The sequence below is a fragment of the Pongo pygmaeus genome, chromosome 1 (genome assembly GCF_028885625.2).
Source record: "Pongo pygmaeus isolate AG05252 chromosome 1, NHGRI_mPonPyg2-v2.0_pri, whole genome shotgun sequence".
NCBI classification, from domain to species: domain Eukaryota; kingdom Metazoa; phylum Chordata; class Mammalia; order Primates; family Hominidae; genus Pongo; species Pongo pygmaeus.
The window spans coordinates 171,739,229-171,883,407 of record NC_072373.2 but is presented as its reverse complement, the minus strand read 5'-3'; the positions used below and the strand labels follow the sequence as shown (position 1 = coordinate 171,883,407).

The 144,179-nt window shown below is 39.8% G+C and overlaps 1 protein-coding gene across 9 annotated transcripts; it reads right to left on the bottom strand.

Moving 5' to 3' along the window:
• Positions 1-51,928: 51,928 nt before the first annotated feature.
• On the bottom strand, positions 51,929-118,469 carry OMA1 (OMA1 zinc metallopeptidase). 9 transcript variants are annotated; one of them, XM_063655127.1, is made up of 10 exons: positions 118,362-118,398; positions 114,163-114,195; positions 110,477-110,992; positions 108,164-108,392; positions 104,896-105,069; positions 104,691-104,798; positions 101,341-101,469; positions 98,010-98,084; positions 76,946-77,095; positions 51,929-52,383 (listed from the first exon to the last, which is right to left on the bottom strand). In XM_063655127.1, the coding sequence occupies exons 3-10, from the start codon at positions 110,974-110,976 to the stop codon at positions 52,174-52,176; spliced, it is 1,575 nt and encodes a 524-aa protein (XP_063511197.1). In that variant the 5' UTR covers positions 110,977-110,992; positions 114,163-114,195; positions 118,362-118,398; the 3' UTR covers positions 51,929-52,173. The 9 variants fall into 9 exon arrangements, with proteins under 9 accessions (XP_063511197.1, XP_054294480.1, XP_054294489.1 ...); XM_054438505.2 differs by lacking the exon at positions 114,163-114,195 and having other exon boundaries at positions 118,375-118,469; XM_054438514.2 differs by lacking the exon at positions 114,163-114,195 and having other exon boundaries at positions 118,336-118,434.
• Between the last annotated feature and the right edge of the window lie 25,710 nt (positions 118,470-144,179).

Here is a 144,179-nt window from a genome sequence, read left to right as displayed (position 1 = left end):
CTTTGAGTGTAAAGCAAATATAGTAATGATGTCTGTCTTGGTCTATTCATGCTGCTATAACAAAACAGTGTAGATTATAAATTGTGTAGATTATAAACCATAGAAATTTATTTTGCACAGTTCTGGAGGCTGGAAAGTCCAAGATCAAGGTGCTAGCAAATTTCATAGCTGGTGACCATCTACTTTCTTGTTCATAGGTCCCATAGGGCATCCCCGAGGTCTTGTCAATGTCACATCACATGGCAGAAAAGAGTGAGGGTCTCTCTGTGGCCTCTTATATAGGGGCACTAATCCCATTCAAGAGGGCTCCACCTTCCTGATCTAATCACCTCCTAAAGACCCCATCTCCTAATACTATCACTTCGGGGTTAGAATTTGCAGAGGGCACAAAGCCAGTGCAAATTCAACATATGAATTTGGGTGAGACACAAAGCCAGGGCACACCCAGCAATGTCCAACTTGTAGCTGGTTGTGAAGGCAAAATAAGGTAACTTATGTGAAAAGTCTAGCATAGTGCAGGGCACTGGTAGTTACTCAATAAGCTGTCTTGACAGAGAGTGCAAACTGTGGGCCTGAGTGGAGGACTTCAATCAGAGAAGAAGCGGCATTTGATTGGGTCTGGAGGATGGGTTGCATTCAGAACTGGGAGGACTAGAGGGAAAAATTGAAATAAATAATGTAAGAGATTATATCAGGTTAAAAAAGGAGGACAAGAAGAAGAACTGGAAAGGCTGATTTTTAGGAACTCCGTGGCGCCAGAAGTGCCCTGGGGCAGTTTAAAGTCAGGAGGCTCTGGGAAACCCTCTTCTCCAGAGGAGTTTGAAGAAGCCTGCCAGCTACACTCAGGCTGCAGCTGTGACCTTGCTGGGCCCTGAGAGTGACAAGAACGGAGCCCATAATTATTAACCTTGCCACTTGTTTCTGTAGTTTATTGTGACAAGACAATGCAATAAGGAGGGAGGTAATCAAAAAGCAATTTTGTAGCAGTAAGCTTAAAGTGACAAACCTTGCTTTTCCTAAATAAATCACTATTATTCCCATATGGCTCAGGACTGACAACTTGGGTTTCCTTAGTAACCAAGTACTTAGCTAAACCTGTGGCTCAGTGTGAGCGAGAGCAAGCTGCATCTGGAGAGAAGAACTAGTTGCCAAGTCTTTCCCAGAGGCCCCCTCACACCTCACAGGTGAACGCAGATGCCATTAGCATTCCTGGCTTTAACATTCTCCATTTTCACTATTCTCTGGGGATCCCTGAGGTCTACGACACAGAAATTTGTCATTTTGCAGAATCATTAATCTGGCTTTTGAAAACCATTTGCTTTGCTAGTGACTGGATTTGGGAACTCCAACATCCAGATCTCAGCATGGCTTTTGAGGTTTACAAGGTAATGCTCATGATGTGATTCCTAAAAATGTACCAAAAATGGCTTCTCTGTGAATCATGCTCCTAAAAAAAGAAATCCAAGAGCTAATGCCGGTGATGCAAGGGAAGAAAAAGCAATGAAGACTAGGAAAGCAAAGGCACTTAAAAAGAAAAAGTTCCTATAATCCCAGCACTCTGGGAGGCCGAGGCGGACAGATCACTAGGTCAAGAGATTGAGACCATCCTGGCCAACATGGCGAAACCCCATCTCTATGAAAAATACAAAAATTAGCCAGGCGTGTTGGCGGGCACCTGTAGTGCCAGCTACTTGGGAGGCTGAGGCAGGAGAATCGCTTGAACCCGGGAGGCGGAGGTTGCAGTGAGCCAAGATCGCACCACTGCACTCCAGCCTGGGCAATAGAGTGAGACTCCGTCTGAAAAAAAAAAAAAAAAAAGGAAGAAGAAAAAGAAAAAGTTTTCTGACAAAAATATATATTTTACACAGATATTTACAAATATCTAGATTTACGAAGGTTTTTGAATATATCCTTTGCAAGTATTAAGTATCTATGCTGTTGTTTAACAGTTAGCTCCTTTCTTCTTCCCTTTTTTTTTCTTTCCTTTCTTCCTCCCTCCCTTCTTTGGACACATTTGTTGATCACCTGCCTGGTCTAAGCCATGGGCTCTGCACACAGAGGCCTGACCCCCTTGCTGGGGAGACAGATGTGAACTGATGAGATGTGAACAACTCCAGGCTGAGAACTCAGAGGAAAGCGTGACCACTTTAGGAGGATTTGACATGTGGGACTATGGGCCAGCGGCCTGAGAATTGGTGTGAAGCTGACCAGGGCTTGAGCCTAGATTTCTCAGAAGCTCTGGAGGGACGGGTTTGGAACAAATGTGGAAGGGCCTGGACTCCCCACTCATTGCCATGTCATGCCAAGAACGCCGTCTCCAGGCTGTCCCTACTCATCCTTGGATCCCCAGTCTCCTCCTGTCTCAGGGTCTCTGCCTGGAATGCTCTCCATGCCCATCCTTTGCATGGCTGCTTTCTTGGCACCCTACAGCTCTTGGTGTGAATCTCTCTTTCTTAGGGATGGGAGGAACCCTCCCCTAGACACTCTACCTAAAGTTCCTATTATTTTTCTTAATGGCGTTTAACACTAACATTTCAATTTTACATTGTTTTTGGTGTACTTGTTACATCTGCCTTCTCTCCTAGACTCTAAGTTCCTCAAAATCAAAGAAAAAAAATTTTTTTGACTCATGATTGTATCCCCAGCACCTGACACAATGTCTCCTGACACATGACTGATTCCTCACAAATACTGGTTGAATGAATGAATAAATGAGTCAAGACACAAATTAGAGGTTACCTCTTCCACCAGGCCTACCCGCCAAGTCTGGAGCAGGGTCTCTTTGTGTGTTTCCATAGTGCCTGTACTTATCTGGTCATAGCACTTATTAATAATACAAAATGGGAAGTATTTACTTGCCTGCTCTCACTCCTCCCCCTGCCCCAACCAAGAGCTCCCTAAAGACCAGGACCACCTCGCTGTCTCCCAATCAGAGTCTGGCACAAATGCATCCCAAACTGACACTTTGCCCCAATAATAGGAGTGTTTTCCTGGAGGTAGGAGGAGGCTGGGCACTTTCTGTGAGCTCTAAATCATCCCTCCCCACTCATGGACAGAGGAGCCTACATGAACTGGGCTTCTTTTGGGGCTCCACGCTGGAGTTCCTGCTCTGCGGGCCCTCCCCCCAGCCCCCTTCATGTGATGACATCAGGGAAGAGGGCTGGCCCCTCCTGCTGGCTGCCAGCTTTGCCTCAGCATCCTGTCTGCCTCCCAGGCATTCCTCTTTGCAAGCCGACTCATACAGTACCCGGAGGCGAGTGCCTGTGCTCCCATGTGTGGATAATGAGGTTGTAGGCTGTGTGAGAAAGCAGAGCTTGAGCAGCCAAGAGGGGCCTCCCACATCCCCCCCATTTCGTTCTCACCCAGGGCACCAGCCAGACTGTAGGGCTTCTCTCATGAAGGTGGTAGGATTGCACATTTGGTGGGTACTTTACACAGGCAGTCTTAACTATCCCTCTTAACAAAAAGCCCTAAGAGTAAATAGTAGGGAGGGTAAGAGGGTAAGAAGTGTGGGAAAGAGGAAGGTGGATAGGTTGTAATTCTAAATAATGTGGTCAGGGTAAGTCTCACTGAGAGGATGACATTTGAGAAAAGATTTCAAGAAGTGGGAGGTGTCTTAGTTCATTTTGTGCTGCTATAACAGAATACCACAGAGTGAGAAATTTATAATGAACAGGAATTTATTTGGCTCACGGTTCTGGAGTAGGGAAGTCCGAGAAGATGACACCAGCTTCTGGCAAGAGACTTTGTGCTGCGTCATCCCATGGTAGAAGGCTGAAGGGCAAGAGAGTCCATGCATAAGAGAGACAGACAGAGTATGTGTGTGTGTGTGTTTGTGTGTGGGTGTGCTTGTCTGTGTCTGTGTGTGTGTGTGGGGAGGCGGGGGAAAGAGAAAAGAGAGAAAGAGAAAAGGCTGAACTGATTTTTTAAATCAGGAACCCATTCACACAATAACCCATTCCTGAAAGAATAGTACTAACTCATTTATGAGGGCAGAGCACTCATGACCTAATCACCTCTTAACGGTCCAACCTCTCCACATTATTGTATTGGGTATAAATTTTTTAACACATAAACTTTGGGGGACACATTCAAACCACAGCAGGGAGTTAACCACATGAATATCTGGAGGAAGAACATTCTAGCAGAAGGGAGAGGCAATGCAAAAGCTCCCAGGTGGGAGCTTCTTGGAGTTCTTGAAAAACAGCAAGGAGGCCAATGAGGTAGGAGTAGATTATGGGCAAGTATAAAGAAAGGTGATATCAAAAAGAGAAATATAAGGGCACAGATCATGTAGGCTACTGAAGAACTTTGGCTTTGATTGAGTGAAATGGGGTCCATGGTTGGGTTTTGATCAGAAAAGTGACATTATCTGACTTGCATTTCTAAAGGATCACTCTTACTACTGTGTTGAGAACAGACGTTAATGGGCAAGGAAAGGCAGAATTAGCATAAGAGGCTATTGAAATAATCCAAGCAAGAATAGCTAGGATGATGCCTGAGACTACAGTAATAGTAGAGATGGTGAGAAGTAGTAGCTCTGTGAATACAGTAGTAGCTCTCCGGATATAAACAGTACAGCCAACAGGATTTCCTGAGGGTGTGGATGTAGGACATGAGAAAAAGAAAAAAAAAAGAAAAACAAGGATGATTTCATGTCAGAACAGCAGAGAAGTAGAAAGGATGAAGTTGCTTCCTAGAGGTGGAGGAGGCTGCAGATGGAGCCGATTTAGGAAGAAGGAAAATGGAGGATTCCTTTTTGACTTGTTGAGTTGGGGATATCTATGAGTCTTGGGTTTAAGAAAGAGATCTGAATGGCAGACATAAATTTGGGATTTATCACCATATAGATGGCATTTAATGCCATTAGAATGGATAGGTCACCAATACAGTGTGTGTAACGTTATAGGTGGAGAAAAGAACCAAAGTCCAGCCTGGTACATTGCAACATTAAGAGGTTGCTTTGACACCCCAAAGATATGAGTCACGTTTAGAAAATCAAACAAAGTGCATCCCCTGCATGCCCCAGCTCACTCACTTCCTTCTCAAACTTCTTGAAAAATAACCTAGTTTCACAGTCTCCACAGTCTCCCCACCCAGCAATCAAGCTTCAGCTCCAATCATTTTACCAAAACTTCTTCCTCCAAAGCCATCAAAGACTTCCAGTGAAGGAGCCTTAGTATCATTTGACATTGTTCCCTGAGCACTCCTATGTTCTCAAAACTCTCATTTCCAGAATGTAGGAAATAGCAGATGCCCTCAAGGACTTGCGTCTTTGAGAGTCAGGCCTTGTGGATTGCATTACTTGGGACCCCTTTACTGGTTGTCTTCAGATTGGGTTCATCCAATGGGAGATCGGTGGGCAGGAGGAGAGCAGTCAGGGTATTTTTTCTCTGCTTTTGTCTGTTTCCTCATATCTAGCAATGGCTGCATCCTCCTCCCTCAGGATTCTGAACTCTGGTAGAACTTTTTTCTGTTCAGATTCTAGCCTTTCTGTCTCTGTCTCTATGACTGGCTTATCTTTCTCCTGTATACTCAATTGCTGATGTTCCATTCTCACCAATTTTCTCTTCTTTTCTTACTCTATATGCTCTCCATGACCTTGCTTTTCCCCCATGGTTGTAGCTACCACTCATATCTTATGCATTATAGCTGTTTCCCATATTTTAACCGTGAAGCGGTAACCCGCGTGTTCAGGCCCTCATCAGACACCTCCACTGGGTGTCCCACAGACACCCCCAAGGATGATTTCATGTTCACCAGTAAACTGAGCTTCTGCCTCCACAAAGCTCCTCCTCTTCCCCAGGGCCTGTTTCCTTTGCTCTGTCATCCCCTTGTCCTGGAATTCCCTCCTGCCTAGCCCCCTTCTCATCTACTTTCCTCCTCCCTGTCAGGCTTCTCCTAAAAGAGGAAGATAGTCCTTTTTTCTGTCACTATTCCTGTGTTTTTGCTGCCTCCAGCCTTGTGCCCTGTCACTGGGTGGAGAGTCTCTGTTATTTATGCCTCAGGCCTAACTCAGTTAAACTGTTCCATAATTTATAAGACAGCTAACCTTAGCATGTCTGAGTTATTGAACAAATATCGGAGAGAATTTAGATTTGATTGCTGATGAGCAGAGAAACCACAGTCTGTGGTCTGGAAAGGGCCATCATGGGGTAGAGGATCAGATGGCTGCTGATTGAGCTTCTCAGACTAGTCATGATCTTTCCTCCTGGCATAGAAGCCATCCCCAGCACCGGCCTGTTTAACTGAGATCCTCACAGTTTGCCCAGCCTCACCTACTCTGTGGTGAAAAACACAGAAACTTTAAAATACAACTGGCCAAGATTTGAAGCCAGATCTTTATCTTGGCTATGTGATCGCAGGCAAGTCACTTCACTTCTCTGAATGTGTAGAAGGAGGCTAATAATATCTGCCCAGCCTCCTTCATTGAGGAAATGAAGTGGAGTGGCATGGAGTGCCAAGAATTTTTTAAGCATTATCTAATATAATTCTTACACCCAATTATTAGCTAGTTGTACCTAGAATACATCCATTGGAGCTTTGGAGGAGAGTGAAGAGAGATAAGGAAATATCCCTTATCCTATAGGATTCTATACAGGCATGTGGGAATGGGGAGCTTTCTCCAACAGAGCAGCCAACTTCACCCAAGATTCCCAGTTGGAACAACCAGAAGTTCTGGTCACCATATTCTTGTGCATTGAGTCTCTTAGCTCTTCAGTATCATTCCCCATCTCTCACTCCATGCCATGGAGATGAAGTTGGCTTCTTCTTAATGGTCTCCCCTTGGCAAATGAATCACAATAATGTCAGAGATTACTAAAACAAGTGGTTAACACCAACCTCTTTTGGGTAAAGGTTCAGAAGCTCAAAAAAGTAGAAATACTAGGAAGATAAGAAAGAAAATAAACAATTAAGAACTTTTGTATCCATCTGCTCAATGTAGTCAAAAGCTACTCCTCTAATATGGGACTCTAAAATTACTTCTTGGTTGTAGAGTATTTAAATAAATAAGTGCAATGTCAGTTATGTTCACACTTCCCATTTGGGTGAATGGTATTGCTACCCCCACATACCCTAGTCCTACCAGAGGAAGCCTTTGAACCGCTTCTTCTCCTTCATCCCCACACTCAAGCAGTCACCAGTTCCTTTCCATTTGTCACCTGAACATTCTCTCTGTCCCACCACCTCCGGCCACATGTTTTCTCTTGGTCTCTGGGAGCTTGACAACAGACCAGTCTCTGGGCCTGCAGCCACCCTCTGTGTAGATTTCAGACCTATCTTTCTAAAACACATGTGAGATCCGTTTTCTTCCCTGTTCAGAGCCTCTCTTATCTCATTACCACCTCAGAGAATAGTTGTTAAATGTGAATGTGCCTAAGAGTCACCTGGAGAGCTGGTTAATGATTCAGATTCTCAGGCCTCACCTCGGAGAGTCTGAATCTCTGGGTCTTGGGAGAGGCCTAGGAACCTGCATTTTTGACAAGTATCCTGCCCCCACTGGGCATTCTGATACATACAATCTAAAGACTACATTTTAAGAAAAACTGCAAAAGAATGAACAGAGGAAGGGAGAGAAGAAAAGGAGGGAGAAAGCCGGGCAAGAGGACTCAGTTCCAATCCATCAGAACGACACGGAAGAGCCTCACCATCTGGCACCTGCCTGTGCCACTTTCAACATGCCATCTCTAACCATGCTGTGGAATATAGTGTCCCCTCACCATCCCCCACCCCCTGTACCCGGTTTTGTTCTTCTCCAGAGCACATATCACCACCTGAGACATTTGTGATTATTAACATGCTTGCTTTCTGTCTTCCCCCCATTCCAGTATAAGCTCTAACACAAGCAAGAACTTAGATTTTACTTTCATATCCTCTGTTACCTAGAACAATGGCTGACACCTAGTAGAAAATATCTGTAAGTATTTGTGGGGGATATAGCATTAAAAAAGATACAAATGTTGTGGGCCTGCCACACCTCAACACATCCTTTGAGGAGTAGCACTGCCCTTCCAGGTCATGTGACTCTGAGGGCCCTCTCAGTGGCAGTGCTGAGCAGGGTGAGCACATGACCATGGCCCAGCCATTCACAGTAGCCCGTCTCCACGTCCTAGGTGGAGACAGTTCTGTAGGTGGGTATTTGACTCATGCAGGGGGATCACACCTTTCCAGCAGCTGTGAGGTGTGGACCTGGAGATGCCAGTGACCGTGTTCCCTCCATACGTGCAGTATTAGCAGAGGAGGCCAAGCAAACCTCAGAGATGAGGAGAGAGAAAGAATCTGACTGTGTGGAGACCCCGTCCTCTCCCTGAGGCCCTGGTGGCTGCAGTCCGTCTGTCCTTCCATTCTGAGTCGCACTCACATCCTTTCCAGCTACCCAAGCCATTCCACTCTTTTCGCTCCAGCTAGTTTGAGTTTTCTGTCATTTGCATATGACAGAATTCTGCCTAATACATGGGGACTAATTACATACATAATTAATTACAATTTGCTATGAAGGCGCAGGCAGGAAAATGTAGGCTGCATTGAGAACAAATAATAGATGGCCCTAATCGAGTCTTGAGGGTCAGACTGCTTCTCTGGGGAAATGGCATTTAGCTGTGATGGAAAGGATGAGAGAAGTTAGCCAGATGAAATGGGCTAGAGAGGGTTCCGGGCAGTTGTGCAGCAGGTACGAAGGGCCTCAGGTAGGAAGGAGACAGCTGGGAGCATTCAGTGAACTAAAAGAAGGCCAGCGTGCTGGGCACTCTTGGTTTCCTCGACTCCACCCCTGCCCTCAAGCTCTGGGATCTCTCCTGCTTATGTTTGCTGCTAGCAGCTCACTTACTCCTGTGACCTTCAGAGGCTTCCCGGGGGCACTGGAGACACCACACGTGTACAGACAGCCAGCAGTGTCTGGACATTCACATGCTCCTCAGGTGTCCAGTGCCAGTATCTGGCTAGTGTGAAAGAACACAGGACAAATTCTGGGATGTTAGTTCTACACCACAGCTTCCTGCTGGATTGAGTCTGAAACTCCACCTAAATCACCCTATAACTTGGCTTCTTCCTGTTCTTTCTCCTGCTTCTGTCGCTTTCACCTGAGAATACTTGGAGCAGAAACCACTTGCGTCTGAATCCATGGCTTCGAGTCCAGTTTGGAAGAACTGGACCTAAGACAGTCACTGTGGGTGAGGCAGTGTGATGTAGGGAGGGTGGCATGAGGTGGGACTGCGAGGGGGTCGGGGCCAGGGCCTGGGAGCTAATGGGTTCTATAGGATTCAGGTCTATATCCCAACCAGCAGAGATATCGTTCCCCACCCACCCACCCAACATCGTAGCCTCACCAAACTTTTCAACATTTCTCAAACTGTCCTTTCATTACCCAGTTATCATCTTGAGCCCAGGATATTTCCTTTGTCTGGAAAGCTCTTTCCCACCTTCTCTATTCAGTTAACTGTTGTATCCCACATAACTCACTTCAAGTATCACCTCCTCCAGGAAGCCTTTCATGACTTCCACTGGTCACCACCCCCAGGGCTGGGCTGGATACTGCTTCTCTATACTCCTCAGTACCTTCTTCTTGGTTTCATTGTTCATCTCCCTTCAATAAAGAAACATTTATTGGAGGAACATGCTCAAGCTTTTTATTATAGAAGGGGTACATAATCAAAAAAGTTTAGTGACCTCAACTCTAGATTCTGAGCTTTTTGAGAACAGAGATTGTCTTAGTCCACTCTTTATTAATTTTAGTGTTATTCAGTGCCTGGTAAAAACCAGCAATTTCTTTCTTGCGTACTCTGTGCGAGACCACTGGCTCCAGCATTTTACATGCTATTTATTTATGCAATCATGTGAGGAAAGTAGGTATCACGCCCATTTTACAAGTAAGACAAATGAGGCACAGAGAGACTGAATAATTTGTCCAGGACCACACAGCTAGTAAGAGACAGAGAAAGATTCAAACTCAGGCAATGTTGACTCCAGAATGTGGATTCTTAAACAACATGTTGAGGCCAGTCTGTATAAAGCATTCAAAAGAGCTGGGAGTGATTAGACAATCACTATCATTAGAAGATCTGTATTTTCAGCCTCATTAACCCACTTTTCATCTCCTGCCTGCTTTTTTCCTATATTTTGTAATAGTCCTTGGAAGTTTCTGCCAGTCCAGCATGACTTCACATGGAGCAGTTACTGTGATGAGATTCCTGCTTATCTCTACGTGGTCACCTGGGAGATCCTTGTCTTCCTGACAAGATTTTAGGGAGGACGAGACACCTTGATGAAATTGTGGAACCCCCACAAGAAACCCATCCAACCATATTTGCAAATCCTGTCTGCAGCAGGAGTGGGAGGAGAAGAGAATTGCCTGGGAAGATTTCCAAGATGCTTCCAGTTGAAATCTGAAGGCCATGAGACAGACTTTCATGCCGGGCTTCACCCTCTGTCTGCCTCCGCAGCTTACGCACTGCTTGGATTTGTGTTCTCATTTATTCGGCACTCACCAGAACCTACTATGTTCTGGGCACTGGGCTAGACGCTGAGCTTACAGAGATGCCTAGCTCATAGCTTAAAGGAACAGTTCAACAAGCAGGAGGGCCATATTAATACCCTGAAGCAAATGCTGTGGCTGAGGTCGCAGGAGCACAAGAGGAGGGACCCTTGACCCAGACTGGGAGTACCGAGGGTAAACTCCTGGCCGAGGCAAAAATGGAAGGAACTGTGAAAGTGAATTTGTGTTTGGATCTTGACATTTTCCTTACAACTGCAGGTCTTCGGGAGAAGTATTTAACCTCTCTGAGCTTGGATGGTCTTGTTTGTATAATGGTAGTAATAGTACGTACAGTATGGACTTAATGAGATAATGAAATAAGTGTTTATCAGACACATAGCTAATATTTGTTGAATTCTCACTAAGTGGCAGGCAATGTTCTTTGCATTTTAGGCCATTTAGCCATAACAACTCTGTGATATAAGAACTATTATTATCATCATTTTATAGCTGAGAGAGCTGAGGCACTGTCTGATCTGGGACTAACCAATCAGAGGCAGATCCTGAGACAAGATCTCAAGTGCAAATAATTTCTGGAGAGGTGCAAAGAGCATGGGTAACATCAAGAAAAGGGAAGCCAGCCAATAACTGCATGATTAAGTCAGCTACTATAGTGGGTAACTAGTGCTTAATGTTTCAAGGAAACTGAAAAATAGTGCAAAATGCATGCCTTGGAAATATCCCAGTCAAGAGGCAAGGGAGTTGGGGCATTTATACCCTCATTATCTGTCAGTTGTTGGTTAAAAGCTGTCCCCAGAAGACTGGGCCTGCACATTGACAAAGAGCACATTGACAAAGTGGGTTCTGGAGGCCCAAGCACAGCCCTCCAAAAAAGATGCAGGTGCTGGCCGTAGAAAGTGGGGCTGGATCAGAGGCAAATACTGAAGGGATCTGAAGGGATAGATGCCAAGAACTCACAATGTCTGCTCTAAGTCCTAGAGGTTAAGGAACTTGCCCTCCAGCCAACAGCTATTAAGTGACAGAACTGGGATTTAAACCCAGGCAGCCTGGCTCCAGAGCCCACTCAATAAATCCACACTGTCTGCCTCTCTCAGTGCTGGCTACATACAGTGTAGCTCTTGAGGTTGTCATTGTTATCATGACTATTGTTTTCTTATTCTACCTCTAGAGATCAAACCCAAGGTCAAGTAATCAAGTCATTGTTCTACCTTGTGTTGTGTTGGGAAGAGTGAGTTTGGGAATTGGGGCTCTTTAGTTCAAGTCCTAAATCTGCCCTGCCTAGCTAGACAGATCGTTTTTCCTTTCTGGCTCTGATTTCCTCAGTTATAAAAGAGGTGTCAGATTGGATGATCCCTAAGGAAGTTTCTGTGTCTGACATTTCTCTCATATGGTTTTCCTACCAGCGTGCAAGATGTCCTCCTGGTAAGACCCGGTCAGTGGGTGTCTCTGGCTTGACCGTCTCTGCCCCTTTAGACGGCCAGCTTCTGATTAAGCAGGACTGATGGTAATTTATGTAGTTACGAAATCCTCCTCACTGGGAACAAGAGGAAATTAAATTGCTCACTGGAGTCGGTAACAGATGGTTGGCTCCATCTTCTTTCTGACTGGGACCCCCCCAGAGAGAGTAATTGAGGGCATCCTGTCACACGAAAGAGACCGAGGGGGCAAGGGAGGCTGAGGGATGGTCGGGAGGCCTCTCTCCAGCACATCACTTATTCTGATGTCTCCCCATTTCTCAGTGAAGGAGAAAATCAAATAACACCTGGAAGGAAGTAAGCGGTTTGTAAATAGGGCACACTGGGGTGCCTCCAGCTTTTTCATTCTACTTTATTTATTGTGTGTGTGTGTGTGCATGTATGTGTGTGTGTGAATGTGCATGCATGTGCACGTATGTGTGCATGAATGCATGTGTGAACCCTCAAACCCAAGTCGGAGATTTCCCAAGCATCCAACCCAGGAAACTCAACTTGGTCAGTTTCAAGGGAACCCCTGAATGGACCTGGAGGCTGACTGAGCCCTGCTCATTCATGCACATGCTGGCCCCCCTCCAAAACCTCCAGAATGCTAGTTTTAACCAGGAGCTGACACAAGATTTCTTATTATTGCTCAGCTGAGGAAGAGAGCGGTGAGAGATTGAAATCTACATCAACTCTGCAAACAAACATCCACATGCAAAACTCCACTGTGCCTCCTGAAACCTTCTTATTCTTTCCCTATGTATCCCTTCAGGCCTCTTAGTCAAATGCCCAGTAGAATGTTAGGACCTCCCTTTGATGTCAAATTCCAAAAAGACTTTTTTAAGGAGATCTCAAAAAAGTATAATTTGGAACATCAGAAACCAAAAAGCTCAGAAAAACCTGAGTTTAAATCCTTGCTCTGTCACTGACAAGCTGTGTGTCCTTGGGCAAGTCACTTATCCTCTCTGACCTCTCTTTTGAATTTTAAAATGGGAATATGGGCCTGGCATTGTGGCTGCCTTCTGTAATCACAGCACTTTGGGAGGCCGAGGCAGGAGGATCACTTTAGCCCAGGAGGTTGAGGCTGCAGTAAGTTGTGTTCACGCCATTGCATTCCAGCCTAGGCAAGAGAGTGAGACTCTGTCTCAAAAATAAATAAAATAAAATAAAAAGGGAATATAGACATCTTATTTCGAGGATTCTAGGAGACAGTATATGTAAGGCAGCCAACAGAGAGCTTGGAAAACTGCAGATGCTTAATAAATGTTTTTTCTAAGAACCACAGAAGCCAATTTTGAAGAAATCTTTGAAGTCACTTCTAGATTTACCAATCACTGGATTACAGACTGACAAGGCAGAATGTAGGTACATCCAGCTCCTGCCTCTTCCTGTTCCTCCTTAGTGACAAATGGTGGATCAGCTCCCCCATCACCTACACCCCTCAACACATACTCACACATGATTTTCCCTCATACCATGGGTCCAGCAGATAATTTATGCCCCTTCCAGTCCACGACTTGGTTTGAGTTGGACAATGCCAGCCTCTCACAGTACAGGAGGCTTCCAATAATAACATCTCCTAAATAGTTAATGTAACAAGAGTGTTAAAGCTTTAAACATAGGAAAAAATATCACCTATAATTACACTGCCCTAATATCAAATCTTTATTCCATTAGCAAACAAACTTTTACATCATCGCCAAGGCTTTTTGTTCACTTAAGATTTGGTAGTCTTTGGACTAGACCCTGGAATAGACAAAGAGCATTAGTGGAAAAACTGGCAAAATCCAAATAAAGTCTGGATTTTAGTTAATAGTAATGTACCAATGTTAATTCCATGGTTCTGACAAGTGCACCATTGTAATGTAAGATATTAACCTTGCGGAAAGTCAGGCAAAGGGTAGGTGGAAATTCCCTGTACTATTTTTGCAACCTTTCTGCAAATCTAGGTATTCTTCAAATTAAAAGGTCACTTTATAAAGAGCAAAGTATAAAATAGTGTACGTTGTATGTAATACTTGTGTAAATAAATGAGCAATCATGTTTACTCTTGTAAAAAGAAACTAATACTCAACACATTGTTTAAACATAGTAATTACAGTTCCCATTTTTGTTGCTAAATAATAGTTCATCCTAAAATATCAAATTTCTATTTTTTCTAACTCTGCCACTACCTACTAACTGTAAAAATTTACTTCACCTTTTTTGCCTCTATTTCCACATCTGTAAAATGAAGATTATAATAATGTCCCACTCAGATGCTTTTGTGAAGATTAAATGAGATAATGCAGTGCCTAGTGAATAGTAATTGCTGACTTGCTGTTATTACTCTCATTCTCCTGTCTTGGTTCTCATTCAAACTCCAGTATTAAGCCCGATGTGATGTTGAAGAAATTGCTCAGCATCTCTGGAATTCGGCTCTCCACATGTTAATCAAAATTGTCTTTTGAGCAACATATGAGCAACCTTGGTATGCACTGTCATACTATGCTAGAGAACAAGTAAAGCAGGAGAAATAAAAATAGCCAACCTTAGGGCTTACTATGTGCCAAACTGTTACAAGAGTCTTAAAAGCATTACTCATATAATCTTCACATCATCAGTATAAGGTAGGAATTCTCCCTTACAGAGATAAGAAAACTAAGGCTCAGAGATGTTAAGCAACTTGCCTAGGGGCACACAGCCTTTCATGTCAGAGCTGGACTTGAACTAGGTGGTCTGACTCCGGATTTGGTGCTCTTAACCCTGCTGAGCAGAGACAGCTATGATCTGTTAGCACCCCAACCCTCACAGCAGCTGAGGAGTGTGTCCCAGCCAGCAAAAATGATATGGGAGAGGCACCATCAGCATTTACTGCAAGGAAGATGAAGAATTGCACCCTGGTTCTTGCATGTTTCTGCCCCGAAGTGATGCACATCTCTTGCACTCACATTTCATTGGTCAAAACAAATCACCTGGTCATGCCTGAGATCAAAGGTTCTGGGCACAGAAAGAAGAAAACTATAAATACTGATGAGTGGCACTAATGTTAGATGAGCATTATTAATGGAAAGGGGCTTTCTTAGAAGGCTAGAAGCCCTTTGTTTATATTGAAATTGCAGTTCATCAAATAATGAGTGTTACTATATTAATAATATGATGTATCTTATGTATACATTATATATAAGCATATGATATATATATATTATATAAAATGGCAATAATAATTGTTGCTGGTTGTGTTTTTAGCAATTTTAACAAATAATCTTCTACCTCAAATATATATCAGCTCCACTACTTGCTAGCTGTATGATTTTCTAGCTTGACCAACCATCCCAGGTTCCCTGGGGCTAAGGGATTGCCCATGATGTGAGACTTTTGGTCCTGGGCAAACCATGACAATTGGTCACCCTACCTTGGCAAGCCTCTTAACCTCTCTAAGCCCCATTTTTTACATTTGTCAGATGGAAGATAACCAAATCTACTTTTTGTGGTGATTAAATGTATATGTAAACACATGGCACAATTTCTAGTGCATGGTAAATTCATTAAATTCTGACTATATTAGTAGCAGTAGTATAAACTTCCCAATAATTGGATGAAATAAATATCAATATTCCCACCTTACAGAGGAAAACATCAAAACCCCAGCAGATCATGAGACTCGCCTGAGTACACAAGCCCACTGCAAGCCTGCTCTTCGGTTCTGCAGAGGCCAGGCACTGCCCTCTGTCCCCACCCTGCCTAGCAGCAGGAAGCTGCCTCTTGGGCAGAGGCCTTCTCTGGCCTGGAGGAAGTGCCGCCTTGAAGCATCTCAATGGCTCCCCTCCATGATTTACACCTCCCATGTGAACTTATGCAGGTGCTTCTGTTCTTGGATCTGTGAAAAATGCTTCTTGCTGGAGGATTTAGAAACCTGGATGTGTGGCGAGAGATGTGCTCTGAAAAACCTCTTCTGGAGAAATAGGGGCTTTCCTTCAGGGAGTGACAAACTACAGTTTCCCTAAAGGAATACTCATCCCTTGTGCTTAGGAAGCACGTGATATCTGGTAAAGGCTTTCTATAGGAATCACTCCACTTGTTATTCCAAAAAACATAAGAGAAAGGAGACTTCATCACCTCCACTCCCCAGAGACAGAAAGTCAGGCTCAGGGAGCTGAAGCAACCCCAGAGAACAGGTCTCCGGCCTGGCAGAGTTCTCTCTGCCATAATAAGATTTTCAGATGGCACTTCAGGAGTCATGGTCTATTAGGGTAAGCAACCATTCTGATTTGCCCAGGACTGTCTCGATTTTAGAACTGAAAGTCACCCATCACAGGACATCCCCGGTCCTGGACAACCAGCATGGCTTCCCTGGTTACCCCTAACCATCTCTTTTATACCATTTATTATTATTATTATTATTATTATTATTATACTTTAGGTTTTATGGTACATGTGCCCAATGTGCAGGTAAGTTACATATGTATACATGTGCCATGCTGGTGCGCTGCACCCACCAACTCGTCATCTAGCATTAGGTATATCTCCCAATGCTATCCCATTCACAATTGCTTCAAAGAGAATAAAATACCTAGGAATCCAACTTACAAGGGATGTGAAAGACCTCTTCAAGGAGAACTACAAACCACTGCTCAAGGAAATAAAAGAGGATACAAACAAATGGAAGAACATTCCATGCTCATGGGTAGGAAGAATCAATATCATGAAAATGGCCATCCTTCCCAAGGTAATTTACAGATTCAATGCCATCCCCATCAAGCTACCAATGACTTTCTTCACAGAATTGGAAAAAACTACTTTAAAGTTCATATGGAACCAAAAAAGAGCCCGCATCGCCAAGTCAATCCTAAGCCAAAAGAACAAAGCTGGAGGCATCACGCTACCTGACTTCAAACTATACTACAAGGCTACAGTAACCAAAACAGCATGGTACTGGTACCAAAACAGAGATATAGATCAATGGAACAGAACAGAGCCGTCAGAAATAATGCCACATATCTACAACCATCTGATCTTTGACAAACCTGAGAAAAACAAGAAATGGGGAAAGGATTCCCTATTTAATAAATGGTGCTGGGAAAACTGGCTAGCCATATGTAGAAAGCTGAAACTGGATCCCTTCCTTACACCTTATACAAAAATCAATTCAAGATGGATTAAAGACTTAAATGTTAGACCTAAAACCATAAAAACCCTAGAAGAAAACCTAGGCAATACCATTCAGGACATAGGCATGGGCAAGGACTTCATGTCTAAAACACCAAAAGCAATGGCAACAAAAGCCAAAATTGACAAATGGGATCTAATTAAACTAAAGAGCTTCTGCACAGCAAAGGAAACTACCATCAGAGTGAACAGGCAACCTACAAAATGGGAGAAAATTTTCGCAACCTACTCATCTGACAAAGGGCTAATATCCAGAATCTACAATGAACTCCAACAAATTTACAAGAAAAAAACAAACAACCCCATCAAAAAGTGGGCGAAGGAAATGAACAGACACTTCTCAAAAGAAGACATTTATGCAGCCAAAAAACACATGAAAAAATGCTCTCCATCACTGGCCATCAGAGAAATGCAAATCAAAACCACAATGAGATACCACCTCACACCAGTTAGAATGGCAATCATTAAAAAGTCAGGAAACAACAGGTGCTGGAGAGGATGTGGAGAAATAGGAACACTTTTACACTGTTGGTGGGACTGTAAACTAGTTCAACCCTTGTGGAAGTCAGTGTGGCGATTCCTCAGGGATCTAGAACTAGAAATTCCATTCGACCCAGCCATCCCATTACTAGGTATATACCCAAAGGACTATAAATCATGCTGCTATAAAGACACATGCACACGTATGTTTATTGCGGCATTATTCACAATAGCAAAGACTTGGAACCAACCCAAATGTCCAACAATGATAGACTGGATTAAGAAAATGTGGCACATATACACCATGGAATACTATGCAGCCATAAAAAATGATGAGTTCATGTTCTTTGTAGGGACATGGATGAAATTGGAAATCATCATTCTCAGTAAACTATCGCAAGAACAAAATACCATTATTTAAATTTATATATATCTTATGCTCCTCATTGTAGACTCACCACAGTAATAAAAAAGAAATTAATTGGGAAATTGATTTTGTCTTCTCCACTAGACTATAAGCTTCATGCAGGCATTGGCCAAATCTGTGTCCGTTGCTCCCAGCCCATTACATTATACAAAGGAGTCTCTCAATATATCTTTCTCTAATAAATGAATGAATAAATAAATTTCTCAGTAAATATTAGATAAGAATACCTAGTAACCACCCTTGCTCACATCAGCATTTCCTAAAATATCTTCCTTCCAGAAGCTGTTAATATTCATTTTTTAAAATAAGGGTTTCCTTGGTGAAATGAACACCAGAACACTGGGTTAGACAAAGCCAGTTGATTTATTTATAATGCAGGGACCTTCATATTTACTGAGCAAAGTACAGTCAAAAGGGCTGGGGGTGGGGTGGTGGACAAGTAAGTGCACGCTGTTCTCCAAGAACAGTAATTTAACCACGAACGCTTTTAGCAAAGGGCATTTGAGAGACTTATGCTCTGCCAAACATCTTCTGAGAAATGCTGGACTAGATAACTAACCATGTGTACTCTCTGCTGACAACTCCATTTCCTTTGAGCCTGTAATTTTTATTATTGTTACTAATGCCATCCATCCTTGTTGTTCCATGTCAATGGATAAGAGAGAACTAAGGATAAGCGCTGCCCCTCTCCCTGTAAGCTCTAACTCTCCAAACTCCCATACTTTCTCCCTCCAAGGCAAACTAATGTGTCATAAAAATAAATTACCATGGTGTGCTGGCTTGTTTCCGAAATACTCCTGAGGGATGACAAGCTGTTCCAGTTTATTCCTCCCCAAACCCTCATATCACCTTCCATTCATGATCCTCATGGTCCCTACCTAACAGTGGAAGGAAACTCTTTGGACATCCTATTAGGATGGTGTTGGTGGCAAAATTGCTTTTATCTTACTAGCTGAGAGCTGAGTGCTCAGTGGCCAGGTGGCCAGATTCCTCCAAGGCTCAGCAACCTCCCTGGCCGTTATTCACAAGTAATGACTAATCAGTCACCTAGAGCCTGCAGAGGAAGAAAAATCAAAGAAAGGGTTTGCTTGGCTGTCACGAATGCTAAAAGAATAGTAGCAAGGGGTGGCGGGAATTGCACCGACTCCTGAGGGGATGAAATAATGGTGCATTTCAAAGTACATTTAAAGTTGTTTTGAAATACATCAGCCAATGATTGGGTACAAAGTCATCTGTCAACATGAAAAAAGGAGAGAGTTGATCAACTTTCAGTCTCAGAAAGGACACAAAGATAAACTTTCCTGCTATGTACCAGTTTTTTTCCTATTGATATTCATGTATTAATTTTTATTCTTTAATTTAACAAATATTTAAGAACCAATTACATGTTGGGCACTATTCTAGCTACAAGAGACACAGTGGTCAGCAAAAGAAACACTGCCAGCCTTCCCAGAGCTTATAGATTAGTGAGGGAGAGTGTGAATAACCAGATAAACAAACGCTCGTAAGTGCTATGAAAGAAAAGAAGGAATGATACATAGTGCTAATGGCAAATGTATGACAGAACAATGTGAGCTCGGATGAACAATCAGGGAAGACTTTCTTGAGGAGGTGACATTTGGACTGAGATCTAAAAGATGAGCAGAAAGTCTCTTATTTGAACATGGCAAGATAAGTATTCTAATTCCATATATCAGAATAGTTTTGCCTGTGAGTAGCATTAACTCAATTAAAAATGACTTAAACCAAAAAAAAAAGAAAAAAGTCTTATGCAATAAGAAGACTGGAGGAGGCAGAGTTTCAGAGTTGATTAAGTGGCTTAACAGTGTTATCCAGAACTACGTTTTCTCATTAATCTACCTTGCCATTCCCCTGGGGGTATGACATGTCCTTTTGGTCTGCCACATGCAGCCTCATGCAATGGCTAACACATCCCAGGCATCACATAAGATGACAACATTCTGGGGCAGAAAAGTATGTGTTTCTTTTCCTGAGGCTCCTTTTTCTTTTGCAGAAATACTTTCCCTATGTCTCCCAGCAAACATACCCCTCATGCCTCATTGGCCAGAATTTTAACACATGCACATACTTAAAGCAGTTGTTCGAAAAATAAAGGAATTACCTTGATTGGCTTAGATCAAGATTAACCCACTGGGGGCTTCAACCTCCTCCCCAGAAGTTTGTGATTACTTGATATCTACATAAACACAGGGTTTTGTTAGGTAGATAGATAGATTGGTAGATAACAGCAGGTAGATAACAGAAATTTTGCCCGTGGTCAATTTTACACATAGAAAACTGAGATCAAAGAGTTGCACAACTTGCCTCACACAATTTTGAATCGGAGCACAGATGAATCTGACCCCAGTTTGTGCTTTTCTCTTTATACTGAAGCATGCAATGAAGACTGGAACAGATCACAGGGAACTGATTCTGTATTCCAAGATGGGGGCTGGCCCTGGTGTTGAGTTTGCAGGTGAAGGAGCTCCAATTATAGGAGGAAACAAAAGGCTAGGAGCAGCAAGAGCCCAACACATTTTCAAGGGAGAAATTTGGGGACAGGAGACACAAGCACAAGAGATGACTATACCTAGGGATCCCATTAATGTCTCAGAAATAAGGGGAAAGTCCCAGCTACTGGAATCGAGGCTCTGGCAGGCAGACTAAGTGACTGAGTAAAATGCTTGCATTCCTTCCCTGTCTCACCACTGGACTGCACAGCTGCCTTGGCTGTGAGTACAGCAAGGCTAAAGAATGTGGGAGTAGGGCAGATTATGAGAAGAGTTCAAAGGTGGTCCATCCACGTTTATAGAGTAGAGAAAGAAATAGAATCCATCAAAAGAAAGTGGAAGAAATAATCATCGAGGTAGAAAAAATGGAAATAGTGTAGAAGGCAAAACAAAATTTTCATAGGAAAGGGATGGTCAAACCAAGGTCTGGCATAGAATACGAGTGGAATACACTTGGATACATCCATGCATGAATGAATGAATAAATGGTTGAATGAATTGGCCAAGCACAGAGGAAGGGCCAGAGAGGCTGCAGGACCTGCATGTATCACGGGAATGAATCTTAGCCCCCAGGGGTTGGAATCGAGGAGAAAAGAGGCAGATGGAACGCTCTTGAGGGTAACTGGTCAATCTCAGGACTTCGGTCCTCTTGGACTTGAACACGAGTGGGAGCCAGGTTACCCCAACCCTTTTTCAGATGCAGCTGCAAAGTCAGGCTCTGCTGCCTTTTCTGCCCTTCATAGATGATGTGCATGTCCTCTGACAAACTGGCCAGGGTCCTTGAAACAAAGCCTACACTACTGCAAATAATAGAAAACCAAGCAGATGGAACTTCTTCCCAGGATGGGTGAGAATAGGATAGGAGAGACCAACCACCAAATGTAAATTTTCTAAACTCAGGAATGACCTTGGAGGAGTCCTCGTGCTCCACTCTAGGATTGTGTTCAGTCACACCCCTGTCCTGAAATCTCAGGGAGGCCTACATTGGAGGTAAGACACCACTTCTTCAAATGTGCCCCCTTGATTTCCTAATCCAGTGCCTCAGTGCATGCTGTCCTCTCAAAGTGAAATGCTTGCCTACCCCACGTTGACTTGTCCCCAAAGGAGACAACTTCCTGAAGCCAGGCTGTTTTCTTACAGATCCCTTCATTTAAGGCAGTTGGGGCTTCCATATATCATAGCAGTCATTCCATTATATTTACATCTAATAATTCATCTGTTTTCCTTCTAGTCCAAGAATTTTTTGAGATAGGAACAACATTTCATGTCTGTATCTGCAGTGACTAGCATAATACCTGATTATGTGGTCACATCAGGGGTATTGATTGACATATGTATGATTTTATAAGCAGGTATATAATAATGCATAAAAGAATGAGGGATATGTGAATGAGTGAATGGGAGTAAGTGACATAATTGGAGAATAAAAAATAAATGAGGGGTTTCTAGTTCCAATCAAAATGGTATATGCACCCTTCACTCTGTCTTGCTCCTACTAAAAGCAACTGAAAACCCTGCAAAGAAATCATAGAGCAGCTATCTAAGGACTCTGAAAAGCAAATGATAGCAGGTGAATCTGCAAAGGAAACAACTTCAAGTAACAGCAAACTGTTGGTGAGTTTCCTGTTGATTTTTCCTCCAGGATTCCCCCATTGCGCCTTTGACTCAAAGGTGACCTGAAATCTAGAACCATGCACTGAGTGAAAATAGAAGCCCTAAGAAAAGTCTTCTAATTCTGGTCCGAGGAGTGGCTTCCCACTCTGGGAGGTGGAGCTCAATTTCTTTCCCCCCAGCGTGTGGGCTGGATTTAGTGACTCGCTTCCAAAAAACAGAATATGGAAAGGAAAAATTGAACAGTTGGCTCACGTCTGTAATCCCAGCACTTTGGGAGGCCGAGGCGGGCGGATCACAAGGTAAGGAGATCGAGACCATCCTGGCTAACACAGTGAAACCTGTCTCTACTAAAAACACAAAAAATTAGCCGGGCGTGGTAGCAGGCGCCTGTAGTCCCAGCTACTCGGGAGGCTGAGGCAGGAGAATGGTGTGAACCCAGGAGGCGGAGATTGCAGTGAGCTGAGATCGCGCCACTGCACTCCAACCTGGGTGACAGAGCAAGACTCTGTCTCAAAAAAAAAAATAAAATAAAATAAAACAGTAACTTGACAGAGAGAAATGTGGCAGACAAGTCTGTAACCAAGAGATCAAGGTTAAGGTCAGCAGTTATGTTGGTATCAAGCATCCCCTGAGATGATACAATGAGAAGGGCACTTCACCTGTGCAACCCTAGTCTATCATAAGAAAGTGTCAGACAACCCAAATTGAGGGAGATTTTACAAAATACCTGACCAGTACTCATCAAAATTGCCAAGTTCAGGAAAAACAAGGAAAGCCTGAGAAAGTGTTACAAATCAGAGGAGACCAAGGAGACACAATAACTTTCTAATTTTTTTAATTTTTATTAACTTAATTTAATTTTTTTAGGAATATGATTTTGCTCTGTCACTCAGGGTGGAATGCTGTGATGCAATCACGACTCACTGCAGCCTCAGCCTCCCATACTCAAGCAATCCTCCCGCCTTAGCCTCCCAAGTAGAGGGGACAGTAGGCACATGCCATACACCCACCTAATTTTTTATTTTGATTTTTTGTAGAGGCAAGGTCTCACTGTTTGCCCAGGCTGATCTTGACCTCCTGGGCTCAAGTGACCCTCCCACCTTAGTCTCCCAAAGTGCTGGGGTTACAGGCATGAGCCACTGAACCCATCCCTGACACATGATAACTAAATGTAATAAGAAATCCTGAATTGGATCCTAGAGGAGAAAAGAAGTCTTTAGTGAAGAAATGGGTGGATCCAAATTAAAGTCTGTAATTTGGTTAATAGTATTGTGCCAGTGTTAATTTCTTAGTGTTGACAACATATCATGATAATGTAAGATGTGAACATCAGGGGAAAATGGGTGAAGGATACATGAGAACTCCCTAAATACATAAAGTTATTCCAAAATAAAAAGTATAGTTTAAAAGATAAAGGACAAGAAAAGACATACTATACAAATACTGATTATAAGAAAGCTAGATGGGCTTTAGTAAACATCAGGATAGAAAAAAATACCAAAGATAAACAGAGGGAGACACAGTTAATGAGAAACGGAGCAACAGAAAACAAATGACAAGTTAAGACTGGAAGGAAATATTTGCAGCTCACATACTCAATGTAAGACTTATATTCAGAAAAATATAAAGAAGTCTCAAATCTCAACAGTAAGAAGCAAAGCATCCACTTTTTTTCTTTTTTTTTTTTTTTTGACAGAGTTTCACTCTTGTTGCCCAGACTGGAGTGCAATGGCACGATCTCCGCTCATTGTAACCTTCGTGCCCCCCCTGCCCCGCCCCCCAGGTTCAAGTGATTCTCTTGCCTTAGCCTCCTGAGTGGCTGGGATTACAGGTGCGAACCAACACATCAGGCTAATTTTTGTGTTTTTAGTTGAGAGGGGGTTTCGCCACGTTGGTCAGGCTGGTCTCGAACTCCTGACCTCAGACGATCCACCCACCTTGGCCTTCCAAAGTGCTAGGATTACAGGTGTGAGCCACTGCGCCCGGCCTGCATCCTTTTTTTAAAAAAGGGCAAAAAAAGGGACACTTTACCAAAGAAATTATTTATATGGCAAATATGCACATAAAAAGATGTTAAACATTATCAACCTCTAGGAAAATGCAAATTAAAACCACAATGAGATAGAGATACCATTATAACCCTACGAAAATGGCTAAAAAAAAAGAAGACAAAGCCACGTGTTCATGATGATGGGGGTCAACTGGAACTTTCATTCACTGCTGGTGGAAATACAACATCACAGAGCCACTCTGCAAAAAAGTCTACAGTTTCATACAAAGCTAAACCAGGCGCAGTGGCTCACGCCTGTAACCCAGCATTTTGGGAGGCCAAGGCAGGCGGATCACCTGAGGTCAGGAGTTCAAGACCAGCCTGGCCAACATGGTGAAACCCCATCTCTACAAAAATACCGAAAAAAAAAAAATTAGCCGGGCATGATGGTGGGTGCCTGTACTACTCCCAGCTACTCAGGAGGCTGACGTGGGAGAATCACTTGAACCCGGGAGGTGGAGGTTGCGGTGAGCCACGATTGAGCAATTGTACTCCAGCCTGGGCGACAGAGAGAGACTCCATCTCAAAAAAAAAAAAAAAAAAAAACCACAAAAAACAAAGCTAAACCCACACTTGCCATATAGCTCAGCAGTCCCATTCCTAGGTATTTAAAGTGAAAAAATGAAAAAATATGTTCACACAAAATCCTGTACATAAATGGTATAACTTCTCTTTTCATAATTACCAAACACTGGAAACAATGTGGCGTGGATAAACAAATTGCAGTTTATCTATACGATGGGATACTACTTAGCAATTAAAAACAACAAACAACATGGATGAATCTCAAAGGCATCGTGCTGAGTGAAAAGACCATCTCAAAAGATGATACCGTGTATGATTCCATCTATATGACCTTCTGGAAAAGGTAAAACACTAGTGAGAGAGAACCAGTGATCACCGGGGGGTAGAGGTGGGGAAGTGTGAAGCACTCAAAGCAAAGGGGCACAGGGAGTTTTGGGGGTGAAAGGCTCCTCTGTGTCCTGAAGGTGAAGGTAGTGTCACTAACCTGTACCTGTTTACCCAGGGAAAGGAAGTCGACTTGACTGCATGTAAGCTCATATAATAATTATAATTGAGAGCAGCAGTAATAACAATGGTGAATGGCTGTATTCCTACTCGCAAGTCTTTGCTCACACTGTCCCAACCTGAAAGGATCTCCTTCACTCCTGTCAGCCTATCTGTATCTGTAGCAATCTCAACTAATTACTGGAATCCTGCCTCTCGAAATTCCTCTCCTTTTGAATCTCGCTGTCCCAGGTGGCCCGTGACCTGAGGGGTGCTGCAAAGGCTTTGTAAAATAAGCCACTCTGGAGTCAGCCTCCTTGATGCACTGGGGATGCCATCCTCGCCTCTTCAGAAACACTCCTCACTGCCCTCGGGTGCTCTCCAAGGGCTGCAGCTACCTCGGGTTCCATTTCCACCAAGATTCTTGGCTGTATGGAGGAAAACCTCCCCCACCTTGCACTAGCTTTAGCAGAAGGCATTTATTGATTGTAGGACTTCACAAAGATCTCACAGAACCTGTGAGAGAAAACTGAGGAGAGTCAGGACTCAGGAATGGAGACCTGACCTCTAGCTCCCAGGCCTGCCCAGCCTCTCCTTTTCCCCATGGGTCTGCTCCAAGCCCCGGCTCTCCCTCACACCTGCTTTCTCCTGCTTGCACATCAGCTTGTACAAGGCCCCCAAGTCTTCCAGCTCCACATCACCTTCGTGATACACACTAGCAGCAGTCTCTTTAAGTTTTCAATACCAAATCTTGGAGAGAAAAATCAATTAGCTCAGCCCAACTTTTTAAATCTGCTACACAATTCTGGGCTTGGATTGGGCATTCACCTCTGGCCCAATTAGCAACTGGATAAAGAACGGGGTCAAATGGCCTATGAGCTGCTCCATCGAGGGGCTGTGGCAAGAGCAGGCAATACAATAATTGCCTCTGGAATTAACTCACAGAAATGGCAGGCTACAAACACACAGCTCTCCCTGGGATGCAAAGTCAAGACCACACATCCAGCTGCAGGAGCAACTGCAGTTTGGGGGCAGCCAACGAAGCCTCAGCCTCAGACCCATTCAGATGGGCCAGAGCAAGAGGAGGCCCTGAGTGGGTGAGGTCAGGAGGCCTGCTAGAGCCAGACGCTTGCAGGAGTCGTTGACCCAAACTCAGAGTTCACCTTGAGCAAGAGATGGCCACAGCAACACAGAAAAGCTTTGTTGACAGATGTCAGGGCAGGCTAGGGGCAGGTGCAGCGGTGTGTCTGTGAAGGGCACTCAAAGAGGCAAGGAAAGGAACCCACGTCCGAGGGCCACACCTCCTTGCTTTCTAAGTAGCATCAGCCTCCTCCTGCTCCCCACCACCTGGGGACCCTCCCTCCTCACCCAGGGCTTGATTGAGAGGCGGCTGCCTTGTCCCCTCTGCTCTACGCCTTTCTGAGATTTCATCAGTTCCGCCTGCTCACAGACAAAACAATTCTCCAGACCCAGTTTGTGACAGTAAAGCGCTTTTCTCCTTTATCAGGAAAGAAAATACGTGGTCACACCCTCTTCCTACCTTTGAATATTTATTTTTTCTGTAAAACTGAAATCCCTCCCTTATCCTACCACCCCAAGAGCGATCTAGCCTGACCTGCCCTCGTGCTGCCTTCAGGTCACTCAGTGGTGACTTGTACCATCCGAAACTGCATTTGCACATTTTCTCTCCAGCTCATGAGCTCTTTAAAGAGAATGTCTTTTCCATTTGTTTCCCTATCACCTTGCACAGTTCTGAGGAAGTGTCTACATCTGAGTTCTTCCAGAAGCCACTCTGAGTGAGGGCAAGTAGTTCAACTGGGAGAGGATCCCAGGAAACACCTGCAGGGGAACAGGAGCATGGGCGGGGGAAGGAAAGGCAACCAAGGGCTGATGCATTTAAAATCCAGCTATGATTTGTGGGCAAACGGAGCTTAGCCCCACTGGGAAAGCCCTGGGAGTGCAGGATACACACTGAAGAGTTGCCCTTCCGCAGGGCGAGGGAGCTAGGGTGGTTACTCACCAACACCTGTCAGTCATCAGGGACTGGTGCTTCTACATAGCCTTAATACCCTAGGATTGCAGGCCCACCCCGTGGACAGGCACAATGTGCTGCAGCAGTCAGAGATGGTTCTCAGCAAAGACGTGCAGGCACTGGCCATTGGAACTTGGCAGAATTGGAAATGAAGTGATCAGGAGGCGGGGAGAGGGGTGAGGCGGTGCAGTTTAGTAAACACCTACTGAATTATGCTCAATGAACTTCAGAGTTCTTTGGGAATTGTTTTTCCTATCACTACAAAGGGATACACAAAAGAATGAATGTTATTCTATTTAAATATTCACAATTTTGCTGGAGAATCTTAGGCTGGTTACTTCAGTGTACTATGCCCTCCCAATTGCCTTTCTTTTAAAAAACAAAAAGACACAAATATATCCTCTAACTGGATATCTGTCACACATTGGATGGCTGATTCTGATTCTTTGGTTGAACAAGTGAGTGGTGTCTCCTTCTCTCCTTCCTCTCCCTCTATAAGCATCTCTCGCAGAGCTGTGAGGTCAATCAGAGCAGAAAAATGTTCCCAAAGAGATAGCTCTTCATCAGTCAGGGGCACACCCGTAGCAGGGGCTCCAAGTCAGCCCAGAGCAGGGCCCTGGCTCTACCTCCACTCAGTGTATGACAGTGGGCAGATTACATCACTTGTCTGTGCCTCGCTTGCGTCGTCTATAAAACGGGCATCTACCTCGCTTAGTTTTGTGGAGATGAAATTACATAAGGTATGGAAAGCACTCAGTACTACGCTCAATACTTGGAATCTCTCAATTTTCTTTTCTTCCCTAAATTCAGGGTAACACTGTAAGGGAGGGTCAAATGAGGGAGAGCAACTGATTTCAAAGACTGGGATCTTGGGGAATCCCCATACACGTAGGTGGGAACTGAAGCACAGAGAGCTCAAGAAAATCATCCTAGATCACACAGCTCAGCTGGGATTAGAACCCGGATTGTCTGGCTACAGAGTCTACACACATAATCACTATGTTTTACTGATTTGTCTGGGGGGAGGGTGTGAGTTAAATACTAGAAGTGGGAAGGTGATGAAGTAGGTTCTTTGTAAGGAAAGAACTCAGAAATGCATTAACTATGGTCCGAAGCAGAGCAGGCAGGGGTGGGAGTGGAATGCAGGCATGGACAGGAGGGATGTGGCAATGGAGGAGTGTGAGGATTGGGGAAGGCTGAGGGAGGAGGGCAGAAGGAAGAAAGGATCAGTGGGGATTTGTATTTGGCAAGCCTGTGGCTGGTTTTTGGCATGTATAACTTAGGGCAAGAGAGCAAGGTTTGCAGAAAGATGATGACACAAATCTTTAAAATATCCATTGAGTCACCAAATACTTATGAAGCTCCAGCTACATATAAGCTCCACCACCTCCAATTAGGCCTTAAGTATGGCTCAGAAATACCTAAGGAACTCGCTGTTAAAATCCTAGCACTCACACCTTACTATAGATAATTAAGTCAATATCTCTGGAGGTGAAGCTATGGGCATTGGTATTTTTTAAAAACATTCCAGGTGATTTTAATATGCATGCAGGGTTGAGACCCCTGGAATTCATTATCTCATTTAATTCTTACAGCATCCCTGTAAGTTTCTATTACTATTATCTCAGAGAGGCTAAGAAACTGCTCAGAAGGAGCAGAGCCAGAGTTTAAACTTTAGTCTATGCACCCGCAAAATCCATCCTTTCTGCCACTATGCAAGCTTACAGCTTAAAGGAGTCTTAAAGTTTGCCCTGTTCCATCTTGTCCCATTTTGCACAGTAGAAAATCGAGGTCTCAGGATTGGAAGTGAACTGTCAGAGGTCACTCATACCAGTCATGTCAGAGTCCAGACTCCAACTTGCCTCTCCTAGCCCTCAGCCCAGAATTCATCCTTCCCAGCCAGGCTGCATTCTGTTTTAGACTAGAATATTGATCCAAGAATTAGTGAGGAAAACCATCTGAGAGTCAGAGAGTGCTCCCTCCCTCCCAAGGCTGGAAAGACAGGCACCGTATTTCAGGGAGGTAGTGAGAAAAGGAGTCCCAGCTGGCCACCTCCTCATGTCTGCACAGTAGCTCCAGCTCAGTGACAGCCAAACCCCTTATTAAATGGCCTGTGCCATCTCGCCTCCTGCCCTTGCTGAACTTACACAGCTCATGTTGTAGAGATTAGGGGAAAAAAAATCCCTTAACCCCGAGACAGAGCAATAACAACATGGAAGCCAACGGGGAGGGCAGTTCGTTCTGTTGGCTTGAAAAATAACGAAGGTGACATTTAGGGCTGCTCTGGACTCCCTGTCATGGAGTCTCATCATTAATTTAACCGTCTCTGTTACAGACAAACTTCCTAGTCAGTCTTGGAGTGGGGGTGAGGGCTTCCTGTCCTCTGTGGCCTATTAAAGATGTAGGAGTCTTCTTTTATTTTCCTCTGTCTCCCCAGTCACCTGAAATCTAGTCTCTGTCCAATTCCTGGTGCTCACATGACATTTCTTCAGGAGAGCATAATTGGCTGTTGTTGACAGGGAAAGGTGGGGAGAAAAGGCAAGAGTGGTCCGCTACACATCAATGCTCTGCCTGGCTGATAGATGCTATTTATTGAAAGCCCATGATGGACCACTCACTCATTCATACATTAATTCATTCAACAATTAGTTACAAGTAACTCATTTATGTCAGGCACTGTACTTAGTGCTGAATATACCATTTGATCCAAACAGGCATGTCCCCTGTCTTCCTGGAGCATAGAGTCTAGCGCTGCCCAACACAGCGGTCACAAGATTCAGGTGGCTTCTTAAATTCAAATCGGCTTAAATTACATATAATTAAAAATTCAGTTTCTCATTTGTACTAGCCACATTTCAAATGCTCAATAGCCACATGTGGCTAGTGGCTGCCATATCAGATAGACAGGAAAGAGTTCCATTGTCATAGAAAGTTCTATCAGACAGCACTGGTCTAGTGGGACAGGCAGACACTTTCTATATATTCTTGCCTCTACCCCTCAAAGATCCTTTGGAGATAGGTGTTGTTTCCCCATTTTAGAGAGGAGGAAACAGTGATCAGCTGGTCAATTTGGAGCCAGGATTTGAATCCAGGTTTGTTCTACTCCAAAATCTGTAAGTAACTAAAAGGTACCAGCATCAAAGCTACAGGTAGCAAAGTGGTTAAAATAATATGCTTTGCAGGCTGGGAACAGTGGCTTATGCCTGTAATCTCAGCACTTTGGGAGGCCAAGGCAGGTGGATCACTTGTGCTCAGGAGTTCGAGACCAGCCTGGCCAACATGGCAAGACCCCTTCTGTACTAAAAATACAAAAATTAGCTGGGCATGGTAGTGCATGCCTGTTATCCCAGCTACTTGAGAGGCTAAGTCAGGAGAATCGCTTGAACCCAGGAGGTGGAGGTTGCAGTGAACTAAGATTGAGCTGAGATTGTGCCACTGTACTCCAGCCTGGGTGACAGACAAAGATTCTGTCTCAAACAAACAAACAAAAAAACGGTTTGCAGTCTACTTACCAAAGTCTAAATATTAATGTGGCTCAGGTTTTTTTAACCTCTCTGAGCCTCAGTTTCCTCATTATATAAGGATAATCATATGGTCACTTGATATTAAGGTAGAGATGAGTGGTGAGATAATGTATGTGTGCATGATGCCTGGAACGGAGAAAGTCCTCGATGCATGGTAGCTGTTGTTTTGGATAAGAAAGCTGAGCTCAAGATAGGAGAATTAACAACAGCAGCTTAGGACCAGAACAAGATTAGCCCAGAAATCATTTCTTTGGAAAAGTTAAGAAGACAAAAATTAAAACTGCCAAAGGACATAGAGAGTGGGCTCAGGATTTTGAGCATTGCATTATCTACTGCAATGTTATAAAATCACGAAAACCTAGGATCTTAAAACAATAAACGTGAATTATCTCACTGTTTCCGAGGTTCAGAAATTGGGGAACAGCTTACCTGGGTAGCCCTGGCTCAGGATCTCTTGCAAGGTTGCAAAATAACTGTTGGCTGGGGCTGTATAATCTGAAAGCTTGACTGGGGCAGGATAATCAACTTGCAAGAGAATTTAGTGATCAGGCTGTTGGCAGGAGGCCTTGGTTTCTCTTGGGCTGTTGGTGATCATCCTGGATCTTTACCACATGGGCCTCTACACAAGGCTCTCCAAGTACACTTAAGAATGGCAGCTGGCCTTTCCAAGGGCAAGAGGCCCAAAGGAGAAAGAAAGAAAAAGAGAGGGAACAAAAATAAGAGGGCAGAGAGAGAAAGAGCATCCAGTCTTTTTATAATGTAATTTCACAAATAACATACTATCATTAATGCTTTATTCGATTTATAAGAAACAAGTCACAGGGCCGGGTATGGTGGCTCACCTCTATAATCCCAGCACTTTGGGAAGCCAAGGTGGATGGATCACTTGAGGCCAAGAGTTCAAGACCAGCCTGGCTAACATGGCGAAACCCCATCTCTACTAAAAATACAAAAATTAGCCAGGCTTGATGGTGCATGCCTGTACCTCAGGAGACTGAGGCATGAGGATCACCTGAATGCAGGATCCAGAGGTAGCAGTGCGCTGAGATCATGCCACTGCACTCCAGCTGGGTGGCAGAGTGTGACTCTGTCTCAAAAAAAGAAAAAGAAGAAAATCACAAAGTCCAGTCCAACCTGGACTAAGAGAGGATTTATACTCCACATCTTGAAAGAAAGAGTACTGAAGAATTTGTGGACATATGTTGAAACTACCATAAACGTGAACTGGGCTGAGTGCCCAGAGCTCCCTTTGAGCAGAGAGCATGGATGACTCCACAAGAGTTGAAGCACAAAGTCTAGGCATATATATATATATACCATTTTACTATCCAGGAGCTCTGGGTCAGACCCAAAGGGTATTAAGATGCCTGATCCTATCAGATGAGGAAATTGGCACCAGTAGGATAGATCTGTGGTAGAGATGCACATACATGGGACTGGGCAGGGAAGGAGGGTGCATTATCTGTATTTTAATAGGATATGACACTCAGTACCCATACAATCTTTCTTCTAATTGGGGTGTTGTGTTTGGAGAGGTGGGGACCAGAAACACTTCTACAGAGAAACATTTCCAAAATTGCACTGTTTTTTATTTCTGGCCAGAACATCTGTCTTGAATTCCTGTCTCCCTTCCTTCACTTGGCATCAGGTTGAATAGTGAGAAGGAGAAGGAAGAAATGAATAGTTACTGAACACTTACTATGCCATTTTATTTATTTCTCATAACTGTCTTATCAGATAGGTGTCACAGGCAGATTATTAGAAAGAGGGTCCCTTCCCATGCATGTGTGTAGCTGTCCATAGTCCTGAATCTCATTGCTCTCTGACTGGGCTCCACCCAGACAGTGTGTTTAATGATTCATGGGAGCTACAGGGAGAAAACATATTGGCCTTTCAATTTAGATATTTAAATTTAAAATCTATGAAGGTTTACTAAGATGCAATTTACAGATGAAAACCAATGCTCAGTAGTTGTCACCTACTGTTTGTCAGAGATCCTGGAGAAAGTGTAAGTGCCCCATGGTGCAGAGGAGCCACCCATGACACTCTCACTCCATGTTTGGCTTTCAACATTTTATGGTTGATTAGGGATGACTTGTGCCCAGTCAAGTAGAGTTACAGATTATATTATTTAAAATACTAGAGCTGAGAAAAGATTATGAAAACCTTCTGTACCAGATAGAGGTTCACTGGTTATCCCAGTGGGCTGGGTACTTAAAAGAGTCATCAGTGTAAGCAAGCATTTTTCTTCCATTAGTAGATTATTTTAAATCACTATTTATTTTTATCTCATGCTTTTAAAAACCTCCATCTTAAAAATGTCCACTTACATATATTTCAGAAATAAAATATTAGTACAGAAGTTAACTGTGTACTGTGTTAATACAGAAATATATATACATTGGTACTAGAAGCTCAAAATTTTTATTGCCAGTAGAGGAACATGATCAAAAAAGAGTGAAAACTACTGCCTTAGAGTCTAGTTCTTTCTTTCAATGTGATTGAAACTTGCTCTCATTCTTTTGGAGCAATTAAAAGTAAGGAAAAGGCAGGAGTAGCTAGAAGGGAGAAAGCAAAGATGGAGACACAGAAGAGATGAAGGCTTTGGCGGGCCAGCGCTACTCAGGGATGGCCCAGGAGAAAACAAGAGAAAAATCTGTCCAAAGCTGTTTTCACATAATCACAGTAACCAAGGACAAAACCACAGTCAACTCCAGCTAACCTGCTAAGCAGCTAAAAAAAGGGTCAGAAAGGTACACATCAAAGGATGTGGAGCCAGCAAGTGTGGAGATGAACAATGGTGGTTCTGTGAGCAACCCAAAGAGTACCAACGAAGGCACTGAACTCTCTCTGATACTGAATTATTCCCAATGGCTCCTGATTTTTTTCTGTTTTTATTTTCTATTCTGATGAGAAATGCGCTGATTTTCACCCTGTCTCAGAACAAATAGAACTTTGACATGTAGTTCACAATTTATGCAACTGATTTCATATACTTCTGCCAGCTGTATCATGTTTCTGACAATTACAAATATTTCTCTCCTCACTCCAAGGAATTGTGGGGCATCCACAATCATGCTGCTATCCCTTGTATGCTACAATCTGGGTGCTATTATTTCCGTCTGACACTGCAGGCAAACAAACTGAGGCTGACAGGGGTGATGTTACTTACCCAAGGACTCAGGGGGGTAATTGGCAGAGACAAGACTGAGATCCACGTCAATCTGAGAAGGTTCCTTAACTAAATTCTTTTCTGTATTCCAGGTGTTAGTCTGGATACCCTCAATCCCAAGGCATCTCAACCAGTAGCAATTTTTAGAGGTTCAGGGTATCCCCAAAGCTGTTCTCAAAACTTCAAAAGTCTCATTAAAATGGCACAATACAGGTGATTTTTTAATGAGTACAGTGTTTTTATTGGATGAAATCTTTCAAGGGTGGAGTTAATGATGTAAGAAAATCAGATATGTGGTCATCGGTGGTCAGAATATGGGAAGCCATTGCTTTAGATTTTCACCCAGAAGACAAATATCCCGCATTAAATCCCTTTAACTTCAATAGCATACAACTTAGCCAGACTTCTTATTAAGCAGGCAACCTCAGGCTGTTCATTTGACCTTATGTGCTTCAGTTTCCTCCTCTGTAAAATAGGGATGAAGACAGACATACCTCTGAGTGTTATTGCAAGGATTGAAAGAACTAAAACATGTAGAGAACTTAAAACAGTGCCTGACACATACTAGGAAGTCAGGGACAACTGTTGTTCTTATTGCTGTAACCTCAGCTTCCTTGTCTGTAAAATGGGGGTAGTTTATGTACTATTTATCTCATAGGATGATTCTAAGACTCAAATGACATGGTGAAAAAGTGCTTCATAAGCAATATCATGCTCTGAAGATGAGAAAGTATGCTGCAATTTTCACTCCTATGTCTCACATATGAAACAAGTCTAAGAACAGTGTATTCCAGCCAAGAAATTAAAAGCTTTGTTCCTTTGGAGTCAAGAGTGTGTCCCTGCACAGATCAATGTTGCTGAAGTGAAAAGAGAGAGATTTAATTACCTTGAGCCTTAGTGCCTTCCCCACTGAGAGCAGAGAGTTCCCGGTGAGAGGAATAGCTGAGTGTGGAGGTGACAGGTCGTCGTATGAGTGCCTGGGGACTCCTAGACATAAGCTCTGTCACCTTCCTAGGGCCAGACAACTTGACAAGGGAAGAGCTGGCTCCATGGAGAAGGTGTGAACTTGTGTCTTTGAAAGGCCATGATCTGTGATGAAATCTGTTTGCGTGTGGCACCCTGGGGAGAAGGAGGCTAAGGCTGCCTTCCTGGCCCTTGCATGGTTGTGTGTAAATCTTCATGTTCAAGGCATATGGTGTTTGCATACACTGGTATCCACATTCTAAGGGGTATGAGCACCCACATACTGAGTCTCATATGCATAAGGTCATATGCATGCTTGAGAGTCTGTGTGTACATGTATCTATGGCCTGGGCACATCCTGCATGCATAAATGGGTTTGCATGTGGATGCTGCTTCTGCCTCCATGGGCAAAAATGTGCATCAATGTCTCTGCACTTGGCCTGGTGGACATTTACAGATGTGGATGGCCATGTGGACGCACCTGTGTGAGTCCATGGCATCACAGATATATGAATTCTGTACATGTCCTTGTCATGTGTTTCAGCAGAGTTTGAGAATCTGAGACAGGCTGTGGGGCTGTCCACTGGGACCATCTGTGGAGCTGGGTCTCCAAGATTGTGGGTGAATGCCCCAAAGCTAGAAAGAGTTAAGAAGGTTTGCATGAGAGAAGCTGAGCTCACAGCTCCAAGCAAATGGATCCTGCATCCAGCCAGAGGGGTCAAGGAAGACCAGATACTAAATGACAGGAGGTGCAGAGCCTGCGCTGTGAGGAGGAGAGTTGAAGAGCAGGGAACAGCACACTGCAGAAATGTGGAAGCAAAGTGCTCTGGCCACCAATCCACAACTGCCAAGCAGGCACAGGCAGAATAGCATTTTTGTTGTTTAATTAGAGATGTTTCGTTAAAGGTATCATACCAGCTATACCGTGCATATGCATGGAAGACATCAATGCGTGTATTGACATGCATATGTCATGTCTGTATTTGTACAGGTCCTTCCCAGGGCTTGACATATGCCCAGGGCATGTCAAGGATTTCCACTGTTACTCAGACAGCATTTAGACAGCACTTACTGTGTGCATGATGTGTTTGGGAGAGAATGGAATGAAGTGGGATCGTGTCCCCTGTCCTTGAGGTTTTTATATTCTAAATGGGGCCAGAAACAGAGAAATATGCAAGCAGAGAAAAATTATAAAGCAGCATAAATAAGATGGGTAGGAATTCTACTGCCTAGACTTGTGTTTAAGCCTGAACTTGGCCTTGTACTAGCTGTGTGGCCTTGTGAATGTTATTTAACTTCTCTGAGTTCCTTTTCCCTCATCTATCGGATATAGCATCAATGTAACACCAAGATATAGCACTAGGTTGCTGTGAGAATTAAAGGAAGTAATATATCAAAGGCACCTAATAAAATACAAAGTATAAAGCAAATACGATGGATGTGGGCTTGCTCAGGCAGGCTTCTTGGAGGAGGAGACGAGAACTGACCATGGGCAAGGCTAACCCTAGCCCAGGAGAAGATGCAACCATTCTCAACTCCATATCAGGCAGCCCTTGCCCTCACACCTCAGCAGTATCCAAACACCAGGCTTCCTCTAATCACTGAATATCGGGGCAGGAGAGGACCTTAGAAGCATGAACCTAACCCATCATGTTGCTAAGGCAGAAACAGATTCGGAAGAGCACATCAAAGCCTTTCCAGAAGTTTGCAGGAGTAGCTGACACAGTGTGAGGCACTGTGCTGGTGCTTCTGCACACATTCTCAGCCTGGGTTATTGGCTGAGTTGTTGTTAACCAATACAGTATCTTTATCAAATAAGAAAAGTATCCTCCTCTGGACAGGTGCAGTCCATCAGAGACTCGCATGACAAGCTGTAAGCAATGTTGTGTGAATGCAAACTAGAACACTGTGCCTCCTTCAGGCAGGCACAGCCCCTGAGCACACCACTGGCCACCCAGCCACAAGGTGGACTGCAGTCCCCCTCTCCTCTCAGGCAAGTACCCTGCATGACCCTAGAGAGTGGCTGGCCCTGGGTTTGAGCCTGGCTAAGGCAGGGGGCAGCCAACATGTAGGCACTGATGATGCGGCAGGAAACAGGACATCGTCCTCACCCCCACAGGAACTCTCAGTTTATTGCAAGAAATGACAACAACAACGACAACAAAATGTGCAACCAATCATTGTAAAAAGTTCCATAGGAAAAGGAGGCTACAGGCTCAGAGGAGGACCCCAAACCAAGCCTCAGGGTCAGGAGCAGCTTCATAGAAAGATGGTGGAGGATTTAGGACACAGTGAGGTGTAGGTATATTTGGCATACAGCAGTGGTGGGAGTGCACAGCTTTTACATTTTGATGCAGCCCCATCAAACCAATGCATTGAAATGGCCCCTAAATCAAAAATGGATCCATTAAAATAATAATAGATACCATTTATTGGGCACTTACCATGTGTCTTAATTCATGTACTTCTGTCAACCTTAGGAGACAGGAACCATCATTATCCACACTTACCCACGAGGAAACTGGGGGATTCAGTGCCTTGCCTGCGGTAGCCATGGTCAGTGGCAAAAATGGGGGCTGCTGTGAAGCTGTGCCCCTCACCACTACCCGAAGCTACCTTTTCTCAGGACTGCTTCCCTTGGCAGAGCCCAGGAACAGGGGCTGAAGCAGAAGCCAGATGTGGAGGGTTACCAAATCCAGGGGAGTGTGGTAGCCATGGAGACTATTCCTCTCAGATACCCAGCTTCAGGGAGCATGACTGCCCAGTGGTCCCCACAACTGCTTTCCAAAATCTAGCACAAACGCTGTGTCCTGACTGCCCCTGGCCACCCCCAGCCAATGGAGGAGCAGGGCAGGGATAATGAGGAAGGCCCCTTCCTGGAGACTTGGGACTCCTCTCGTGGGCAAACTTGGCTCCAGGACTCCCAGACAGCCTTGCCAAAGTTTCTGTAGGATTGTCTAAAACACTTCCCCCATCCCTCCCTCCCCTCCCTTGCTCCTTCACCGGGAGTCAGGTCTGCATCATGGACTTGTGGCTTTTCCAGCCTCCCCTAGCCTCTACATTTTTTCCCACAGGCATTTCCTCTAACAGATTTCTTGCATGTTTAATCCTGTCTCGGTTTCTGCCTTCTCGGAGGGCCTGGACTAACACAGATGGGGTGGGTAGGTCTGTGTGGAAGCAATGTGGGGGCCCAGGGGAGGTCCCTGAAGCCAAGGACTCGGAGCCTGGAAGGCAGATGAATGGGATACTCGGGAAGAATGCACAAGCAGCTGTCACGGGAAGCCCTGACACTCTGCTTGTTCAACTTCAGGCCTCAGAGAGGCTGCTCTTTCTTGAAAGGGACAATCCTCCTTCCCTGCCAAACACCCTCCTGTCTTCCCTCCACCTACCCTCACCTGGGTCTCATCTGGAGGTCATTCTTCCAGGAAGCCTTGACATTCCACACGGGTGATGTTTCGCCTCCTTTTACCACCACAGCCCGGTTGACCAGCGCCTGTCCCATAACTGGTCTGTGCAGGGGGAGCTGTGTTTGTGCATTTAAGCCCCCACTAGTTGGGGAATCCTTGTGGTGGGTGTCAGTCTGAGCCATTCATCACTGTATCCTAGTGCCTGACACAGTAGTGCCTGGAATGCAGGTGTTGTTGAATGAATGAATACATGAATACATGAGTGAGTGGCCTCACAGCAGATCCGCGGCTTGCCTTGTGTGACGCAGATACAGTGCCTGGACGTAGTGCCCCCCAGGGGACAAGTGGGACCAGAGAGTCTGATATGAACCTGACCTTGCTAATGAGCAGGTGGGTGGCTCTGGTCATTCTCAAATTCACTGAGCCTTAGTTTCCTTATCTGTGAAAAGCAGTGATAATGCCGAACTCCCCAAGTTGTGAGGATAACACCAAACTCTTTGCCTGAAACATATAACAAAGTGGCTGTCACTGTAACAGGAACTCAAACACATCAGGCCCTGTGGCCTGGACCCCAGCTGCCCCACTGCAGACCTATTGCACATATGTAGCAGTGCTCAAACAAAAGCAGAACGTCTGCTTTTTTGATTATATTGAAAAAATAATTACTTAGGCTTTGCCATCTGCACTACCTGCCATCTCTCTCCCCAGTCCCCGTTTTCTCTTCTCCTGATTATTAAAAACATAATAAACACATATTGCTCCCTTGCTACTATCATAGCCACTGGGGATTAAGAAATGAGCAGATGAGAGTCTTCTTTCTTAGAGCTTGTGGTCCAGTGAGAGTTCGGGAGAGAAAGAGAATAGAAACAAACATAAAAATAAATAATTGCTACTTGGTGCAGTAAAAGCCACAATAGACTAAGACTCAACTGCTGGCATGTGACAACATATATCCGAAATTTCCCAAAACATAGCCAATTTCAAATTATTTTATTATTTTTCACTAGAAGCAATTTGTTGGGCGTGATTTAATATGTTTTAATTTGTTATTATGAAATACTTCAGGCATATAAAAAGCATAGGTATAATGAACAACTGCGTACCAACCACGCAGCTTAAAATACAAAACCTGATTGCATTTTTCTTTTTCTCCCCAGTGGTAACCTCTCTCCTGAATTTGGGTTTATCTTTCATTAGCGTGTTTTTGGTTTTCTGTTTGTTTGTTTGTTTGTTTTGAGACGGAGTCTCTCTCTGTGCCCAGGCTGGAGTGCAGTGGTGCGATCTCAGCTCACTGCAACCTCCACCTCCCGGGTTCAAGTGATTCTTCTGCCTTAGCCTCCCAAGTAGCTGGTACTGCAGGCATGTGCCACCACATTCAGCTGATTTTTGTATTTTTAGTAGAGACGGGGTTTCACCATGTCGGCCAGGATGGTCTCAATCTCTTGACCTCGTGATCCACCCACCTTGGCCTCCCAAAGTGCTGGGATTACAGGCGTGAGCCACCGCACCCGGCCCTTAGTGTGTTTTTATGCTTCTGTCACATATGTACTCATCTACAAATTACATATGACATTGTTTCACAAGTTTTAAAACTTTGTATAAATGTTACATACTGTATGTATCACTCTGCAACATTTTTGTTTTTGCTCAACATTATGTTTTTGAGATGTATGCATGTTAATGCCTATATCTCTAATTCATTCATTTTGACTGCCCTATAGTATTCCACTGCATGATGATATCATAGAATTGATCTGTTTCCCAGGTGACAGAAATGTGGGTTGAAAAACAGAGTCACTGTGTCTTTCCATTAGCATTCTTCAGGAAGTAGACAAGATGGGATTAGCTGTGCATGAGATGTATTGGAGAAGCTCTGGTACATGACAAAGGAGAGGATCAGGAGGAGGCAGGGAGAGCCTTCAGACCATGATGTGGGTCTGAAGTGTGAGAAAGGAGAGTGGGAAAGAAGGAGGAGGAAGTAGGAAGAGCTGTGACTACAGTGCAGTTCTAAGAAAGTTTTGGCCAGGTCAACAGGGAGTCCTCATGCAATAGTCATCCATGACACCATCTCATGTGCAGCAGGAACGGCCCAGCTCTAGTGCCGCTGCTATATTCAGTTACTATGGGCCTGAAGGTGTGACAGCTGGAGCATTTGTCAGTCATGCATGCCACAGAGGACTCACTTGAAGAGTGATCTGAGTGGTACCCCTCCATAGCCGCTACACTGTATATGAGCAGAGAGGAAGCAGAAACATTCTTCCTGGCAGACCTTCTTTCATTCATTCATCCTCCATCTTATGAAAAGAAAAGTGAGATGTTAGAGAAGGTTATCACTGGACAGGGTCATTAAAGCTGGGTCCTAAGGGACTGTCTCAGGCATCATTGCTGGCCAGCAGTCACAGCAAGCCACTTTCATTTATTTCTGGTATCTATGTTGAGCTCTGCTGCCAGGAATCTGCCATCAATGATCCAAGAGGCTCCATGGTAAGGCTTTGGAATCACACAGACCTGCATTTTATTCTCATCTCAGCCATTTGGGCATTGCATAACATTGTATAAGTCTTTTCACTGATGTAGGTCTCACTTTTGTTATCTGAAAAATGAGGATAACCAGACCTATCTCATGCAGTTGTTATAGGGATTAAAAAACATGACGTAAGCATAGAGTCTGGCACCCACAATAGGTGCTTTAAAAAAAAAACAAAAACATTAATTCCTTCCCTATCCCACTATGACATTATTAGGGGAAAAGAAATCTTTTCTTAGATGTAGTAATTTTTCTCAAACTGAGAAATGTTAAAAAAACTTAGGGCCTTAGTTCTGTAAACTCCAGCTTATCTACAGCAATGGGGGTGAATCAGAATGATCTCCACTGAACCTTCTAATTCACACCCATCACTCTTCCTAAAGCAGCAATTTGTGATTAATCTCACTCTAGGGCTAAATCAGTCCCAAGCACTTCCAAGGCACTTGATAAAGAAGCTCTCTGATTTATAGCAAACACCATTATTGAGTGGTGGCAGGGAGAAGCCATTGGGGATTTGTCTTGCTGGAAACTCTCTCTGTCGGAGCCATTTCTTCCATTTTCCTGGGTAAGAGCTCAATTTATTTCAAAATAGATGGATGGAGTTCCTTGGTGAGGTAGGAGGAAGAGAGGACTTAGACAATTTTTAAAAATAACTAATAATACTTAATATTTTAAATTTGTGAAATTCTTTCAGCTTAGACATCAGGACTTGACAGAAGGCTAGGCATATAGTAGGCCTTCAATAAACGTTTGTAGAAGTGTACAATCATCTCATTTACTCTTCACAGCAGCCCCGGGAAGTACACTGAGGCCATTCTTCCCACTTGACAAAGAGGGAATTTGAGGTTGGCAGCTACGAAACAGCAAAGCTGGGACTTTCTCTTTATTTATTTATTTTTATTTTTATTTTTATTTATTTATTTATTTTTGAGATGGAGTCTCACTCTGTCACCCAGGTTGGAGTGCAGTGGTGCAGTCTCGGCTCACTGCAACCTCTGCCTCCCAGGTTCAAGCGATTCTTGTGCCTCAGTCTTCCAAGCAGGTGGGATTACAGGCGTGTAGCACCACACACAGCTAATTTTTGCAGTTTTAGTAGAGATGGGGTTTTGCCATGTTTCCCAGGCTGGTCTTGAACTCCTGACCTCAAGTGATCCGCCCGCCTCGGCCTCCCAAACTGCTGAAATTATAGGCATGAGCCACCGCATCTAGCCAGAGCTGGGACTTTCATGCAGATCCGGGCCTGATCCTTATCCTTCACCATGCCATCACCCTCAGTGGCCCAGGAGCAGCACTGTCAAACCCATTCCTGGAGCACAGATGTCTGAAGCACTGTCTCATCACCAAACTGGAAATCTGGTTAGCGAAGACTGCAGTTTCTTTTTTGCCTATTCTTTGGGCCCATGCGGTTCTATTCCAGAACACGTTTATGATACATTTGCATCTCGCACGCAGTCCATCTTCCTGACTCCTGTCTACTTAAAGCCTGGCTCTCCTTCCAGCGACCTTCATGAATGGCTGTCTTATCTTTGCTTGAGCATCTCCTATGACTGAGAGCTCCCTACTCGGCTGCCCAGTGTCAAGAGCTCTTCTTACTTGATTGAGCCAACCTACTGCCCCTGGAATGTAATTCCCCTGGACTGTAGACTTGGATCCAGGCAGAATCGTAGCAGCAAAAGCTTATTAGGCCTTCCCACTTACGTGCTGTGTGACAGAGGGGAAGGCATTTAGTTTTTTTAAGTCCTGGTTTTCTCAATTATAAAATGGAACCAATACTATTTTATCAGTAGGAATACTTTTAGGTGCAAGTAAGAGAATACCCAATTAATAGTGGCATAAATAATAAAGACATTTAATATCTCACTTCACAAAAAGTTTTGAGGCAGACAGTGCCAGCATTGTCCCAGCAACCCAGTGCCACTGGAGTTCTGGGGTTCTATGTTGGTATCTCCAGGATTTCCTGGGCCATGATATCTTGACACAATACTTGGAAGGCAGGGATAAAAGACATAGGTAAAAACAAGCAAAACAGACTTTTATGTGGCCTCTCTCTTCTCAGGGATGAAAATATTCACTATCCTTGGAAAGTACTTGACTTTGCGCTCTTTCTTTTTCATCAGATCTAGCTACACACCTATTCCTAGACCTGGCCCTGGCTTAGGTGAATAGCATTACATAATTGACTTAGACATTCATGATGTCTCGGGCAGGGAATACTGCCACCTAAACAAAATGAAGGTTTGCAGAAAAAGAAGAGGAAGAGTGGCTGTTGGCTGGTGATATGGTTTGGATCTGTGTCCCCATCCAAATCTCATGTCGAATTGTATGTAATCCCCAATCCCCTTTTTGGAGGTGGGGCCCAGTGAGAGGTGATTGGATCATGGGGCAGGTTCTGATGAGTGGTTTAGCACTATCCCCTCTGTGCTGTTCTCATGATAGTGAGTGAGTGAGTTATCACAAGATCTGGTTGTTTTAAAAGTGTGTAGCACCTCCCCACCCCTCCTGCTCCCACCATCTGAGGTGGTTTGCTCCCGTTTGCACTTCTGCCATGATTTTAAGTTCCCTGAGACCTTCCCAGAAGCTGATGCCACCATGCTTCCTGTACAGCCTGCAGAACCATGAGCCAATTAAATCTATTTTCTTTAGAAATTAGTCTCAGGTATTTCTTTTAGCAATTCAAGAACAGACTAATACAGCTGGGCAACAACAGCATTATAGTGAGTGCAAAATTGGATAATATATGCAAAGTGTTTAGTAGAGTTCCCAACACCTTCTGCTTCATAAATGTTAACTATTACTATTGCCTACTATTATCATAAAGTTTCATAAAAAGTAACCAGGGTCCCTCCGATCATCTCTTTTCCCACCTAGGACTTCTGTTCACCTTCAATTACGCCCTACCTTGATAGTCATGCTCCTTGGAAGAAAAAGACACCCTAGGTAGGGCTATCTTATTGCCTAATCCCATGGAGTGTTACTCACATGTTACTCTAGGGGAATGTACCATATGGAGGTGTGACTGTTAGCCTCAGTCCTGAATAGGAGTAAAATAGTTCTTCCTCATCTGTCTTCACTATTTCATCTTATCTGAGATGTGGCCTCCCCTTGTCCTTGGCATATTTGGTCCTGATATAACTTTATAGTTTTTATTTTGTTTTATTTTTGTCATTGGCACTTTTCATAAGGCTTGCTTAGAAACAGCCTGAATCAACCTCTTTTCAACATCATGGGTAAAAGAGGGAGAGGCGGTTCCCTTCAAGTGAGTCAGTGACCAATTGTGGCCCCCGAGCTTGACCATGGGTGCTCTATCTGTTCTTCTTAGGTCAGTGGGGATGTGGGGAGGGGGCCTCCCCAGCTCTGCTGGGACATTTGAAATAGTTCAAAGAAAGAGACCTCACCAGTAGAGGACAGAAAATCCAAGGTGGGTAATGGCTGTTATTACTTAAAGCTATTGAGTAGAAAACAAAAGACTGATGAAAACCCCTTCTTACTCTTGTCTCTTGAAGTTCTCTGCCTTACAAAAGAATCTCTTAAATAAATGGAGTCCTGGAAAGAAGTGAATCTGCTCTCAGGCTTTGGCTCCAAAACTTTCCTTTATAAATCACATGTGGAAGTAGGTGGAGCATATACCACAAAGCGAGAGGGAAAGAGGAGCAGTCAGCAGTGGCCACTCACCATGTGCCAGGCCCCTAAAGGCATAAACCCACTGCCTTCTCAGGGTGCTCTATGGGCAGGTGTTATCGAAGATTTGTTAAGAGAGGAAGTAGTCCCAGGAAAACAAAATAATTTAAATGACATTTCCCCGCACCACACTGTATTGTCATGCTTTACAAACCATCCAACCAGCCAGAGCCAACCTCCCAATGCTTAATGCTTCCAAATAGCATTTCATCTGAGACCCAAGAGCTTGCAAGGCCAAGGTAAGTCTTACCTGGGAGGTCTGAGTCAAGTCACTCAGACTCTATGGGCTCAATTTCCTCATTCATAAATAACATGGGACAATTTTATCTGCCTCATAGAATTGTTGCGGGAGTCAAGCAAGCTACTGCATGTCAAGTGCTTTCAGAGCTTGGTTTGTAAGAGGTCTCAATAATGAATGCTGGCCATTATTATTGCTCTTGTTACTGCTCTTATTGTTAGGGACTTGATCTTACCAAGCCCTAATGACCCCATCTCCAGAACAGTCTGACCCAAGAACGCTCTGCAGAGAAAGTCTGAGCACTGCCAAGCACACTTCCCAAGACTGGTGTGTCTTCCCAGCCTGCGTTTCCTTCACATTTCAACTCCGACAGATTTCTGTGTTCTGGATGAAGCTGTTGAGCGTTAACTCTGCAATCTGTTCTGGCTGTTCAATAAACTTCTCTTCCCGGACAAGCTGTCACATGCACGTAAATAATACTTTATGCCTGGACTTTGATTTCTGAGTCAAACTTCTACTTCATGGTGGCTATTAGGGTCATTCCCAATCCAGAGCCTAGGAATCACCAATAAAGCATCAAGCATTCCTGTGGAGTGTGGACGAAAAAGATGAGGATGCCAGAGCTCCTGCCCTCAAGGAGCTTTCAGGCCAATAGCCAGCTTGCAGCACAATGGGGTAGGTGCAGTAATAGAGCTCTTTGCATGGCCACAACATACAGGTGAGGATAAACTGAGCTTTCAAGAGGCTTAGTGACTTGCTGGATCTCACAGCTGGTAAGGAAGGCAGGATGTGAACTCAGATCTTCTGACCTTGAATCCTCAGTGGTTTCCTAAACTATAGGTTTGTGCAAAAGTAATTGCCTTTTAAAATTTGCCATTTAAAAGTAATGAAAAAAAAAAAGCAATTACGTTTGCACCAACCTAATAGTTCCCCTGAGAGAAGGAGTTGGTTCATTGTGATGAGCTCAGGTCAAAGCTGGTGGCCCATGTGACTCTGGGTACCTATTAGGGTCCCAAAAGTACCCTAACCCCTGTGTTGCCAAGGGTCAACTGTATGTTCCTGAGGCTGCTGGGCCTTTTTCATGAATACCTTTTAGTTAGCTGATTGGCTCATTGCAAAGGGAGCTGGTGTGGAGAGATGAGATCATGGAAAGTTTCGGGGACTATGGAGCAGGAGAAATGCTCTAGGCCTTCGAACAAAGCAAAGATCCCAAATAAATGTTTCCCACGTTGCCCTGCCAATTGCTCTCACTTCTTGTGTGTGAAGGGAAGCATATTAAAGACAGTGAAAGCCTTTGAGTCTCACAGACCTAGCTAAACTCCTGGACTACTGTGTGACCTCGGTAAAGTCACACAGTCCTGTGAACTCCCATTTTCTTATCTGTAAATTAGGAGAATAAAACATGCCTCACAGGGTTGCTGTGAAGATTAAAAGGAGAAGAAGGTTGCAGAATCTTGCCTTAATAGGGCTCAACAAATACTAATTCCCATTTTCCCAGCCCATCATCTGGCAAATGGATTGGTGATTCCAGGAAAAGACTGGCCTTATTTCTCCAGATTTCAACATTAGAATGTAGAAATTGATGGAAATCAGGAACACTCTCCAGACAAGAGCCATAATGGATTAACAGAATTAGATTAATTATTATTAGTAGTAGTATTGAGACTGAGTCTTGCTCTGTCACTCAGGCTGGAGTGCAGTGGCACGATCTCGGCTCACTGTAACCTCTGCCTCCTGGGCTCAAGCGATTCTCCTGTCTCAGCCTCCCGAGTAAATGGATGCACCCACCACCACAAGCACACCTGGCTAATTTTTGTATTTTTAGTAGAAACAAGGTTTCACCATGTTGGCCAGGCTGGTCTGAAACTCCTGACCTCAAGTGATCCACCTGCCTCGGCCTCCCAAAGTGTTGGGATTACAGGAATGAGCCACTGTGCCTGGCCGAATTAGGTTAATTAAACACACACACACACACACACACACACACACACATGAATCAGACTAAAACAAAACATGCCACAAATAAAAGTTTCCTTTCTTCTCACACTCAGGTAGGAAGACATCATCATCACTTCTGAGTTGTAACAGATCAGAGCCAATCTTTTGGAAGTGACCTCTCTTGACTAATAATCTCACAGCCCAGATGAAGACATGTTAGAATATATTAACAAGAATCAGCACAGTGCAGCACTTGGGATGTTCAGTAGAGCATATACACGTTACTATATTTAAACCCATAATAATTCTGGGAATTGGGCAGGGCAAATATTACTATCCTATTTTCCCAAATAAATAAATGAGACTAGTGATGTTGCCCTTAATACTTTCAAGGCTACCATAACATCAGAAAGGAATAATTTGGAAAAAACTAAACTCAATTTTCCGTGCAAAAGCAATAGTTACTTAAAAAAATACAACCTTAAGTATAGAATAACAGAATTCTTAAGTAGACCATCCACCATTTCTAACCTACAAAAATATGATTATACTTTAATATATTGGTCAAAATTAACACGTTAACTTTAATATTCTGAAGGAAGAAAAAAACAAATCTGATTTTAGACCAATGCTGCCCAGGACAAGGTCCCGGGCCTCTTGTGGTCTACGAAGATGGTATTAGGAACCTGCCAACTATACTTAATATTTCAAAGAGCTTAACTAAAAATTTTATATTTTCTCTCACATAATTAGGTCACTCAAATTAATTAAAACAACAATTTTTTTTTCTTTTTGCTGGAACTTTGGTAACACCAGAGATCACATGATGATCAAAGGCCCTGCTTGGTCTTTGATGATAACAGAGACATCCTAAGACCTGGAAACAGAGCTGCACTGTGACTTATGCCCCATGCTCAGCAGTCTCCTAAACAGCCAGTGTGGTGAGAACACCTGGGTATGAGTCTAGACTCCAACCCTTCAAGACAGAACTTAGTGGTGTAAAACCCCTTGCACGCAGAGCCAGGTAATGTAAAAGGGGGCCTTGGTGATTCAGAGGCTGGGAGCGAGCCACTGGCCTAACTTTTCTGAAGGAAGTTAGGGGGCAAATTATAGATGGGTAGAACACTGACAGAGTTTTCTTCCCAGTAATGAAGTGGGAGATTTATCTCAGCTCACTACAGATTAAAGAATTCTCTAGGGTCTCATAAAAACATGTTATGAGGTGATTAACAGGAATTTCATCCCTCACATGTATACATACGCTTAAAATGGATATTTTTACCATCTGTCATAGACTATTAAAATGGGTGCTTTTAAATAAGGGAAAAGAGGTGTTGGCCCTGCTGTTCACAAGTGGAGGGTGAAGGGAAATGCATATTTTTCATCCTCACTTCCTATATGAGATTTGTTCATGGAAGTGGCAGTACATGGAGGAAGAGGATGGACTTTGGAGTCAGAAGATGGGAGGGTTTGAACCAGTTCTGCCATTGAGAGGTGAGTACTGCTGGACACACATTGACTAATATTTTTGAGCTTCAGTTTCCAGGTAAGTGGAGGCAACAGCTCCCTTTCCAAAGAATGCAGTATTGCAGAAAGAACACTGGATTACAAATCAGTGAATTCTTTAGTTCCAATCCCAGTTCAGCCATTTACTTGAATGCATACTTGGATCACTTGCCTAATTCCTCCAAGCTTTAGTTTTCTCCCGTGAGTAAATGATGCCATTTGTCCTTCCAATCTCATAGGCTGGTTTTGAGGATATAATTCAGTACAAAACAAGACAAAACAAACAAACAAAAACCTTGTAAATGGTAAAGCAAATATGCTAATGAAAATTTGCTATCGTATCAATATAAAATTTAAGCTACTTTTTTATCAGATTAAATGTCATTTCAGATAAAATTGTCAAGGAATCATCTTGTTTCTTTGCCTGCTGAAAGGATAAACATTAGGTTTTAATTCTAGTTCTGCCACTTACTTCGTAAGCCCCGTGGTTGCATCTCTCCTACCATGCAGTAGCCATTCTGTTTGGGTGGTGTTGACTCGTACCCATCCTCAGCTTGAATGTTGGATCCTGATAGGTCCAAGCCAATCAAGATAATGCCATCCCCTGCCATGGTGATTGCTTCAAGGGTGCAGTTAGAGTGTTAAAGGCTTTGTTTCAATAGTTGGGGTGTGAGTCAGTCACACATCAAGCTGGATGTGAAAGCATGCAACCCTGGGAGCTGCTGGCAGCCATCTGGATATCACCAGGGAACAGGTGAGAAAGATTGCAAAGAAAAAAGAGCTCTTGCTCTGATAATATCATGATCCCCTGGATTAAACTGTGCCTGAAGCAGCATACTTCTGGGCTTTTGTCAGTTTGAGGCAACAAATTTTCTTGGTTGGGCTTGTGTTGGTTCCTCTGTTCTTACAGGTAAAAAAAACTTAAGAAATACACCATGTAACCTTGAGCAACTTCCGTTACCCCTCTAAACTTCAGTTTCATGATCTATAATAGGGCATAGTAGAATAGAATGCCTACCATAAATAGGGTTGCTGTGGGGTTCAACAGTGCTTGAAAAATGCTTAGCACCACACATAGTTGATATGGTTTGACTCTGTGTCCCCACCCAAATCTCCTTTCAAATTGTAATCCCCATGTGTCAAGAAAGGTAAGTGATTGAATCATGGGGGCAGTTTCCTCCATGCTGTTGTCCTGAAGTGAGTTCTCACCATATCTGATGGTTTTATGGGGCAGTTTTCCCTGCTCTTACTCACTCTCTCTTGCCTGCTACCACGTGAGACGTGCCTCTTACCCTTCCGCCATGATTGTGAGATTCCTGAGGCCTCCCCAGCCATGTGGAACTGTGAGTCAATTAAATCCCTTTTCTTTATAAATTACCCAGTCTTGGGTATGTCTTTATAGCAGTGTGAAAATGGACTAATAGTACAAAGTATGCATTTAGTATATGGTAACAATTTTTATTACATTTGCAGCTCTAGACTTTGTGTTAAATGCTTTAAGTATATCATTTCACTTGGTCATTGGTCAACCTAGGAGGATTTTTTTTTGTCCCCATTTTACAATTAAGAAATGAAGGTTAGAAAGTTTGCGTGACTTGTCCAGGGTTCCACAACTACAGAAGCAGATTTTACAGAATATGATTGTTTCTCCTTTTTTTCAATCCTTTGAACAGTTAATTATTGTACAGTGTCAATGTTAATTGAATGCCTATAATGTGCAAAGCATTATAAGTATATAGCAATAAATATACACACTGTCCTTTAGTTTTAGAGGACAGTCTCACCCTATCTGAATTATAGAAAAGATCAGGTTGAGTTTGTGTCTTGGATTTATTAGCATCATGCTCCTAACAACTAAGTTAACCAGCCTATCATCTAAATCCTATAGGCACATGAAAAGTATTGACAGGAACAAAGTAGTTCTGCAACTAAGTGTAGAACATACAGCTTATTTCCATATAAAATTTAAAGTATATATGTACATCTTGTATTTCAACTGCTATTTAATTTCTTCTAAAACACTGAGCTGAACTGTAACATTTCTTTTACATTTAATTCCACTGGTTAAAAAAAATCTTTTTCATATACTATAAAGATATTATCTTTGCTCTTTCTGACATGGTGTCAACTTATATATGTTTCTAGCAAGTCTGAACAACACAATTAGAAGTGACAATGGGATGGAAGAAAAAGTAGGTCTTTGCTACATTATTTTCCTAGGAAATCTGCAGGAAAATCTAATGCTGTGTTTTACTGTTTACCTTTAGGTGACATTCTCCAAGTGTCTTTATATGTTATGGAGTGCCTTTTACAATACTCCAATCACAAGGAGTGTAAAAAATGATTATATGGAGAATAGTTAATGTGAACCTCTTCATGACCAATGTTGTCTCGTGTGCAGATCAGGAAATTCCTTACAAGTAATGTTTAATAAGCCCTGAGAAACATAAACAGCCTCTGAACTTGTCTTCTTAACAACTAGATATTTTGTCTAAGAAGATTTAATAATGTCAGGACACATCCCAAATGAGATTTCACAGGCTTTCACAGGCAGGGGGAGAGGTTCTACTCTCCTACACTGCCTCATCTTACGCTTTTCATGTCAATTTTGATAGATGGGTCTGAGAGGAGAACCTATAAAATCAACCTACAGAAAACACAAGTGGTCCCTGATTTCATAATGATGAGATTTTTACTTATATTGAAGCCATATGTGGGGAAGCTAATGAACAACTGAGAATACTTTGTTCCTTGTCTTGATAGCTTGGTCTTAGATATCTGAGTTTTGAAAAAATGGACAGATTTGTAGTCAGATAGACTCAGCTTTGTTCTATCTAGGTGAGAGACACTGGATATATTATGTAACTTCTCCAACCCTATTTGTCATTGTAAAGTGAGAATAATAAAAACTAGTAGGGTTATGGAATAAAGATAAATACAGGGCCCAGTTCATAGTAGATTCACAATACAAAGTAGTCCCTTTCCTCTTTAATTCTCTAAGAAAATATTTATTTAATATAATGTATTTCAAGAAAAATGCCCTTCTTAGAAATATAACCTAAGCATCACTAGACTTCACTAGTTTGGGAATACAAATATTAAATAACTCATATTTCCACATTTATATAATGCAGCAATTTCTGGGCACCACTGGGGGTGTGTCTTGTGCTGCTTCTCTTGTCGTTTTCCTCCAGTCTTCTTGTTGATATCTGCTGCTCAGGAAGGTCAACTTGGGGACAGTGCCTTGCCTCAGCCTCTTTTGATGGGACAGTGCCTTGCCTTTGCCTCTTTTTCTTCTCTGGGAACCCAAGATTCCCAAACGGTAATCTCATGGAGCAACCAAATGACATAACCTTCTGTTAAGACTTCAGTGCACCAGGAACACGCTGTGTCTCTGTGGAAATGCCCTCTCCCCCAATTCTGTTTTTTGCTTTGTCATCTGAACCACAAACTGTACTTCTTTTGCCTCCCTATGAAAATGGCTTCTGCCAGTAGCATTTTCTCCAGTCATCCACAGGTGAAGACAAGGAAATTCTCTATCCTGAGGCCCCCTTTTCCACATAATTCCACCCCAATGCAAACTATTTCCTGCAAACAGATACCTTCAGACTGTTTCCCACTTCATCATAATGACCCAGACTTAGAAATCCAGTTTAGGCTCAGTTGAAACCTTCTCTACAATAAAAACTACTGTATGGGCTCATTTCTCATCCACTAGCGGTCTGCCTTCTAAATCAAAAGCAAGTAGAAGACAGAGTAAAATGTGTAATATAAATTTATTCTGTGACATTTTCCTCATTGAAGATATTTTAACACAGGTTAAAATACATCAATATTTCATGAAAAATAAATTCTAGAAGAATTTAGATAATATCTGTAATGTACATGATTTGACCCTGAATATCCTCTTTTTTTCACTTCAAACATCATTTTTTAAAAAGTAACATAAAATGATAAGGACTGCAACATTCTTCATATATCTTGTGTCTCATAAATTTTAATTCAACTGCCAGTTCTTTTCTCAACTATGTATGTTAATGGTATTTGCTCCTGTTTTTGAATGGGAAGAGTATCCATTTTCTGTTTCTTCGTGATATTTAGGTCTTCTTTCTCTGATTCTTCAAGAAAATGCTTCATGCTGAGTTTGAATAGTAATCGAGGGTCTGGATTAGACAGTGGTGGACAATTACACATCTCTCTAATTTTGAGAGCCTATAAAGAAATAATAAAATAAAAAAATACTATATATATACATCAACGTATTCAGATTGTTTCAGTAATCCCTAATATGCTCCATGTAAAACAAAGAATGCATTCTGTGTTTTTTAAATAAAAGGTATCTTGATTATAACACATAAAAGAGAACCACTGAAAAATCTACAGTGAACAGTTGTTTTCATGATTTGGTCAAATAGTATTATTTTAAAAAACAACAACAATAGTATTAATAATCTGTAACAACTGCCCAAATGCTGTTTTGAGGGTAAACAAATCTTAGAGATACCTCTATGGTTTCAGTTAAACTCTAGCAGACCTGAGAATCATTCAGATTTAAAAAGGCTCTATGAGAGATTTTTTTCAAGAAAAACTGCAGAACATAGATGACTAAATATACTGAAAAAAGATATACATAACTGATACAGTCTTGGGTAAAATTGATGATAATAACCTAGCGATATGGTTTGGATATGTCTCCACCCAAATCTCATCTTGAATTGCAGTTCCCATAATTCCTACATGTCATGGGAGGTAATTGAATCATGGAGGCGGGTGTTTCCCGTGCTGTTCTCATGATAGTGATTAAGTCTCACGAGATCTGATGGTTTTATAAAGGGCAGTTCCCCCTGCATATGCTCTCTTGACTGCCACCATGTAAGACATGACTTTTCTCCTCATTTGCCTTCCACCATGATTGTGAGGCCACCCCCAGCCATATGGAACTGTAAGTCAATTAAACCTCTTTTCTTCATAAATTACCTAGTCTCAGGTATGTTTCATTAGCAGCATGAGAATGGACTAATATACCTAGAAAAGTAAACAAATCAAAATCATGACAATTTTTAACCCCAGGAAAAATAAAACATTGCAAAGGAAGGAAAAGTAATCACAGTGTACTATGGGGCTCAGCTATGACTAGTGCTTACAGTTTAAAATACCAAATCTTGATGAAACCAAAAAGTACAATTTCATCATACTGAGAAGGGGAGAGCTGCATGTGTGTGCACATGCACAGGGTGTGACACTGGAAAGAGAGGGCTTACGTCTCATCCTGTAAGGTGGAAAATAATTAAGGCCCAAAATTGAAGTTAGAATGTAGCAACATAAGCATGTTATTTAGACACAATGGGAAATACTAAAAGAATCGTCCAATAGAATTGGAAATAGTTACCCCTGAAACTGATAGCAGGGTCGAGGGACTGGCTGCTGATTTAAGTAACTAGCCTTAGAACTATTTAACTCTTCAAAGTGGGTATATGGATAATTTTAAGATATAAGAACCAAAATAATTTTTAAGGATAAATGGTCTTAATATTTAGGAGTTTTAAAAGAAAGACATTTAGGGGAAAAAGCTAATTCAGCTTTTTACTACTTCTGGCTTTCTGATACTGATGTGTCTTAAGGCAAGTAAATAAGGCAGTAAAGGAGACAGTGTTTGAGGGACTGGTAAAATCTTAGAAAGACTATCCAGGCAAGGCCTCACTGATAGGATAATGACTTTGGGGGTCAAGAGGGGGACAGACCTGAAGGACATGAGGAAAGAGACCATGTGGCAACCTAGGGAAAAACCATTCCAAGAGGGAGCTGCGAGCACAAGGGAGATGGGAGTGTGCCTGGGGTGTTCTGGAACAGTGAAGAAGCAGGTACAGCTGAGTGGAGCAGGGTGGAGGGTAGGAGCAGATTATGTAGGACCTCACAGGTCATGCTAAGGATTTTAAGTTTTACTCTAAACAGCCTGCCTCTAATATTTGTGGGGTCCATGGAAAGAATGAAAATGGAGGCCCAGATACCACGTCTCTAAACACCTAAAAGCAGTAAGTCAAGCTAATACACTACTACATAAAATCTGTTCTACTCTCCTACTTTGAGGAATACAGATTCGAAATTACCTGGAAGTCCAGGTACAAAATTAGAATTCTTGAATTTCAGAACATGTAAGATTGCAGGGAGCTTACTGTGTAGCTTTTGCCACTAGCCTGCCATCTGCCCCCTCTCCCAGTCCTAGTTTATCTGTCACTGTAAAGGGCCTTGTGTGCATGTGTTCAAGGAAGAGGTCCAGATGGGCCCTGAAAGCAGGCTCAAACATGTCTGGTCAAGGAATTCCATTATTCCAGATACCCTGAGTTGGGTGTGGTAGGGGCACAGGTTCTTGTATGCTAACATTTCATTGAGTCCCACAGGAGAGAGGGACTTGTAGTCAGATGCGAGCCAGATAGATGTCCTCTAAGTGAATGGGGTCAGGGCAGAAGCTTGGGTCTAGGAGCACTTCTAGCTCTGATGAGGCTCTGAGTTACCAAGGTAAGCTGGAGAGTTTGAAAAAACATTACTTAACGTGAAATTCTTCAGTGGCAGTGGCCATGTCTTATTTTTCTTTGTATTTCACAGCGGATTTAAGATTTCCTTATATCTACTGAGTGTTAAGTAAATGTTTAAGTAAACTGAATTGACATAACAAGAAAATGTTTCCCAACTATAGCACTTATAGCACTTAAGTAAACAGAAAGTCAGACCCTCAGCTAAATGGTGACCTACTGTCCAAACTGGGATACCTTTGAGAATGAAATAAGATGCTAGCGAGATTTGCACTGAGACATCAGGCATGAGCCATGACTGTCTCTGCAAAATTGGGACATACGGTCACTCTTGCATTAGCTCCTTTACAACCCTGTTAATTTTCTTTCCCAAGTGAGAAGTTTACCTGTCATGGCTGCTATATCAGTGTAGCGCCTATGTTTAAGCACTGCCATGGCATCAGTAAAGGGGAAGAGTACGGAGTCCAGCAGGTAACAACTGGCACAGCTGAGTGTGGCAATGAGAGATGCAAAGCAACAAAGAGAGGAATAGGATGCCATCCCCTATGATCTTTGTGTATTCAGTAAAAACTCTTCTCCTTTCCTTAAATTCTCTTATTCAGTCTTTTTAATACAACAAATATTTGGAACACCACAGTGAGTAAGGTGCTAGGTACACATTGGTCAGAATAGTCATGGTCCCTGCCCTCATGTAATTTACTTTGTATTTCTCCGTTACTGGGCATTAGAACTGTTCCCACAGTTGTGTCTATTTGGCTTTTATATATTACCCTGCTATAAAAACTTTTCTTTAAAAAAATCTTATTTTCTCACCTCCATTTGGAGATATGTGAAGTCTAACACCCAAAATAGAATGATCTGATCAAAGAGTAAGCACAAGTAGATTATACTTTTTGTTATATAGGACCAAACTGCTTTCTACCAGAAAGGCTTTATCAACCTTTAATGTCACCAGCAATACAGGCATACTTGAGTTACTCACAGTTATTCACATAAGATTTCATGACTTTTATCTAGAAAACTGCATAATTTCAAACCTCAGAATCCTTAGAAAATATCAGCTCAATTTTACAGATGAGGAAACTGAGTCTCAGAGAAGTTAAATGCCAGGCAAGCAACAAAAAGCTGGCTTGGTAAATGTTTTTAACAGCATTATTTGCTAAAACTTGGAAATAGCCAAGATGTCCTTCGATAGGTGAATGGATAAACTGTGGGATATCCAGACAAAAGAATATTATTCAGATCTAAGAAGAAATTAGCTATCAAGCCATGAAAAGATATGAGGAACCTTAAACGCATATTGCGAAGAGAAAAAAGCCAATCTGAAAGGCTACATGATTCCAACTATATGATATTCTGGAAAAGGCACAACTATGGAGACAGTAAAAAGATCAGTGGTTGCCAGGGCTAGGGGGAGGGAGGAATGAGTAGGCACAGAGTGTATTTTTATGGCAGTGAAACTACTCTGCATGATGTTATAATGGTGGATACATGTCATTATACATTTGTCAAAATGCACTGAATGTACACCACCAAGAGTGAACCCTAATGGACTTTTTGGGTGATAATGATGGGTCAACATAGGTTCATCAATTGTAACTAATATTATCACTCTGGCATGGGATTTTGATGGTATGGGAGGCTGTGAGTATGCGGGGACAGATATATAAGGGAAATCTCTATACCTTCTACTCAACCTAAAAGTTGAAGCTTTAGAGTCTAAAAATAAAACAGAGTCTACTACTAAAAAAAAAAAAAAAAAAAAAAAAAAAAGCTGGCCTGGAAGTAAAAAAGCTGGGTTTAGAACCTGTTTTGTTTTTACTGCTTTTGCCCTACATGCTTTTTGTGCTCATGCTTTTTTGCACCACATGATATTTCTTCAGTAATTTTTTTACTGAATAAATGTACTTTGGAGATGTCTGAGCTAGGTTTCTTTAATTGCTAGAAGCACTATATGTTTGTTCTTCATACAGGTTTTCTATCGCTACTTCTTGTGTGAACTGTTTCTCCTCCCCAACTATCTATCAAGCAGAATCCTGTTATGACCATACATATTTCTATCAAATCTTCATCTACTTTGCATAGTTAAGATTCTATTGGATGTCTTGGTAACTTATTTTTTCTTTTATCCTTTCCTTTCCATATTCATTTTATACATTTCAGGGTGCCAATGTCTTTTTATTTTTATAAATTCTAATCTATCTTATTAAATATACCTTCATCTCTTCAAAAGTGAGCAAAATTTTCCTACCATATAGCTAGAATATGTCTTTCCAATTCCTTTACTTTGTTTTCTGTGTTTAACTCCATGCACTGCACATAATAGGCACTTAACAAACGCATGCTAAATTTTAAACAAACATTTATAGAACACCAGCTATGAATAAATCATTACGATAAATGTCATAGAGAAAACACTCTTCGGAGTTTACGGTTTAAGAAAAAGCAGGAATGTATTTTAATAGCAAGAATATATGGTTCTGAGAATCCTGAGGAAGATTTGAAGTTAAATATAGAATTAGCCAGCCTAAAGACTACAACTATAAGTGAAAGAAACTAACATCTACTGTTCACTTTCTATGTGCCTTTCACTGTGTGAGGTATTTTACACATCTAAATTGACACTGGAATTTGAACCACTTTTCAAATTTTGGGCCTGGCATAAAATACTTATCACTAAAGTGTCTATGCCAAAGAGAGGGGGACAAGGGAGAGAAGGCAGCAGGACCTTTACAGAAATGCACAAGTATGTACATCCAACATCTAGGAGATATTGCTATCCTGATTTCACATATGAAGAAAACTAAAGGTTGGATTAGGTAACTTTCTCCAAGTTAGATGGCTCAGTCAGAATTAAAACCCAAGACTCCTAAGACCACTGTTATCTTTATATTACTATTTCCTGTGACCATCTTTCTCCCGTTACCGACTATTAATTTCCTACATGCTAAATTTCTATAAGGGAGTGGAAGTACTGTTCAATTCTACTGCCAATTTTTATATTTTTCACCCATTATTATATCGCTCATCCTGCCTATTATTACACATCATGCAATCATTTAACAAATATTCACTAAGCATCTCAACTTGTCATTGGTACTATGGATACAGCAATGTACAAAGGCCTTACACACTAGGGTAAAAGCCAATAAACAAACAAGGTAATTTTAGTTAAGTACATGAAGAAACTAAAGAGTGAGGTGTGTTGGACGGACAATGAGTACATGGAAGGGAAGCGATTTAACATTATGGGATCAGAGAAAGCCTTCCCAGGACAGTGACATTTGCCTAAAGAACTGAGGGAAGAATGTTTCAGACAGAGAAATCAGCAAGTAGAGGAGCTATAAGGAGGACACTAGCTTAATGGGGAACATACACTTGTCATGTATGTTTCCTGGACCAAGGAAAGCCTAAGGAAAGGGGCATGTGGTGAAGTTGGAGAGCTAGGCAGTGGCCAAATTACGTGCCTGGAAGACATAGGAAGAGTCTGGATTTTTATTCTAAGTTAGATGAGAAGCCACTAGCGGGTTTTAACCAAGGAAAGGACATTACAATGATCACTCTGGCTACATACTGAAAATACGTTGTTAGGAGTTGAGGTGAAACGTGACATCGTGAGGTGAAAAGTGACAACAGGAAATGACTGCGGTAACTTGGGAGGAGATAATGGTGACTTTTACTAGGAAAGGAGCAGTGGCGAAGTTGAGAAGGGCACAGATTCTTAATGTACTTGTTGAAGCAGTCAAGAAGATTTTTTCATGAATAGGATACAGAAGTGAAGGAAAGAGGAACTGAAGATGAGTCCTAAATTTCCTCTTCTGTTTTAATAGCTTTTCTTTTATGATGCTGCTCATGCATCTGAGGATAAATAACTTGCTCACAGTAAATAATTACTGTAATATAATATCATATTGTCAATTAATGACCCCAGCCCATAAATTCTTTTAAAGTTATTGTTTTTATCAAATTGTCAAAACAAAATCATTTATGCTCGTAAAATGAATCAGAAACTTAATAACATACCTTTCTACATTTTGAAAATAGAACTAATTAGTAACTACGCAATTATTCTCTGAACTTTTGAAAAAATTCTCCAAATTAAATCCCATCAGGGCTAGGCATCCTTTTCTTTGCTAATTTATTATGACTCTATGGGTTCTAACACAATTTTTTAAATTTGATTTATTTATACCTTACTTCTTTCTAAAATTAATTTGAGAAGCTTCATTCTAGCTATAATTTCTACTCCTAGCTGCATCCACTCTGGCAATTCCCCTCCCCGCTCAACACACATACACTTTAATTACCTCTGATTTTGACCTGAGCTATTAATTAACATCATCTAACTAAAAATAACATTCTCTCAAATATTTTAGTTTTCTTGCATGTTACCGTACCTCTTCTCCTGATCCTATTTACATTTTAATCTTTGTCTAACTAATCTAATGATTATGACTTTGACTAAATTTCCCAAAGAATCAACTACTGTCATTTTGCTTATTTCTGCTTAATTTTATTAATTATATTTTCCCTATTTGAGACATTTATAGTTCTATATTTCTTTTCTCTTTTTCTAATATAGACATTTAAACTGATAAAATTTTCTTTAAATACAGATTTAGTAAAAACTCATGAAAATATAACTACATCATTATAAAGTTCATTGATTACAAGGCATCCTCTTATTGTCTATAGATTTCTCTCTAGCTTTACATGTGCGGAATTTTAATTTTCATGTGGTTATCCATCTTTGAATTTTTGTTATATTAATTTTACTATACTATGTTCTGATGATTGGAACCATAACTTTTTGTTTTATTTATTTATTTATTATTTCAATAGGTTTTTGGGTAACAGGCGGTGTTCGGTTACATGGAAAAGTTCTTAAATGGTGACTTCTGAGATTCTGGTACACCCATCACTCAAGCAATGTACACTGTACCCAATGTGTAGTCTTTTTTTTTGAGACGGAGTTTCATTCTTGAAGCTCACACTGGAGTGCAACGGTGCGATCTCAGCTCACCGCAACCTCTGCCTCCCAGGTTCAAGCAATTCTCCTGCATCAGCCTCCCGAGTAGCTGGGATTACAGGCATGAGCCACCATGCCACGCTAATTTTTGTATTTTTAGTAGAGACAGGGTTTCTCCACGTTGGTCAGGCTGGTCTTGAACTCCCGACCTCAGGTATCTCCTGCCTCGGCCTCCCAAAGTGCTGGGATTACAGGTGTGAGTCACCGCGCCCAGCCCCAGTGTGTAGTCTCTTACCCTTACCCCCTTCTCACTATTTCCCCTGAGCCCCCAAAGTCCACTGTATACTTCTCATGCCTTTGCATCCTCATAGCTTAGCTCCCACTTATGAGTGAGAACATAACATTTTTATATTATGTACCGATATTTTTGTCCAAGTTTTATGATCAATATTTTCATGAAAGATGTGTATTTGAAAATATATTCCTGGTGGAGCCAAGATGGCTGAATAGGAACAGCTCCAGTCTACAGCTCCCAGCGTCAGCGACGCAGAAGATGAATTATTTCTGCATTTCCAACTGAGGTACCGGGTGCATCTCACTGGGGATTGTTGGCCAGTGGGTGCAGGACAGTCGGTGCAGCGCACCGAGCATGAGCCAAAGTAGGGCAAGGCATCGCCTCACCCGGGAAATGCAATGGGTCAGGGAATTCCCTTTCCTAGCCAAGGAAAGGGGTAACAGATGGCACCTGGAAAATTGGGTCACTCCCACCCTAATACTGCGCTTTTCCGACGGTCTTAGCAAACGGCACACCAGGAGATTATATCCCGCGCCTGGCTCAAAGGGTCCTATGCCCACAGAGCCTCGCTCATTACTAGCACAGCAGTCTGAGATCAAACTGCAAGGGGGCAGCAAGGCTGGGGGAGGGGCGCCTGCCATTGCCGAGGCTTGAGTAGGTAAACAAAGCAGGTGGGAAGCTCAAACTGGGTGGAGCCCACTGCAGCTCAAGGAGGCCCACCTGCCTCTGTAGACCCCACCTCTGGGGGTAGGGCATAGCCAAACAAAAGGTAGCAGAAACCTCTGCAGACTTAAATGTCCCTGTCTGACAGCTTTGAAGAGAGTAGTGGTTCTCCCAGCATGCAGCTTGAGATCTGAGAACGGACAGACTGCCTCCTCAAGTGGGTCCCTGACCCCCGAGTAGCCTAACTGGGAGGCACCCCCCAGTAGGGGCAGACTGACACCTCACATGGCCGGGTACTCCTCTGAGACAAAACTTCCAGAGGAATGATGAGGCAGCAACATTGGCTGTTTACCAATATCCGCTGTTCTGCAGCCTCTGCTGCTGATACCCAGGCAAATGGTCTGGAGTGGTCCTCCAGCAAACTCCAACAGACCTGCAGCTGAGGGTCCTGACTGTTAGAAGGAAAACTAACAAACACAAAGGACATCCACACCAAAACTCCATCTGTACGTTACCATCATCAAAGACCAAACGTAGATAAAACCATAAAGATGGGGAAAAAACAGAGCAGAAAAACTGAAAATTCTAAAAATCAGAGCACCTCTCCTCCTCCAAAGGAACGCAGCTCCTCACCAGCAACGGAACAAAGCTGGACGGAGAATGACTTTGACGAGTTGAGAGAAGAATGCTTCAGACGATCAAACTACTCTGAGCTAAAGGAGGAAGTTCGAACCCATGGCAAAGAAGTTAAAAATCTTGAAAAAAGATTAGACGAATGACTAACTAGAATAACCAATGCAGAGAAGTCCTTAAAGGAACTGATGGAGCTGAAAACCATGGCACGAGAACTATGTGACGAATGCACAAGCCTCAGTAGCCAATTCGATCAACTGGAAGAAAAGGTATCAGCGATGGAAGATCAAATGAATGAAATGAAGCGACATGAGAAGTTTAGAGAAAAAAGAATAAAAAGAAACGAACAAAGCCTCCAAGAAATATGGGACTATGTGAGAAGACCAAATCTACATCTGATTGGTGTACCTGAAAGTGACGGGGAGAATGGAACCAAGTTGGAAAACACTCTGCAGGATATTATCCAGGAGAACTTCCCCAGTCTAGCAAGGCAGGCCAACATTCAAATTCAGGAGATAACAGAGAACACCACAAAGATACTCCTCGAGAAGAGCAACTCCAAGACACATAATTGTCAGATTCACCAAAGTGGAAATGAAGGAAAAAATGTTAAGGGCAGCTAGAGAGAAAGGTCGGGTTACCCACAAAGGGAAGCCCATCAGACTAACAGCGGATCTCTCAGCAGAAACTCTACGAGCCAGAAGAGAGTGGGGGCCAATATTCAACATTCTTTTTTTTTTTTGAGACAGAGTCTCGCTCTTGCCCAGGCTGGAGTGCAGTGGCGCGATCTTGGCTCACGGCAAGCTCTGCCTCCTGGGTTCACACCATTCTCCTGCCTCAGCCTCCTGAGTAGCTGGGACTACAGGCACCCGCTACCATGCCTGGCTAATTTTTTTGTATTTTTAGTAGAGACGGGGTTTCACCCTGTTAGCCGGGATGGTCTCAATCTCCTGACCTCGTGATCTGCCCACTACAGCCTCCCAAAGTGCTGGGATTACAGGCGTGAGCCACTTCGCTCGGCCCTTCAACATACTTAAAGAAAAGAATTTTCAACCAAGAATTTCATATCCAGCCAAACTAAGCTTCGTAAGTGAAGGAGAAATAAAATCCTTTACAGACAAGCAAATGCTGAGAGATTTTGTCACTACCAGGCCTGCCCTAAAAGAGCTCCTGAAGGAAGCACTAAACATGGAAAGGAACAATCGGTACCAGCCACTGCAAAAACAAGCCAAATTGTAAAGACCATCAAGGCTACCAGAGGTACAAAGAGGAGCTGGTACCATTCCTTCTGAAACTATTCCAATCAACAGAAAAAGAGAGAATCCTCCCTAACTCATTGTATGAGGCCAGCATCATCCTGATACCAAAGCCTGGCAGAGACACAACAAAAAAAGAGAATTTTAGACCAATATCCCTGATGAACATCAATGCAAAAATCCTCAATAAAATACTGGCAAACCAAATCCAGCAGCACATCAAAAAGCTTATCCACCATGATCAAGTGGGCTTCATCCCTGGGATGCAAGGCTGGTTCAACATATGCAAATCAATAAACGTAATCCAGCATATAAACAGAACCAACGATAAAAACCACATGATTATCTCAATAGATGCAGAAAAGGCCTTTGACAAAATTCAGCAGCCCTTCATACTAAAAACTCTCAATAAATTAGGTATTGATGGGACGTATCTCAAAATAATAAGAGCTATTTATGACAAACCCACAGCCAATATCATACTGAATGGCCAAAAACTGGAAGCATTCCCTTTGAAAACTGGCACAAGACAGGAATGCCCTCTCTCACCACTCCTATTCAACACAGTGTTGGAAGTTCTGGCCAGGGCAATCAGGCAAGAGAAAGAAATAAAGGGTATTCAATTAGGAAAAGAGGAAGTCAAATTGTCCCTGTTTGCAGATAACATGATTGTATATTTAGAAAACCCCATCGTCTCAGCCCCAAATCTCCTTAAGCTGATAAGCAACTTCAGCAAAGTCTCAGGATACAAAATCAATGTGGAAAAATCACAAGCATTCTTATACACCAATAACAGACAAACAGAGAGCCAAATCATGAGTGAACTCCCATTCACAATTGCTTCAAAGAAAATAAAATACCTAGGAATCCAACTTACAAGGGATGTGAAGGACCTCTTCAAGGAGAACTACAAACCACTGCTCAAGGAAATAAAAGAGGATACAAACAAATGGAAGAACATTCCATGCTCATGGGTAGGAAAAATCAATATGGTGAAAATAGCCATACCGCCCAAGGTAATTTATAGATTCAATGCCATCCCCATCAAGCTACCAATGACTTTCTTCACAGAATTGGAAAAAACTACTTTAAAGTTCATATGGAACCAAATAAGAGCCCGCATTGCCAAGTCAATCCTAAGCCAAAAGAACACAGCTGGAGGCATCACGCTACCTGACTTCAAACTATACTACAAGGCTACAGTAACCAAAACAGCATGGTACTGGTACCAAAACAGAGATATAGACCATTGGAACAGAACAGAGCCCTCAGAAATAATGCCCCATGTCTATAACTATCTGATCTTTGACAAACCTGAGAAAAACAAGCAATGGGGAAAGGATTCCCTATTTAATAAATGGTGCTGGGAAAACTGGCTAGCCATATGGAGAAAGCTGAAACTGGATCCCTTCCTTACACCTTATACTAAAATTAATTCAAGATGGATTAAAGACTTAAATGTTAGACCTAAAACCATAAAAACCCTAGAAGAAAACCTAGGCATTACCATTCAGGACATAGGCATGGGCAAGGACTTCATGTCTAAAACACCAAAAGCAATGGCAACAAAAGCCAAAATTGACAAATGGGATCTAATTAAACTAAAGAGCTTCTGCACAGCAAAAGAAACTACCATCAGACTGAACAGGCAACCTACAGAATGGGAGAAAATTTTTGCAATCTACTCATCTGACAAAGGCCTAATATCCAGAATCTACAATGAACTCAAACAAATTTACAAGAAAAAAACACACAACCCCATCAACAAGTGGGTGAAAGATATGAACAGACACTTCTCAAAAGCCATTTATGTAACCAAAAGACACATGAAAAAATGCTCATCATCACTGGCCATCAGAGAAATGCAAATCAAAACCACAATGAGATACCTTCTCACACCAGTCAGAATGGCGATCATTAAAAAGTCAGGAAACAACAGGTGCTGGAGAGGATGTGGAGAAATAGGAACACTTTTACACTGTTGGTGGGACTGCAAACTAGTTCAACCATTGTGGAAGTCAGTGTGGCGATTCCTCAGGGATCTAGAACTAGAAATACCATTTGACCCAGCCACCCCATTACTGGGTATATACCCAAAGGATTATAAATCATGCTGCTATAAAGACACATGCACACGTATGTTTATTGCAGCACTATTCACAATAGCAAAGACTTGGAACCAACCCAAATGTCCAACAATGATAGACTGGATTAAGAAAATGTGGCACATATACAGCATGGAATACTATGCAGCCATAAAAAATGATGAGTTCATGTCCTTTGTAGGGACATGGATGAAGCTAGAAACCATCATTCTCAGCAAACTATTGCAAGGACAAAAAACTAAACACTGCATGTTCTCACTCATAGGTGGGAATTGAACAGTGAGAACACATGGACACAGGAAGGGGAACATCACACACGGGGGCCTGTTGTGGGGTGTAGGGAGGGGGGAGGGATAGCATTAGGAGATATACCTAACGCTAAATGACGAGTTAATGGGTGCAGCACACCAACATGGCACATGTATATATATATATAACAAACCTGCACGTTGTGCACATGTACCCTAAAACTTAAAGTATAATAAAAAAAAAATTCCTTTTTTTAGGATTTAGTTTCTTATGCCACTTAAATTTTATTTTTCATATTATTCAGCTGAATTATTTGGTAGTTCCTTACTTGATCTGTGGTTTTCTAACAATGGCAGGGTGCAAGCTAGTTACAATTATATTTAAACAAACAAAACTGTGTATTTTATCTAATTCCTGATTGTCAGTAGATTCTGGAAAGAGCACTGCTGCAACCAAGCACTTCACTGACATACTGTCCTATGTGTTTCATTTACTAAGGGTCTTCCACCATAAAAAAAAAAAAAGTTAGTTTTTGTAGATATCATACCAAAGTGTATTAGTTCCACTGTTTTTTGTTTTGTTTCTTTCCTCCTAAACTCTTACACTTCCTCCAACAGCAAGAAGTATAAGAACTTAGGAGGAAAGAAGTATCTTCCTTATACTTATGAAAAGCAAGGTCCAAAGTCATTCTTACTCTTGTATGCCTTTTTACCTAGGTAGCTTGTAAGAGCCTGTCTTTGCAATGACAATTAAACACTTCAGAAGTTTAAATATCTAAGCTTGTCATTTCAGGGCTTCTCATGGATGATACTCTGGGAATCTCCTAAAAACCCATCTTGAGAAATGTTAACTAAATAAAAAAATGTAATATAGAAACCACAATCAAAGAAATGAAGACATGTACAAATGTATCTTTCCCATTGTTATATGCAGCTTGGATTTCCTGGTGCCTTTTCAATATTCTTTCATTTTTTTAGACTTTTTTTTTTTGGCTTTGGGCATTTTAATTTGGTTGTGCTATGTTCCTCTATCTTCCACATCAATGAGTCTTTGCTCTGGGGTATCGATTCTGCTCTTCACAGCCTCCACCGAAAGTTTTACGGCTTCTCTGTTGAATTCACAAGTTTAACAATTTTCTGAAATGGATTTATCTTACATTTGTAAAGTCGTTCTTTCAGCTTCTATCACTTTCAGTGCAGTTAAATCAACCTTATCATGCCAGCTTCAGGTGGCATTGCTTCTATGTTCTTGCCACCTTGCCTGTCCTCTCCCATAAAGTAACATTTTTAAGTTTGACCTGAGATTTGGTTTTGTTTTTCATATTTCTGCTCTTTAAAGCTTATCTCACTGGGGAACAATGAGTATTTCAGAGGCTTTGTTTTGTGTTGCTATTGCTGAAGTTAGTTTACATGAGGGTCCTTGTGGAGTTATTAAAGGCACTTATTCAATAATCTTTTAAATAAGATTATCCTCATTTTTCCTTTCAACTCTGTTTTTCCAACTCTTGTACACTTACCGTTCCGATTTTTTAAAAGTCTCTCTTACCTACCTCTTAAGTCTATTCCTGAATAAGAGAAAATTGTCTGCAACATCTTTTATTCCATTAGGGTTAATTTGGCTGGTCTGAGTTCTAAATAGATTCTACACAGATTTCTCATGAAGACACATTTCTCAGGTTGTTTGAAAACTGATTATTTGCAGGGTGGTACTAAATTATCACCCCACAATCACTTGCTGGCCACAAGGAAGAAAACCACCTTTGCAAACAAAGAACCAGGCCATCACCATCCAACCCACTGATGGCCTTCAGCATCACCAGATGTGGGGCAGCCAGGTATTAAGAGACTTCCAATGCAAAGCACTATGAAGCTTAGTTGCATCACCTATAAAACATCTTTCCCAAAATTTAATCTCTATTTACAGGTATATATAGAAACAACTTAGAAATACCACGAAGAAGCAATCAAGTTAATCCAGAATCTACAATGTGGGATTATATGTACTCACCAATTCAATGACAAGTTTTAAAACAAACAAAACAAAAGGGAGGGGGGTACTGTCCTAAAGTCAAAAGGACTTTAGGAACGTAAGAACCAAATGCAATGTGTGGATCATGAAGTATCCTAATTTAAACAGGCCAACTGTAACACTGCTGAGATACAGAAATCTGATGTAGACAGAATATTTAATTTTAAGGAATTACTATGAGTTTCCTTAGGGATAATAATGTTATGATTATGGAAGAAAATGATACTACTTTCTGAAATGCATACTAAAGTTGATGGAGTTCAGGACATATCATTCCAAAATAAGACTCCAGGAGACCAGACTATGCCACCCCAAATATGCCTCTTTAGCATAAGAGTTATTTTCTATTAATTATTTTGGGCAATAGCAGACATAGGGGAAGTTCTGAAAACAGGAAGAAGTTACCGTTTTCTCAGAGAAATATGTAGCTATGAAGGAAATCTCTAATTTGCAAGTGTGTCTCCCTCTCTGTACCAGGAAGAGAAGGATGACTCTAAATCACTGGAAACTCTTATTAACAAAGAAGGTACAATCTGCATAACAAACCTCACCCTTGCTCACTGCTTTTCCTGACCACCTCTCTACAACGTGGCTTTCCCTACACCTTTCTGTCTTAGTTTCAGTTGAAGATGGTATTTACACCTGAACTCAAAGCCACCTCTTGGAAAATTATTCATTCCATGGGTATCTCCCAGGTATACAGGAAGTATACATGTTAAAAAGCTTCCATTTCCCTCTTGTTAATCTGTCTTTTAATACAGGGGTTCATCTCAACTAAGAACTATGAAGTATAGAGAGAAAATTATTTTCTCCTCCCCTATAAAGCCCTGATATCTGGGCTTTATATCAAAATACTTCTGAGAAAAACAGAGAGATGGGACAGATGAAGCAAGTGTATAAAAGGATTATACTGTTCAATATCAGTGAGTGAAAAATAGGGGCTCATTAAGCTATTCAAATTATTCTCTATCTTGACATGTGTTTTAAACATTTATAATAATGGTAAAACTAAAAGTTAAAAAAAAAAAACAACCTTTTCCATTGTCTTCCATTCTCCTCTACCATTTTTGCATTCCTATAACTTCACCCTTGATTTTACAACTATGTTTTTAGTTCTAAATGGCTCATGAGAGGTTTAAATTTTAAATATTTCTCCTGGAAAATGAAACTAGTCCCTTTACTACCACCTCTGTTTCCAACTCTCTCCCTTAATTTCTAAAAGCAAGCATATACTTTTAAGAAGGCCTAAGGAGTTAGGCGTCAATGGCCCTAATCCAAAGACTCACTATGCAATAGATTTAACAGAAATTAGTGAGAATAGTGGGTAACTACTTTAAAAGACAGAAAAGAAATACAACAAGGATAATGCCTACATGGCTACTTATTAACAGAACAAAAACTCTATAAAGGAAATCTCTAAGTCATTTCAGCATTCCTTATTGCCTATATATCTATGTTTCTTGAATTCTCTTTTGAACTAGTTGTAACGTATTAGTTTCCCTCATTAATGAGTTAAATAAAATCTCAGAGATGTGTTCATTTTATATTTGAATGATTCATGATTTCGTCTTTTAAAAAAATTATTCTTTAATTCATTTCATTTCCTTTCACAAACACTGCAATGGAAATTGGAGTCTGACTAGTTTTTGAAGTGTTCTAAAGTAAATAAGTATAAATAACTGAAGTAAATAATTTAAAGTAAATATAAAAAATTAAAAATTAAGGCCACCTTGACATAGGACAATTATCCTCTGGAATGATAAAATAACTAGGAAAGGTTTTCAAACAAACCTATAAAAACATTTTATAATCAACCATTCCTAAAATATGAACATGATAAAATCCTACCATTTGCAACAGTATGGATAAATCTGGAGGACATTATGCTAAGTGAAATGAGCCAGGTACAGAAAGAAAAATACTATATGGTCTCACTTATATATGGAATCTAAAAAAGTCCAACTCAGAGAAATTGTGAGAATAATGATTACCACAGTCTGGGGATCGGGGAGTAGGAATTGGGAGGTGTTGGTCAAAAAGTATGAAGTTTCGCCAGCCTGGGCAACACAGCAAGACCACATCTCTAAAAAAAAAAAAAATAAATAAATAAAATAAAAAAATAAAAAAAAAAGGGCCAGGCATTGTGGCACATTCCTATGGTCCTAGCTACTCTGGAGGCTGAAGTGGGAAAATTGCTTTAGCCCAGGACTTCAAAGCTGCAGTGAGCTATGATTCCACCACTGCACTCCAGCCTAGGGAACAAAGCCAGACTCTAGATAGACAGACAGATAAATAGACAGATAGATAGACATTAAAAAGTACAAACTTTCAGTTAGGAAAAGTAGCTTCTGGAGATCTACTATACAGCATTGTTACTACAGTTAATAAAAATGTACTGTATATTTGAAAATTGCTAAGAGAATAGATTTTAAACATTCTTGCCACAAAAAGTAAGTATGTGAGGTGATTAACATGTTAGTTGGTTTGATTTACCCATTACACAATGTATACAGATATTGAACCATCACACTGGACTCCATAAATATATAAAAAATTTTAAAACTTAGTTAAAGTAAATAAAAAATAAACACTTGTATTAAAAAAAAAACTGGCTCACCATCACTGGCCATCAGAGAAATGCAAATCAAAACCACAATGAGCTTAATGAGCCCCTATTTTTCACTCACACCAGTCAGAATGGTGATCATTAAGAAGTCAGGAAACAACAGGTGCTGGAAAGGATGTAGAGAAATAGGAACACTTTTACACTGTTGGTGGGACTGTAAACTAGTTCAACCGTTGTGGAAGTCAGTGTGGCGATTCCTCAGGGATCTAGAACTAGAAATACCATTTGACCCAGCCATCCCATTACTGGGTATATACCCAAAGGACTATAAATCATGCTGCTATAAAGACACATGCACACGTATGTTTATTGCGGCACTATTCCCAATAGCAAAGACTTGGAACCAACCCAAGTGTCCAACAATGATAGACTGGATTAAGAAAATGTGGCACATATACAGCATGCAATACTATGCAGCCATAAAAAATGATGAGTTCATGTCCTTTGTAGGGACATGGATGAAATTGGAAATCATCATTCTCAGTAAACTATTGCAAGGACAAAAAACCAAACACATGTTCTCACTCATAGGTGGGAATTGAACAATGAGAACACATGGACACAGGAAGGGGAACATCACACTCTGGGGACTGTTGCGGGGTGTGGGGAGGGAGGAGGGATAGCATTAGGAGATATACCTAATGCTAAATGACGAGTTAATGGGTGCAGCACACCAGCATGGCACATGTATGTATACATACGTAGCTAACCTGCACATTGTGCACATGTACCCTAAAACTTAAAGTATAATAATAATAAAATAAATAAATAAATAGAAATAAAAAAATGAGTAGTGAGAACAGACATGTTTTGTTCCAGATCTCTTAGTAAAAATCATTCAGTCTTTCACCATTAAGTATGATGTTAGCTATAGTTTTTGTTTCTTTGTTTTAATAGATGCCCTTTGTAGATTAAGGAAGTATCCTTGTTTGCTGAAAATTGTTATTAGGAATGGATACTGGATTTTGTCAATGATTTTCTGCATCTATTGAGATAATCATGTTTTTATTTTTTAGTCTGTTAATTTGGATAATTACATTAGTTTATTTTTTTTTCAAATATTAACCAAATCTTGCCTTCCTGGGATAAAACCTACTTAGTAACTAAGGATTATATTCGTTACATATTATTTATTTGATCTAATAAACATTCATTCAAAATTTTGCATCTGTAAAAAAAAAAAAAAAACTGGCTATATTTATTCCCAGTAACAACTAAAGTATTTATGAAACAACTGCTAATACACATCAGTATTCTGACAGGTATTACATATCAAGTAAGACATCAACTACTTATTCACAAAAAATAAAAGTAAGTTTAAAAAAAAAGAAAAAAATGGAAAAAAATTAATGCCAGAGAGTCTTCACAACTGGATTAAAAGCTTCCTTTGAAAACAGAAAGCAAGACATTTCAAGGGGGGAAAAAATCACCTCTACTTTTTAGCATGTTTTTCTAAAATATCATTACTTTCCCCTTTCCCCTCAAAAGCAATTTTTTCTAATAGTCCATTCATTTCAGCCTCAAGTAGATACACATCACATGCACCATAATGTTTTTTTTAAGGGTTTAGACAATGTTACTGTCAGGCTTCCTGGCTTTATATGATTCAGAAGCCAATTCAATTACAGTAGCTGCTATGATATTTGCCTTTTCCTCAACACTCTCTATGTCAGACAAAATGAAATTCTGTAAGGTGAACAGTGTATGTTTGTGTACACTGGCCAAACAATGACATTTCACTTCAATGTTAAACACTCTCATATTTTCTGCTCATGAGATGTATAATATTAATGATTTATTCATTTACTTTGTCCAATTATAAACGTGTAAGAATGATTTACACAAGTTCAAACCCCTAGCTTCCTGAAAGTGTAAAGGATTCAAAATAAAATGAGATTAATATGAATGCAGCCACCAAGTGATTCTGATATCTAAAAATTGAATGAAGTGAATTTGATAAAGATTTTTTAAAGTTTCTGAATAAAGCCAGAATTGAAAGCTCTAAAAACATTTAAAAATATATCCTATTCAAATTCTGATTATAAACATAACCATAAACAATGAGTAAGTTCAAATTAAATATTTTTCCTATACATTCTATCATTCTCCATACCCTTCACCCAACAAAGAGGGGATGGTGGAGAGAAACAGGGTTGGTAAGTGAAGTGGAGAATAAGAAATTCAGTCTAAATGTTTTCAGTTTTAAAATAAATCTTTGAAGTAGATTTCTCTTATTCACATCTATTCATATTTTATAACAATCTTTATAGAAAAAAGTTAAATAAGATGTCTCTTTCAAGGACAAATTATAATATACATAAAGTCTGAACAGTGTAACTGTAATTTTAAAACTGCCATACTATTAAATATCAACAAATTGATACAACATCTGCTTTTCATTTTTTCACCCAAGTTGTTATGATAACCAAAATATGTGGAATATGTATTTAACTGATTATTTCAAGTAAATAAAATTATAAAATATCAGCTTATTAACTACAAGTAATATTGCTACAAATCTGTATTTATCCTTTTTAAATGCTAATGGATCACAAGATTATATTTAGGCAATTTATACATGTTTTATCTTGAAATTCACATTTTAAAAAGCAAAGGTTTGCTTTTTTTTTCCAATGTGATGGGTTATCTTGACTTAAAGCAAGAAAGGAACTCATCTATTTTCTGAACAATATATTATGCTAAAATGATCCAAAATTATATTATGGTACTGTTTTACAGGAGCTGTAGATCACATCGTTTTCAAACAAGTGTCCTTGTCACTCCTCCAGTCCTCTGCTCAAATCCCTCCACTAGTGTCCCATCTCTGTGAACAAAAGCCAAAGTCCTTACAGGGGCGATAAGGCCCATGCCCTCCCCCTTCCCTTGCTCACCCCATTCCACCCACAATGGTTTTCTTCTTGTTGCTCCTGCCCCACAGCCTTGTACTCTTCCCCAAGACAACCACAAGCCTGGTTCCTTCACTTATTTCAAATCTGTGTTCAAGTGTCAGCTTTTCAATGAAACCTTCTTTGATTGCTGAATGACCCCATTTTACACCGCTATTCCTGCACCCCTCCCATCTTTGCTCACACATAACTGTCTGCTAAGGACTCATGTGTTCCTCTAAAATTCATATTTTGAAGTCCCAACCTCCAGTGTAACTGTATTTGGAAATAAGGCCTAAAAGGAGGTAACTAAGGTTTAATGAGGTCTGAAGGGTGGGGCCCTGATCCAATAGGATTAGTAGCTTTATAAGAAGAGACATGAGAGAGCTGCCTCTCCCTCTCCACTGCCCCCCACTCCCGCCCCCAGCACCAAATTTACTGTCTGTCTCCCTTTACTGCAGAATAAGCTTCATGAGGACAGGGATTTTTGTCTATTTATTTCATATCACCTACAACCTGGCATATAACAGGTGACTGATAAATACTTGTTGAATGCATAAAGTGTAAATTTAAACATTTTAAAAGTTGATAAGCTACAGTAAGAAACAATACATTTTTGTGATGATATGTAAGGGATCCAATAAGAAATAAAAATATACAATCTTCGATAAGCTAAAGTTTAAAAATCAAAATGATCAAAATTTGCATTCTAATCACAGACCCACAGAATCCTTTCTTGGTTCTCCTATGAATCTGATCCAACACAGGCTCTGTCTTCCTCCCACCCATTAAATGTGGAAAATATGCAATACTGTTACTTTGATCTTTTTCTCTAATCACTTCCTACGTGAACTCATCCATTCTCATTGCTTCAACTATCACTTCTTTTTAGATGACTCTGAAACTCTGAAATCTTCATCTCTGGCCTGGATTTGTCTGTGCTCTCTAGTGCTGTATTCTCACCTGCCTTTGAGGGGAACATAACTTCCCCATACTGCTACAGATGTCAAAGGACAGGAACCTTACGTAGAACATAACATGCTCACTAGAGCATGCTACATAAAATATAATTTTAAAATGTAGTAGTAGTATATAGACTCACATAATTCTATATACTGCCTGAGAAACTGCCTTCTTTCATTATATGTCAGAAATTAGACTACAATAATAGGGAATTCCAATCTTTGAGTTATGACTGTATATTCTAATTAACAATATACCCTTATACTATCAGTTTCACTTCAACCACTGAGTTATTCCCAATATTGCAATAGAGTTTTATTACTTTCAAATTGAATTTAATCACTTGGGGTGGGGAATAAAAGAAATTATATGAGGTTTTCAAATTAAGTTTCTGAACTAGGATAGTTTATTTTTAGAAGAAAAATGTCTCATGTCTTTGTCTTCATCATTTGCTCCCAAATAACATTTGTTTCTCTAGCCATTTTTCTGCCTACTCACTAATCAATTCATTATTATTTTAAAGACATCTCTAAAGCACAGTTGTTACCTCTCTGAAGATGCTCAGTAATTTGATGATGAAATGACAACTCAGAATTCAGGAGTCTTCACATGAAAAGTTGGCTAACAGAATTTATTACCCAATTAAACAAACCACATATTTTTAGAATTTCATTGAGCAAAAATAAAAAGAAAAAAAATCCAAGAGAAAATCACATTGTTATTATTGCTTTAGAGACAGGCCCAGGCCTCAAAGGGTGCGATAAAGTCCCAGGGGCCTTGGATAGCACAAAGGACCCTCTTATAGTCAGTGATCCTCAGTACAAGTCAGTTACTGAAGAAATACATAATGTCCCACGCCTATACTGCCCTGTTAAGAGGAATAATTACTACATATTATATCAGGTAAATTTCACTGCTATTTCTTTCTCAATTTTTTTTTTTCAAATTAAGAATATAAATGAAATCTAGTTAAGATAGGTGCTAATATAGAGTGAATGTCTGTGTCCTGCCAAAATTTATATGTTGAAATTCCAACTCCCAATGTGATGGTATCAGGAGGTAAGCGCCTTTGGGAGGCGACTGTCATAAGGGTGGAGCCCTCATGGATGGGTTAGCACCCTTATAAAAGAGGCTTCTGAGAACTCCCTTGCCCCTTCTACCATGTGAGGTTACAAGGAGAAGATGGCTGTTTATGAGCTGGGAAGTGGGCCCTCACCAGACACCAAATCTGTTGGAAATTGGATCTAAGACTTCACAGCCTTCCAAACTGTGAGAAGTAAGTTTCTGTTGTTTATAAGCCACCTAGTCTATGGTATTTTGTTATTGCAACCTGAACAAACTAAAATAGGTGTTAAGAAGCCATGCTTGGCTGTTCTCAATGCTCACAAAAGGCACAAAGTATGCCTAAATTACCAACAAATCATGTCATCACTCCTTTCAAAATATATCCAGAATCTGACTGATTCTTTCCCCATTTTCTGCTACCAGATATCTTGGTCCAAGCCACCATCATCTCCTACCAGGATTATGAGAGTCTCCTAAAAAATCTCCCTGACTCCACCGTTGCCCCACTAGTCTACTCTCCACACAATAATGCCAGTGATCACAATAAAACATGAGTCAAATCAAGTCACTCCTCTGCTCAATATCCTCAACTAGCTTCCCCTATCACTTGAAGTGAAAGTCAAGTCCTTACAATGGCTTAGAAGATCCTTCGTGGTCTAGTCCCCTTTTACCTCATCTTGAACTGTTCTTCCCTTCCCTTACTCCATTCAGCCCCAATGTCTTCCTTGCTGTTCCTTGAACACATCAAACATACGCTGACTTTAGGTTCTCTGCATCAGCTGCTTCCTCAGTCTGAAAGGCTCTCTCTCCCTCCAGACAGCTAAAGGACTTGCTCCCGTGCTTCCTTCGGGATTCTGATTAGTGAGGCCTTCCTTGACAACCGAACATAGACTAGTACCCCTTCTCTGCTGTCTGCCCCTCTCTAATACCTTTAACCTGCTTTATTTTTTCCCAAGGTACTTATTATTGTTTGGCATACTGTATGTTTGTTTCTTATTTGCATTACCTAACTAGAATGTTAACGCCAAGAGAACAGACTGTTTTGTTCCTTGCTCATTCCCCAGCAATGGAATACAGAATAGTAGATTAATCAATAAGTATCAATAAATATTGATCGACTCAATGAATGAATAAATCTTGCACTAGTTGCTTATCCCAAACTAGATGCAGATTCATCTTCCTTCAAACTGCATACCGTTTTTATTTTTCTTATGATAAATCATATCCTTGTACTAATAATCATTTTTTATGTATCTTAGCATCCTGTAAATATCAAGAACCATGTCTTATTCCTCTTTGTATCCCCCACATCTAGCATCATTTCTTTCTTTTAAGAGGTACTCCGTATTTGTTGGGCTGAATTTGATGAATTTGAAGTCATACTGAAAGATCCCTCTTTTTTTTTCTTTTTTTTTTTTTTGAGACAGTCTCACCCTGTAGCCGACTGGAGTGTAGTGGCGCGATCTCAGCTCACTGCAACTTCCGCCTCCAGGGTTCAAGCGATTATTCTGCCTCAATCTCCCGAGTAGCTGGGATTACAGGCGCATGCCACCACGCCTGCCTAATTTTGTATTTTCAGTAGAGATAGGGTTTCACCCCGTTGGCCAGGCTGGTCTCGAACTCCTGACCTCAGGTGATCCACCCACCTCAGCCTCCCAAAATGCTGGGATTACAGGCATGAGAAAGATCCTTCTATAATACACCTGGATCTGTTGTGCTATGCCTTAGCACATGGCCCAGTACCAATTCTTAAATTGCTAAAAAATGTTCTGCTTTCATAACAAGCCACCAAATTTAATACAAGTGAGATAGAAGAGAGCATGTAACCTGGCTCAGAGATGCCTAACATCCATTTTGTCCTGATATGGAAACCATAAAAACATTCTGAATGATGTCAACAAATCAAAAGATTTTCAGAGGATACTGAAAACTACTTGGCAGAAAGCCGCCTCAGCTTGACCCACTTATGAATTCTACAAAAAGAAAAGCTAGAGGAAATGCTTCACTCTTATCTTCATAAAGAAATAAACAACCAGAAACAAACTAACATGAAGATTTTTTTTCCCAAAAAAACAAATTCCAGTACCACTACTACAATTAATATCCACTTGACCCAAAACTTTTGTACAACTCATTAACTGGTATTTTTAACAAAAAGCTTAAATCACCAAGGAAAGATTAAATTATCATCAACATGTTTAAAAAACTTAATATGTCTTGAGTTTTAAACTTTCATCAAGTCAGTTAAAATTAAAGTCTCATACTGAAGGAGTTAAACCTTCACTATTAAGAAAAGTCAACTGTACATAGTAATTTATTCTCCAAGACTTGTGGACAAGCAGAATTTTGCTTTTCAGTCAAATTCTTTGACAACTGATAATCCATAATTATAGTAATTAAAATAGTTAATAGGCTAGAACTCTCTTTTACTAAGCAAAAGAAGTGACAGCACTAAAAATAAATGATACAGTAAAAATAATGTCCCGCCTTCTATGGTGTCAGCTCACCTGAGGTATAAGTCTATCCAAGTGCTCAACTCGATTGCCATGAGAAGGGTGTGTAGATAACCATTCTGGCATCTTGGGTTGGCCATGCAGGCTATCAACAAACTCCATTTGCTGCCAAAACACTGAACTGGCTCTTATGTCTGCACAAGCCTGAAACCAAAATTAGTAAAACCACACAATGAGCTCAGTTTTGAGGATTTTTTTAAAAAATACAACTTTATTTTTTTTTAATTTTATTATTATTATACTTTAAGTTTTAGGGTACATGTGCACAACGTGCAGGTTTGTTACATACGTATACATGTGCCATGTTGGTGTGCTGTACCCATTAACTTGTCATTTAGCATTAGTTATATCTTCTAACAACTTTATGTCACTACATGCTTTAAAGTCATTTTCTATCATCACTTTAATAAAAGTAGAACATGCCCATTGCTTAGAAAAAGACCCACCTCAAACAACATGGTATCACAGTACTGAAATAACAGAATGCCTGCCCTTCCCATATACAACATTCACAATAACCCTGCTAACCAAAGATAGCCCACTATTTGCAGTATGATGGATATTATGAACATGTATTAAGGGTAAAATCTTTTACACAAACTAAAAATTCTGTTTTCATAAAGTTTTAAAATACAATGTTATTAAACTGTATTAAAGAAACTTTACTTCTATGCCACTAGAACAATCAGAAAAAAACTTCAAATAAACAAAAAGAGAAGACATTTTTATTATGCACATCAATTTACCCAATTTTCTCAATGTATATGGAGAATATATTTAATTCATATACCTTATAAAACACAATACCTTATAAAAGTACAATATAAAAGTACATTAGTACTTTTTAAAAGAATATATGTAGATCTTGTGTATGTACAATTCCATCATACACTCCTATACATACTCGTATATGCACAGAACATATCTGAGAAGCTATTTAAGAAACTGTTAACAGTAGCTACCCTAAGAATGTACCTGAGGTATCTGATAGTGGAGAGGGAGCAGGACTTTTATTTCTGAACTATATTAAAATACATTATTTTATAATTAAAATTACTTTTAAATCCTCCATAAGGTGGATTATTAACAAATATTTTATTAATTTGTTCAATTTATTCACATTTCTTAACTTATTCTTTCTAATAATAACTGGAAAACAAGTTATTATATTTCCCAATGATTTTATTTTTGATTAAAACTAAGAAAAAATATATATACTATACTGACTAAAATGTACTCTCAAAAAGGCTTATAATAGTGTAATTGTGAAACCCCAAAAGGCAAATATGTTAATAGAACATTGCATGCTAGTCAACATCCATGCTACATCATTTCTTAACAAATACCATTAAAACATTTCCAAATGTTAGCAAAATAAAAAATTTTAAATTCAAGTAAATCTTATTCAATATTTAAAGAAATATAATTCCTTAAGACCTCCAAGTATTCTAAGTTGAAAAGAATTCAAGGTACTTTATACACTACTGCACAGATATGGATATACATGTTTATATGTATATAAGCAGGAATATACAAGATAGAAATATTATTCATGTTTGTACACATATAAATACATATCTATATATGCAAGATGTGTGTGTGCTTATGTGTAAAATACATATGTAATGTATATACCTATAAAGAAATAATTATTTGATGCTGAATTAGAAACACCCACAGGACTATGCCCCTCAATAATAGGTAATCACATTCACAATAAAAATACAAGCTAAGATTAACAAGTATTCTTCTCAAATAATTCATAAAAATATAAAATGACTTGAAAGAATTCTAACACAAACAAAAAACCCCTCTGAAAACTGGAAGATAAACATTTGAATGGACTACAAATTCATGAATTATCTAACATGAAGTTTGTCTGCTATACAAACCAAAGGCATACTTATCTAATTTTTTTAGCCTAAAACTGTTAATCAAAAGACAAAATATTTCCCTATTCAATCTCTAAGTAACACAGCTGAAGGGAATCTTTAAAGCAATATTTGATATGCAGAAATAGAAAAAGAAATTAATTATCCCAACAGACTAGAAAAGTATTCCAAGCTAAAAGTACTGAAAGGGGACTTGAGATATCTACTTTAATGTTAAGATAAGAGTGTTGAGTTTGTCTGTACTTCTCAAACCCAGTTCAAAGACCCACTAAAGTCAGATAATTTTGTTTCCAAAATGAGTATTTTATTTAATTTTTCCAATTTAGGAAAAATAAGTAACAGGGTGACATCAGCAAGATGGAAGAATAGGACGCTCTGAACCCCCCTTCCCCACATGAACACACTGATTCAACGATAATATACAAATTCCCTTTGTGAGAAATCCTGAAACTAGGTGCAATGCTTCTGCACCTGCACAAGTACGAAATGAACAACATCAAACCTGGTAGAAAATTGGAGACACCCTCTTGCCATCATCTGCGAGAGCAATTATGTACCCCCAGTACAGCACCATATGATCATAAGAACACCTGGAGCTCCCCATCACTCCTTGGGGAAGGAAAAACTTGGCTTGTGTATCTAACATTCCAACTTTTCTAAGAGCTGCCCTAGGAACTGGCTTCTGTCTTGCCAGCCTTGTAGCACTGATGGAATCTAGAACGCCCTAGATGTCTAGGGGCCAGTGATAATGCGACAGAAGTTTGAACAAGCACACAAGCAGTTGCCATGACCACTCCCTGAAGCTCAGCATGAAATAAGTTGGAGAGAAACTCCAGAGCCCAGCTTCTCCTGGGGCAGGGCTTGGGGAAGAGGTAGATCACATGTCCAACATTCTAACATTTCTGAGGGCTGTCCAAGGGACTGGCTTCTGTCTCATCTGTCTTGTAGCACTGATAGGACCCAGCATATGGACCAGATGGACCAGACAGGACCCTAGACGCCTAGGCACCACTAAGAACAAAGACAGCACTTTGGACTAGCATGAAGGTTTGAGAGGTTCTGGGAATCTCTGCTGTGCTGACTGGTGAAGATCTTCTCCTGTACAAAGACAGTCTGTAAAGGCTAAGAGGTTGCTGTTTTCTCCTAATGTGTAGATATCAACAGTAAGAGTGAAAAAAACAAACAGGGAAATATGTACCAAAGGATCAAGATAAATCTTCAGAAACTGACCCTAATAAAAGAGAAATATATTACTTATCTAACAAGAGAATTCAAAATAACCACCATAAAGACACTCAATGAGGTCAGAACAATGTATGAACAAAGTGAGAATTTCAACAAAGACTCAGAAAATGTAAAAAAGTACTAAACAGAAATTCTGAAGCACACTCCTAAACAACATACTCCTGAACAGCCTATGGGTCAAGGACAAAAAAAACAAAAAAAAAATGATTTTGAGACAAATGAAAATGAAAACACAATATAACAAAACTGATGGGATACAGCAAAAGCAGTTCTAAGAGGATAGTTTATAATGATAAACACCTACATTAAAAAAAAAAAAGAAGAAAGCAAGCAAATAAACTAACTTTATACCTGTAAGATCTACCAAAAAAAAAAAAAAAAAGGACTAAGCCCAAAGTTTACAGAAGGAAGGAAATAATAAAGTTTAGAGCATAAATAAAGGAAACAGAGAATTAAAAAAATAGAAAAAAATTAAAACTAAGAGCTTTTTGGGGAAAGATTTACAAAATTGACAAGGCGTTAGAGTAATTAAGAAAAAAAGACTTAAGTGAAAAAAATCAGAAATGAAAGAGGACATATTACAACATACCATTATAACTGATACCATACAAAGGATCATAAGAGACTACTCTGAACAATTATATGCCCACAAATTGGATAACCTAGAAGAAATGGATAAACTCCAAGAAATATATAACCCACTAAGACTGAATAACAAAGAAATAGGAAATATGAACAAATCTATAACTAATGAGATTGACTCAATAATAAAAAAAGTCCCAACAAAGAAAAGCCCAGAACCAGATGACCTCACTGGTGAATGCCACCAAAAACATTTAAAGAATTAATGTCAATGACTCTCAAAGTCTTCCAAAAAATTGAGGAGGGAACACTTCCAAACTCATTTTATGAGGCCAGCATTACCCTGATACCTATGCCAAAGACACTACAAAAAAAATTACAGGCCAATATCCCTGATGAACATAAATACAAAAATTCTTAACAAAATACTAGCAAGCCAAATTCAAGATCATATTAAAAGGATCACACCTCATGACCAAGGAGGATTTCTTCCTGGTAATCAAGAATGGTTCAACACACAAAAATCAATTAATGTGATATACCACATTAACAGAATAAAAAAACACATGATCATCTCAATAGATGCAGAAAAAGCACTTGACAAAATTAAACATCCTTTCATAATAAAAACTCTCAAACATTAGAAATAGAAAAAAATTATCTCGACATAATTATAGCTATGTATGAAAAGCCCACAACTAGCATCACATATCATGGTGAAAAACAAAAATTTTTTCCTCTAAGTCCAGGAACAAGGCAAGAATGCCCAATCTTGCCACTTCTGTTCAATACAGCACTGGAAGTCCTAGCCAGGGCAATGAGGCAACAGCAAGAAATAAAAGGCATTTAAATCAGAAAGAAAGAAGTAAAATGATTTGCAGATGATATGATCTTATAAGTAGAAAACTAAAGACTCCACACACACACACAAAAAAACCCTGCTAGAACTAATAAATAAATTCAGTAAAGTTAGGATACAAAAATCAGTATACAAAAATCAGTTATGTTCTACACACTAACAACAAACTATCCAAACAGGAAATTAAGAAACAATTCCACTTACAGGAACATTAAAAAGAATAAAATACTTATTAAACCAAACTGAGGAGGTGAAAGCCTTCTACACTAAAAAGTATTTTAAAAAAACTGATGAAAGAAATTAAAGACAACTCAAATAAATGGAAAGACATCCCATGTTCATGGATTGTAATACTTAATATCGTTAAAATATCCATACCACCCAAGGTGATCTACAGATTCAATGAGATCTCTATGAAAATCCCATTGGCACTTTTCTTATAGAAACAGAAAAAACGATCCTAAAACTCATATGGAACCACAACTAACCCCAAATCGCCAACGCAATCTTGAAAAAGAGTAAGACTAGAGGCATCATGCTTCCTGATTTCAAAATATATTACAAAGCTACAGTAATTAAAACAGTATAGTATTAGCAGAAAGATAACCGCTCAATGAATGGAACAGAATAGAGAGCCCAAAATTAAGCCCACACAAATACAGATCTTTGATGAGGGTACCAAAAATATACAATGGGAGGCCAGGCATCGTGGTTCATATCTGTGATTCCAGCAGTTTGGGAGGCTGAGGCACATGGTTTGCTTGAGACCAGGAGTCCAAGACCAACCTGGGCAACATGGCAAAATCGTCTCTACAAAAAATTAGGCAGGTGTGATGGTACACGCCTGTGCACCAAGAGGCTGAGGTGGGAGGATCACCTGAGCCTGGGAAGCCGAGGCTAGAGTAAGCTGTGATCACATCACTGCACTCTAGTCTGGGTAACAGAGCAAGACCCTGTCTCAGAAACAAACACACACACACACACCCCCCACAATGAGGAAAGAGCAGTCTCTTCAACAAATGGTGCTAGAAAAACTGAATATTCACATGCAAAAGAATGAAACTGGACCCTTATGTTACACTACACACAAAAACCAACTAAAAATGGATTAAAGATTTAAACATAAGACCTAAAACTATAAAACTCCTAGAAGAAAATATAAGGGAAAAGCTTCATGACTTTGGTCTTGGCAATGATTTTGTGAATATGACACCAAAAGCACAGGAAATAAAAGGCAAAAATAGAAGGTGGAACTACCAAAAAGCTCTGCACAGCAAAGGAAACAGAGTGAAAGGCAATCTACAGAATGGGAAAAACCATTTGTATACCAAATACCTGATAAACAGTTAATTTCTAAAATATATAAAGAATTTCTACAATTCAATAGCAAAAAACCCATTTTAAAAAATAGGCAAAGGATCTCAACAGACATTTCTTCAAAAAAGACATTCAAAAGTAGGTAACAAGTATTAGAAAAAATGTTCAATATCACTAATCACCAGGGAAATGCAAACTGAAATCACAATGAAATATCACCTTACACCTGTTAGGTTATCTATCATTGAAAAAAAGAGAGATAAGTGTTGGCAAGGATGTGAAGAAACTGGAACTCTTGTATGCTGTCAGTGAGAATATAAAATGGTGTGGACTTTATGAAAAACAGTATGAAGATTACTCAAAAAATTTTTAAAAAGAACTATCATTATGATTCAGAAATCCTACTTCTGGATATTTATCTAAGAGTTGAAATCAGGATCTCAAAGGGATTTGCACTCCACATTCATTGCAGCATTATTCACAATAGCCAAGATGTGGAAACAACCTGAATGTTCATCAACAAATGAACAGATTAAGAAAATGTGGTATAAACATACATCGAAATATTATTTGGCCTTAAAAAAGGAAATCCTGTCATATGCAACAATACAGATAAACCTTGAGGACATTAAGCTAAGTGAAATAAGCCAGTCACAAATGGACAAATACTAGACGATTCCACTTACATGTGGTATGTATCTAAAGTAGCAAGCTTGTAGAAGTAGAGAACAGAATAGTGTTTGTCAGGGACTGGAAGTAGGAGGAAATGAGGATTTGCTATTCAATGGATATAAAGTCTCAGTTATGCAAAATGAATAAGATCTAGAGATCTGATATACAACATGTGCCTATAGTTAAGTATGTATTGTAAAATTAAAAATTTAAGAGGGTAGATCTCATGTTAAATGTACTTACTAAAAAAGAGAAAAAAAGTAACAATGATAGACCAAAATAAAGACATTTTTAAAATAAATACTCAGTTTATCACAAGTCTAACCCATTTGCTTCAAGAAAAGTATTGTAGAAAACTAAGAACTTATTAAGCAACTGATATGGTTTGGCTGTGTCCCCACCCAAATCTCATCAACAACTGTAATCCAAACTGTAATTCCCATGTGTCGAGGGAGGGACCTGGTAGGAGGTGATTGGATCATGAGAGCAGTTCCCCCATGCTGTTCTCGTGATACTGAGTGAGTTCTCATGGGATCTGATGGTTTTAAAAGGCAGTTTTCCCTGCTCTTACACACACTCTCTCTCCTTCTGCTATGTAAGACATACCTGCTTCCCCTTCCACTATGATTGTAAGTTTCCTGAGGTCTCCCCAGGCATGCAGAACTGTGAGTCAATTAAACCTCTTTCCTTTATAAATTACCCAGTCTTGGGTATTTCTTTACAGCACTGTGAAAATGGACTAATACAGCAACTAATTCAGTCTAACTCATTGCTTCAATAAAATTATTGAACTGAACTAAATAACTTATTAAGCAACTGTAAGTACACGAAGAAAGAATTAGACTCTAGGTAACATTTCCTTCTTAAAAACAGAACTAATAACGGCTACCGCTGGCCAGAGAAACATAAGAAAATATGTGTCAGTGAAATACTTTGGTCCTAGAATATTTTTTGAGACTGTAAACTAAGATAATGGAGAGACTACAGGTTTTAGAATCAGAAATATCTGGGTTCAAAATACTGATTATTTTATTTATTAACAGTCACTTACATGACACCACATGCCAGGCATTGTTTTAAGTGTATTACAAATATTAACACATTATATTAACTCATTTAATCCTCATAACAACCTCATGTAGTAAGTACTGTTATGACCCTCACTTTACAGATTAGGAAGAAACCAAGATCCATGGTGACTACATAACTTGACAAAGCTCAAATAGCTAGTAAGTGACAGAGCCATAATTTGAACCCAAGTAGTCTGGTGACAGAGTTTTTGCCCCTGGGTCAATAATTTAGTCTCTAGGAGTCTCAGATTCATCTGTAAAACTAAATTAAAGCAGTGAATCATCAAGGTAAAATGTGATAATTCGTGCAAAGCAGCCAGTCCAGGACTCAGAACACAGCGGACACTATTTCCACCTTCCTTTCCCCTGGTGAGCAACTGGAGGCCTATGGTAATTGCAAAATGCTATGTTTGGTCCTAAGTGATGATGTCATGAATTTACAAGAAGGTTCTAGTACAATCCAGAGAATATAAATGTACATGAATATGCATTAAGGAACATATTGAGAAAGAATTTGCTACTATTAAATTATAAACTCAGTGGGATATGATATTCATAAAGAATACAGCAGTATAAAAATTGTTCTTATAATTTCACCATTTCCCAATGCCAAAACAATACTAGAGAAATATGTATAAATAGATCTAGACCAAGTAAAAGCCTAACTGTACTGTTACCTGTAGCCAACGTTTTCATTAGAAATGCAAAGATGAAAAGTATCTCTGAATTTTGCTGTCTGTATTCACTAGACACTCCAACAAAGCTCCTGTTAGCCATCACCCCCTTCCAAAGGTAAATCCTGACACTAAATGAATCTGAATCTTTTTTTTAGGAAACCATTAACACCCTACACTTGTCCCAGTCATTGTAGCATCCTCTCCTGTATTCCACATAGACATGTGATAGGTAAAATAATCATCTGAGACAATACTACAAAGGATTGTGGCAGGGGGAGTTGGGCTGCTACAGCTAGAAAAATACACTGAAGCTGTTACAGGATTTAAAGGGACCAAAACAGATATAAAAATGATCATTATTTTAGAGGCAATACTGCAGAAAACCAAAATTGTTTCCAGCAGACAAATATAAGATGGAAAGTTCCCTTTCAGAAATGAATGTACCTCCACTTTGGGAGGGGGAAACCTTACTGTCTAATGAGAGCTTTGCCAAGTAAATTAACTCCTCCATCCCTCAGGTTTACCTATACCTCACAGGGTTGTTATGAAGATCAAAAGAATAAACACATGTAATACACTCAGGACAGTGCCCAGCACATTAAAAATGTTATTGATTATTATACACTACCATCATCACTGTCATCATCTACCAGAAACTAGTTCATTTCAGTCTCACATACTTCCATAGGTTCATCGTTTTCCAATATTGCTGATGGCATCACTTCTTAAAGCTCATTTTATTTTGTAACCCACTTATTCTCTAAACAACATTTTTCCAGTAAATAATTTAAAATTGCTCTTTTCCAACTAAATGCAACATAATCTTGAGATAATTTCAGCTAAGCCATTCTCAGTATTTGCCAATCCCTCACACCAAGAGAAAACTTAACTTATCAAAAATACTTCATGTGCTCCAACATAGAAATGAAAGACATATGCTGGTCATTTAATCTGAATTTTTTGCTCAATTTTCTGCATCTTTTGATTGCCAGCAGGTCATTTCACCAATCAATATAATAAATTAAGTTTTAATAAATTTTCATGTTACTTTTTTCCCTCTATCTTAGGTAAAGTTTTATCATAAGACTCAACAGCTGAAATCATAGCAATGAAAAATTCGATGAATACACACAAGCCTGTCTCATTTTTCTGGGTGATAAAATTAAGTTCCAAATAATGTATGCATTATGAAAGTTACTTTACAACATACCTATTAAATAAGATGGTCTCCTTACTTACTGATTCTTTTCTTTCTTAAAAGAATCATTAAGCAAAGAACCTAAAACAATAACCCAAATAAAACACAAAGGTACTTTGCTGTGATGAAAGCTCAGAATACTAACCTGAAAAATAAGAACTAAGGTTCTTCCTACTAACTAGGTATAGGTTATTAGATAAATCACTTCACATCTTTAGACTCTGGTTTTCTTATCTGTAAAATGAGAAGGTAGATTAAATTAGCTCCAATTTTCCTTCCTGCTCTAAAAGTCTATGATTCTACAAGGTACTATTTTAAATAAAGTTTAGAATTTGAAATTTTCTCATTTCTGTGATGAAAAGTAGATTTTGCTTATTACCCAATGCCCTCACTAGATGGTGCTATTGGCACAGTTATCTCAGGTTTCTTGAGGAAACTAGCAGGCCGTGTTTCCCAAAAGGGCCACTTAACAGGCTTTGGGGATTACTCCCAGGGAGTGCTTTCCAGGCCCCTATAAGATATTTATTATCCCCATTTCCCTCCCATTAAACATCAATAATTCCCTCCACTTCCCCAATAACTGTGACAATCAAAAACAATCATACACAATGTCATCCTAGAAGGCTACCCCAGTTCAGAACCACTAAAAGAAAATCAGTTTTCTTTTCCAAACTTAAGAAATTGTTATGAAAAAATTAAAACTGATAGTTTAGTTGCTTGTGAAATTTTTAAAAAGTCATTTCTATAATGACTGCAAAGTGTCAAAAGCTCTTTACAGTGACAAATGAATATTCATACCTCAAAAGATCAAATACTTAACAGGACATCTTTTGTCAGCTGATGACTGAACAGCTTGTTATTCTATGCTTAATTTACATATTGGTCTTACCAGTTATTACTAATTCTATATTAATCATTCTGATCATTTATATAATGACAAATGCCTTCCAAATGAAAAATTAAAAGAACTCCTATAAAAACATAAATTTGCACAATAAAATCACTCATAGCCAGTAGCAGAGGAGCAGCAGAGAACCCTAAGGAAAGTGGGCTGCCTACTTTGAAAAAGGCTTCATGAGTAACATCATTTTTGTGAATTTTGCATGTTGAAACCTCATAAATCCAATGGGACTGCATATGACCAATACAACCATATCTCAGAAATAGTTCCCAGTAACCAAGCTCACAAGATTGACATAAAATCAGAATGCCAACTTCTTAATTTACAGAGATAACTACGGCTGCCCAAACCAGCAAGAGCACACGCATCTATGTCCTTGGGTCAGGACTTTCTCTCCCTTCTAGGCATGCTACAGAGGAAGCCAGGCTGTAATCAGAAGGTTGCCTAGGAAGGAGAGAATGAGGAAAAGGAGGATTATGTTGACATGATTTGAATGCTACAATGGCAAGAAGTCAAGGGAGTCTGATGCATCAAGGTCCAAAAAAAGGATACAAGCCACAAATAAGAATCAAGTCCAGGATACCCAAAATAACCCTTTGATGGAAGTACTATCATTATTCTCACTATTCAGACTACAAAACAGATTTGAAGAGGTTAAGTGATTTGCTACAGTCATGTGGAGGAGACAAGAGCTCAAACACACCATCTGGACTACTGAACCCAAAGTCCTGACCCCTATGCTAGACAAGGTGCAAAATCCTTAAAATTGCTAATAAAGAAGTTTCTGCCTACCCTTCAGTTTTATCTGTTGCCATTGGTGCTCTTGAACTCTGTTGACATTTTAACCATAACAAATTTTCAATTCCTGGAATAAGCCATTGTTTCTCTTGCCTTTGAACATACCATGCCAAACACTACACCTATCAACATCTTCATCTGGATAATTACTATTTATCTTTCAGATCTCCATTTTAACTATTTCTTTCTCAGTCTAATCCCAAGACTAAGTTTTCCTATGTAATTTGATGCTACATTCTCCCATGGAATGAATGTTTCCTGTATCTCCAATTCATAATACTTCAAACTTTGTTAAAATTATTTATTAAATTTCTGTCTCTTGAATTCTAATGTCATGAAGATATTATGTATCCCTATAATCTGGAAGTTAATTACATTCAATTAATAAATGAAAATCATCATAATGGATCAGAGAAGAGCTAGCACCTAGGTCTGTAAGATCGAACTGTCTTCTGATTGTATTAATGTTAAATGTCAATCCAAAGTGGGGGATTGGTTAGGTGAGAAAGGGAAAAGTCTGGAGGAAAATTCTGGTAAATGTCTTCTTAAAGCCTTATCTTAAGAAAGTGAGTATCAGGCCAGGTACAGTGGCTCATGCCTGTAATCCCAGCACTTTAGGAGGCCAAAGTGGGCGGGTTACCTGAGGTTGGGAGATCGAGACCAGCCTGCCCAACATGGAGAAACCCCGTCTCAACTAAAAATACAAAATTAGCTAGGCATGGTGGCACATGCCTATAATCCCAGCTACTCAGGAGGCTGAGGCAGGAGAATCGCTTGAACACAGGAGGTGGTGGTTGCTGTGAGCTGAGATCGCGCCATTGCACTCCAGCCTGGGCAACAAAAGTGAAATTCCGTCAGAAAGAAAAGAAAAGAGGAGAGGGGAGAGGGGAGAGGGGAGAGCGGAGAGGGGAGAGGGGAGAGCGGAGAGGGGAGAGGGGAGAGGGGAGAGGGGAGAGGGGAGAGGGGAGAGAAGAGAGGAGAGAGAAGAGAAGAAAAGAAAAGAAAAAAGAAAAGAAAAGAGAATATCATCATAGCTTACTGGATCTGTTTCTTACTTATGGCAGGGTGGAGAATGGAATGGAGAGGAGTAGGACTGGAGTCAATGAAAGCTATCATGAGCCTGGTACAGAAGTTTAGGTAAAAGATGCTAGTACTGGAGATGGGAACATACTGAGATATATTTTATAGATAGAACTGCCAGGACTTGGTGAAAAAATTAAGAGTAAATGATAAAGAACGAATAACTAAGGAGGACTCCAGGTTTTTTTTCCCCAAAAGCAACTGAATAGAGGGTAGTATATTCATTGGGAAAAGCGAGACCAGAAGAAAAACACATGTAGGGAGAAATTAAGAATTTAATATTGAACATACTGGGTTTGAGATAATGTATTTGTGAAATAAAGAAGAGGAGACAGCAGACAGTCCTTTTAAGATAAATGATTAAAAGACACGAGCTCTAAGAATTTTAATTGTATTAAGTGTATGAGATAGGTCGAAGTACTGTTCCTATCCTACAGATGAGAAAAGTTGAGGCACAAAAAGGATAAATAACTTGATCATAATCACACAGCTAGTGCTCTCTCTGGCAAAGCAGATTCTCAAACTTGGCAGTATAGTTCCAGAGTTCATGTATTATCTCTACAATTATTGCTCGCTTCTTTGGCAACTGATTGATTATCCCACACTACAGAGACCCCAGAAAGATTTAGTATTTGACATCCAAGAAAGAAAGGTTGAGGTATAAGGGTCATAACAGAGAATTTTTAAAAGTCTCCACAATGAATGGGAAAATCCTACTCCCTCTTCCACTGCCAATCCTCAAACAGTGACACACCAGTTTTTTTACTTGTTTTTTATTTTTGTGGGCACTTGGTAGGTTATATATTTATGGGTTACATGAGATATTTTGATAGAGGCATGAAATGTATAGTAATCACTTCACGGTAAATGCGGTATATCCAACAGCCAGTTTTTACAGGATTCATCTGCAGACACTTGAATGACCACAGAGGAAAGGCCAATATATATTCTATGGGAAGGTTCCCCAAAGAAAGAGCTAGATCGCTGTCCTATAATCTTATAGTAGAGCTCATCATCCCAGCCTATGCAAACTCACCTCAGGCTCTGAATAAGTGGAGAGATCTGCTATGCTCTAAGTGACCACTTAGCACAGAGAATCCCTCTGATAGGAAAATATATATATATCTCATTCAGAGCCAACAGAACTGTTTATATGAAATGTCCAGCATTCAATCAAAAATAAGCAACCATGCCAAGAAACAAGACCAAAGCCAAAAACAGACAACAGAAATGGACCCAGCTATAAAACAGATATTAGTTAAGAAACATGAATTTTTTTAAAAAGTATATGATTAACATATTCAAGAAAATATAAACAAAGAAACACACGACAAAATGGAGAATTTCACCAGAGAATTGAAATTTATAAAAGAGCATCAAAGGGATATTCTAGAATGAAAAGACAAAGTAACTGAAATTTAAAACTCAAATACGAATTTAATGTAGAACAAATACAGCTAAAAATAAGATCAATGAGCTTCAAGATAGGTAGTGGAAAACATACATTCTGATACATGGACAGTCAGAGGTTAAGTGATTAGCCTATTGCATGTTCTCACTCATAAGTGGGAGCTAAACATTGACTACACATGGACACAAAGATGGGAACAACAGACAATGGCGACTACCAGAGGGAGGGGGGAAGGAGGGGAGCAAGGGTTGAAAAACCACCTTTTGGGTACCATGCTCACTACCTCGGGGAGAGGATCATTTGTACACCAAATCTTAGCAACGTGCAATTTACCCACGTAACAGACCTACACATGTACCCTGGAACCTAAACGTTGAAAAAAATAAAAAATAAAAGAGCAAGCCACAGAATGAAAGAAAACATTTGCAAGACACATATCTGACAAACAACTTGTACCTAGCACGTATGTGAAAAACTCCTAAAACTCAAGAATAAGAACACAAACTTCTTTGCCCAATTTGAAAATGGGAAAAATATCTGAGAAGATAATTCACAAAGGAATATAAATGAAGTGCCAATAGACACATAAAAATGTTCCACATTACATAAATAATTATAAATAAGAAATGCAAATTAAACTAATAGACTAACTTTTCCCCAAAAAAGAGCAAAGATAAAAACAACAGCAATGTTCTGCTTACAAGGGCTGCACACACAAGAACACAGGAAGTTTGAAAATAAGAGAATATTAAAGATTTACCATGCAAGCACTAGCTGAAAGAAAGCTGAAATAACAATACTAAAAGGAAAAAGTGGACATTAGGCAAGAAGTATTACTAGAGACAGTGATTTTATTGTGAGAAAAGGATCAATCCACTAGGAAAATCTAACAATCTAACAAGTATGTATATTAAAGATACTTTTAAGATGTACACGGCAAAACTTAATAGCCCTAAAAGGAAAAAAGAAAAATCTACAACCATAATGAAATATTACCAAACCTCTCTTGATAACTACAAAAAAAAGGAAAAAAAATCAGCAAGAATATAGAAGATCTGAAACCACAAAATTAACACACTTGGCAAAACTGACATCCACAGAACACTGCACCCGCAATGGCAGGATCCACTTTCAAGTGCACATCATTTTGACAAAACTGATCATATCCTGAGCCACAAAGCAAGACCCAACCCTTTTCAAAGGATTCCAATCATTCAGTGTATTATCCAATCAGAGTGTAACTAAGCTAGAAATCGAAAACAAAAAGTAACTTTAAAATCATCAAATGTTCAAAAACTAATCAATATACTTCTAAATAACCCATGGGTCAAAGAAGAAACCACAGTGAAAACACGAATACATTTTAAACTGAAGAAAAAATAACATATCAACCCTTGCAACATGACAAGTAAAGATGCTCTCAGAGGAAAATGTATGGCCTTAAATGTATGTACTAGAGAAAAAAAAGAGTTTAAAATAAATGATGGTAGTATTCATCTTAAGTTAGGGAAAGAACCGCGTATGAAACCCAAAAAATGAATGCAGAATAAAATAATGAAAAAAATGGTAACCGACATAACAGAAAACAATTATATAATAGAGACAATAAGCAAACCCAAAAGATGGTTTTGAAAAGATTGATGAAAGTGATAAAATCTAGTAAAAAAAGACAAGACACAGATCACCAATATTAACAAAGGGGACATTTAAAAGATACATGTAAAATAACAGGTAACCTTCAGACATTAAAATATAATAAGAGTATATTAAAACAACTTCATGCCAATCATTTTGAAAATTTAAACAAAAATTCCTAGGAAAACTACAAAAACTGAAACAAGAAATAGAAAAATCTGAATAGTTCTATATCTATTAAAGAGACCGAATCCATAATTAAAGACAAACTCACGAAGAAATCTTCAGGCCCATATGGCTTTACCCAGGAATTCTCCAAACTTTTAAAAAACAAATATAGCTAATCTTACAAAAACTCTTCTGGAGAAGAGAAAATGAAGAACACTTCCCTGATCAACTTTATGAGGCCAGCATAACTTTGATTCCAAAACCTGACAGGACATTACAAGAAAAGAAAATTCTAGGCGACTATCTCCTTTGAACATAGAGATAAACATTCTAAACTAAGCATTAAACCAATTCTAGCAATATATTAAGGGATAATTGACAAAATTAGGTATATTTCCCCAAAAATGCAACTTAACTTTAAAAAAAATTAATGTAATTTGCCACAATAACAGATTAAAGGAGAAAAATCATATAATCATCTCAATACAGGCAGAAAATGCAGGGGGAAGGAGAACATCAGGAAGAATAGCTAATGGATGCTGGGCTTAATACCTAGGTGATGAGTTGATCTGTGCAGCAAACCACTGTGACACACATTTATCAATGTAACAAACCTGCACATCTGCACATGTACCCCAGAACTTTAAAGTTGAAGAAAAAATGCAGAAAATGCATTTGATAAAATTTAATATACATACATAATTTTTTTAAATCTTAGGATATTAGAAATGGAAGATAAACTCATTTGATAAAAAATTATCTATAAAAAGCTTACAACAAACATTATAATGGTGAAATACTGAATGCTTTCTTGCCCCTAAGATCAGGAAGATACAAAGTTGCCCATCACCAACTTTGTACTGAAGTTTTTGGCTATTGCAATAAAGCAAAAATTAAAAAGTACAGTTGACCCTTGAACAACACGGAGGTTAAGGGCACTGACCCCTCTGTGCAGTCAAAAATCCACATATAACTTTTGACTCCCCCCAAAACCTAACTACTAATAGCCTACTGTTGACCTTGCCAGTAACACAGTAAATTAACATGTTTTGTATGTTATATGTATTATATACTGTATTCTTACAATAAAATAAGCTAGAGAAAGGAAAATGTTAAGAAAACCATAAGGAAGAGAAAATATATTTACTATTCATTAAGTGGAAGTGGATCATCATAAATGTCTCCATCCTTGTCTTCACATTGAGTAGACTGAGAAGGAAGAGAAGAGTTGGTCTTGTGGTTCCAGGGGTGGCAGAGGTAGAACGGGAGACAGGAAAGGCAGGCACAGTCAGTGTAACTTAATGGAGATACTTTGTAATTTCTGTCTAAAATAAGTCAAAAGTAGTCTTGAATAATCAGAATCCTTCTGCTAGATTGTCTAATGTCAATTTGTTTTCTGGCACTATGTCTTTTCTACCTGGCACCATTTTGGAAGCACTCATCTCCATCAAGTCACCCACGGTTAATTCCTCTGATAAGGTGTTTCTATTAGCGCTTGAATTTCTCTAAGATCTGTATCTTGAAACCCTTCACTCCCCACCTTTTTTGCCATATCCACAATCTTTTCATCATTTCCTTGACTGGCTCTGTGTGGTCATGCACAACATCTGGACAGTTTGCTTCATCAACAATTTATTATTTCAGGCTTGATGGCTTTCATGGCTTTTTCTATAACAATGATGGAATCTTCAGTGGTGCAATCCTTACAGACTTTCATGATGTTCTATCGGGGTTCTCTTCCACAGCAGTAACTACCTTTCCCTAAAGTACCCTGTTGTACTGAGCCTTAAAGGTCCTTATGGCCCTCTGATCTGAGGCTCAACTAGGAATGTCGTGTTTGGGGGCAAGTAGACCACTTGGACGCTTTCAGTGTTGAACTCATGGGGTTCCAGGTGATCAGAGGAATTGAGAATGTAAAAAGAACTGGCAGCCCTGGCCGGGCGCGGTGGCTCACGCCAGCAATCCCAGCACTTTGGGAGGCCGAGGCGGGTGGATCACGAGGTCAGGAGATCGAGACCATCCTGGCTAACACGGTGAAACCCCGTCTCTACTAAAAATACAAAAAATTAGCTGGGCGTGGTGGTGGGCGCCTGTAATTCCAGCTACTCGGGAGGCTGAGGCAGGAGAATGGCGTGAACCTGGGAGGCAGAGCTTGCAGTGAGCCGAGATCGCGCCACTGCACTCCAGCCAGGGTGACAGAGCGAGACTCCATCTCAAAAAAAAAAAGAACTGGCAGTCTTTACTGGCAAGATAATTCTTAACTTTAGGAACAAAGCATGGATGGAACCAACCCAGAAAAAGCGTTCTCATTGTGTAGCAGGCCTTTTTGCTTTACAACCAAAAGACTGGCAGCTGGTATTATCTTTTTCCTTAGAGGCTCAGGGGTTACCAGCTTTATAGATAAGGAAAGTACTTAGAAATCCAACTCCATTTCCGCAAAATAGTAGAGTTAGCATATCCCTTCTGCCTTAAATCTTGATGCTCACTAATAAATGTCCTTTATGGCATTATCTTTTTTCCAGAATAGCACACTTTCATCTGCATTAAAAACCTGTTCCGGCAGCTATTCTTTCTCCTCAACGATTTTCTTAAAGCATCTGGGAATGCATCTGCTGCCTCTTGGTCAGCAGAAGCTGCTTCTCCTGTTATCTTGATATTTTTAAGCCAAATCTCTAAAACTATCAAACCATCCTTTGCTGGCATTAAATTCTCCAGCTTTAGACCTTTCATCTTCCTTTTAAGTTGTAATATAATGACTTTGCTTTTTCTTGAATCATATTAGAGTCTATAGATATGCCTTTCTTATGGCAATCCTGCACCCACATAAAAGGTGCATCGTCTATACAGATAAAAGTCTTTTGCAAAAAGTGCAAGGTTTTCATCCTTGCTGGTATAGTTGCAGCTATGACTTCACAAATTTTCTTTTCCTTTTTTCAACGGTCCTTGTTCTGGATTCATTTATTTTGAAATGGCAGGCAACCACAGCGGCAGACCTCAATCTACAGTATATATCAAGTAACTCAACTTTTTCTTGTAATATCATGAGTTTACTTCTTGGGAACATTTCCAGTATCACTAGCAGCAACTCATATGGGTCTCATGGTATTATTCAAGGTGTTTACAGTATTGCAGTAAACACAATGAAAAATATGCAAGAACTGCAAGAGACCATTTACTAAGATACTCAATTTACTGGAGAGAAAGCTGCTCACATGGAGATGATTAGTGTCTTCTGGTGTTTTAAGCAGATATTCACAACATTTGAGATCACTGCTTTAGCAACAGGAAGTGAATACAAAACTATAAGAGTAGTACCATAGGTCCACAGTTACGATTTAATACTGCATCTTTACATTTGTTTACATTTCTCTCAACTGCAAATGGCACCATGTATGGTCTGTGTAGGCACACGTTTTGATAAATTTTCATAACAGATTTGTATTTTATGGTAGCAAATTATAAAACAGACTAATATCTACATGTATTTTATGCATTCATGACATATCTTTTTCTTAATTTTTTCAATATTTCTAGGCTACATGGTTCACCTGTGAGTTTTTTCAAATTGTTGCACATTTCCAAAAAACTTTCCAATATATTTATTGAAAAAAATCCTGTGTATAAGTGGATCTACACAGCTCAAAAACATGCTGTTCAAGAGTCAACTGTATACAGATTGGAAAGGAAGAAATAAAGGTTGCTGGGTACAAGGTCAGTTATAAAAATCAATTGTATTTTTATATACAAGCAATTTACTTTAAAAATGACACTATTTATCATGACGTCAAACACTAAGCAATAAATCTAACAAAAGATGTGTAATTCCTACATATAAAAAAATTCAAAACATCGAGAAAAATTAAACATCTAAACAGATTGGAAAATATATCATATTTATGGATGGGAAGAATCAATACTATAGACACTAGTCAAGTGTCCCCAAATTCATGTAGAAATGCAATGTAATTCCAATCAAAACCCCATGTGTTTTTCTATGTATGTATAATTTAATAAGCTGTTTCTAAAATGTATATAGAAATGCAAAGATCCAAGAATAGTCAAATCAATTCTGCAGAACAACACTGGAAGACAGAAGCTTCAGGTATCAACACTTACTACAAAGTTATAGTGATAATATGGTACTGGCTGAAACATAAACAAGCCAATGGAACAGAATAGTGTGTCTAGAAAGAGACCCCAGATATACTCCCACCTTTATGGCAAAGAGACACTGAAGTCTGCTGAAAAAAAGATGACTTTTTTCAATACAGTGCTGAGTCTATTAGCTATCCATATGGGAAAAAAAAGATGTTGCCCTCTTCCTCATATTATATATTGTGAAAATAGTAAAGTTTATTAGAAATAAAGCAGGAATCACTTACTGAGATAAACAAAGATTTCCTAACCAGAACACAGAACACACTTAACATACAGGGAAAATCTGACAGACTGGAGTACATTAAAATTAGGAAATTCTTAATACAGCCAATCTGTAGCCCCCTTATTTGGGAACTTCTTAGTGTATGCAGTCTGATAATTCACTTAATCATATTTATTTAACATTCAAAGAACTGATTTTGCTTTTGTGAAGGAGTAATACCTTGATTTATGAAATTAAATCCATAAAACTTATGAGAGGTTCAAATAAAATGATTAATAGTTTTAATAACTACCAGAAACATAACAAAGGATCAAATACAACTTGAATTTAATATGTGAAGTGGCATTGTTTTCACTCATTTTTTAAAATGCAGTTTTACTTCTAATCTTAAATGCTACTAATAACACTCAGTTATCACAGGTGATTAAAAATAGCTGCCAGGTGCCCTGTTAAGTAGACGGGAACAAAGTCAACTTAAATAAAAGTAAAGGCCCAGAGCTGCTCTCTACGGCTAGCAAAAAAAAAAAAAAAAGCCATCTGCTGCAACAAAAATAACCTAAATGTCTGTTCATCTACTGTTTATTTAAATGGTAGAAAATCAGTTTGCTTAGCCAAGATCATAGCTACAACAGGATCAACCTATCTTCAAGTGGGGGAAAACAACTACCTATCATCCTGTTTACTCAAAAAGCCTCCTTAGATCAGAGAAGCAAGGGGTAAAATATTGGAGTACTGGAGTAAAATAAAGATAGCATTAGCTTTCCAGAGGGACAAATGTTAAAAGGCCAGAGGGGATGACACATTACATAACCAAATGTTTTAAAATTTCAATTTGTATGTTTCATGTCTATAATCAAAAAATTTATACACACAAAAAATTATTTCCAATCAAGAACTGACTTTCTTTTAATAGAACCTGATAATTACTATAATCTTATGGATTCTGTCTAAGGCATAATACAGCTTCAAATATAGAAGGGAATTGAGAATCTTCAGTTACACATTCTTTCAAGGTCCATTATCTTCAAATTTCTAGATTAACAGAAATTGCATAAAGGGCTCATACAGTCCAACTCTCATTCTCTGCTTATACCAAGCCTCATTAAACTAACACACATTTATCTTTCAGCCTGGGAAGGGCATTATGTATTCTCAACTACTAAACACTTTACCTTTGCAGCAAGCAGTAGTCCAATTTTGTCAGCTTCGGCCTCCAATTTTCTGCTGTATGGTCTATTAAACATATACTAAGAAGAAATGACAGAAAAGTTCCATTAAGACAATTTATTTCATGAAAAAAGGAGTAACAGAAAGAGATTTAAAAAAAAAAATTCATGGAGTATCTAGGATAAAATTCCTATACTGTCTACTAACATTAAAATAACTCCATGATATAAAATATAAACACAGCCTTTATTTCCCTGATTAGAAATTAATACTTTAAAAAATGATAAGAATAGAAGTCATGCCTATAAATTTCTTGACAGTCTGTAGTATATGGAATTTACTTCTATTTTTCCAATTATAGTCTCCAGCTACTGAGTACAGGATTCACTAAGAAAACTTATTGATGAAGGCTTTTTAATATGGTCAAGGAATATTTTGACCTTGAGTTTTAAAAGAAAATCAAGCAAACGTAGGTATATAATATCCAATGACACTACTAGACAATTTATTTCAGTAAACAAATTAACCACATAGCAGAATGCTCTTTCTTTGATAAATTATCTTAATTTCCTTTTTCTTTTCTAAGTATTGATTAGTTGGGAAAATGAAATTTTCTTCTGACTTCAATAAAAAACACACATAGATACAGTAACTTTAATTTTCCTAATTACCTGTATTTATGTGAATGCTTTCCAGTTAAATTCTAATTTTCAGTAAGTACTAAAACTTTGTAGGAGATGAATCAATAGGCAGGACTTTTGAGAAAAGAGCTATTAATTGGGGAAGCAATCTTTCAAAGGTAGCCACATGTTTGTGATGGCCTGAAATAATACAATAAATCTGATATACAGTATGTGACCATTAGAAATGACTTCCTTCCTTTTCAATCAGTCTGTTTTAGGTCGATGATGTATATCATATAGTGCCTTCACTCCCCATAAGCAGGCTGCATGTGCCCCCATCAAGTCTATTGATAGCATAAGGATTTGAAACTTTGGCTTTAAAAAGAGAGAAACTTAAGTTCAAGTCCAAATACTGTTAACTTATTGTTAACCCTGAGCTAATTGTTTAACCCCGCTAAACCCAGTAGTATCATATGTAAAACGAAGCTAGTAACAGTTCCAAGCTCACAGAGCTGCAGAGGGGATTAAATGAACAAAAATAATAGCTCATATTTATTGAGCCCTTATTTATGCCAGGTACTGTGCTAAGTGCTTTAAATTAATGATTCTAAACCTAGTGTGATTTTGTCCTCCAGGGACATTTACAAATGTCTGGAAATATTTATTACTGTCATAACTGAGAGGAGGGAGAGCTACTGACATCTAGGGAATGGGGGTCAGAAATGCTACTAAACATCCTACAGTGCACAGGACAACTCCCCGACAACAAAGAATTATCCAGTCCAAAGTGTGAGTAGTGCTGAGATTGAGAAATCCTGCTTTAAATGTATCATTCAGTCCTCACAACAGATGAACCTCAGCAATTCTCACACCCTAATGACCACTATCAACATTCCTCTCTGCTCTCCAATCACAGTGAACAACTTTCTAGAGAGAAACATCTCCTTGTCACCAAAATTATTGAGGGGCCTTGATTTAGGGAAAAAGAATTCAAATAGAATCATTCCTACTTTATTTTCATTGAAGAATTACAGTGAAGTGGCAGAATTTATCAAGTATTTCAAGAAAGAAATAGATACATGTTATCTTTCTTATGACCAACTCTGCTGATTCCATTACAAAAAAAGCAATCTATAGATAGATGGGGAAAATAACCACACTAATTCTTTTAATTTCCTGGCAGGTCAGTGACAGAAACAAAATTCAAAATATGAGATCCTATAACCTAAGGAATAACCAATCTTTTATTTTCTCTTTAAGAACCTTTACTTCAATATAAATGTAGCCAAATGACATGTTAATACTGAATAACAGACTTAGTTATCCAATCTCAAAAACAATTTGTCTCATAGAATTTTGCACATTAGATTTAAACAGCACCCAGATGGCACTCTGATGGGTACTCCACAAATCATTAAATAAACAAATAACAGATTGTTCCTAAATAACCAAACCTCCTGGGACAAGAGGAAATATTCAAAGAAAGATGTAAAACAAAAAAAAAATGATGGTTAACAAAGTAGTTATAAAGATTGCAAGACCTACTTTCAGTATTACAGTGTTTTGGACAAAATGAGGCACTCAATACATTTTTGAGATGATTATTATACATAAGCACTAAAAACAAAAGTTAACAAACACCTAGTAAGACTTTCCTTTCAGTTTTTCAAAGCAACGATATTTTAACAGACTGAAAAGGAAGGAAGGGTGGTAAAGTAGCTTTAGCCAATTCTGTGCCCATTAAAGTTCAGAGGTTTTAACAGTGCCGCATCAAAACCCAAATACAGTTGGCTCTCTATATCTGTGGGTTATGCACCTGGTGGATTCAACCAATTTGGATAGAAAATATCTACGAAAAAACAATTAAAAAAACTACAACTTAAAAATATATATAGTAAAATAACTATTTATATAGCATTTACATTGAATTACAAGTAATCTAGAGATGATTTAAAGTATGTGAGTGGATGTGCATAGTTACAAGTAAATATCATGCTTTTTTTTTTTTTTGAGATGGAGTCTCACTCTGTCGCCCAGGCTGGAGTGCAGTGGCGCGATCTCGGCTCACTGCAAGCTCCGCCTCCTGGGTTCACGCCATTCTCCTGCCTCAGCCTCCCGGGTAGCTGAGACTACAGGCGCCCGCAACGACGCCAGGCTAATTTTTTTTGTATTTTTAGTAGAGACGGGGTTTCACCATCTTAGCCAGGATGGTCCCGATCTCCTGATTTCGTGATCCGCCCGCCTCGGCCTCCCAAAGTGCTGAGATTACAGGCGTAAGCCACGGCGCCTGGCCAATACCGTGCCATTTTTTATCAAGGACTTAAGCATACTCAGATTTTGGTATCCACGAGAAGTCCTGTATACCAAGGGACAGCTGAATTTGGGAGTCATTCAGTTACTATGAAAGGAAGGGTCAGTGGCTGGGTTTTCTCTCTGTAAAACCAATAAATATATTTTTAAAAAGTATATTAGCCAAAAGTTGCCAAGCCCTTCTAACTATCCATACCCATCATTTGAGAGATGTAGTATTCCTTAATTTAAATATTCATATATAAGAATATCCCCCAAAAACGAGAAAACATAAGACACTAAAAATTCGTACCCATATTTCATAGTAAAATGTAAAAACATCTCTGGATTTGCTGCTTTACAGTAGTATTAAAATATCCTCACCAGAGGCTATGATCAATTCAAGTTATTGTCTCAGACTTACCTCCTGCAATTTAGACTGTATCCACTGGCACAAAAGTGCCAAGCTATCTCGAGGACAAATGGCCCAAATCATTGTGAGGAAAATCATACCTAAGAAATCCAACAAATGAACCATGCCAGCCTTTTCTGCCTAAGAATAATCAAAATAATAAAAATTACATTTCATACATCGAGACAGTATATGCTTACATTTTCTAGTTTATCATGTGTTACAATTACCTGACCTTCTCCACCTAAGACTGAGAGTTCTCTTTTTCTTCTTTTGCTTATTCTTTCCTGGTCTGTTTTTCCCTTCCTTGGTTTATCTACTTATATACCTATTCATTCATTTAACTAGTATCTACTGAGCCACTTACTATTAGTCAGAAGATATAAACCTACAATTTCTTATATTAACAGGCATAATAATCTTGTGAAATAGCTACAATTATCCCTACATTTATAGATAATGAAACTGAGATAGAGAGAGGTTAAAAGAGTTGCCCAAATTTGCACAGCTATTACTAAAAGGACCAGAAATCAAACCCAGTCAGTTTTAGTTTTTAATATAGTTGCATCATTTTAAAAAATCAACTAAATGTTTTATTTTACTAATATTTTTGGATAAAGACTAAACACTACCTAACATATGAAGCACTTAAAACAAGAAAAAAATTCAGAAAAAGACTGGAAGTTTATTTTAAATAAAAGTATTCTGGTCTTCAAGACCTAATATATGAAATATTATTCATTTATACAAGTTTGTAAATTTGTAAGTCTAGTATTTATCATGAGAGAATCAGGTTCTATGAATTTTTTATTTCCTTATATCAGTTACCAAAAAAGATTTTTCATAAAATAGTTGTTTTGAGTAGTAATATCTCAGTTTAATGAACTAGATTGTTCATGGTTTGCCATTAAAGGTGATTAGTAAATGTTAATGTTGTAATGCTGAAACTGATAAAATAGCAGTCATTACTTGAATGTATGAAAAGTGACTGAAAACTAAAAACTGACTTAGAATATTGTCCCTTAACAAATATTGTACCCTCACAAAACATACTTTACCTCCTTATATTTGATTCATTACTTTGCCTCAAAACACAAATGTGTGTTTTGAAAAACAATTATGGATTTTTCTTTTTTTTTGAGACAGAGTCTTACCCTGTTGCCCAAGCTGGAGTGCAGTGGCGAGGTCTCGACTCACTGCAACCTCCACCTCCAGGTTCAAATGTTTCTCCTGCCTCAGCCTCCCGAGTAGCTGGGATTACAGATGCCCACCACCACACTCAGCTATTTTTTGTATTTTTAGCAGAGACGGAGTTTCACCATGTTGGCCAGGCTGGTCTTGAACTCCTGACCTCATGATCCACCCACCTCAGCCTCCCAAAGTGCTGGGATTACAGGGGTGAGCCACTGTGCCCAGCCCAATTACGGAATTATTTTAACATGAAAAAGTGAAACTCAAAATAAGGAAGTTGTTATAGAAGAGAAAGCCCTTGTTATTAAAGAATATAATTGCTATTATACAGTCTTAGAAAACTGGAAATACACACACAAAAACCTGTATTTGTAGAATAAAGAAAACATAAAAGCCTAGACAAAATCAAAATTGAGACTCCCAAAAGAGAAAATACTGTGCTGACAATATTTAAGATCTCTGCAAAAACATATTAATAACTATGTTCTATTTTTAAGGCTGCTGTTTGCTTTTTACATCTCATCTACTACTGTTCTTGCACTGATAGAGATGACAATACACTGAATATGAGGCACTCAACTAGATGCCTGAAAAACAAATGTACTGAATAGTAACACCTTTCAAATGCTAAAATGGCCAAAACTGATTTTGCAGTTATGAAGCCATTACTTGAAAGATATTAGAGTGCATATAATAACACTGCTTAGATGTATTCTTGTGTATATTTGTTTAAGAAAAAAAGATTTTTTTTCTTACTTTTTTGTTTGAGACAGTGTCTCACTCTGTCACCCAGGCTAGAGTGCAGTGGTGCAATCATGGCTCACTGTAGCCTTGATCTCCCAGGCTCAAGCAATCCTCCTGCCTCAGGCTCCAGAGCAGCTGGAACTACAGGTGTGAGCCACCATGCTCAGCTAATTTTTTAAATTTTTCTGTACAGACTGAGTCTATGTTGCCCAGGCCAGTTTCAAACTCCTGGGCTCAAGCAATACTCCTGCCTCAGCCTCCCAAAGTGCTGGGATTACAGGTGTAAGCCACTGCATCCAGTCAAGAAAAATGTTTTTAAAATCTTCCTGTAACTCAGGAGAAATCAAGGAGATAATTACTTTCGGTGTTTCAGAAAAACAATTTAGCCCATCTCATCTTATTAATAGTCTAAGGAATAGGTAGAATTTGAGATGACTCTTAGAAGGATTAGAATCATTATCATTTACATTTGAAGTTAATGTTACTTGTATTTCTGATTTAGCATTTCAGTCACTTCACTATGTACCTTTGCATTTACAATTTAAAAAATACTTCTCTCTAATGTAGACAAAAGAGCCATTTATATTTTTAAATGAATAACAATTTAAAAAATGTGTGAAACAGATGTGTTATTTTTCTGGACTTATATCAAGATGAACAGACATGTATTCACAGGAGCATACATCAACTTGAATTCTATGATCTATAAGAAAAGCACTGCTATAAACCAGGTAACTATGGTGAAAGGAAGAAACACTGGACTAACATACAGAAGACCCAGGTTAAAGTCCCAATTCGGTTACTTTGTCAGGTTAGTCATGTTACTGGTTTTCTAAACATTAGTTTTCTCTTATATAAAATAGTAATAATAAATACATACCTCATTAGGTATTAAAATTATGAATGAGAAGCTACATATACTAAAAAGCTCAGTAAACTGTAAAATGGCAAGGTATTGTTATTACTCTGCATTAATTACACATGACACATCATTCTAGACATTTTCAAAGATGCTCCAAGCTATCCTCTGAGAATGAATAAAAAAAAGATGATTTACCCACTTAAATAGTAATATCACTTCCCTACAATTAATTTTCTGACTAGATTACAAGTATATTAATAATTACAGAAAGTTTAAAATTTAATTTGAAATAATTAGGGGTTGAGAATAATTACTTTTTAGCAAAAGAGACAGGTGATAAAAATAGTATTTAAGAAAAATCTTATTCAGTATCAAATACTAAAGACCATAAAAATTCTCAAAATTAGCCAATCATGTTTTTTTCAGGTAGCAGATTAAGGCAATTACTCAAAACTAAAAGTCTATCATTTTTAAAAAACCTGAAAAAAATCAGTTCTTTAAAAGATTTAACTTGTTAACTTCAAAGCAGTTTTTCCAAACCTGAACATTCATTTTAGGTACTTACAGCATGCCCAAGTACTGCATGTGCTATTTCATGGCCCAGAAGGAAAGAAAGTTGATGAATATCGGTTACACTATTTAAAAATCCAGTGAAAACAAACATTTGTCCATTCTGCACCACAAAGAAAATAATGTAAGCAATTAGAACATCATAAAAAATAAGGACAATAAATTTAACAATTATAATGCGTTAGAGAACATTTACTTACTGGAAGCACGAAGGCATTAATAATTGGGGAATCAACCACATGAATAACCCAATTGATCTGAGAGATCCCTGGAACATCTTTATTGCATTCAATTAGATGACAAAGCACTTCTTTAACAGCCAGGTATCGGGTATCTTTCTCAGTTAGCATATCATTTTTAAATTCTTCCATCCACTGAAAGATTAAAAATTACTTCTTATTTTAAAAGAGCACTACAAAATGCTTACTCTGCTTCATGGAAAGTTATATGGCTACTTATTATTGAACATTTTAAGTTTTAATTATATAAAAATCTGTATATATTAAGCACTCAAATTTCTCAAATCTGAATTATTCATGCAAAGACAATGTGGTTTCTCACAAAGGAATAAATTCTAATACTAAGATTTTTTTATGAATAGATTGACATCAAAATTTCACTCTTTTTGATTAAACTACAAACGAATACTTAAGTATTATTTCCACTTCCCTAAACATTTTAGAAAACACTGCCTAGGCCAGGCAAGATGGCTCATGCCTGTAATCCCAGAACTAGGGGAGGCCAAGGCAGGAGGAACACCTCAGCTCAGAAGTTCAAGACCAGCCTGGGCAACACGGTGAAACCCCGTCTCTACCGAAAACACAAAAAATTAGCCAGGCGTGGTGGCATGCACCTGTGTTCCCAGCTACATGGGAGGCTGAAGTGGGAGGATCGCTTGAGTCTAGGAGGCGGAGGTTGCAGTGAGCTGAGATCTTGCCACTGCACTCCAACTCCAACCTGGGTGACAGAATGAGATCCCATCTCGAAAGGAAAAGAAAAGAAAAGAAAAGAAAAGGAGAGCCTAGAGAACTTAAGATTTCATCTAAGTAAAATACAGAAGAAAATTAAATTCACAATGCATTGAACAGAAAAACACCCTATACTTAATAAGAAAGTTAAACTACCAAAATAGACATTTCATTAATTTTAAGGTGTTTTATTCACAGATTGCAAGGAAATTACTGAAATCTCAGAACTAATGAGCATTATCACTGTCTCTACAAGATGCTGATTAAGACTAGCCACCACAGAAGATACTTTTTCTGAAGTTATATTCATGAGCGCTTTCAAGTGTACTGAGAAAATTAAAAATGTTCTAAAATATTACTTTAACTTTCATAAAGTGTATGCTTTTTTTCACTTAAGAATCAACAAGTGGCTGGGCAGGGTAGCTCATGCCTGTAATCCCAGCACTTTAGGAGGTGGGCAGATCACGAGGTCAGGAGATCGAGACCACCCTGGCCAACATGGATGAAACCCCATCTCTACTAAAAATACAAAAATTGGCCAGGTGTGGTGGCACACGCCTGTAGTCCCAGCTACTCGAAAGGTTGAGGCAGGAGAATCACTTGAACCCTGGAGGCGGAGGCTGCAGTGAGCCAAGATAGCCCCACCACTGTACTCCATGTACTCCAGACTGGGTGACAGAGGTGAGACTCAGTCTCAAAAAAAAAAGAATCAACAAGTTAGTAACTTTTCTCCTTGAGACGCATTACAAAGACATTATTTTATAGAATATGAACTTACAAGTAGTCTTTATCTTAAAGACTTAAGCATAATTCACCAATGTGAACTGCCTAAAACAAACAAAAACCCCCACTATTAACTCTTCTGAAGTAGATAAAACAATAAATGTAATTATAGCACTTTATAATACCCCTATAAGAACATGTGTTTAAATTTTCCTATCACACAGGTATTACATTTGTAGCTAATATGAGCAAAAAAGAAAAATGCATCTATGTCTATATGCATATACACGTATACAGATATATATAAATTTTAAAAAATTTCTTAGCAATGTGAATGGTAAAAGATGCACTAATACTAGGCCTGTCTCAATCTTTCCAGAACACTTTCCTTAAACCTGCCTCCAACAAAATCCTAAGAAACATCTCAAATTTCTGTATATACTCTACTACAAGAGATTGGTCTTGCCTGGATTAAAAACAATTTTTAAACTAAGAAAACATTATTTCTTTTTTTTCATAGTAACTTTCCATTGACAAACTCAGAAGTTCATTTGGAATAAAAAGATTTAACCATGCTGGGTGCAGTGGCTCACACCTGTAATCTCAGCATTTTGGGAGGCCAAGACAGGTGGATCACCTGAGGTCAGGAGTTCGAGACCATCCTGGTCAACATGGTGAAACCCCATCTCTACTAAAAATACAAAAAAATTAGCCAGGCATGGTGGTGCACGTCTGTAGTCCCAGCTACTCTGGAGGCTGAGGCCGGAGAATAATTTGAACCTGTAAGGCGGAGGTTGCAGTGAGCCAAGATGGCACCACTGCAGTACAGCCTGGGTGACAGAGCAAGTCTCTGTCTCAAAAAAAAAAAAAAGATTTAGCCATGCCAAAGCTGTCAAGTGAGGCTACTGGATATGAATTCAACAAATATTAATTGAGCCACAGGGCACATAACATGTGTATGTGCTATGAACTGGAGAGAAAATGACCTCTGTCCCTAAGAAACTCACTAGGGTACAAAATGTTTAACTACCTGAGTTACTATACTTTCCAAAGAGGTAAGACTTCTAAATTACAACTTAAATTTGGATTCAAAAAATATAATAAATTGCTGAAACTGATGTTTGGAAAAAAAATCTTATATTACTTGATTTTCAAGGTATAAGAATTCTGACTATAAATCTATTTATTCAATAAATATATACTAAGCTCTACTCTTATATACTGTGTTAGTATTTAAAATAAAACCATAAACAAAACAGGTAAGATCCCTGCCCCCATGAAGCTTAGTCTAACAAGGAAGACAGACTATCAAAAAAATAATTATGCAAATAATTATGTTACTCTCATGAGTGCTTTGAAGGAAAAGTACAGTATGCAGAGGAAAAAAGCCTAGGAGACCTAACCCCAGTAAAGCCAAGCAATGGGCACAACTACAAATGAGCTGGTTCATAATTCAGTCGGTATGAAGGATACCTCCTAGGGCCTGATCCAGTCACCCTGCCTAACCCAGTCTGGATAATCAAGGAAGGCTTTCCTAAGAAAAGCGACATTTAAGGTGAAATGTACTGAGCAGGAGTTAGCTGGGCGAATACTAGGAAAAGCAATGTAGGCAGTAGGAATACTAAGTGTGAAAGGTCTGAGGCCTCCGGGAAAAAAAAATGCTAATTTCATATCAAAGACTAAAATTAAAAAACAACATATCTTTCACATTTAAGATACTTTCCTACTTTGAGTGTTATATTAAGCAGTCTAATTAAAAACAACTCTTACTACTTACTGCTTCATATTCCAGTTCTGATAAAAGTCTGAACTGCTCTTTCCCCAATAATAGTAGCTTGCTCCTTCCTGTGATTGGACTTACTTCCAGGTGAGTAAAATAAAACACCACAAAGAGCAATCCAAAACTACTCAAACCAAGGAATAGCTTCCATTTATTCTTCCTTATATTTTCTTTAAATAGCTCCTTCTTGTTAGGAGGAAGTGCCTGCCACCATTTCCTTATGCCCCTAAAGCAAAAAGAAAAATTCAAAGTTCTGATAATCATTCCAGCACATATCACTAAAGCTCAAATGCATACACTAGAATTTTATGTCCTCAAACACCTGAATTTGTATGATATATTTCGCTGAATACATCGCTTTTCCAATTAATAAAATTCTTAGCTAAATGATGAAAAATAATCAATGATGTAAAGTTACAGTTAAAAAATTCTAATACTCATTGAAATTTTCTTCTTCACCTATTTTAAGGATAAACACTAAATGAGATGCTAGTTTACTATAACTACCACTGGCTAATATTTATTACTATCTAGTACATGCAAAATTCTCTCCCTGTCTCTCTCTCTCTCTCTCTCTCTCTGTGTGTGTATATATATATATATATATATATATATAAAATCTCATTTAATCTTCATAATAACCCTGTTACAGAAGAGAAAATTGTTAGGTAACTTGTCCATGACCACCGAGGTAATAAAAGGAAAACCAAGCAATGAAGGCAATGACATTCCAGAGTGTGACCACTTAGCCACTTAATAGGGATAAATGCCTAAATAATTATGTAAGAGGTTAGAGTACAATAAATCTATACCTGGAACCACTATTTTTCCCACTGCTCCTCAGACCTCCAACACAATTTGCCAGTGATTCAACAACGTACAAGGGAAACTGCCTCAGCGTTCATTTTGGAAATAAATAGTGCTCAGTAGCAGAAACTCCACTATCCTCTTTAGAACATGAAAAAGGAGAGATAACAAGATCATAGGTACTCATAAGAAAGTGGGAGATTTTATAGATAACATCTGAAAAGGTCCAATTTCTACCAGGCAACAATACTCTCTGCCGCTTAGCAGTGTTCAGAAACATTTTGACAACAAGCAATGTTTTCAATACTGGGACAAAAATTTTCCTTGTGAGTTGATCTGTAAAATCACAACAAAAATTTACCATATATACATCAATCTTTTGACAAAAATTTATTTTACAACTTCTTAAAGTTCTCTTTGTGAAGTGACACATCCCAATGCCTTTACACAAAGTGTGTCCATTTAAAGGGACATATATCAAACTATCGAGTATACTTATTTCCTATTTAAAACTTTACATGACATTATCCTTTATTTAAAATGTATGAAAGACATATTCTACATGAAAAATGTTAGGTGATCAACAATAGTAACGAAAACAAGAAAGTTACAAATAAATAATTTAAAAGGATGAGGACATATTAGAAATCAGAAAGAGCATCCCAAGAACCTGGGATGAGCGTTATTACTTCAACCAATAGTCAATACAGCTGTATCGCTTTTGGGTGCCAACACCAAATCAAGAAAAACACAATAAGTTACAAATAGAAGTTCTTGGTTTTTGATCAAAAGCAAACTGGTTTGGTTCATGGGGTAGTAAGAAGGCTAGAAGGGACTTCACAGTCATCAAACACAAGAAAGCTTTATGAAGAAACAGTGATTAGCTTTCTTCAATCTTCATAAAACAAATAAGAGAAAAAGGGTTAAAGCACTATCAAGCTGTGAAAATATTATTATAAAGGATCATCAAGAAAAAAAACAAAGATTTTGTTGGGAACAGAATAGAAAGAAAAGAAGCATTAATGACTTAAGAGTTAACTAGGAGTGGGCCCACCCTTATATAAGCAAAGTTCCTCAGTTTTATGATTTGCTGCCTTAAATTCCACAAATTAAAAAGAAATGTTTGTAAGTACTCTTCTTATATATAAGTGATAACCAACACTTCTGATCCATATATCCTAAGATCTTGTAATCATAAATATAAGATTTTTTTAATGCGTATACAAAATGTAAGAATAACTTTTAAAGAGATCATATTCTATACCATAAGAGTATGCAGGAAATTGTTTCAAGATTATTAAATCATACACAACAAAATTGGGCAGGACCTACCGTTTAGAAACTTCACTTTGAGCTAAATGCGGGGAGACAGGGCATCTGACAAGGTTTCTTTAAAAGTACAGTTTTATAAATAAAAAAATTAATTTCTAAAAGTTAATATAACACAAAATATTAATGCAAAAAGTTAATACAAAAGTTTATTTTTCTAAAAAAGCATTTTACCTGCCTACAATGATTGCAAATAACTTCTGTACCGGTTTAAGAACCATCAACAAGAGAGGAACCGGAGCAGCTTGAAACCGTGGAGAAGTGTGGAAATTCCTAATAGCTCTTATGGGAGAAGGGCTTAGAGGATGCAATACTGACAGACCAGGGACTGCTGTAACTTCTTTTATTAGTAGCTGTCTTGACAAAGCATCATTCCATACAGTACATTTGCTGGTAATCCTCCAAGTTTCCTTACTTTTGGTACTTGAGAGGCCTCCTGTCCTTTTGTTGTTAAAAGTCCTATAAAAATGAAAGTTTCCAGGCAGAAAAGTCCACCTATCACACTGATTTACTCCCAGTCCCTGATACTTATTTACTATATGGTTAACTTGTACTTGATGACAGCCCTGTGAGGTTGGTGCTAATGTGTTACATTTTCTCCATTTAGACAGTGAATTAAATCGGAAGAAAACATGGTTTCTAGCAGCAGACTGCAATCCACAGATGAAGCTCATTTTTTCACTTGATTACCTGAAACACAAAAAAAACTATAAATATCTGTGGAAAATATTTACTTACCAAACTGGGACTATAACACTTATTAAATAGGTGTGTCAGTTGTTCTTCTAACACATCTCAGGCTAAATTACCTTGGGTTTCAACTCATCACCCCTAGAGCAACGCCGTTCAGCAAGATAAACCAGAGTATACATAACACGACATTTACTATGCAACGTTTACTTTAGAAGCTTGAATTTTTTTCATTTCATTTTTAATTTTTAGTTAGGGAAGAGCCATTTTTATTTTAACAGCAAATTATTTGAGCAATAAAGTGGATTAGATAAAAACAATAGTAAAATTTTATCAGTTTGCAATAACTGGAAGGAAGCATGTAATACAGAATAGTAAAATCTAACTCATAAAATGCACTGGACATTAGGCAATGAAGAACAGTGATCCCTAAGAGATGTGAAACAGAGCCCTACAACTGTCCTAGCTTATTGCCTGGAGAGTGCTTCCAGGCCACAGTGCAGACAGGGTAAACCTAGGTGGAGCCCAGTGGCTCCCCTAAATCGAAGAGATAAAGCTGGGAGGTCAAGTAAACCAAGGTTGCTAGAGCTCACAGGACAGAGGACAAGAGAAGACAAGAGCTGCACAGAGAAATAACTCTAGAGTTCTGCAGAGAATCCCCCTCCCATATTCAGCTGAGTCCTGTCTGGGTATATGTGTAAGAAAATCCCCTGGAGCTGGGAAAGAACCACCTGAAAAGATTGGAGGGAACAATATAAAAGGCTCACACAGGGCATGGTATACTGCCTATTCCCCCCCCATTCAAAGTAGAAAACCTTATCATTCGTGGGCAGAGTACTCAGAAGGGTTTTGCCTCAACATTAGAGAAAGATTAGTCCGAGGCCGAAAGCTGCTCTGGCCCCACCTAACAAATATTAAAAGCAACACCCAAAAAGATTAAATGCTTCCAAGCAACAACTGCATCTCAGGAAAAAAAAAAAAATCTCAACAGGTATTAGGACACAAAACTATTTAGCACTTAACAAGGTGCAATTTACAATTAAAAATCACCAAGCATGCAAGAAGCAAGATATGTGATCCATAATTGAAGAAATATCAATCAGTGGAAACTAACTCCTAAATAAACAAATAACAGCATTAGTAGACAAGGATATTAGTTATTGTAACTATACTGCACATGTTTAAGAAGCTAAAGGAAAATATGAGCATGTTATGTAGAGATATGTAATATATTTCTTTAAAAGACCTAAACTTTTAAACAAGAAAACTGTAAGATCTAAGATGAAAAACATACTGGATGAGACTAATAGCAGATTAACACTGTGGAAATAAAGATTTGTGACTTTGAAGACATATCAATAGAAACCATCTAAAATGAAATGCAGAGAGAAAATACAATAATAAAAAAAGGCACAGGGCATCAATGAGGTATGCAATCACTTCAAGTGGCCTAATACTCATCTAACTGAAGTCCCCAAAAAGCGGGGGGGAGGTGTAGACAGAAAAAAAAAAAAAACACTTGAAATAATGGCCAAAAGTTTTCCAAACTTGATGAAAACTATACAACCACAAATTCAAAAAGTTTAACAAACCCTACACAAAAGAAACACAAAGGAAAAAAACTACAAGACACGTAACTTCTTAAAATCAATGAAAGATAAAATCTTAAACTTGACATCTTAGATGAACTGTATACATTCACTGAAAAACACAAAAAAAGGCTGGGCATGGTGGCTCACGCCTGTAATCCCAGCACGCTGGGAGGCCGAGGCAGGTGGATCATTTGAGGTCAGGCGTTCGAGGCCAGCCTGGCCAACAATGTGAAACCCTGTCTCTACTAAAAATACAAAAATTAGCCAGGTGTGGTGGCACTTGCCTGTAATCCCAGCTACTCGGGAGGCTGAGGCAGGAGAATCATTTGAACCTAGGAGGCGGAGGTTGCAGTGAGCTGAGACGGCACCACTGCATTCCAGCCAGGGCAACAGAGTGAGACTCTGTCTCAAAAAAAAAAAAAAAAAAAAAAAAACCACGAAAAACACAAAAAAGTACATACTCTGATTCCATCTCTATAATATAAACTGCAAAAAATGCAAACTAATCCATAGTGACAGAGAGATCAGTCACTGCTTGAGGAGTTGTAGGAAAAAAGGGGCACGGGAAGAGATTACAAAGGGTGGTGCTTGCCTGTAAACCCAGCTACTTGGGAGGCTGAGTCAGGAGAATCACTTGAACCTGGGAGGCAGAGACTGCAGTGAGCCAAAATTGTGCCACTACACTCTGGCCTGGGCAACAGAACGAGAACCTGTCAAAAAAAAAAAAAAAAAAACCCAAAAACCAAAAACAAATTCCAGATTGAGGGAATCTAAATATGAACTGAATTTCAAGTTGTTTTAGGTAATTATTATTTTCTTAGGTGATAATATTGTGGTTATGTGACTATTTTATTCCTGAGATACTTGCCGAAGGATCTGTTCATGATAAATAAAACTCACTTTCAAATTGTACAGCAAATGTACACACACAAAGGATATAAGGTCAATAAACAAAATATCAGCAATCATTGTATCTCAGTGATAGTTACATATGTGTTCCTTAAATTTTTCTGCATGTTTCAAAATCTTCATATAAAAGTTGGGAAAAAAATATGTAAAACTCAACCTAAGCTAATATGATATCATCTAGAAAGATGCTTCAGGACTACCACTACCAGTTTTAATAGTATTATCTATATATCAAACTATTTGAAAATTACTCAAATTTATTTTTTATGTAATTCATACATCCTGCCCTTGCATTGTTAATGTATAATGTTAATAAAGGGCACGCTAAGTAAAACATTAACTTCGAGTTAACCCTTTTTGAAATACTACCAATTTTAAATTAGTAAAGTCTAGGCTGATATATAATAGTTTGACATTATTAACAAGATACTTTGTTTTTACTTTTTTGAACCAAGCTGAAAAGCGGTAAAATAATTTAAGCCTAGAAGTCATTTTGCAATTCATACTGGAGTAGCTAGTAAGGTTTTCATTGGCTAGGGGCCGTGAGAGTTATGCAGCACAGAATATAGTCCTGCTCTCGTGGAGGTTATAATCTAGTTGGGGAGACAAAACTGAACCTAAGTAAGACTATTGGGGGATAATAAAATTCAATTATTAAATACTACATACTGTATGCATTTTTAAAAAGACATCCATGAGTAGCTGAAGAGTTCAGGAAGGCAGCAATTATTTTTCATGCCATTTAGGCAGATGCAGAAAGACAAAAAAAAAATGGAGAGAACTGTTTTAAATGGGAAAGTGTATTAAGGTTTAAATGTAAAGTCTTCTTCTAGAAGTCAAACTGCAAAAACAACACAAGCCCACTTTCTTTCCTTGACCTCAAATCTGATGATTTACTGTAGTAGATAAGCTTCAGACACTTGCCCAAGCATAACTCCTTTTCCAAATGTGCATCTTACAGCCTCAGTTTAGGGGACGGGCTTAGACGGCCACATTCATCCCTAGCAACCCCTACCATTAGCTACAGAGCTAGGAGTAGGTATTTGACACTAAAAAGATTTTACATAAAACAGTAATCTGCACAGGAATATAAAGGCATGTGTAAGTTGGGTCTACAGCGGGTGCTATGGCTAAACAAAGCAATATATAAGCAAGAACTACAAACAAAAAGTTTTTAAAAAAAAAAAAAAAAGTGGATCCACAGAAAAGACAATGGAATATAAGTGTAGACAGAAGATAAGTGAGAGACCACGAAGCCAGAGTGAACATGAGAGTAAGACCTCCCTGATTCCCATGAAACCATTGTACTTCCTACACTTAATTGAGCTTCATGAGCTTTTACTTTATCCCCAAAATAATGCCCTTTCTTCTATGAGTTTCTGTATTCTGCAAATAAATGATCTCTAAGACGTTTACATGGTATAAAACAGTTATACATTTGTTTTTGTAAATTGACAGCATTTTAATATTATACATGTTGTTTACTGGAACTAGCTGAGGGTTCCTCCTACACTTTGCAAAGCCAAATTTACCAATTTTCAACATTTAATCAGTTCCAGAAATACTGGATTATCTCTACAGCAACTTTGGCATCCAAAATATCTCAGCCCACATTAAATCAGTCATGTCAATTCCACCTCCTTCTTATCTCATTCTAGCCTTTCCTGGGCTCTGTGGTCTTATGGTGTTGATCACTACCCACCTAATCTCCCTGCCTTATTTCACCACTAACCCCTCCCACTCCAGTTTGACCCCAAACTAGAGCTAAAACATTATTTCTAAAATGCAAACCCTGGCAACAGAATCCTACCCCAACAATTAACATACAGTCCTACCCTGGTAAATATCATGTAATCATTTAAAAAATGACATGGTGATCTGTAAATCTTTAAAAGATTTAAAAGATAGCAATCTCTGGCAAAGGGATATACAAATTAAAAAATAATAATAAATGCTACCTAAAAACTTCTGTATAGCAGAGGTGGCAAACTCAAACGTCTAAAGAAGCACCATACAACAGACCTTTCTGCAATGATAAAAATGTTCATGTCTGCACTGTCCAATAAGGTAGACCCTACATGTGGCTACTGAGCATTTGAAATGTGACTGGTGCATCTGAGGAATGAAATTTTTAACTTAGTTAAATGGCCATATGTAGCTAGTGTCTACTGTATTGCACAGTACAGATTTGTAAGGTCCAGGCAAGTGAATATCAGCAAAGTGATATTGATGTGAATGCAGATTCATGCCCATCTAAAGGAGGTGCAAACAGTATGATGGAATTTGAACTTGCCAAATGATTCAAAACTTTTAAGTAAAGCCAGAATTTCAGATTTTAGGTGAAATTTATCAATTTTTAAATGTTGGCAATGAACTTAAAAATTTTTAACGACCTTAACCAAACATTCAGATTTTGTATTTTTGACCTGTGAACTGTATTATTATTCATTCATTCTGAAAATGTTTAATGAGTGCCCACTAAATGCTAGGCACCATGATGGATGCTAGAGATACTGCAGAGAACAAAACAGATTTAAAAAAACCATCCCCAATTTGCAAAAATAGTAATGAGAAAATATGCTAGTATATACAAAAATAAATCTGAAAAAAGATACACCAAACTATTCACAATTATTTTGAATGGCAGGATGGTGGTTAAGAAGGATTATTAGTATTTTCACCTTATATATTTCTGTGCAGTTCAAATTTCTACAGGATGTATCATTACTTTTTTAAACCTCCACTCAGGCAACTATTTCTGTAATTTCCATTGTTTTTCTTTTCTTTTCGAGACAGGGTCTCACTTTGTCGTTGCCCAGGCTGGAGTGCAGTGGTGCCACCTCAGCTCACTGCAACCTCGCCTCTTGGGTTCAAGCAATTCTCGTGCCTCAGTCTCCTCAGTAGCTGGGATTACAAGCATGCATTACCACACCTGGCTAATTTTTGTATTTTTAGTAGAGACGGGGTTTCGCCAAGTTGCCCAGGCTGGTCTCAAACTCCTGGCCTCAAGTGATCTGCTCACCTCGGTCTCCCAAAGTGTTGGGATTATAGGCCTGAGGCACCGCACCCGGCTAGCCCAGCTAATTTTTTAAATTTTTTCTGTAGACACGGTGTATCACTATGTTGCCCAGGCTGGTTTTTAACTCCTGGGCTCAACTGATCATACTGCATTGCGAAGTGCTGGGATTACAGTCATGAGCCACCAAGCCTGGACTTTCGTTGGTTTTCCATGGCTTCCATAAACTCCTTCATATGGTGAACCAGGCCCTCCTACTACTTCTCCAGGCACTTTCCCCAACCCTCCTTCACCTATTCCTAAATTCCAAACTCCCTGATTTACTTACACCCCACAGAAAAAGAAAGCTCTCATCTCTGTGTCTATGTACATCTATTCACACTGCTTAGCTCTGCTCATGACAAGCAAACTCCTTCTCATTTCTCATGACTTGTGTAAAAATTTTAAAAGAATCCTACTGACACAGAAGGTATAAGCAAAAGCCCCAACACTACACATATATAATTAAAACCATTATCATTTCTATCACTGACAACCAAGTGTCATTTTGAATAGAAACAGTGCCTGATATTTTGTAATCCCCGGTTTATCCTGAAGAAAGGGTAAAGAATGAGGGAAGAAATCTATTCATGCGTTTTCAAGGAGCCAATCACTAGACTACAGAGCACATAAGAAAAAAAAAATCAGGGCTGACACATTCTCTTCAAAGAGCTGTGGCAGGTCAACAAACATAGCTGGCAGACTTCTAGGATTACAAAATTAATGATGTGAGAAAATTAAACAATTTGGATTGTTAGCCTCTAAGAACATTTCAGATCCTTAATTCTTTAAGTACCATCTCAGAATGAGCAAGTGCAGCACTCACTGGCACTCACAGCTGAAGCCTGGAAGACAGTTTTAACAACTCTTGCTGAAAATGACTATTTCTTCTCTAGTTTCTATGGAAACAGCTGTCAGATTGGCAAAAATAGGACATGTACTTTAAAATAATCATTCAAGCAAAGTACACACATGATGGAAGGCTTTAAAAAAGAATTGGACGGCAGCAGACTTGGTTCTTAAGCTTCCAAATGTCAGACTACACCCCTTCACCCCGGCTGAGAATGACGGAGATGAACCTAAATCCTTTTAGCGAGGGCTGCACGGCCTTGATCAACGCCTGAATGCCAAATAAGGGACTTTCATCTCCCTGGACTACAATTTCTTGTTGAGGATTGCACGGCACAATAAAACTGTTGCTCCACACACAGGCGACATTTAAACAGTATACAGTGAGTTCTGTAGACCAGTTTAAGAGGAAATTGTTAAAACTCCCCGGAACTGCTTAGACGGGGAATGTTCTGGTTTGCCCTGCCGAGTTTAGGCTGGAAAACGTGTTCAGTTTCTCCTGAAGAGGGAAGGGGTGAAAGACAAGCATGCCTGACGCGGCGGGAGGCGGTCCCCTCCGGCAGAGGTGCCGGGTGAGGAGCCGGAAGCCACGCGGGTGAGAAACCCGGCTCTGAAAGCGGAGCCGCGGAGAAGGGCGGGCTGAGGGGGAGGGCAGGCGGCCCACGAAAGTACTGCCACGGGGCAGACACACGGGGTCACCGGCGTGCCCCGGGCCAGGCTAGGGGAGAACCGGGGTCCCCCAGGACAGGTCCCCTCCGTCTCCCGCCCCGGCGCCCCGCGCCCCTCCCCTCCACGCAGCCTTATCGCCCACCCACGCCTCCTCCCGTATCCCCATCCCCAAGGATCCCCACTCATTGCCCGGGCGCCCCCGCAGGCGCTCTGCGCTCCGCCCCCTCCCCACTGCCGCACTCTGCCTCCTCCCCTGGGCACGATCCTACTCGGAAAAGCTGGGGAAAAGCGTCACCGTGAGGACTGACTCAAGCAGAAGCGAAAGCAGTGACACCTCCGACCCGACCTATGCGCAGGCGCGCACCCGCACTTCCTGCCCGCCACACCGGCCTGGACGCCCTTCGCTCCGCCCACACCCGGCAGTCAATACGGCTGACCAGAGTCGTTCTCCCAGCTGCCCCGGGCCCCGCGCAGACTGTGGCGCTCTAGCGTCCCCGTGTGGCTTAAGGAGGGACATGGCCCTGGGCTGGGCTGCTTGTCTAGGGACAACTTTCTCCCGTCCTTGGTGAGTTGGGTCCTCTAAAGAATGATCCACGCAAGGCTGTGTCTGTTGTAGTCTCTACGGCACTACCAGCCAAAAGGGAAGAGACTCGAAGCCTGCCAAAAGACGAAGGCTTCCTGGTTCTGAATCTGCATTCATAGAAATAGTCTTTGGAGTATGGGAACAGTGCTTTCATATGATTTTTGGAGGGACGCATTTTAAGAAAGATGGAGTATAATCTTACGTGTCTGGAGGTTAAAGTAGCTGGCTCCAAAATTATGTGTATAGTATGTTTCATTCATTTCACCAAAACACATTTCTTGAGCATCAACTACATTTTAAGTGCCAGGGATGTAGCAGTGAACAAGACAGACCTGACTTTCGTGGTTTGTATCACAGTGAGGAAAGACAGGCGATTAAAAAAAGTGTACAAATATACACAAATAAATAAAAGTGTACAAATAAACCAGTACAAATAAACACTGGATTGTGATGGATGAGTAGTGAGGTCCCATATTAGTTTATTATGTTTATACTCTGTGCACAACGAAAACATCTCAAAGGACATAAACACTATGTCAAAGGACATAAACACTATGAACAATTTTAGGTATCTCTTTTGGAAAATCTGGAAGTTACTGTTTCGTTTATCTTATGTGTATTTTATGATTTGCCTTTTACTTTGAAAGGGATATCCTGGAAAACCCCTGACCACTAGACCCCTAAAAACTGAAGTAGGAGGTCCTTCAGTCTTCGTAGGGTTTATCTCCCAACCTCTGGAGTGCACGTGTCTTACCAAAGTTTCCAGCATGCTAGCCACCTCTTGCTCATCTTGCCTGATTAGCATAATGTCATTGGTGAAAGAGATGGGTGTGATGTTCTCTGGAATTTCCAGTTGATCCAGCTCCTTTTGGACTGCGCAGAGCCATTTTGTCATTATCCTGGGTCCACCTGATTTCCAAAGGGGCCAGACTGGCAAGTTAAATAGAGATATGACAGGGATGACCAACCACTCTTGTGTACTTTAGGTCTTTAATTATGGCATTAATCTCCACCATCATCTCACTATCCCCTCAGATGAAATATCGGTTTTGATTTATTATCTTCACTTGGAAAGAAGGACAGCTTCAGAGGCTTCCCATTGGCTTTCCCCACCATGATAACTCAAGACCGAGGACCCTGAGCTTCTTATCAATGTGGAGATTGCTCCAGCTGCCCAATATGTACTCCCAATTATGCACTCAGGAACTAAGAAAATGACTACTGGATGGGTCAATGTATTCCTGGACCCACTGTAAGCTGGACATTATCCAGGACTCTGCTTATTACCTGATCCCCATAAGCCCCCACACTTAGAGAGGAGCCATGTGTGTTACACACTTTTAGTAACACCTCTGAAATGTCTGGGTATTCCTCTTTCCTTAACATATAATCAGTCAAGAAAATGGCCGTGGGACACAGACCAAAAAGTAATCATTAATTACAGTAAATATTTGTTTCAGTATTGCAGGATTCTTCTTTATAGGAACCCAACAACCTCTTAAGTCAACAGATTCTGTGGTCTCAGTGTGAAGATAGGCTCAGGTTTGAGACTTGAGCAATGAGCAGTGCCTTTTATTAAGCAACTACTCCCTATAGGGTAAATAGCTTCTTGTCTTCCTCCAGTTGTAGATGTTAAGCAACACTCTTGTTGGCTGCCCATCTGTTTTTCCCTCAGGGAGACCTTATGCTATTAAAGCCCTCCACAACCTCCTGTGGATCAAGCCCCCTTGGCTGCTCCTCTGCCCTTGCCAGGTGTTACAGTAATTACATCTTTTGGGGTCCTCGTGGTTAAAGCCACCACCTGCCTTCTACTACTTCAGGATCCTGTTATCCCAATGAATATTATCAAGCCCAGCCCTGTGATTGCCTTTCCTACCGTCAGCCCTTCCCTCCAGAGGAGAGCATTCTCTGAACTTCTTAGTGATGCCAGTGCCCCTCACGCCAGTGCATTCTCCATGGCCATAGTATATGATGTGTCTTCTGGGCCTCCCATGGAACATTCCCCTCTGTCTGCCTTCGGGCTCTACACAAAAAAAAATTCATTCAGGCAAGTCCACTTCCCTCAGCTCCTCTGTCCTTCTACCATTTGCAAGGGCAATTCAGGCATTCCTGCTTTACTCTGCATGGACCATGGCTTTCTCTCAGCTTCTAATAGTCACCTAGCAGTGAATTTACCCATCTTCTAGAGTCCCAAGTCCCGAGAAAGTGCCCCCAAGACAATGAATTTTTATTTAGCCAGGCTTGTTCTGGAATAGGAATTAAAAGAAATTAAAGAATGTGTAAGCAGAAACTCAGTTCTATGTACGAAAACCCAATTCCCCCCGAGAAGGAGAAAGAGCTGGAGTCCTTTAAAAATTAACTGCCTGTTTTTCTGTGGCTAGTGAGCCTTATCTCTCCCTTTCCCAGGCATTGTGAAGACCCTGTTTCTCTAGCTGTGCAGCTGCAAGGTCACTAGACAGATAAACTCAAGCCGTAAGACACGTTTTTCCTTGAAAAGTAAGAAATGATGTAATGTATGCCTCAATTAATTAAATAACTGTCTTTGTTTCTCACTTCTGTAACATGCTTCTCCCTGCACAGATCTCCCCCCACCCCACAAAATGCTTAAAAGGTAACTTGACTCTTTGTTCGGGGCTCAGTCCTTTGGATGTTAATCCGACTGGGCCGGAGCACCTAAATAATAAATCCTCCTCAACCTCTTGGTATCTCTGATTCCTTATCAATCCCGCCACAGTTCCCGGCCACTTTGATCAAGCACCTTCAGAAATCCCATTACAGGGGTCCTCTCCTGGCTCCTGCTGGTACATGCTAGGTAGTTCTTTTAGCTCCTACATTATGCAATCTTCCTCCCCACACCTTTACAGGCCCAACACATAGCCAGCTGGGTGATGCTGGAATTTAACTTGAGTTATCACCCTGGCAGATATCTAAGAGGAGATGGGGCAGCTCCTGAGTGGGCACCTATTTATTCCTTATGCCAGAGGCTTCAACACTGCCTTCCCACTTGAGGGAAGTGTTAGCTTTGACTAGGGAAGGGTCAGCCACCTCTGCAAGCTCTGAGGATCTGCAGAGTCAGTATCCTTAGGGATTCTATCAGGATGTCCCATTTCATGCTTCAAGATTCCAGATTTTCCCAGCCAGGGCCCAGACCTGCCTTGGCTAAGAGTTTAAACATCTCTGGGGCTCTACAACTCTTATCATGAAAATCTATTTTGCTCCTCTGCTGTCCACACTCCTCCACTGCAGGAGATAAGAGCCTGTCTGTTACCTACCAAGGAGACCTCTGACTCCCACTCAGCCTTAACTGTTTACGAATGACCCTCACTTTCTCATTATCCCATGCAGGGCATCAACACAATGTAGCAATAACCAGCCCACTGCACTGTTCTTTCAGACATTGCTCCCTCCATCTTTCAAGTGCATTAACTATCCCACCTAAATGGCATTGCCCTCCACTGAGCCAGTTTCCCAGATCGCCATCACTGAAATCCACACATGGGCCACTATCTTGGGCCAGAGACTATCCAAGACCCCACATTCCACTCAAGACGGAGTTCTTGCAGCCAGTTGGGCAATTAGTGAGCCACTCTCAAAGCCGATCTTACGATCTTCTTCTCAGATCACCCCACTTCTAGTCCACCTGTATCACCAGGCCCTCTAAAAAGTAGATTCCAGGGTGGAATCAGATGTGCAAGACATATTTACTGGGTGGAAAATCCTGGGAAGGATAATGGAGCAGGAGCAGGAATAGACATGAAGGGCCCTCAGATCATGACACTGGTTAAAGGAGAGAGGGAAAGAAGAAAGATTGGATTAGAAGCACCTCAGGTTGTAGCACAGTTCTAAGAAGGTTTTGAAAATGAGGAGTCCTTAGGCCAAAATTGCCTGCTAGAGGAGTTCCATATTTCGCAGAGATGGGCATCCACTAGTGTTCACACCATGAGTGATCATTGGCTAAGAGCAGTCTGTGGGGAGCATGTGCTTATTACAAATGGAGTTGGGGAGCCAGAAGGTCAGGGGCAGGGCCTGGCAGTCAACTATGCTCCCCAGAGCAGATCTGAGTGGCACATTTTCACGGTCACAGCTGCTGGAGGATTTAGAGTTTGAATAAGTCTTCTGTTCTGGCTGTACGTCTTCTTTGTGCTGCCCTTTAAGCAATTTTTTAATCAACGTGCTATGGACTGAATGTTTGTATCCCTCTGAAATTCATATGTTGACCCCTAAATTCCCAATATTACAGTATTTGGAAATGGGGGCCTTTAGGAGGTAATTAGGTCATGGGGGTGGAGCTCTCATGAATGAGATTAGAGTCTATAAGGAGATAAAGGGATCAGAGAGCTCCCGCTCTGCCACGTGAGGATAAAACAAGACAGCTGTCCATACACGAGGAAGAGGGTCCTCACAAAATCCAACCATGCTGGCATCTTCATTTCAGACTTCCAGCCTCCCAAACTGTAAGAAAAAATAGTTTGTTGCTGAAGCCAGTCTATAGTACTTTGTTGTAGCAACCTGAACTGACTGAGACACATGATCAGATTCCATTCTCAGAACCAACCTTCCAACCAAGCAATATTGATTTGCTACACTTAAAAGTTTTGCTTTTGTCAAATTTCCCAAGCTATTTACCCCGTCTGAATTCAGAGGATTGACATGAATAATTTCCTTTGGATGTGCCCTTGGGGAAAGGGCTTCATTTTAAGCACAGCTTAATGAGGTGTGAGAAGCTTTTGAAGGTGTTCTTTACTGAGCATCCATAGTAGGAGGGTTGCTTAAAGGGTCACACTGAAGACTGTGTCCTGTGACAGCATCACTGAAGTTCAACTTTGGATATAACACTGAAAGTAGAAGCTGTGCTGCACCAGCAGATCCCCATTCACTGAAGTTATCATTCTGGCAGCCGCCTGCCTCCCTAGAAATTTCCCTTGGCTGGAGACACCTGCTTCATCCAAGGATAGGTCCTCTGCCCAGCGACAGCACTTACCCCATAAACTTTGGGAGTACACAGTCCTGACTCCTATACTTCAATTGAGGATAACACTGCAAGGCCATCCACGCTGCAGAGCCCTCCATGGGACTGGAAGCTCCACTTCTCCCTCTACCCAGTCCTGTTTCCCTTACTCCCTTATAGGTGTTGTTCCTTGGCCGGGCACAGTGGCTCACGCCTGTAATCCCAGCAACTTGGGACACTGAAGTGGGCAGATCACTTGAGATCAGAAGTTTGAGATCAGCCTGGCCAACATGGTGAAGCCCCCGTCTCTACTAAAAATACACACACACACACACACACACACACACAGAGAGAGATTAGATGGGCATGGTGGCTCGTGCCTATAGTCCCAGCTACCCAGCTACTGGGGAGGCTGAAGCAGAAGAATTGCTTGAAGCTGAGAGGCGGAGGCTGCAGTGAGCCGAGATCACACCACTGCACTCCAGCCTGGGTGACAGAGCAAGACTCCGTCCTAAATAAATAAATAAATAAATAAATAAGTGTTGTTCCTGAGATCTCTCCCCATAAGCCTGTACACAAAGATTTATCTCAGAATGTGTTTCCAGGGAACCCAGCCTAAAACAATTCAGTCTTCTCCAGCGGAAAACTATATTAAATGCCGTGACACAGAAAGACATTCATTCACACCTCCTATAGAAAGTGCTGGATGCTGAATACCGAGTTAAAGAAGAGAGTGACTCTGAAGAATTATGAGGCATGGCTTGTCTTATAACAGGTTTAGACAGAAGTTCAACAGACAACAATCAGGCCTCTGATGATCTAGATTCAGAATGAGAACCAGGTGAAACAGCCCCAGGATTTGATGAGGGTCACATACTTGGAAGCCTGCAGTGTATGGGTGGCACCATGACTGAAGTGGCCTTTCATTTTTCTTGAACATGTGCCAGGCATGACTGTCCAAAAGGATTGAAATGACCGACTGTGAATTTGAAATCACTCCAACACAGAGAATTTCAGCATCTTCATTGAAACATTCTAATCCAACAAAAATCAGCTCAGCGCTTACTTCAACCACATAGTTGACTTCTTTTTCTTTCTTGTGTCGTCCCAGCCCTTCTTCCCACATAACATGAATAAATCTGCCATTTTAAAGTTAATTTTTTGCTTGAAGAGAATGGTCACACCAAGTTCCAGTGTGTTATTTTTACAAATTACCATCTTTAGTGCACTAGTATCCTGACTGGTCTCCCTGTCTCCAGCCTCGTTCCTCTTGTCTATACTGCAGCCACCAGGACCCAGCTCCTGAAATTGGGTGTGGGATAATTCAGTATGGCTCAGCGAGCTCCATGCAGGGCCATGGGGGAAGGTCTCACTGTGGACATGCCCTTGCTCACTCCCCAGAGATCAGTTCTTCAAAGATTCCAGATGAGCACTTTTCTAAGTGTCAGTGCAAACTATTATTTCTTTATTACACAAGTGAAATACTAACACCATAGAAAAGCAAAACAAAAAAGAGAAAAATCACCCTTAACCTCACTATCCCAAAATAACCACTGTTAACATTTTGATGCGTAACCCACTTGAAAAGCAAGATTTAAATTACCTTAAATATTTAAAACATTGATGAGATCAAAGCTTCCTCGTTGTTTTGATGTGTATTCCTTTGATTCATAATAATGTAAATGCTTTTTCATGCTTTTATGCTGTTTGGATTTCTTCTTTAGCAAATTGCCTGTTCATGCCCTTAACCCATTTTTCTGTAATATATTCGTTTGTATTTTATAAACTTAAAAAATTTTTTTATACATTTAAGAATTGTCTGTCATTTATGTAGCAAACATTTTCCCCACTTGAAGTTTGTCTTTCAACTTTGTTGATTCAGGTGAAAAATATACTTAATTGCTGAAATTTTGTCAAAAATATCCATCTTTTCATTATGGTTTCTGCCTTCGAGATCATATCTACTGTCTGTCTCAAAATTAAGATTAAATATTTATCATTATTTTCTTCTAGTACTTGAATGACTTTGTTCTTTCTTAAATCTTTTAAAATATTTAATCTACCAGGAATTTATTTCAGCATAAAATAGGAGGAAAAAAATAACCTAAAATATTTTCGGAATAATTAGGCCAGTGGAGCTTTTACAAAGGATGCATGCATGTGCCCTCCCCATGGTTAGGACCACCAAAGTAACTGCTGTCCCAACAATTAATTTAACGTGTCCTGACTGACTTAAACCATCACTGTTACAATATGCTAAATTCCTGTAAATATCTACATATGTTTCTGCAGTTTCCCTTTTTTTCCTTGGTCTGACTGTTCTGGAGTTAGTGCATGATTCTTTCTATTTATTGTAACTTTGTAATATACATTTTATTTTCAAATATTGTCTGGCTCTTACACATTTGACCTCCAAGATGAACTTTTGAACAGTTTTTTTTCAGCTCCCTTCCTTAAAAAAAAGGAATTGGGATTTTTGATTCTGTTATTGTTGTTGTTTTTAATCTTGGATTCATTTGGGTGATATGTATATCTTTGCAATGTTGACTATCAATCAAGGAAATATGTGCATCTCCGTTTATCCAGGTCTTCTTTTATGTCTCTCCATAAAGTCTTACAGTTTTCTTATATGGGTCAAAGCAGTATATTTTTAAAAGGAACTATAAACTTTACTTCTTAGGATTATGGAATCTCAGAGCTGGAAAGGACTTAAAAATCACCTCACCGGCCGGGTGCAGTGGCTTATGCCTGTAATCCCAGCACTTTGGGAGGCCGAGGTGGGCGGATCACAAGGTCAGGAGATGGAGACCATCCTGGCTAACACGGTGAAAACCCGTCTGTACTAAAAATACAAAAAAATTAGCCAGGTGTGGTGGTGGGCGCCTGTAGTCCCAGCAACTTGGGAAGCTGAGGCAGGTGAATGGCGTGAACCCGGTAGGCGGAGCTTGCAGTGAGCCGAGATGACACCAATGCACTCCAGCCTGGGCAACAGCAAGACTCCGACTCAAAAAAAAAAAAAAAAAAAAAAATCACCTCACCACTCCCACCCCATCTGCTGCTGAATCCCCATCTCAACCAAAGATATGTGGCATATTTCTAGTGTTTTTTTTTAACATAATGGTATCACACTATGAATATTTTCTGTAACTTCCAGGTTATCACTTGTACAACATGCCTTGGAGAAATGTCTTTATCAATACTTGTAGATGAATTTAATCCATTTTAAGCACCATAAGATGTCCTCTGGAAAAAATTTTGCATCGTTTACTTTATTACTGTTGATGGACATTTAAACCGTTTCTATCATTTTGCTCTCACGAACAATTCAGCTCACAACCTTGAGCTCTAACTAAAGTAAGTCTCCAAATTCCTAGAGCACACACCACTGGGGGCACAGTTCCCTTCCTCATATATCACTACCAGGTGGCGCAATGCCTGTTCAAAGAAAGGCATTCCTTTACCTTTCCATGGAGTCTCAATTCTGTTCAACAAACATCTATTGCGCATGAATTATTTAGTAAGTACTGGGCTTTTTGTTTCTAATCACTAAGATTTATTTTTTAGAGAAATTTTAGGATCATAGCAAAATTGAGCAGAAAGAGGATTTCCATCTACTCCCTGTCCCTAAGTGGGCACAGCCTCCCCCACCACCTAGAGTGGTACATTTGTTAAAACTAACACTCCATTATCACTCCAAGTCCATAGTTTATATTATAGGCATTTTTAACACACTAATTTTGATACAATAAACAAATCCGTAAGTTCAATAATACTATGGAGGCTACACTGTATGCCAGATACTCTACAGAACCTGGTGCTCCAGGGAAAATAGGTAATCCCTTACTCCTTCTCTCAACCTAAACAACTCCCAAAATAAAACATGGGTCATCACATCATCGTATCTATTTATTTATAAGCACAGGTAACTCTTCATCTATCAGATCACTAGACCAGGTAGCAGATTTCCAAATAATTTGGATAACCTCTGGAATTTGAGGTGTCCATGCTTAAATTTCCATATTCTTGTACATGCTACTCTTTCTGTGTGTCTCCCAAGGAGACATCCCTATTAGATAGCATCCCACACAGAAAGAGTAGCATGTACAAGAAAAGGATACAAATGTGACAAGCACAAAGATTCCAATATGAGTAACTTATTTGGGAGGTGATCCTAGGAAGCACCCGTGGGTGAGTAGAGAAGTGAGACAGGGAAGGAAAGAAAGCTAATAAAGAATACATTAACAAACTAGTTACAAAAGGGACCAATGGAATGCCATCCCTCTGAGGACTGCTAGGAGAATGTGTAAAACAGGCCACAGAGTTTTACCAAGTGAGGATAGGGAAGCTGGGCTATTTACTCACCATTCCTGCCAGTAGCATTTGTTGAGGGCTGTCCTACTAAGGATTAATTCTATGACACTTCCAGCCTCCTGCATGTGCACATAAAGTGGCTCCTACAGGCCAGAGAAAGACTCAAGCAAGGAGCTTCAGGTTCTGGCAGTTGCAAGTTGAACCAGTACGTGCAGAAATATGGGCCAGGCACCAACATAAAGGGAAATGTGAGTGGACGCTGGTGGCATCTGCTACAAATGCCTATTTCTATCAACACCTGCCTAATTCACTCTTCAAAACACAGGGCAAAATCGTCCACTCTGGCAAGTCTTGCATGTATCAGCACTAGGCTTGGAGAGCTACCCTACTTCTGTATACCTGGGGCACTTTGTGTTTATGTCACTCCTACTAAAAGACTGTAAGTGGGTGCACTGAGTCCAGGTTGGCCTGACTCCACATCCCAAGCTGAAACCACTAAACCAATATAAGTGAGTCTCTTAGCCTATAGATGCATCACTCTAATCTCTGCCTCCATCTTCACATTGCCCTATTCTCTGTGTTTCTTAGTGTCTCTCCTCCTCTTATAAGGACAGTGGTCATTGGATTTAGGCCCACAAGATCATTAACTTAATATCTGCAAAGATTCTATTTCCAAATAAGATCACCATTCTTTTTTATTATTATTTTTGAGATGAAGTCTCGCTTTGTCGCTCAGGCTGGAATGCAGTGGCGCAATCTCGGCCCACTGCAGCCTCCGCCTCCCGGGTTCAAGTGATTCTCCTGCCTTTGCCTCCTAACAAATAAGATCACCATTCTGAAGTTCCAGATGGACATAAATTTTGGGACTCTCTTCAAACCACTACATGGACAAAACAGACCAGTTAGACCAATACCATATTTTATCATTGAAGGAGATAAAAATTCTACTGTGTGGCTCTTAAATTAGGCGAACATGAGACTAGGACTACTGATGTGCATTTTGGCCATGATGAGGAAAAAGCTGGCCTAGAAAATAAAATGAAGCCAAGAGCAGATGAAGATATTAATAAACAGACAATCAGCATAAGCTTATATCTATTAAGGAAACTAATCCAATAATTAATAAGCTTCCATAACAGAAAACCCCAGGCCCAGGTGGATTTAATGGTGAACTCTACCAAACATTTAAGGAAGAAATTATACTAATTCTCTACAATCTATTTCAGAAGATAGAAACAAAGAAATACTTCCTAACTCATTCTGTAAAGCCAGCATTACCTTAATACCAAAACCAGACAAAGACATAAGAAAATAAAAGATATCAGCAAATATCTTCCATGAACATAAATGCAAAATTCCTCAGTAAAATGCCACCATATTGAATACAACAATGTATAAAAGGAATCTTATAGCACAACCAAATGGGAATTATTCTAGATATTCATGGGTCAACACTTAAAAATCAATTAATGTAATTTATCACATCAGCAGGCTAAAGAAGGAAAGTCACATGATCATGTTAATACATGCAGAAAAAGCATTTGACAAAATCCTATATCTATTCATAAAAACAAAAACCTCTCAGTAAACTAGGAACAGAGGGAAACTTCCTAAACTTGATAAAGAATCTCTACAAAAAGCCTACAGCTAACATCATACTTAATGGTGAAAACTAGATGCTTTCCCACTAAAATCAGGAGCAAGACAAGGATGTCCCCTCTCACCACTGCTTTTCAACATTGTACTAGAAGTCAAAACTAATGCAATACAATGAGAACAAGAAATGTGTCTTTGTTGTAGATGACATGTTCATCTAAAGACAGAATCCAAAAGAATTAACCGAAAAAAGAAAAAAACAAACAACCCTCCTGAAACTAATAAGCAATTAAAGCAAGGTTGCAGGATACAAGATTAATATGCAAGTCAACTACTTTCCTACATGCTAGCAATAAACAAGTGAAATCTGAAATTAAAAACACATGCCATTTACATTAGCACCACTCAAAATGAAATACTTAGGTATAAATTTTATTTTTAAGTATAAGATCTATATGAGAAAAAGTACACAATTTTAATGAAAGAAATCAAGAGCTAGATAAGAGATATTCCGTATTCATGGATGGGAAGACATAATATTGCCAGTCAGTTCTTCCCAACTTGACCTATAGATTCAATGTAATTTCAATGAAACTCTCATCGAGTTATTTTGTGGATATTGCCAAACTGATTCTAAAAGCAAAAACGCTGGAGTAGCCAAGACAATACTAAAAGTGAACAAAATTACAGAACTGACACTACCAGACTTCCAGACTTACTATGAAACTATAGTAATCAAGACAGTGTTGTATTGGCAAAAGAATAAACAAATAGACCAAAGGAACAGAAAAGGGAGTCAGAGTCCAGAATTAGATCCACACAGTCAACTCATCTTTGACAAAGAAGCAAAGGTGATACAATGGAGAAAAGATAGTCTTTTCAAAAAATGGTGCTGGAACAACTAGATATCCACAAACCAAAACAAACAAACAAACAAACAAACAAAAAACGAATCTAAACACAGACCTTACACTCTTCACAAAAATTAACTAAAAATGGATTACGGATGTAAACGTAAAATGCAAAACCAAAAGACTCCATTTTGCATTGTAAAATGCAAAAGTATAAAAATAGATTTTCTCACTGTGTTGCTCCAGCCTGGGAGAAAATCTAGATGACCTTGCATTTGGCAATGACTTTTTTTTTTTTTTTTTGAGACGACGTCTTGCTCTATCGCCCAGGCTGGAGTGCAGTGGCACTATCTTGGCTCACTGCAAGCTCCGCCTCCTGGGTTCACGCCATTCTCCTGCCTCAGCCTTGCGAGTAGCTGGGACTACAGGCGCCTGCCACCACGCCCGGCTAATTTTTTTATTTTTAGTAGAGACGGGTTTTCACCATGTTAGCCAGGATGGTCTTGATCTCCTGACCTCATGATCCGCCCTCCTTGGCCTCCCAAAGTGCTGGGATTACAGGCGTGAGCCACTGCACCCAGCCAGCAATGACTTTTTAAGTGCAACACCAAAGGCATGATCTATGTAAAAAACAATTAATAAAATGGTCTTTATTGAAATTAAAATTTTCTGCCCTGAAAAAGATACTGTCAGGAGAGTTAAAAGAAAAGTGACAGACTGGGGAAAGTATTTGCAAAAAAATACCTATTTTTAAAATGTTATTCAAAATATATGAATAACTCTTAAAACTCAACAACATAAACACACACAAAAAAATCTGATTAAAAATGGGTCAAAGACCTTAACAAATATCTCCCAAAGAAGAAATACAGATGATAAATAAGCATATAAAAAGATGCCCTACATCATATGTCACCAGGAAAATGTGAATTAAAACAACAATGAGATACCACTACACACCTATTAGAATGGCCAAAAGGCAGCACACTGATAACATCAAATGGTGGTGAGGCTGTGAAGCAACTGGAATTCTCATTCATTGCTGGTAAGAATGTAAAAATGGTACAGCCACTTTGAAAGAACAGCTTCTTACCAAACTAAACATACTACTTTTTATCAATGATCCAGCAGTTTCACTCCCTGATAGTTACCCAAAGAAGCTGAAAACTTATGCCCACACAAAAACCTTCACACAGGTGTTTATAACAGACTTATTCATAATGCCAAAACTTGGAAGCAATAAAGATGTCCTTCAGTAGGTGAGTGGATAAAAAAAGCTGCAGTACATCAAGACAATGGAATATTATGCAGCAATAAAAAGAAATAAGATATTAAGCCATGAAAAGACATGAAAGGCTGGGTGTGGTGGCATATGCCTGTGGTCCCAGCTGCTTGAGAGGCTGAGGTGGGAGGATGACTTGAGCCCGTGAGTTCAAGTCCAGCCTGGGCAACATAATGAGACCTCATCACTAAATAAAATAATAAATAAATAAATAAAGTTTTAAAAGAAAAAGGCATGGGAGAAACATAAATGCATATTACTAAATTCAAGGAGCCAATCTGAAAAGGTGACATACTGTATAATTCCAACTATATAACATTCCGGAAAAGGCAAAATTATGGAGACAATAAAAAGATCAATTGTTGCCACGAGTTAGGGTAAAGTGAAGGATGAATAGGTAGAGCCCAGAGGAATTATTTTAGGGCTGGAAAACCACTCTGTGTGATACTGCAATGGTAGATACATGTGATACATTTGTCCAAACCCATTAAATGTACACCACCAAGCTTGAGCCCTAATGTAAACTACGTACTCTAGATGATAATAATGTGTTATTTTAGGTTTATCAATTGTAAAAAGTCTACCACTCTGGTGAAAGCTGTTGATAACGGGGGAGGCTGTGTGTGGAGGGGCAGGGGATATATGGGAAATCTCTGTACCTTTTGCGAAATTTTGCTGTGAACCTATAACTGCTCTAAAATATAGCTTATTGTGATGGTTAATTTTATTGTTAGTATGATGGTTGATTTGACTGGGCTAAGGGATGCCCAGATAGCTGGTAAAACATTATTTCTGGGTGTGCCTCTGGGGTGTGTCTGGAAGAGATTAGCATTTGAATTGGTAGACAGTAAAGAAATAATCCTCACCAGTGTGGGTGAGCCTTATTCAGTCTGTCCAGGGACCCAATAAAACAAGAAAGTGGAAGAAGGATGAATTCACTCTCCCTATTTCAGCTGTGACATGCATCTTCTCCTGACCTCAGTCATTGGCACTCCTGCTTCTTGGGCCTTCAGACTTGGACTAGGATTTACACCCCTGGCTCTTCTGGTTCTCAGGCTTTCAGGCTTGAACTAAAACTCACCGTTGGCTTTCTTGGGCCTCCAACTTGCAGACGGCAGATGGTGGGACTTCTTAGCCTTCATAATCACGTGAGCCAATCCCTCAGAATAAATTTCTCTCTCTCTCTCTCACTTACTCACTATCCTATTGGTTCTGTTTCTCTGAAGAACCCTAATTAATACATCTGTCTAAAAAATGTAAAGATATTAAGAAAGAAAGAGAGTCCTGACAACATTATTTGAACACTTGGATCCAGCCATGACTAAAGCTAACACCTCCCCTTCACTTTCCAGTTACACAAATCAACATATTTTCTTTTTGTGTAAACTTACTTGAGTTGAATTGCTAACATTCATAGCTGAATAGTCCTTGCTAATATAGTCAGTTATTGCACATCTAGTTTCCTCCACAATACATTTTCCTTTCCTCTTCTTATACATGACAAGCTCCTGTTTGTCCTCAGGTCTCAGCTTAAGCAGAACTTTCTCGAGCAGATCTTCCCTAAACTGGTTCCTACTTCCACTCCAGCTTACATCAGTTCTCCTTGCTGGATGTTCTCATAAGGCCCTGTATTTCCTCATAACATTCATCCCACACTATTGTAATTATTTGTTCCATTTATTCTCCCTGTTCCACTACCACTACCATGCTGAACTGTTAAGATCTTCGAGGGCAGAAAAAAAATATTCTGTTCAGTGCTCTATTCTCATTTCTATTGTGATGGAATGAAGTGGGTAGCCAGTGTCTCTTCAGTCATAGATTTAAATCTTCATTTGATTTTGAAAATTATGGTAAAATAAATTATGAGCAAGTGTAAGTGTTTTTGTATGGCTACTAGACAATTGTAATATGATCTGATTAATTTTTAGCATAAAAGCTAGTAATTGCTTTTACTTAGGGAGCTCTAAATGAAACTGTAATAATTTTTTTTAAAACTCCCCAGGCTGATCAAAGGGAATAATTTGAAGAAGATAATTATGCACATGGAGGGTGAAGATTATTGCTTTAATAGTATTTAGCAGTCTGACTAAAGAAAGAGAGAACCCAGTCTGCCAGTTCTTTGAGCATTTTCTGAAGATCTGGATTGAAGTCTAAAGAGATTCTTAATTCATGTGTAAAAATCACAAGCATTCCCAGACACCAATAATAGACAAATCATGAGTAAACTCCCATTCACAATTGCTACAAAGAGAATAAAATACCTAGGAATACAACTTACAAGGAATGTGAAGGACCTCTTCAATGAGGACTACAAACCACTGCTCAAGGAAATAGGAGAGAATGCAAACAAATAGAAAAACATTCCATGCTCATGGATAGGAAGAATCAATATTGTGAAAAATGGCCATACTGCCCAAAGTAATTTATAGATTCAATGCCATCTCCATCAAGCTACCACTGACTTTCTTCACAGAATTAGAAAAATCTACTTTAAATTTCATATGGAACCAAAAAAGAGCCTGCATAGCCAAGACAATCCTAAGCAAAAAGAACAAAGCTGGAGGCATCACGCTACCTGACTTCAAACTATACTATAAGGCTACAGTAACCAAAACAGCATTGTATGGGTACCAAAACAGATATATAGACCAATGGAACAGAGCAGAGGCCTCAGAAATAATGCCACACATCTGCAACCATCTGATCTTTGACAAACCTGACAAAGACAAGCAATGGGGAAAGGATTCCCTATTTAATAAATGGTGTTGGGAAAACCGGCTAGCCATATGTGGAAAACTGAAACTAGACCCCTTTCTTACACCTTATACAAAAATTAACTCAAGATGGATTAAAGACTTAAATGTAAGACCTAAAACCATAAAAACCCTAGAAGAAAACCTATGCAATACCATTCAGGACATAGGTATGGGCAAAGACTTCACTACTAAAACACCAAAAACAATGGCAACAAAAGCCAAAATTGACAAATGGGGTCTAATTAAACTAAAGAGCTTCTGCACAGCAAAATAAACTATCATCAGAGTGAACAGGCAACCGGCAGAATGGATGAAAAATTTTGCAATCTATCCATCTGTCAAAGGGCTAATATACAGAATCTACAAGGAACTTAAACAAATTTAAAAGAAAAAAAACAAACAACACCATCAAAAAGTGGGCAATATGAACAGACACTTCTCAAAAGAAGACAATTATGTGGCCAACAGACATATGGAAAAAAGCTCATCATCACTGGTCATTAGATAAATGCAAATTCAAACCACAATGAGATACCATCTCATGACAGTTAGAATGGTGATCATTAAAAAGTAGGAAACAACAGATACTGGAGAGGATGTGGAGAAATAGGAACACTTTTACACTGTTGGTGGGATTGTAAATTATTTCAACCGTTGTGGAACACAGTGTGGAGATTCCTCAAGGATCTAGAACCAGAAATACCATTTGACCCAGCAATCCCATTACTGGGTATATACCTAAAGGATTATAAATCATTCGACTATAAAGACACATGCACATGTATGTTTATTGCAGCACTATTCACACTAGCAAAGACTTGACCAACCCAAATGCCCATCAGTGATAGACTGGATAAATAGAATGTGGCACACTATACACCATGGAATACTATGCAGCCATAAAAAAGGATGAGTTCATGTCCTTTGCAGGGACATGGATGAAGCTGGAAACCATCATTCTCAGCAGACTAACACAGGAAAAGAAAATCAAACACTGCATGTTCTCACTCATAAGTGGGAGCTGAACAATGAGAACACATGGACACAGGGAGGGGAACATCACACACTGGGGCCTGTCGAGGGGTGGGGGAATAGGGGAGGGATAGCATTAGGAGAAATACCTAATGTAGATGACGGGTTGATGGATGCAGCAAACCACCATGGCACATGTATACCTATGTAACAAACCTGCACATTCTGCAAGTGTATCCCAGAACTTAAAGTATATAAAATAAAATAAAATAAAAACCACACACACACACAAAGATTCCTTTTGTTTAATTTCTGTATAAACAACACTACCCATATAGTACACTTGCTTAGCCAACTTAATCTGAAAATTTAGGGGAAAAACCAAGGAGGTGTTTATATCACAGTTCCATATATATGATTCATTCATTTATTCATTCAGCAGACATAATCTTTAAAATAAGTGGAATATTAGAATTCCTTTTTCTTAGTCAAGTCACAAACTAGGGGTCTGATTGATACAGGAGTTAAGAAGAAATTACTTAGTCAGATAGCAAGGACATGGGAGTCCTCAGTGAGGCTTTTCTTTTTAATGAAAAACAGCCCCAAATCGTTTCCTAACAAAGAGCAAACTGGGAACTTGCACGGGTGAATGCTGGCAGGAACTAAGGACTAGACATATTCAAGATGGCAGCTCCATCTTCCCTTCTCTGCCAGCCACCTGTACTATAAAGGAGGAGACAAGATCATGCTGGTTAACTGGAAATCTCCTTTGCATAAGAAGATTAGGGTGGGGCGAACAGCCTTCCCCGTGCACTATGTAAACGTCATACCTGATTGAACCAATCTATGAGCCCTATGTAAATCAGACAGCACCTCCTCAAACTGGACTATAAAACTTGGGGGATTCCCCACCAACTGGTCCTTTCCTCTCGGAGACCCTTTCCTCCATAGAGGAAGCTCTTTCTCTTTCTCTTCTTTTCTACCTATTAAACCTCTGCTCCTAAATGCCTCCTGTGTGTCCATGTCCTAAATTTTTCTGGCATGCAACAACGAACCCCAGGGGTATATTATCCCAGATAATGTAGCCACTTCGTGATCTTATTTGAATAGTATCCTCCCCTAATTCATGTTCACCTGGAACTTGTATATGTGATCTTATTGGAAATAAGGTCTTTGCAGACATAATCAAGTTAAGATCAGTTCACACTAGATTAGGGTGGGCCCTCATTCGGCGAGTACTGTCCTTATGAGAAGTCAAAAATTTGGACACAGAGATACACACAGAGGGAAGACAGCCATGTGAAGAAAGCAGAGATTGGAGTTATGCTGCCACAGTCCGGGGACTGCCCACAACCCCAGAAGCTAGAGGATGCAAGGAAGGATTCTTCCCTAGAGCCTTGATTTCAAACTTCTAGCCTCCAGGACTGGAAGAAATTAATTTCTGTTATTTTAAGCCTCTGAGTTTGTAGTAGTTTTCTATGGAAGCCCCAGTGTACTAATTCATGGTCCAATCTTCTGCCAAGTGACCGTTCCTTTCCCCCCACCACCCAGCCTCCATCCGATTCCAAAACATTTTCTCCCATGTCTTTTTTGTTGTTTCCTTTTGAAAGAGTTGGAGTTGGGTTTTGCCATTTTGCCTAGAGTGGAATGTAGTATCTATTCATGCCATGTTGCCTAGGCTGGAATGTAGTGTCTATTCAAATGCGCGATCCCTCTACTGAACAGCACGAGAGTTTTGATTTGCACCGTTTCTGACCTGGGCCAGTTCACCCGTCCTTAGGCAACCTAGTGGTTCCCCGATCCCAGGAGGTCCCCAGATTGATGTCAAACTTGGTGTGGTCATCCAATCAACACAGCACACAGCAGCCCAGAACTCCTGGGCTCAAGCAACCCTCCTGCCTCAGCCTGCCCAGGAACTGGGACTCCAGGCTCCAACCACCAAGCCCAAGTCTTTATGCAAAGCAGTTAAGGATCTTTAGCCCCTCACCCAAGCAAAGGCCTTCCCTTTGCATATAGGAAGGCTCAGACTCTGCCTCACCGAATGAGAGGCACCTAGAGAGAGCAGATTTTCCTTTCCTCCACCCTAGCAGGCTTTTCAAAGGGTGAAGAGTGCAGTAAAACGGGAGTGTAGTATAACAATTGATTTCTCCACTGTTTAAAATTATACCATTCCCTTGAAGTTTAAAAAAAGAAAGACAAAAAATAAAAGAGAAAATGAAAGCAGTTACAATCAATTTGGATTTAAAACAACAAATTTTGCATTTAAAATGTTTGTTCCTATTTTTAAAAAATTGAGTCATTTTATAATTTTGTTACTTTCCCCCCGTCACTTAACAGTATATTGTGAGTATTTTCTCATATTAGAAAGTCCTCAAGGATTATACCATAATGTACACAGATCCACAATCCCTTATCCGCTTTTGGGGACAAAGGAAGTTCCTTTTCACTCTCTGAAGGTTCCCTGGAAAATCAGCTTACAAAGTCTGATTAATTGGACAAAAGGCATACAAATTTATTTTACATATATGCAATGGGAGCCTTCAGAATGAGGACCCAAATTCCTAGTGGGGTGCAGAAGTTTGTATACCATCTTTAGGTTACAGAAAGAATCTGGGGCTTGGATCCTGGCAAAACAGCTATGGGAGGAGAAGTCAATGGGCTTGAAGAACATACAATGGTCTGTTGGGCCCACAGAGTGAAAGATGATTTGTGACAAAAGTCTGTCTAGGTTTGTTGACAGACTTTGATCTTCCTTCCTGTGATATGGGTTCAGTTAATGAAAACTTAAGGAAGGGACTGGAGGTAATTGTTTTCTTCTTTGGTAGGTCTGGACTTTAGGCAGATAAGGAAGCTTTGGAAAGCAACTTTATCCCGTGCTTTGAGAGAGATGGAGTTGGGGGACAGATCTGGAGAGAGAAGTCAGAGAGACCTTGAGGCTCCTTTTTCAGTTTAGCATGTACAAAGCACCACATTTTGGGATATCGATTTCTGAGCCACAACATCACAAATCCAAAAAGCTGAAAACCCAAGAGCTGTTTTAAAAGTTTGGCAGCAAAACTGACCTGAAGTGACCTAAGCCTACTTATGGTCTATTTATACCACTTAGTGAGACTGTTAATGTTTCATGGCAGAAATTTAAATGTATTGATTAGAGATGCTGTCACAGACCCTGCTGAAGGGATTAAAATCATGCACCAAATTATCCTTCTAAAATCCGAACATTTCTGAATTCTGAAACACACTGGGTCTCAAGGAGTTGTGAACCTATATAATCATCCCCCTGTAGTTAGATATTTATTTTCACCTTTTTACTATTATAAAAAGTGCTGCATGCACCATGTTATACATGTGAATCTTGTTTGCATCACTATTCATGTCCTTAAGATAAATTCTTTGATATAGAAATAGAAAGTCAGGAAAACTAAACATGTTCTTGGTAGATATTGTCTACTTGTTTTCCAGAAAGATTATACCAACTAACACACCCCTCACCAGCACTGAGAAACAACAGTTTTAATAATTTCACAAAGGAAAATTGTCATACCATTGTGCTTTTAACTCATTTGGTTACCGGTGATGTTAGACATATTTTTAAAAAGAGATTTATTAGTATTTCGAGTTCCTCTCCGGGAATTGTCTATTTATTACCTTTGTTCCTTTTCTACTGAAATTCATCTTATAAGCTTACTTTGTGTATGTGCTGCACCAAGGCCAAGGGAGTGGGGGCCAAAATCAAGCCTGACTCTGATCACCTAACTGTGTACCCGCCACTGAGGAGGGAGCACTTTTTCTTCTTTGAAAGGTGTCTCTCCACCTGGTGCACTTGCCAAGCCCTGCACTGTAAGGCTGAGTCCAACTAGATGGACTGTCTTTTTCTAATTTGTCTGCTCAGAGCAAACAGGATGCCCTTTCTAATTTGCACAAAAGTACCAAGCTGAGATCTTAACTAGATGAATTGTGTTTCTAATTAATTTGAGTTTAAATTATATAGGCTGGGTGTGGTGGTTCACACCTGTAAACCCAGCACTTTGGGAGCCTGAGGCAGGTGAATCACTTGAACAGAAGAGTTTGAGATCAGCCTGGGCAACATGGTGAAACCTGTCTCCACAAAAAAATACAAAAATCACCCAGGCATGGTGGCGCATGCCTGTAGTCCCAGCTACTCGGGTGGCTGAGGCAGGATAATCGCTTGAACCCAGGAGGCGGAGGCTGCAGTGAGCCGTGATCATGCCACTGCACTCCAGCCTGGGGGCAGAGTGAGACCTGGTTTCAAAAAACACAAAAAATGTTCTTTATATAGTAAAGCTATCATATTAAAATTTCGAGTGTTATATTGTGCTGGCTGTGTTTTTCTTGCTTATTGCTTTGTATTTGTTTGACTCATAAGTTATCTAAACGTCTTCCATTTTGCTTTTTCTTAAGAAATATTTGTGGAGCTATAAATAGCTTTGTTTTTCTTCCTTTTGCTTCTGAATATTATTTTAGGTGGTGTGACATGGGTAGAAATGTATGAAATCTAATCCTTGAACAGTTAATCCCAGCTGTCAAAGGGCCATACTTGGCCCTGTTTAAATTCCCAGACCAGAGATAGCCCTTCTGGAAGACATCTACACCCATCTCATCTATCCATCCATTCAACCAGCACTAATTATTGAGCACCCAGTATGCTCCAGGCACTGTGCGAGACATTGGGAACACAGAGGTGAATAACAGGAACCGGAATTCCTTCCTTTATGGAGCTTGCAATGGACACCACGTGTTCAAGTTTCATATAACCATAACGATAGCTAACATTTAGGAGTGCTCACGTGTGCAGGCACCAGTCTAAGTGCTTTACCTGCATTAATGTATTTACTTCTCTCAGCAACCCTATGAAGAGGTGGGTATATTATTGTTCCCATTTTACAAGTGAGGAAAATGCACAGGGAGGTTAAGTAACTTGATCCAAGATCACAGACCAGCAAATAGCTTGGTTACTTGTAAAGCTGTACCTAGCAAGTTTTCATCACTTCCGTTTCCCATGTCACATTCACAGATTTGTCACTTTGTGACAATGTGTCACAAATTTGTTTACTCCAACCCTCTCTTTCTTCCTCTTGGTCTGGGGCTTTACTTCCACCAATGCTTCCGTGCCCTGCGAAGAAACTGCTCTGCCACCCGTGACTTCTGACTTGGCCTTTATCCCCTGAGCAGTCTGGGCTTGTCTGTTAGTCTCCACCCCTGGTTTTAACCATTCTTGATTTCCTTTGCCAAAGCATTCTCATCTTTCTGGTCCTGGTGTGCTGGAGTCTTTTAAAGCATGGTGCTAGTTTTCTTCCCTTCTCAGTCTATCACCTTTCGCTAGACAACTGAATTTCTAACCCTGGCTTTTAAGTGCTACCTATAAACCAGTGCCTCCCAAATTCCCATCTCCAGTCCATAAAACACCAGACTGCTATAGTCAGCTTCTGGATGAAAGCCTGAACTCAACTATCCAAAACCATCCTCGTCATTTCCCTCACACCAAACATGTTCCCAACCCTGTGTTCCCTTTCTCAGAAAATAGTGCCACCAACCAGTTATGAAAGCCAAAAGCTACAATTCTTAACACTTCCCTTGTCCTCACCACCCCCATATAAAATCCATCCCCAAGTCCTGTTGATTTTATATCTGAAATATCCCTTCAGTACATCCACTTCTCCCCATCATCATCACTATTTTTCTATTCCTGACCCTCATCCAAGCTGCTTTTTTTTTTGAGATGGGGTTTCGCTCTTGTTGCCCAGGCTGGAGTGCAATGGCACGATCTCAGCTCACTGCAACCTCCTGCCTCCCAAGTTCAAGCGATTATCCTGCCTCAGCCTCCCAAGTAGCTGGGATTACAGGCATATGCCACCACGCCTGGCTAATTTTGTATTTTTAGTAGAGACGGGGTTTCTCCATGTTGGTCAGGCTGGTTTCAAACTCCCAACCTCAAGTGATCCACCTGCCCCAGCCTCCCAAAGTGCTGGGATTACAGGTGTGAGCCCCTGCGCCTGGCATTCCCAAGCTACCTTTACCTTTTACCTGAAATACTCCTATTACTGGTCTTTTATGGTTTCCTTGCCTCTATTCTTGTTCCTTTTCAGTCTATTCTCCATACTCCAGCCAGAGTGATCTTTTCAGAACATGAATCTGCTTATGTAACCCCTGCTTTAAAACAAATAGTTTTTTCAAGGATTTCTCTATGCTTTTGACAGGGGAGGGGGTGAAGTTATGTCAATAGGAAAGTAGAGGACCCTTATTTCTTCACACAAAGGCACCTACCAGGCCATTTGCCAAATTCGGCACTGCAGGGTTAAGTACAACTAGATAGGAACCATTTTTCTAGCTTGTCTGCACAAGGGGTGTGCCCTTTGTGTCATTTGCACAAAGGTCAGAATACTTAGTAGGCTTGAAAGGCCTTCCGTAGTCTGTTCCCAGCCCACTTCCTCAGTCACAGGCAGCACCAGTCTTCTTGCTACCCACAATCCACCCATTCTTGTCTACTCTCAGGTCCTCAGATAATCCACACCTCCTCTTGCTTCAGGACCTTTGCACATGCTGTTCTTCCTTACTGAAACGCTTCTCTTCATGCATAATAACATCTGCTCATGCCTTACATCTCAAATCAAGCATCAATTCCTTAAGGGTATGACTTCCCCAAGACTAGGTCAGAACATTCATATTTGCTTTTTTTTCTTTAGAGCACGTATCTCATTTTTAAATTGCACCCTTAGTTATATGATTGTGTTGTTAATGACTCTCTATGCTGTAGTCTTTACGTTCATTAAAGGCAGAGACTCTACCAGTCAGGATTCTTGGCTGTAAGCAACAGAAAAGGATTCTGGCTAAACCTAAGCATAAAAGGAATTTATTGGAGGATTTGGATTAAGTTCACAGAATCAGTGGGAAGGCTGGTGAATCAGACCCAGAAAATGAACAGGACCTAAAGTTGCCTAGGCAGCAGGGGATGTGGCCAACATCAAGCTGTGGGGCAATCCAATTGGGATATTCTACCAACGCTGCTGCCACTGGACACTGGCACCCATGGAACAGCTGTGCTCTTGACAAAGCCAGTACTGTTCTGAGAAAATTTCTCAATTGTCCTGATCTATGGCTTCATATCCTCTAGGTCTCTGCCCAGGCAGGAGAGTTCAATTGGCTGAGCCATGTCACATGCCCATATCCCACCTGCCAGGGAACAGGACCATCAGGCCTCCCATCAAGGTTCACACAATGTGGGTGTTTCCCCCATTGAAAACATTGTGGGGATGCCAAGCAAGAAAAAAAAGAGGAACAGAGAAACCATATCTGTTCAATTCATATGTTCCCCAAACTAGTATGATATCTGGCATCAAATAAGACAAAAAATATTTGAGGGAACAAATAAATGACCAATGCTAGGCATCTCTGAGGACACAGACTGTCCAACTTGTGCCTGCTTCAGGGTAACCGCTCACAATCACTGGGGCCTTTGCACTCCAGCTAGAGCCAACACTGGTCAAACTGGCTGCTTAGTCGAGTTCACCCCAGTCCCATTGAGGTCAGATGAAGAGCCAGGAGCTCTATGAGCTAGAGTGAGTGGATATTACTAGACCCATTTTATAATGCAAATGTGAGGTTCAGGGAGGTGAACTGCCATATTCAAGATAATACAGCTGGAAAGCAAGAACAAGGACTTGAAGACTCATCTGCTGGCAGAGTTTAGTACCTTTTCCCACCTTCTGTATTATGTTGTTTCAATTGCATATGACAATGTGCTTCACATAAAAATATTTGGGTTGCCAGGACATTTCCTCCAACAGTATCAGATAACAAGGGAGTGGAGAGTGCTGAGGCCACCTAAGAGATCAGCTACATCCAGCATGGGAGAAAGCTGGGCACAAGGATTCCAAGGAGTTAATGCTTATCTAGTCCAGATCCCTTTCCTTGCAAGGAGACAAGATGCCTTGGTAAGCTGAGCTGCCTGCTGATAAACTGCTGGTTAACATGTTCAGGCTATCACTGTGAATCATTTATCTTTCCCTTCTTACCCAGATCAATTTGGCCTCCTTGTACATCATGAACCTGAGAATTTCCACTGAAATTGATGACATATGGCTTGCTGCAGTGCCAGGGGACACAACTCCCCTGTTTACAGTATAATTCCCTAATAGTGAATGGGCTCAGCCCCCCTATCCATCCCCACCCCTCCCAACAATTCCTTCTTTGAGCTCACTATAAAAGGCTATAATGAAACCTCTAATGATATTTAGCAATGACAGGGAATGGTTCCAGGAGGGAAATTACAACTGGAAGATGTCCACCAGGATCTGCTAGTAATTGTAAAGGAAATCTACTCAGGTCTCAAAGGGTCCTTTGTTTTATATAAACATGAGGCTTCCAAGGTTGCTCTAGCCCCCTCTAATAGCAGAAGTCTCTGGAGCAATATCTCCTTCAGAAAGTGGAGTGGAAGTTCTGTTCACATTACATTAGAAAGAACTCACCCATTACTAGTATTTTTCCCCCAAGAACTTGGGGGACCTTCCTCTAATTCTAATAAGAGTGACTATTTACTAAATACATCATCAGGAGACTAACCAGGGAGGCAAGTGGAACACCAGACAGGATAGACTCAGGGTGTTAGAGCTCTAGGGTGGCTCTGCCCCTCTCTGTCTGACTTGGGTAAATCCATTCTCCTCTGTGAGCTTCAGTGTCTTCATCTATAGAATCGGAATGTTGAACTAAATAACTCTCTAAACTTTTTCCAGCTCTGACATTACATTCTGTGATTCCACTTGGAAAATGGTAAGCAAAAAATTTGTAAGCAGAGGG

What these genes read in the sequence shown, in the direction of transcription:
- OMA1 (XM_054438505.2), bottom strand. Translation starts at nt 110,976, where the DNA reads ATGAGCTTCATCTGTGGATTGCAGTCTGCTGCTAGAAACCATGTTTTC. An exon ending in CAGAACTGGAATATGAAGCA is followed by an intron (nt 105,070 to 108,163) that starts GTAAGTAGTAAG and finishes TTAATCTTTCAG; the next exon opens with TGGATGGAAGAATTTAAAAA. An exon ending in TGGATAGACTTATACCTCAG is followed by an intron (nt 52,384 to 76,945) that starts GTGAGCTGACAC and finishes ATTTCTTTATAG; the next exon opens with GCTCTCAAAATTAGAGAGAT.